The sequence below is a fragment of the Solenopsis invicta genome, chromosome 6, assembly GCF_016802725.1.
Source record: "Solenopsis invicta isolate M01_SB chromosome 6, UNIL_Sinv_3.0, whole genome shotgun sequence".
Lineage (NCBI taxonomy): Eukaryota > Metazoa > Arthropoda > Insecta > Hymenoptera > Formicidae > Solenopsis > Solenopsis invicta.
In genome coordinates, this window is record NC_052669.1 from 17,493,900 (window position 1) to 17,625,973 (window position 132,074).

Sequence of the window (132,074 nt, forward strand, 5' to 3'; positions counted from 1 at the left end):
CGATCGGCTTACACATTCGGATATCGGACGCGAGCGAACTCTCATTGTCGACCCGGGCCTTCATACGGACTTCTCTATTCGATTGACGCTTAACTCTTGTCATTCCGGAATAATAAATATTCTTAACTCCGTTGAACAATCGAGTTATTGACTGTTACTCTACCTCCCGTGTATTTGCCGCGCTCACTCGCGAATGCTCGCTGCTCTCGCGCACAATCGTAAATACCTTTTTTATGAATGACTATCCTGCTGGATTTATTTTTGAGACAATTAATAGCCGCATAAAACATTTAATTAATCAAAGCATACATACAGACACTAACAATGATACCGACACAAAAAATAAAAAATCTCCATAGTTCTTATTGCCATATGTTCCTACAATTTCTGATAAGTTCATATATTTCATGAACAAATTCAACATAAATTTGGCTTTTTTTAGTCTCAATAAATTGAGCAGATTCATTAAGGTTCAAAAAGACGTTCTCCCGAATAATCTAAAGAAAAATGTAGTGTATAAGATCATGTGCAAAGACTGCGATACGTCCTATGTAGGACAAACTAACAGAAGATTAAAAACAAGAGCCATAGAACATTGCAATGATATTAGACGTAATGCGAACAACCATTCGGTCATCACGGAACACAGAATTAATCTTAATCACGACTTTGAGAATATTAAAATCTTGGATAATGAGCGAGTTTTGGACAGACGGTTAACATCGGAAATGCTACACATCCAATTACAAACAAATAGCCTTAATTTACAAAGGGATAGTGAATTTCTACATCACGCATACCTCTCACTATTAAAGAGACTGTAACAGATAAGTTTTATTTACTAGCAACAGTCGTCTCACCGCTAATTCACTACGTTGATTTTAATTATATTAATCTCTTTGCCTCTAATTCACGTTAAGTCTGTAATTTTATTTTTAATTTGATAATTCTGACATTGTTAATTGTTGTCCGCTAATTTATTTTGTTTTGTATCAAATGATTTCTCCGTTCATATTTACGTATCTATGTATCTGTTATTGTTTGCTCTCTCTCGTTTATTTGACTTCCTCGGCGATGGTAGGATGTTCGAACGAAGATTTGGTCAGTATACGTTATTGCGTGAGATAGTAAGCACGCGGCATTACAGAAAACTCAAACGTATACTTTGACAGGCGAATTTCACTTCCTATGGACAAAGTTATCCAACGCTTCACTAGTCGTCATCAGTGCCAATGGGTGAGTCACATATTTTTTTAAAAATTTACAAAAAAAAATAAAAAAACATTAATTATAGTAATGTCAGCTATCTAAGAACACGATGGTTGTTTAGAAAATTGTCAATTTCACTGACACGACAACGGGCAATGCTTCCACGGCGAATTTGGCAAACCGTTGGTGACTCATTTAATTCGGGAAGGTACCGATAGCGCACAGTACTATTGCACACAAGCCACTCACAACCACTCATAGCGCTTGAACAGAAGAATATCACTAGGCACCAGCCGCTGTGATTGACTGTGTGCAATAGTACTGTGCGCTATCGGTACCTTCCCATTTAATTCCCGGTAACGAACTGATGACGATTAGAATAGCTTTCACTTGTAATTGCGTTGAAGATGACGATTAAAATAATTTTTTCTTTTTGTAATTTCGCTGAAGAGGGCTCCAAAGAGAGCCGAAACGTTCATTACTTATAATTCATTATGAATAAATAACTATTTGAACACTGATTGTATTTTGCGCTCCCCTTACGGAAATGGACTATTGTAACTATTAGTAAAGCTATTAATAAAACTATTGGATTATTCGTCATAGTTTTTTCGCGGATTATTGGGACGAACTATTACACAGAACTATTGAAAAATTATTTGAGCCCAATAGTCATTATTTATATAATCATATAAATTCAGATTTATATAATCATATAAAATATGTATTGATAAATCAATTAAACGTAATAAATTATAGTTTCCAAAAAATTATTTCTTTTTTTCGTTCAAAAGAATTAAATAAAGATTAAATCTGAATTAAACATTTATGTATGTACAAGATTTAATAACAATACAAATTGCTATTTTTACATGTAAAAATATAAAATTTTATGTGAAACAGCAAACCACATATATATCACATTTGAAAAAAAACGAAAGCGAAATTCGTCTCGACGTTACAACAATTAGTTCATAAAAGTTTCACTGAAGTGCGATTTAGAAAGACGGTTACGGTGGCGCCTAGATATAATGCTTGTGGCCACACTCGACTCACGAGAAAATCCCCCGCGGCATGGCCACCTAGTGGAAGCCGCGCAAGCCGCGAAGGCGCGAAAACTGGCGTCGCGAAAAAGTTTTGAGACCATAGACATAGTACAAAGTCTATGTTTGAGACTCAAAACCAAAGCAAATCGCTCGATTTTTGAGAGCACTGTAATATGTTTTTACGTGTAAAATAACTATTAATAATTGAATATTTTAGATTTTAACCATATTCGATATTTCTGAAATGATTTATAAATGTTTTTGATTTCATAAATAATATACGTTTTCAATAAACCTTTAATTAGCTATACCAAATGTGTATAAAATACGTTTATTATTCGTTTAAATATTGCTGCAATGAAAACATATAAATATAATTTACGTTTAAACTTTAACATATTTAAAAAGTATATTATACCTGGATATTAAATTCTATTTTTGATAGGTTATTTAAAAGGACAACTTTTACAAATCATAAACGTATTTAAGAAATGTTTATTTAATTAGTATATAATTGTATTTGATAGTATTTTTATACGTGTTATGAACATTTCTGGCATTTTATAAACTATTTGTTAACATGTAAAATACGTTCCGTATTATATATACGTAATAAGAACGATTATTATAAACGTATATTGCACTAACGTATAAAAACCGTTTTACCTATATACATATCTGCCACATACCTATACCTGTTTTATACCATACTTGCGTTTAGTAACGTATAAAACAATCCAGTTCTTATTGGGTTTATTGTGAATAGTCGACTAATAATCATTTATATATTAACTATTAAAAGTAGTGTGCTGGTGATTATTGCAAATAACCTGATTATGAAATCTATAATCATTTCATAAAAAAACTATTGAGGAATGATTATTGCAAATAATCTCATTATCAAATCAATAATCACTCATTCAAAAACAATTAGGAAATGATTATTGCAAATAACCCAATTATTAGATGCTACATAATCACTATTAGAGAATGGATAATCACTATTGTTCGCGTATCGCCCCAGACGAACTCTCTGGACTTAGAGCGCTTAAACGAAAATTACAAGTATCTTAAGAGACACGCACTGGTGGTTTTAATCAAGTTCACTTTATTTCACTTTGGCACAGAACTCAGCGATCTCTGGGCCAACGCAATAGAAACGCTCTGTACGATCTAAGAATCGCCGTTCTCGAAAACGGAGTCACAAGGGATCGCGGTTGCTAGTCGCGTGCTTTTCCTAACACCGTCCTCGAACGAGAAAGCGAGCGCCGGCTGTCGAGAGCGCGAAAAGCCGCGAAGCCCTGCCCCTGCGTCTCCCGGTCGTTCCCAGCTCCTCGATCCACCGGGAACGACGATGAGGCCGGGGAAGCAGACAGAGCCGCACGAATACGGCAGGAATCCTGCGACACATTTAAATTAGTTTCAAATAACGAACATGCCGCCCGCCTCGTCTGGTCGACGAAATACAAGCTGGCTTAATTAAGTATTAATAAAAAAGAGAAAAAAAAGGAAAAAAAATGGACGAATAACTGCTCTAACCTAACGATTAATAAAGAACCTAATACGCTAACCCGATTAAGGCAAATCTAATAAAGGCGAACGTTAAATAACAAAATTGAGATTTATAAAATCTTAGAGGGCTGTCGAGGCGTCCTCGCGATCAACGCGCGTCGATCAGGGCAACACCGCATCAGGCGGCTCGTTCGCTGCTCCGAGAGGACCCAGATCCGTGGCAATTGGGAGAGGACAGAGCTTAGTGACGGGCCTCTTCAGCTCCGCCCATCGTAAGCGCCTCTAGGTCCCCCGGAAACTCCCTTCGTTGCGTCTGTCTCACCATCGCAGACAGGCCAGCCTCCAACTCCGCACCCGTCAAGAATCCACCCTGGTCTCTCCTACCTCGGGCGGCTCGATAAAATCTGAAACAATACGCTACCACGCGTACAAGCCGCGTCAGCGTTAAGAATCTCTCTTCGAGGAGATGCTCTTTATTTTCTGAAGCGGCCAGATGCACCGCCCTTCTTTCCTCCTCTTCGTGTCAAGTGGCAAGGTCACCCACCACAGGCCACGCGGAGGCCGGTCCCCGAAGCCACTCGGGACCTCTCCACCACAGATTCAGTCCAAGAAACTCCGAGACCGGAATTCCCCTGGTTGCCACGTCCGCTGGATTGGAAGCCGCGGGGACATGTCTCCATCGTTCGCCCGGTACTAGACTCTGCACCTCCGCCACTCAGTGCGCTACAAATGGTCGCTAGCGCAAGGCATGGGAGCACAGCCAGCACAGGACGACCCTAGCATCTGTCCAGGCCATGACCGGCGCGTCCTCTATATCCAGCTCGCGTGCCACCCGGTGCAGCAACCGAGCTACCAGGACGGCTCCGCATAGCTCCAAGCGAGGCACACTCTGCCTCTTGACGGGAGCCACCTTGACTCTAGCCGTCAGCAAGGTCACCTCTACCCGGCTGTCTTGCTTGGTGACCCGGGCATAGACTGCCGCCGCGTAGGCTCTCTCCGATGCATCGGAGAAACCGTGGAGCTCTACGTCGTCCTCCAAGTCACGCTGCAGCCAGCGCGGTATTCGTAGAGACGACAGTTCAGGCAGGGACGCAGTCAAGGCGCTCCAAGCCTCTACCAGCTCAGAGGGCAGCGGGTTGTCCCAGCCGTGGCCGGCCAGCCACAAATCCTGCATAAAGATCCTGGCAAATATTAGGACCGGCGCGACCTAATCTAGCGGGTCGAACAACCGAGCCGCGTCGGACAGGACCGTCCGCTTCGTGATGGCTTCGTGTTGCTGGAACACCGCTACTCTGACCGACAGAGCATCCTCGTCAGGGTGCGACACCATCCCGAGGGCGCTTACTGCATCGAAAGTCGGCAGCAACGCTTCCCCCGACGACGCTTGCGGGAGAAGTTTCCGCGCGTTAAAGGCCCACTTGTCGAGCGCAAAACCTCCAGCCTGCAACAGCGCCATCAGCTGGTGCTGTACCGCCTGCGTCTCAGTCAGATTGTTTCCACCTGCCAAGATGTCGTCGACATAGGAATGTCGTAACAGGGCCGCCGCTCCCAGCGGAAAGCGTACAGCCTCGTCCCTGGCCAATTGCTGCAGCGTGCGTATGGCCAGAAAGGGTGCCGAGGTCGTGCCGTCAGTCACCGTCCTGAGCTGGAACTCTCGAGCACTCTCCGTCGAGCTGGCACGCCAGAGTATCCTCTGCAAGTCCATGTCCGCCGGGTTTAGTCGGATCTGCCGGAACATCTTGATGATGGCGGCCATGAATCCGACCTTGAACCCTCTCCATCTAGTCAGGATGACCCACAAGTCGGACTGTAATCGAGGACCTGGTAACAAACAGTCATTCAGCAAATAACCAGATGTCGTTTTAAAAGATGCATTAAAAACCACGCGTATTTTCCCTGTGGGATCTCCAGCCTTGAAGACTGCGTGGTGAGGCAGATAGTAGCACACCGACGGGTCAGGAACATTATCCGGTACCGGACCCATGTGATCCAGCGCGAGATACTCCACCATGAAGTCGGTATATCGCTTCTGCATCTCGGGCTTCTTCGCCAAACGCCGCTCCGAGCCGAGCAACATAGACAGCGCGGCCGAGCGTGACTCGCCCAGCCGAGCCGGTCCGGACGACAGGGCAGCCGCACAACGTATCGGCCCGACGCGTCCCGATAGTGCGTCCGTCGGAAGTGCTCCTCCGCTTGGTCCTCGTCCGGAATCGGAACGCGCCGATCGTCAACCTCCTTGAGCTCTCACAGACGCTTAAGAGCTGTCGTGAGTTCGTCAACGGGCTGTGCCAGCAGCACAGACACAGTGTGCGTAGCGATCGCAGCCTTCTCCCCGGAGTCCACCGCGCCCGTCAGGATCCAACCGAAAACGGAGAGGTGTGCCGAAGGAGACCGTGGTCCACCGTGACGAATGTCAGGTCGCATCACCCGTCTATAGATGTCGGCGCTAAAGACGACGTCTACCGCAGCCGGCGACGCAAAGTCCGGGTCGGCCAACGAAAGGTTCATCAGGTGCGGCCATGCACGCGCCGCAACGCGTTCAGGGAGGAGTAGACTCGTCAGTCGCCGAAGCACGAATGCTTCCGTCTCGAGACGGAACGTTGAATCCGTTCGGGACTTGATACTAAGATTGACCGCGGTAGCGGCTTCTCCAGTTCGCGTGCCCTACAGACCGGACACCGCCACCCGGACTCGGCGACGCGGCGCGCGCAACAGTTGGGCAGCACTCTCTGTTATAAAGGAAGCCTCTGACCCAGTATCAAGCAGGGCTCGCACCGTCAGCTGCCTGCCGGACGGTCCTTCAAGCAGAACCTGAGCCGTGGTCAGCAAGATGGTTCTTCCACTAGTAGCGACCGCCGAGCTCACCCTTGCACTCAAGGAGTTAGTTTCAGCGGCCGTATCTTCCGTTCCTCTCGGCTCGTCCCTGAAGGTGCCTCCGGATTGCCTAAAATTAAGTCCGTGCAAAGTAGTGTGATGGTTTGTGCCACATACCAAGCAACGTCCGCCGGACAAGAGTCCGCCTGATGTCCTGGCTTGACGCAGTTCAAACACGCGCCAAGCCTTTTCACCTGGTCCGCACGTTCAGCGACTGGCAACGCCTTGTATTTTGGACAGAATGTTAAAGCGTGCGCACCCTGGCAAAGAGAGCACGTCTTCGACTTCGTTTTCGGAGTCACGGCCGTGCTGCATGCGACGCGCGTGGCCTTAGGCGTGGGTTTCGCATTCACGCCTGGTCCTCCCCGCGGGAGGGGGGCATCCGCCCTAGCCGCCTCCAAAGCGCGTACTCGGTTTTCTAGGTAGACCTGTAACTGCTGGAACATCGGGAAATCGCGCGAATCCAAGAGCGACGTCTCCCAGTGCATCCGCATCGTGGCGTCCAACTTGCTAACGAGCAGGTGGACGAACCAATCGTCCCACGTCTCCACTGGCCGCCCCAATGAGGCAAACGCGCGCCTCTCCTAGTTGAGCACGCCCAACAGCCGCTTGATCTCACCAGCCAAAGATTTGCCGGCGGCCGGGCAAGAGATCAAATGACGCATGTGGGCGCAGAGTAGGACGCGCGGATTGTCATAGCGGGCCATCAAATCCTGCCACGCCCCATCGTAGGCACCGTCCGTCAATGGAATGCCCGCGACAACCTCCGCTGCTTCACCGGTCAAGCACCCCATCAAATACTGCAGCTTCTGCACCTTAGGAACCCCCGTGACGTCATAGACTAGCGAACGAAATAAGTTTCAAAATCCTCCCACTCGAGTTGATCGCCGGAGAATTTCGGTAATTCCAGCTTCGGAAGTTGCATTTGTCTAAGCACCGGTGCAACGGCCGTGGAGCTCGGCCCCGGGCGCTCCTCCAGCGCAGCTCCCGCTCTACTTAAATGAACGAAAAAATCATTAAGTTTGCTACGCATACCAAAATACTCCTCTTCAGTGGTGGTGAAGTAGTCGTTCTTTATGTAGTCCGTTTTGTCAGCCTCGGGATCGGCCGCGATTTCGAAGTGCATGTCCTGATAACGCCTCCAATAGTCATCGAGGCGCGTCACCCGGCTAGAGACTTCGTACGCCGTAATTTTGGCTTGTCCTAATTTTTGTAGGTTTACCCACATGCGGGAAATGTATCCCGCCAGGACTACTTGTTGTTTGATCGTTCGATCCAACATAGTGATGAGCACGGCGAGCTCAGCTTAAGATCAAACACCGTGCGCGTGTTGCCAGCCAAAGTTACTCGTTGCGCGGCCACACGGTGAGCTTACGCGATCCCAGCGCTCGAGCGAGCGCTCCTCACGACTCGTGTAACACGGGCGCAGGGTGCTGCTGTCGCGCGAATCACGATTCCGGCCCGTGCAACCACGTGTTCTACGCACTGGCACTCCGACGTTTAATGATCGCGGAAAAGAAACGCAGCAGAAAAAATAGGGTCCAATTTGTAAAAAATAAGTTATTTAAAAAAATTATTTTCATGAACCTTATATTTGTTCAAATTGAATGGAACAACTTTAGAACGATATTAACAATGTAATTTTTTAATATAAATTATTAAAATTGCTTACAAAAAGAGAGGGGATAAAACGCGCTGTGATTGGTTGAGACCGCGTGTGACGTCATTATTCAGTAATTTCAAACTTTTGCTGTACGGTATTTTATGTATTTACGTATTTACCGATTGTTTTGTTGCAATGTGGCAAAAAAATAACACTGGATTTGTTAAAGCGCAATCGGATAACTTACCCAAAGTAACAGTATTAATGGTTTCCGATTTTTTTGCTGAAAGTGATGTGTTTAATATCGCAGAAACTCGTGGTGTAAAAGCTAAGAAGTAAGTATATTTTTAAAAACTTGTAATAACAGGAAATAAATAGTAAAATTTATAGACAGATACAAGATACAGTATGAAACGATATATCAAAGTATTATTAACGTATATCAAAGTAATTAAAGTATATCAAAGTAATTTGAGTATTATATATAATATATTCATGACATAACCTTTAATACACTCTTGTCATTTTGTCGATGTACACTTTGGTAGAGCTGAAGGTGAAAACTACGGCGATCCAGCAGTTGGATATGTGGAATTGAGACGGGAAAAAAGCTTATGCCATATCAGAGGAAAGGTTTGTCCTGAGCACAGAGTGAACAATAAGGCGTATACTGTATCGATGCTAGTCAACGAGGAAACTGAGAGAGTCGAATATATTAGGTGCGAAGATTGCGCAGCTTCAGAAGGTAATTATAATTAACGCAGTAAAGAAAACGTTAATTGTGTATATTAACTGTGCAATTCTATGTGATTTAAGGTGGTTGTAAGCATGCCATCGCTTTCCTTATGTGGGTTCACCGTCGAAGCGAAGAGCCTGAACCGACAGCGACGGTCTGCTATTGGAAGAAACCTCGATTGACACAAGTTGGAGCTAATGTAAGAAGCATGAAAGCAAAAGATTTGCTACCATCGAAACAAACTCCAGTTCTTCCAAACAGTACTGGCTTCTTACAGACTGTATTGCAAGAAATGGAAAAAAGAAATTTTGACTGCCAACTGTCAAGGCATTTTGTCCATGTAAAATCTCATACAGATTTATCGATGCACTCATTAATGTTAAAATTTTATAATACTTCTACATGTAAAGATGCCGATAGTTTTTTGAACTTTGCAAGCTCCGAAATAGATATAGAATCATGCAAAAAAGTTGCAAAGGATACCATTCATCAAAGTGAATCCACATTATGGAAGGAATTAAGATACGGAAGAATAACTGCATCTCGGATATACGAAGTATCGCATTGCAAGACACCACAAGGATCATTAGTTGAGCAAATAATTGGTGCATTCAAAATAAGAGATACTGATGCCATGGAACGAGGCAGACGCTTGGAACAGGAAGTAGTGAAGATATTGGAGGAAAATCTTCAAATTACATTACACCGTAGTGGATTACTGTTAAATCCAAATTTTCCTGTCATCGGTGCTTCTCCTGATGCAGTAGCCGAAAATTTTGTTGTTGAAATAAAATGTCCGTTTAGTTTAAAATCTGAGGAGAGGTATATCACGAAAGACAATCGGATAGGCAATAAATATTTTGCTCAAATTCAGTTGCAGATGTTTATGCAAAACGTGAAAATAGGTTATTTTTGTATGACGAAACATGATTTTGAAACTTCACAAAGCATTATAGTAATTTGTGTCAATTATGACGAACAATTCGTAATGAAAATGATAAATAATGCCATGACTTTTTGGAAACAAAATGTTTTTCCGTTGCTTCTCAATGGAGTAGCAAAGTAGAATGTAAGCGAAGGGTTATTATAAAAAATTAATAAACGTGTAAATATTTTCAATATTTATTGTGCTATAAGTGGTAACTGAATATTAATTAAACCTGCAGTCACAATAATCATATCATCTACGGTGTTTATTGTATCATGATGAATGGTAGAATGAGATTTTAAAATGTTAAATTCTCTTATTCTTCTAATAACTCTTTCTACATGAATTCTTAAGCTAGCGATACGCCGAGTCTCTATCACTTCCTCCTTCGTCGGTTTTGAATTACTCGAAACACTAGGCGGTCGAATTAAAATACATCCTTTTTTTTGTAATAGATGTTCAATGTTTTTGAAACCTCGATCAGCCATGACTGCACAGTTTTCTGGTAGCTGATTTAAATACTGGCTGAGTTCTACGATCGCAGCATCGGATGTCCTCCCACAAAAACCTTCTGATATAAAATTAATAGTTCCATCCGGTGACATTGATATTAAGTATTTTATTGTGTTACATTTTTTGTATTCAGACCACGTAACACTTTGATTAATCGCACTGCTAGGCTTCTGAATTTCAATTTCTAAACAATCTATTATAGATTGTACATGACTGTACCGAGCACGAAATGGCAAAGGCAGATTCGATTTGATGGATTGTTCCGAAGGCCAAACAATTAATTGTTTTAAATAATGTGCTACAATAGGGAGAGTTCTTCTAAAAACAGCACTCGCGTTACTAGCACTGATTCCAAAATCATCTCCAATTCTTGCGAATGTATCGTTTAATTTAATTTTAGTGACGGTTAAGCAAATTTCCTCTATACTAATTCCCGTTTCTTTGCTTAAAAGCTGTATAAAAAAGAAGGCATTGTCCGGAATACCCAAGTACATTTTCGGTTTATTTTGAATGGTCGTCATTTTTATATTCCTCGCTAACCTCCTCTGCTCCAATATATTCTGCTTCACTACCTCTTCGCTTGTTTCCTCAGATGGTAGATATTCATCATCGCAATCATCCAGTGTATCATTGAAAGTACTTGTCACATTCGTGTTGGCCGATGTTGACTCAGATGATGTAATTACATTCTCAGTTTTTTGCTGACTTATATTACGAGTTTTTTCGTTCGTCGAACATGAAGCATCTTGCATCACTGGCACGTTTTGTACATACTTGCTACGCATTGTCTTATGGTCACGCATTTTCACTTGAATACCAACATCCTTGCATTTTGGTGTTGCATCATTGCTCCAATCAATTTCAACAGCAGCCACCTGATGTTGAGAAGTTGAAAAATCATCTGCGGATGAATGATTAATATCTTATTTATACATAGTTTAACTCAATGAAAATTATATGCTCAATAATCATTTTAATATTACTTGAATTACCAATGTTGGTGTCAATATGCAATAACTCGGTTGTAATAGGTTCTGTGGATTCACATTCCATGCTACTATCGATTACTGTTTCAGTTTGTAGGATTTCGTTTAAAGTTTCTATTTTCTGGCGCTTCAGAGCTACTGGACGCATCGGTTTCACATGAGCACGTTGTCTATCAGGTTGACAGTGAAATATCCGAGGTAGTGCACCTTTCTTCAGTCGTACAGATGCATTTGGATCGAGTCGTACTCTCGTATAATTTTCTATATCTTCTTGCAACTATAATGGAATGTTACGATTACGTTTTGTTAAATATATCTATTCACAAAGTTTAACTTACATGGAAATGATCTTGACAGCAAAACAAGCTGGTGCTAAGCGATATCGATGAAGCATCATTCCGTCTTGCTATTTCGAACCATTTCTTCCTAATATCTCCTTTTGGCACCGATACAAAAATTTTTAAAGGAGTAGAAATGGTTGTACTCTTACATAAGGGAACAAAGCACCACTTGTAATTGCGTTTTTTTACTGGATCTTGTACGTAACCTGCATTTTCAGTCATTTTTGATGCTTTCAATACAAACTGTCTACTCGATCTAACCTGTTTACTGAATAATGACGTCACATCGACGACGCCATCAAGGCGCGCGAAAAATTGGGCGTTTAAATCAATCGCAATTTTCAAACTTATTAAAAAAATTATTTAACGATTTTTAATTACTTTTGTTATTGTAATAGTTGTTTTTACTATCAAAACTTTAATTTAAAATGAAAAACGAAAAATCGTCGAAGACCCTATTGCCCGCGTCTGCGGAGCGCGAGCAAAGATTGCTAATTAACTCTATTAATGAGCTCCAGATTCAAGCGAATCCGGCTCGAAGGACCAAATGTTCGCGTATCGCCTCGGTCCAGACGAACTTTCTGGACTTAGAGCGCTTAAACGAAAATTACAAATATCTTAAGAGACACGCACTGGTGGTTTTAATCAAGTTCACTTTATTTCACTTTAGCACAGAGCTCAGCGATCTCTGGGCCAACGCAATAGAAACGCTCTGTACGATCTAAGAATCGCCGTTCTCGAAAACGGAGTCACAAGGGATCGCGGTTGCTAGTCGCGTGCTTTTCCTAACACCGTCCTCGAACGAGAGAGCGAGCGCCGGCTGTCGAGAGCGCGAAAAGCCGCGAAGCCCTGCCCCCGCGTCTCCCCGTCGTTCCCCCGTCTTCCCAGCTCCTCGATCCACCGGGAACGACAACGAGGCCGGGGAAGCAGACAGAGCCGCACGAATACGGCAGGAATCCTGCGACACATTTAAATTAGTTTCAAATAACGAACAACTATTGTAAGTCAATAATGATTATTGGCTTTCCAATAGTTCATTTCCGTAAGGGTCTTATACCCGCGCTGACTCTCACTAGCCTGTTTTAGCTGTTTATTTTGTGTTAAATCTTAAGAGTCTTTGAATACTTTGTTTTTTATTATTATTATTTAAAATAAATGCAAGAGGAAGCTATTCTTGTGTTTTTGCTACATGCAAAAATATTTCTGGACGGACAGAAAATAATTTATAATCTTACTACAATTTCTATTGTACTTTACTTCTTATTTTTTCATTTATTCTGTTTTCAAATTTCTATTAATTAATTTATTTAGTTCTGGGTTTTAACTGATATATGTCAACTGCTAACCTCATTTGCAACATCCTACACTTCTGCAATTCCAGCCAGAAATGATTAGTTTAATCGACGTCGATTCGACGTCGATTCGACATCGATGCGTCGATAAATGGTCGAAAACTAGTCGATATTTTTATCATTTTCTACTTTGTCATAAAAATTGTTTATTGAGTAATTGCGAATATTTTTGTAAAATTTCTATTAACTTTTATTCAATTTTACGTAGATCAACATAAATTGGAAGGCGAAGTATATATTTTACTTTTTTATTACATTGTTTTTATGCACTAAAAAGTCGAGATATCGGAATTCGATATGTGTTCTTTGCATACACAATCAACATATAACCTGTATATAATCTTGATCTGCAAATTGTGTAGAGATGCATACATCATTTGTATGATTTAACAACTTTTTAATAGCAATAAATGAATCTTAAAAATTGTTACATTTGTTATAAAAAAATGACACTCGGGAAAAATTTTTTTTATATATTATTATTATATAATTATGTACACTTATATGTAAAATATGTCCGTATATGTAATTATATTATATGTAATTATATACACTTTTATATAATTATATGTATATTTATTTACATATAAAGATACATAACACTAATATAAATTACATGTAAGTATATATCCCACATAGCAAGTAATATTTCTGTGATATCACAGAATCATTGCAATATCACAGAAATATTACATATTACTGTGAAATATCACAGAAATATTACTGTGATATTACACAGTGATAATGACATTGAAATATTCCACTGATATCAGAGAAATATCACAGAAATATTACTGTGATATTACACAGTGATAATAACATTAAAATATTCCAATGATATCATTGCAATATATTGTTGCAATATTTAATTCCAAAGAACAAGGTAATGTCAAATGACGTTTTTATTATGTCTTATTAATGCAACGCCACTATCTCTTTGATTAATTTCGATATTTTTAGTATCCTTAATATTCTTGGTAATTTCGGTATCCTATAGAAGAAATAAACTTACAAATAAAATAATTATGTCTTTGCCCTTTCGTGGAATAAAAGTGAAAGTTAAGAAAAAAAGTTAATTAACTTTATTATTAGTTTAGATATTTACTTAGTTTATCCCTTAAACTGTATATATGTATAAACTATAATGTACGCTCTTCTATGTAATCTATCAATTTAATTATTGCTTTACAACTCGATCAATAATGATTTTATTAAAAAATTACAGAAAAACCTTTGTATTTGTCTTATTACCATTTATAATTTTTACAGGAGCACAAAAATCGATTTTAATTTTTAAAAATTTTTAAAAAATTTTTATCATAAGGTATTTAAAAAAAAAAGTTTACAAAAAGTTTTGTTAATACACATTTAATATTCACTTGGCAATAAATATTTTAAAGTATATTTAGAAGTTTTTGAAAAAAATATACATTTTTACGTCGTTTAATATTTACTGCTCGGTACATTATTTTGTGAAATAGTTTATTCATTAATATTGATTAGACTATTAAACATCACAGTAAAAGGTTTTTCAAGTTTTTAAAATATTAAATTTCCAACAAATTTTTCTTTAAATTTCTTTTTTTTTCAACTCTATTAAAATATGATTATATATATTCTATCATTAATTAGGTATTTTATAATGTTCATTAATTATATGTATGTATATAATGTTGCGGCTCGGTCACCGACCGTCACACATACGACGAAACAAGTGAGCGCGTACACAGCCGCTATGCGGTCCCGCCGTGTGTATAAGACTCCACGCAAACAAGTGAGTGCTGGCACCACCGCTAGGTGGCCGCGCCGCTGGAGACCTTCTCGTGAGTCAAATGCAGCCACAGGTGTTATATCTAGACACCACTGCGGTCGACCGTGCCGACTCACCACGACTCACTAGCTCACACTTCAGTGAGATTTTAAAGAAAATCGTTGCTTGTTGTAATTTGGAAACGAATACTCGTTCTAATTTTTTTCCCAATGTGACGTCCCTTGAAAAAAAAGTTGATAAACTTGTTTTAATGAATTGATTTCTGATCAGTAACGGATTATATTTTGTCAGTTAACTGATAAAACATCATCAGTTACTGATCAGTAATCAGTTTATTGAAACAAGTTTATCAACTTTTTTTTCAAGGGATACGTGTGGAACGCTGTTCCACATAAAATTTTATATTTTTACATGTAAATAATATTTTGTATTGTTATTTAATCTTGAACATAAAATAAAATTATAATTCAAATTGAATCATTTTTTAACAAAAATGAAAAAGGATACAAGAGACTTTTTTTGTAAGTTAAACATTTATTACGTTTACATTATTGTATTGTTTTAATAAATATAATTATTTTTTTCTATGTCTAATATATATTACATATAACAATATGAAAATAATATTAAGAATAACAATAAAAATAAAATAAAGTAAAATAATTTATTTATTTAATTTCTTGCAATATTATTTAAATATAACATAAACATCACAGAAATATTTTGAAATATGACAGTAATATTACTATGAAATATCACAGTAATATTACAGTGATGCGTTTTCGCGGACATTTTGATATTACTGTGATATCACAGTAATATTTCATGATATTTCTGCAATATTTCATTTGTAATATTGCAATGTAAAAGTGATATTGCTGTGATATCACTGCAATATTACGTGCTATGTGGGATATAATCGTATATATTTATGTTTGGACATATTTTATATATAAAATATTTTTCCCCGGGCATTTAAAATGAATATATCACTAAGCTGCACTAACATTTTTCATACACATGTATATTTATAATAATTTTCATATCTTATAACATTTATAATTATTATATTAGGAGTACAAATTGAAAACCGCCGTTTTCCAGTAGATGGCGCCAGCGGTAAATGCTGGCGCCAAATGTTAGATCAAAAATTTTTAATGTAAGGTTGGGCATCTGGCAACAATTCCTTATCATTGCAGTTGTGAATTTTTATCGGCGTTATATATTTTTTTGTGATCGAAAATGTCGAAATTTGTGCCCAATAAGCGTCATTTGCGGGAAGTTTTGCTTTTTGCCTTCAATTTGAAAAAATCTGCGGCTGAGGCGCGTCGAATGATTGTAAAAACTTATGGTGAGGCTTCCATTAATGAAAGAACGTGTCGAGAATGGTTCCAACGCTTCAAAAGTGGTGATTTTGGCGTAGAAGACAAGGAGCGTCCCGGACAGGTGAAAAAGTTTGAAGACGCACAATTGGAAACATTACTGAATGAAGATTCATCTCAAACGCAACAGGAGCTTGCAGATTCATTGGGCGTGACTCAACAAGCTATTTCACATCGTTTGAAAACCATGGGAATGATCCAAAAGCATGGACACTGGGTGCCATACGAATTAAAGCCGAGAGACGTCGAACGGCGTTTTTTCGCGTGCGAACAGCTGCTCCAACGGCAAAAACGGAAGGGTTTTCTGCATCGTATTGTAACCGGCGATGAAAAGTGGATCCATTATGATAATCCAAAGCGAAAAAAATCGTGGAGCTACCGCGGCCATGCATCAACATCGACGGCCAAGCCAAACATCCATGGCTCGAAGCTCATGCTGTGTATTTGGTGGGACTAGCTCGGCGTGATTTATTATGAGCTGTTGCAACCGGGTGAAACCATCACAGGAGCTCGCTACCGAACACAACTAATGCGTTTAAGCCGAGCATTGCAGGAAAAACGGCCACAATACGAGCAAAGACACGAAAAAGTGATGTTGCTGCACGACAACGCTCGGCCACATGTTGCTCAGGTCGTTAAAACCTATCTGGAAACATTGAAATGGGACGTCTTACCTCATCCGCCGTATTCTCCTGACATCGCCCCTTCAGATTACCACTTGTTCCGATCAATGGCGCATGGCCTGGCTGATCAGCACTTCCATTATTACGAAGAGGCCAAAAACTGGGTCGATTCGTGGATCGCCGCAAAAGACGAGCATTTTTTTCGACGCGGGATTCGTATGCTGCCCGAAAGGTGGGAGAAAGTAGTGACCAGCGATGGACAATACTTTCAAGAATAAGTATGTAACCATTTTTCAACAATCAATCCTCAAATTTTAACAAAAAGCGGCGGTTTTCAATTTGTACTCCTAATAAGAATTCATCATATTTTAAATTTTTCTAAAGGAATTTTTAAAAACCTTAAATATTGTCAAATTTTATAAGCTTTCTATGTAAAATGAGAAATGTAGAAAAAAGATTTTTTTATTATTTTTTTTATTATTATATTATTATATTATTATATTATTATTAAATATATTCCCGAAATGCGCCCACATTGATCATTGTCGTGCAAACAAGGTTGATAAATTACAACTATTACTACTATCGAACGGCAGTGTACGGTAATATAAGTATGCATCACTTACGCTACATTTTTAGACTTGGCGCGAATTGCAATTGTGTCTCTTGAATGGTTGCGTCTTTCAGTTGAGTGAGCGCTCACTGTTATTGGTGTATTCTTCAAGAGCTAAAGGTCTGTTTGAATATTTTACTATGTTGATTTGATTTTATGTTTTAATTGTGAAATAGTTTGTTCTAGTTAAATAATGTTTTTTTTATTTACATTATTATATTAGGTATATTATTTTTTACAAATGAAAGTAAAAGCCAAAGAAGAATTTAAAGTGAATGATAGTGAAGTATTGTATTCAGGGAGTTGATCATGAAACTTTTTCCCTAGGGTGGAAACGTGAAAAGTGAAAATTTTTACCATTGAAGTTAATGGAGAAATTTTTCACTTTTCACGTTTCCGCCTTAGGGAAAAAGTTTCATGATCGACCCTCAGTTATGGCTGCAGCTATTAGTAATTCTCTTGCATGTAAATATAATTTTTGAAGCGATGGCAATCAAAAGAGACCTTTTTGCAAATTACTGTTGGGGGAAGTGATTATAGGTGAATACATATTACTTTATAAATTTTATTTGTATTTTTTATAATAGTAGGAAAATACTTTGCCTTCAAATATTTCTTATTTGTGTCTAGTAATTTTACACAAAACTTTTTATTTCTAGACGCAATTCATAACAAGAGACCTAATGTATTTGTTACGGATTTATCATTATACATAGGACAATGGTTAAAAAATGCTCTATATCAAAAACAAGATGATGAAAGTTTTGGAAGACGTGATAAAAAGTTCAAAGAAACAAATAAGCATTTCTAATTATATTTTGTTTGTCAAATACACATATGCATTTATATTTTCACTCAACATTTTATTCACATATTAAAGTAATATATTACAGTAATAAATAGCATTTCGATATTACTCAAGTTAACGTTAATATTACCTGTTATAATCTCATCTCTAGATATTCCCAGTGAGAAATGATGACAAAATCACGTTAATTCGACATCGATTCGACATCAAAATCATCAAAATGATATTATTTCAATGTCGATTTGATAGGTCATTTCTCGCTGGAAATTAGTATTAATTCGACATCAAATCGACATCAAATCGACTTGTCGATGACTGGTCGAAATTTAAGCCCATTTTTAAGTCGAATCGATTACACATTTCGACCGTCGATCGACCAGTGTTATCGACGTCGAATCGACGTCGATTCGACTAATCATTTCTGGCTGGGATGGGAACTAAATGTTTATTATCAACAATTATTAATTATGATTAATTTATTTAATATTTTTTTAGAATAACACCAAATATCTTGGAATCTTTCAAGATACGTATTATCTATTGCGATGAAAATATGCTGCTACATACTACAAGAGTCAATTTGTAAAGAATTTCATACAAAAAAATGTGAAAAATATAATATTGGATTTTTTATTACTTTGTAAGTGGGAATTATTTAGACTTTAGGATATTAATGATAATTAAATAAATTTTTATCGTTATTTTATTATTTTTCCTATTCTTGTTCTAATACCAGATAGCATAAATTTGTATACACATCTAAAATTGGGATATAAAACATCTTACAGACTACTTAAGTTATGATGTTTTAAAGATGCCCTATATTTCGATTTTAAACTTGTATTGCCTGAAATTGCCATTAAATTGTTAACTTACAATTATCACACTTCACATACTGTGTTATAATGTTATTAATTTATTCCAGAAATACATTGACATTAAAAAAATAAATCTATTTTAGTATATATAGTTGTATATTGAAAATCATATACAGGATTTATTTGAATTGTAAAAGTAGTTTGCAAAATATTGTAACGTTTCTTGTTGTCGCTGTTTAAATTCAGCCCTCCTATACAATCCTCAAAATGGCTGACAGTCACGTGATCGAGGACCATTAACATCAAAGAAGCCGACAGCTACTGTCGCTACTGTATATACTGTGGCGTAGTCTGATACGGGCTTTATGCATTTCATGTGCTATATCCTTATGGGTCAATGCACACAGGACGCGTCATTGACGTATGAATATCTGGACGGAGCGTAAGGTCGGATTTCAGGCGAGAGGATCGACATTAGCGGGACGGGGGATCGGCCATATTGTCTGGCGACATTTTGGCGCTCTGTTTGAAATTCAACATGAATTGATTGAAAGAATTGTATTATTGAATTAAAGAAAAGAAAGTGAGACTGGTTTTAATAGTTCAAAATAATATGTTTTTGTAAAATAAAATAATTTTTATTACAATATTTATTGAAATTGATACAATAATTACAGAAAAAATTGATACAATATTTATTTAAATTGATACAATCATTCGAGAATAACATTGATACAATATCATTAAAACACAAGATAATGTAATTTGAAATACTATTGTCCTTGGAACAATGTTAATTTATTGCGAAAGTGTCTTTCACTTTGTTTATTATCTTCCATAGCTTCTTTACAAATATGATATAATCTAACTTTAATATATTTGCCAGCAATTGCTTTTGTTAAATGTATTATATGGTTTTCCAAAGCAGTTTGATCATGTGAATGTTCTTTTAAATTAATAAATAAATTATTGGAGTCAGTAAATTTTCGAAGTACCGAATTTACAAGATAAGTATCTGTAAATTTTTTTTTCATAAATTTTCCTCCACTTTCTGCTAAAGCAAAGCGGATAACTCTTTCTGCTTCGTGACAAATTTTCGTCACACTAGACGATGGGTATTGTAAACGTCCGCGGCTTTTGATTTGTATCAAAATAGAATTTTCATCATTTTTATCATCTGAAGTTAACGCATGAACACAGTCTTCGCAATACAATGACTTTTTAAGATATCTTACGACAAATCCAGCAATATATACAATAATTCTTGAAGAAAATTCGGTGATTCTACGAATGTCTGGAAAGTACCCGTGATCTTCTATAATGTCTGCAGTCACATTACAGTTTAATTGCAGATCATCATTTAATGAATTGAACGGAGTAGAAGCATTGATTATTTGTTCACTATTTTGTGAAGAAGTTACGTGTAAAATTGCTATGTTTTCAAGAGGTATACAATTACCAGAGCCCGAATCTCGAATTTCGGAATGAATTAGCAATTTTTTAATAGCTGCCTTAAACTGGCGACTTGTTGGATTATTATTATAGCCTCCTTTGGATCTAATGCAACCAAAAAATAATTCAATATGATCTGGACTTATTTTGTATGTTGGTATATATTTCAAAAGCTCCTGCTTCTCACAAACTTCATTATATAAGCCTTTTAAACTTTCGATACATATCAAAAATCCAACAAGCCCCGTTTTTCTTACAGAATCAACAATTGGAGTCCCATTTTGCAATTTTAAATTCAAAATATAAGTTTTACATTCGTCTAATTTGTCCATTATTTTTGTATAATTCCAAGAGTTAATAGGTTGTTTATAATTAAACTGATTCATGTTTTTGGAATTAAAAATGTCAAATAAATCATTAAATTTGGATAAAAATTCTATTGTTGCTGAACAATCTTGAAACTGTGGAAGACATAAGTTTTCTTTACAAAGTTGAAGTGCTTGAGCAACAGATTTACTAAATAACTGAGTAGCGAAACGAACTTTCATTTTCTGTTTTTTATATTGAATATGTGCTGACCGTAACTTATTTCCTAAATGTAAGTTTTCTTGTTTTTGTAGATTATGTAAATCTAAAATGTACTGCCATTGGATAAGTTGGTTTAATCCATCAATAATTACTTTCATATCTCCAAACAAGTTGCGAATAAGCTTTATCATATGACATGGATCAGGAAAAATAAATATTTTGTCATTTGTAATTGGATGGGGAAACCAAGTCTGTAAAGCAGTTGACATTAAATTACATTTTAATTTTTTTGCCGTGGATAAATTTGTGGTAGCACCATCAAAAGTTAATCCAACCACTTTCACACCAGTATCATGCAGTAAGCAAATGCATTGATTAATCAAACCACTTTTTTGATCAGCCGTAATTCCATTAATAAAAAAATAGCCCACAGGTACTTTCCATGCAGCATTCATACACACAAAAAGAAAAACCAAGACATCTTTGGCAATGCTAGTATTGTCGTTTATAATTCCATCCCCAAAATCAACGTAACCACTATAATTTTTACCATCGTATTCAATATGTTGTCTAATCGACATTTCATCAAAAATTAAGGTGCCTAAGAGTGGATAATCTGTAGCTTTTACCCGTTCAGAAATACTATTTAATGCTTCTTGCATAAAACCGGGATTTCCATTAATCGATTTGTACCATTTACTTATTGATTTTGGGTGTGGAAGACATGAATTGAAATGTTTGCGTACATAGTTGTATGCTTTAGGTGAGTAATAATGCAAGCTTAAAGCAAATTTTCTAAGCTCAGGAGAATATTCTTTAGAAAGAGATTTTTTTTTGCTACTTGATATTTTACTCTTTGCTGTTAAACGCTTCAACAAGTGTATAATACTCTTACCTATTGTTTTTAATATATCGGCATGTTCGTCTGCCAATAAACTTTTTTGTTTGAGTTCTTTTAGAACTGTATTCAATTGCGCGATCCGTTTCTCATAGCGCTTATTTTTTTGTTTTAATGTTTGCACTTGCCTTTCATAATATTTCTTTTGGTGCATTAAAGTTTTGCGCAATAATTTTTTCCGTGGTGGTCGGTATACACACCAAATGAAGTAGACTCTTCTTCTCTTTTTCTTTTTAATGTAATTCTGCTTATTTCCGGCTCGCACTGTAATTGTACATAACATTTAAAATTTTATTCATTGCACTTAGTTGAATATAATGAATCTTATGCTCGAGAAAAGTACTCACAATCGAATCATCCTCGTGCACCGACTCTGTTGATGTAGCTGACAATGTATTACTTTGCAAAGAGACTTCTTCTGCACCCGCAACTTTTGAAATATTTGACTGTAAATATAAAATTTCTTTTAATATATACATTTATCCATAGATTTTATATTATAAATGCTATATAATAATAATCTAATGATTTTTTGATAATTTGAATATATCAATTACGTGATCTCGAATAAACTTTTCAAACAGAATTATATTCACATAAATAAAATAATATAATTCAAATAAAACGACATTTACAATTGGAATGGCATTTTCTCTCAATCTTATTCGTGTCAGGGAACTGCGATCGAAGTCGTCGTCCGAAAAATGCAACGAGCATAAATGTGAAGACTTGGGTAAACATTCCATCTGAAGGCCCATAACTTTAGCCCAAGTTAATTTTTTTGATTCATCTTGTGGAAATCTAATGAAACACACATATCAACTAAATTGTATATAAAATAAATAGTAGCATGCAAGGTACGTTTCAATCCACCGAAGTCCGTGCGTAAAAACAACGTTCACGCGGTTCACGCGAGGAGCTTCCGTCAATAAGCCTATAACAACTTGAAAGACGGATAATGTATAATGGATACAAAGGATCTACATTATTAATATGAATCAACGAGAATGTTCGACGCTCAGACACAAGCAGCAAAAACATTTTCATTAAATCTTATTTTATTTAAATATATAAAATAGAAGCAAATTTTATTTTGTAGGTTATAAATATACAGTACTTACCGGTGAAATGTAATTGCAATATTTTTTTCAATATTAATTTGCTCTTTGCTTTTTCGGTAGCTTTTATTGCAACAACCGATTGCAATACAAAGCGGCATTTTTTACAAATTATTTTTTAAGGTAACTTTTTTTGTACACAACACACGTCACACGTCACACAGAAACTGGAGCACTGGACGAAAACAGACGAAAACACAGTTGTTTCCTTAGTCTACTCACAGATGGCAGTACTAATGTCGCCAGACAATATGGCGGCCCCCTCCTCCCCTAAAATGTTCACTCCCCGCGCCTTTAGGCTCCGTCCAGATATTCATACGTCAATGGGACGCATCAACGCGTTATGGCTCTGGCAGACCATGATGTAAGAAGAAAGGTGAAACAAGTAACCAGATGCGCAGTAGACCATACTCTAGACCAATCAGAAGTGGGTCCAAATTTTAAGATTCAATATGGCTACGGCTCCGGTACTGAGACGTATTTATACTTGTATTTATACGTGAATTGGAAATAATCGGTGAATCGGAGAAATTCAAAGCTACTAAAAAAGGAAGAACGTGAAGATAAAGTTGAGACTTTGTACATTAATGAAAATTGAGATAATTGTTATTTCAAATTTTTTAAACTTGGATTAGAAGAAATTTGGAAAATTATAAGAATGAGCTTATGCCTATGGCTAAATTGTTGTATTTCATGTTTATAACAACAGTGTTTATTGAAACAGTAATTTGTGTTAAAGATAACAAATTTCAAGTATTTTTACATTTTTATATTTATTTTTTTTAACAACTACAATTATTATTTTTTTTAACAACTAACATCTACAATTTAAGTACGTGTGACTACATATAATTGTTTCGTATTCAAATTGCGCGGATATATTTGGACCCAAATTTCATTGGCTCACCACATCGAGCCACGCCTCTTACCGCGCATCGAGCCGCCGACGATGCGCGTTGTTTCACCTTGTTTCTTACATCATGTGGCAGACCAGGGGCCCTATTCTTGAACATATATCGCATACGAAAATGGCAGTTTCGTATACGACTTTTAACAGTTGGTATTCATGAATGATTACTACGCGGTCGTATTCGAAAAATATTATGCGATTTACATCGTATGGGTCATGGCATTCGAAATAAAGATTCGTATGCGATAAATAACCAAAATTTTATATAATAGTAAAAATTTCATATAACAATGGCGGTTTTAAGAAGGTTAATTAATTTTAATGTAATAAATGTTTTGGAAAATGCAAACATTGTGTTTGAAAATAGAGAAAGATTTCAACGTAATGATCCATTTGAATTAAATAATTTGGAGTTTATGAGATTATTTCGTTTAAGTAAAGATATGGTACAAAGGGTAATTGACATAGTAGAGGAATATAGTGATCCAATTTCAAGAAGATCAGCATTAGATGCGGAACAAAAGGTAAAAGAAAAGCTGTATAACATGTAATAATTAATATGTTATAAATATTATACTTCAGATATTATATTATTTAGGTTTTGTATTTATAACAACTTTTATTTTTATAGGTATTTACTGCTCTTAGATTTTATGCAGTTGGAAGTTATCAGTTAGGTATTGGATTCAATGGATATATTGGAGTTAGTCAATCCTCTGTAAGTCGTTGTATTCGAGATGTAAACATAGTACTCAATCACCCCAATGTGTTTAACGAATGGGTTTATTTTCCGAGGAATTTAGAAGAGCTTACGACCATACGTAATGCGTACGAAAAATTAATTAAATTTAGTTGTTATTTAAAATTATTTGAGTTATTTATTTTAATACGGCATTTATATATTTTATATAGAATATGGATTTAAAATTATTTGAGTTATTTTAATATGGTATTTATAGATTTTACACAGAATATGGATTCCCAGGTGTCGTAGGATGTATAGACTGTACTCACGTGGCTATATTTCCACCCTCAAAGAACAATGAAATGTATCCAGAACATGTATATGTAAATCGAAAAGGATACCATTCCATAAATACACAGTTAGTAAGTAATAAATATATAAAATATAATATTTAAATATATAAAATATAAAATATATAAAATAAAGTATATAAAGTATAAAAATGTAAATTAAAATATATAAAAAAATACATAAAATATATAAAATATATAATATAAAATATGTAAAATATGTAAAATATATATGTTTATGTAAGATTCATATTATATCTATCAGTTGTAATGGAATTACATACAATTTACAATTATTTTATTTGATTATATTATTATTTTATTATAGATTTGTGATTCAAGAATGAAAATTTTAAATGTTAATGCTCGATATCCTGGAAGTTGTCATGATAGTTTTATCTGGAATCATTGCAATGTTTTGCCAGTGATGCAAACTTTACATGCACGAGGGCATGATAATTTTTATTTGATAGGTTTGTATACATTATACGTTTTATTACATTTATTTAAATATTTACATTTATAATAAAAAATTTATTTTATTTGTACGTTAGGTGATTCAGGTTACGCGCTAAGACCATGGCTTCTAACTCCACTGAATGATGTTCAACCGGCTACTCCAGAAGAACGTTATAATCAATGTTTTAAAAGAACACGCTCAATTATTGAAAGATGCAACGGATTATTAAAAATGCGCTTTCGTTGCTTGTTGAAACACCGTGTACTTCATTATACTCCAAACGTGGCTTCTAAAATTATAAATTCATGTGTAGTTCTGCACAATATGTGTGTAGAAAATAATTTACCTCTTCCAGATGATGATTATGATTTACATATGGATTTTGGTATGTTGAATGAGAGACCAATGGAAGTTGAAGCTGCTGTAGGGCGTTTAAATCCTGATCTTACAAAAGCAAGAGTAATGCAACGCCGTATAATTAGAAATTTTTTTCTTAAATTAAATATAAATCTATCAATAATGCAATAATTATATAACATTTTGTTTAATTTTATTTTGCTTATAATAATATTTTGTACACGCATATAATGAACACATAACACATAATACATTTAATATTGCACTATGTATTAACAACTTATGTATTAACAATTATCAGTTATGTGCAGCTTTGGCACAACAATTTTGATCAGTTTAAAATAAAAAATAAACATTAAAAAAAATAAACATTAATAAACATTTTTCTTTTAAACTAATAACCTGTGTCTTCCAAATTTTCTACTTCTTTGTAAGTTATATTTTCTTGATTTATTGCACAAAAAGTTTCAATAGTCGCAGCAATTCGTTCTTTTGCTATAACATCACGTTCCATAAATTTAAGTTTTTTATTATAATATTCTTCACGCATCTTCATATCATTCTCCATATTTGTGCTTAGACATTTTGTATACGAAAGAGTATTTTCAAAATATCCTTTTTTTGTAGTACGTTGCTGACTGTGAGATGTGTTTTGTCTGCATTTCTTAATACCTTCTAAAATATAATTTATTTATTAAGTAATACAATATATTTATTATATAAAAACAATTTACTATACAAAATATTACTATGTGTTACTGCTGTTGTTATAGTTGATTTTATATTTTGATTTTTTAATTTTGTGTTGTTTATATTTGTATCTTCATTGGCTTGTCCATTGACTGATTCATCTGATATGAAAACACAAGGCTCCACTGATTCTGTAAAAGATCAACATTTTTCATTAAAAAGTTATTTTTGAAAAATATTTGACTTTAGAACTAGATATAAATATACTGACGTGATTTAGATATTAATAGCTCTTTGTTGCAATTAATTGATGACTTTACTTGAACACATTTTTTTGTATTTAAGTCAACATTTCCTACAAAATAAATAAAAGTTGATACAAGAAATATCATAAACATCTAAAAATAATACTTGTAAAATAAAAATTTAAATTACAAATAAGTAAATAAAAAAATTTACTTTTATACGTAATATCCTTTAATATATTATTATTTATTGATGCAGTTGATATATCTGAATTGTTCTCTTTAAAACCCAATGTATTTTCAATTTCGGTATTTTCAGTGTTTTCAAAATTCTAGAAAAAGAAATTAATTTTGTAAGGCAAACTATTGTAAGATTTCCATCAAACTACAATTCGTATTTCGCGCCCATGCTTAGACATCGACTATTGAGCCTAATGGTACGGTCCCATATTGGACGGATACTTTTCGCGTATGGCGTAACCATATCCGTCCATGGAACCGCACCACAAGGCCAAAGGCGGTCATTCAAATAACCCGTCAGAGTTTTACACTATCTAAAATCAATTTTTTATAAAGTGTATCCTATACTCAGATATTTACAAATTCAGCAATAGATTCGTCAACTGTAGCATCACCGTATATAGTAGTAGGTCCAATCAAATTAGCTACATCGTTGTCTATCATTGTCATGTTTATTTCTGATGGTGGACCTCCTCCAGTTTTTTTTAAACTTCGATTGATATCTGCTTTCTTTCCTTTTACTTTGTTTTTCATGTCATGCCAAGTCTATAAGATTACAAAAAAAATTAATTGATCAAAAGTAAAGTTTATCATATAAAAACTACACAGATTACGTTTATGTATTATTTTGTGTATAATATGTATTTTATATATATTTTATGTATTATTTTTATTTTATACATATATATATATATATATATATATATATATATATATATATATATATATATATATAATAAAGTTACCGCATATATTTACCTTTCGCCATTGCTCCCAAGTCTTTTTAGCTCCAGGAAGGGCATTTAATATATTAGTAATTTCACACCATAGTTTTTGAGCATCTTTATATGAAAATGTTGATGTAAATTTTGCCGACACTAATTCCGGATGATTATTCAGAAATTCAATAAGAATTTTTCTTTGTCCATTTGATATATTTCCTACTCGTTTTTCAGCCATCTTTTATATATGTGTGTGTGTATATATATATATATATATATATATATATATATATATATAAATTAAAAATACAGATATAAAAAATTATTACTTACCCAGATAGCACAGAGAATTCAAAAAGATTTTAAAAAAAAATTCAGATTTATGTCACCAATACTGAGTTTATTTTGAAATGCAAAAAGAATTCTTTTTCTGAAAAAGAAAAAAAAGTTAGGAAAAGAATTCTTTTTGCATTTCAAAATGAATTCTTTTTGAATGCTGTGTGCTATCTGGGTAATTTGTAAATATCGTAGCAGGAAGTATAAAATTCAATGAAAAGTAAATTTAAATAAATAATTAATGAAATAATGAAATAATTTTTTATAATTACCTTATATTATAACGATTTCAATATTTTGTATGCAATACAAATATTTAATAGGCAATGAAATTTAATTTTCAATTTCTACTTAAACGTAAACGTAAACGATATGTGTAACCTTTTTTTAAGGTTACAATACAATCTAAATAATTTAATCGTGTAGTTTTCTTCTTAAATTTTTATCTCCGAAATAATGACTAATAGGAAATTAATTTACAGGTTATAATGTTTTTTTTTTCAACAGATTTCTTATGTATCAACAAGAATAACTAAAGCTAGTATTTCATTGGTTCATTCATTTCATAAAGATTTGGCAACAACGCTCTAGTATTCGTATGCGATTAGTTTTCCTACGTTAATTCGTATAGTGATCAAGAATTAACTTCACCAATCGCATGCGAAAACTTTCATGCGAAATTATTCGTATACGAAAATAATCGTATGTGCTCAAGAATAGGGTCCCTGGGACCCAGAGCCATAACGCGTTGACGCGTACTGTGTGCATTGAGCATAAGTCCGTGAATAGAACTCACTTCCTTCTACAGTCCATTTAATTTTCTACCTCACCATCAGATGGCAGTGTCTTGCTTTTTGTTTCTCTCATGTTAAGTACAGTACAGAGCTTTCATTTCTCATAGTATATGTTCTGTGACTTTTGACGGGTCAACTCTTGTCAATCCCTATTGGAGACAGTTTGTGCAAATTTTTGTTTACTTTTGTCATGGCTGACGTGTTCGATGCGAGTGTATTTACGGCCAGCTGTAGATGGTGTCAGATCTGAAATTGAAATCCAAAGCTCAAAATAAAAAGAAGAAGATGGTGTCAGGACACGATGGTAGTCGGCGGTAATACGCGGCAGTGCGTTATCATTCTTCATTAAGGGCATTGGCGAAACTAAGCTGCCCTCAGCAGCGCGAAACATGGGTGACGATAATAAAAATAATAATAATGGGCAGACGAACGGGTGTACTCGATGCTACGGAGATAGACGCTACTATTAGCGAGCTCGAGGTGCTCATCGCGTCGTCAGAGGGACGGGAGGTCGAGGAGGAAAAGGAGGAGGCGGAGGCATCGACGTCGGCGTCGGCGTCGACGTCGGTGTCGGAGGACGAGGAGGAAGCAAATATATGCAACGGGTGGTCCGCGACGACGAGAATGGAGTCGCGGCACCCGCGCAGACACCGTCTACGCAGCGTCGTCGGAATATGCTTGTTCCTCGCGCTGACTGGAATCGTCTACCTGGGCTACTTCTGCCCAGATCACGTGTGCGCGTTGACCAGTCGTGAGATCAAAGAGCCCGTTAGGTTGTCCGAGAGCCTGTCCGTCGCCGCTGCTGTGCCGCCCGTCGTCGTCGGTTCCGCCGCATTGTCTTCCGTATCCGTCGAGCTCGACAGGAACGGCCTGCTCTCGGTGCATCCTGCCTTCAAGTTGCAGAGCATCCAAGGTAGCCTAGGCTACGATGATGTCTTTGCCAATGATACTTTTCAGTTTGACATTAACGCTCACGACGTTATGGTCTTCCTTCATATACAAAAAACAGGCAAGTGTTATACGTCGAGTGTTTTTCACTTTACATCTACTGTCTGCTTGCATAAGAAAAAGAAACTTTTTTTTTTAATTGCCACTATTATTAGTTTCTCAGACTTTTAAATAATTTAGTAATATCAAGTGTATAAACTGTCTTATTAAAACATGAGTGTAAAATTTTAATTTTCAACAAAAAGTTTTTCTACAACTTTTTTTTTTCAAAAAAAATGTCTGATGCAATAGAAAATTATAAAGTAATGTCACTTCCTTTTGGCATCTGGCCTTTGTACACTTGAATCGTTACATTATTTATCAGGCATGCTTAAAATCCCAAGCCCTATTTTAGAAAGAAAGAATAATTCAGATATGCGGAGTTATTTGGTATGCTGCATGCTCGTATCCTCTGCGTCTTTGTTCTCTTTGTATTAAAAAAATTTCCTTCATTAAAATGCATTTTATTGCAACGTATATTTGCAATAGTAAAATTTTATTTTTTAAATGATCAAGTATCGCACAATACTGTTATGTATATGTATAATAAAAATTATTTGACACACACACACACACACACACACACACACACACACACACACACACACACACACATATTATATTTGACAGATATATTTTTAAGGAGGTTCTTTAGTTTCTTCATAAAATATACAAACAACTCGATTAAATTTTGATCTAACTTTATAATTAATATATAGACATTCCGGATTTTTTTAATTTGATTATAAAATTTTTTTGAAATAATTTTCTAAAATAACATTGAATTTTATTGAAAGAAAGAAGAGTTTTAAAGAGTTTCAATTGCAAGAAATATAAGAATTTTGGAAAACAAATTTTTTCATATTAGCATTTATTAATATTATAACTAAAATTGTCCTTGCATAACAAATTATTGTTTTTATTGTTTAAATTTTATTTATTATTTATTATTTTAAAGATGGTAATGTTCTAAAAACTCCTATATTAAAAGATATATGAATGAAAACTCTTCAACTTTTCACCACTTTCTTAAGCTGGAAAGCTTCCTCTTTGAAATAAATTCTAATCTAAATTTGCTACTAATGCATGTAAAAATATTTTCTATAATTATAATTTAGAATACACAATTTTTTACTATAAAAAAATATTATTTGTGTCCAAGGCATAACGTTGTCCTTATTTTAACCAAAGGTGGCACATTGTTTGGTAAACATCTGGTGCGAGATCTAGAGCTGCAGAGACCGTGCTCGTGTCAACGACGGCGCAAGCGTTGCTTCTGTTTCCGTCCAAATCGTAACGAAAACTGGTTATTCTCGCGATATTCCACCGGCTGGAAATGTGGATTGCACGCGGATTGGACTGAATTAACGAATTGCGTAGACATGGAGCTCAATAAAATCGAAGGGGAAGGCATTAAACGCCGTTACTTTTACGTAACTATTATAAGGGATCCCGTTGCAAGATATCTCTCCGAATTTAGGCATGTGCAAAGAGGTGCTACGTGGAGAGGTGCTCGCCACTGGTGCGGAGGTACTCAAGCAAATATACCCCAGTGTTACGATGGCCCCAATTGGAAAGGTGTTACCCTGGAAGAGGTAACGATGTCTTTCGCGATTTGCATTTCTTTCGTTTGACATTGATTCTTCTTATTAACGTTAATTATAACGACTTGTTTGTTAGACGTTTTATGTCTTTAAATACATAAGAAACAGAATAGATTGAATTTATTTGCTATAACTTCTTTGTCAAGAAGGGACTTGGTTTATAATACTTTTTAACCACATATATATATGAATCAGTAAACCTTAATTTTAATAACTAATTTAACATTTATCATCCTCTATTTCCATTCATTCACAATCTTTCCTTATTTTATTAGCTCACTTAATCTAAACACATTAAGATAAAAATTTCATCTTATCTTAAAAGTACTCTTTCTTTTTCTGTTAGATAACACTGTTGTGTGCCCTCTTCTATAATAAACGCATTGTACTTGTGGCTTGAATTATCAATATGAGCAAAGAGAACAGATTAAATTTGAAAAGTACTAGATGAAAAATGAAGAATACAACTATTGATACAGTTTAGAAAACTTGGTTAGGAAATTTAATAATAATGATATTATTATATTTGCACAGTTTATGGAATGTCCCTACAATTTGGCGAGAAACCGTCAAACTAGAATGCTCGCAGATCTATCGATGGTCGGCTGTTACAACTCGACTCTCAGCAAAGCCGATAAAGACCGTCTAATGTTGGCCAGTGCTAAGCACAACTTACAATTCATGCCTTTCTTCATGTTGACCGAATATCAGAAGGTATACAACACATTTCTATTTATATACACACACACACACACACACACAATTGATTTTATTGTCATTATCATTATTAGAAATTTATTGTTCCTATTACATTTTTCTACAATACTCACGTAGCGTTTATCGTAAAAAAAATGCGTTGAATTTATTACACGTGCGTGCGCGCGGAATATTATTTAGGAAGCAGCAACAAATTTAGCAGATTATTAAATATTAAGGAGATTCACCAGTTTAAAAAAATGAAAGAGGAATCTTTATTTGTGACTTTTTATTTATATATATCCTTTAACAAAGGAGCTTTTGACATTGGCATGTTCAAAATAATTAACAATAAACAAAATTGAATTTACATTTTATTAATTTAATAAAAATAATAATTTATTATTTAAAAATATTGTTTTGTAAATTTTTAATGTGCATATGGGAAAAATTGAAAAAGAATTGTTTACAATAATAATTTAAATAAAGTAATGAGCAACGTTGCCACATTTTCATCATTATAACATCATATTTGCATAGTTTGTGAATATTTCATATTATTATACGAAAATAATATGATAAAACTTGATTTTTTTAATTCTAATTTTTAAATTCCATTTTTTTATTTAAAAATAGTATTTTAAAATGTACTTTATTTGTAATTAAATTACTTAAATTTCTCCTTTCTATAAGACTCGTTGCTATTTTAGAAAGTTATTGTGTCGTAAAGTCAGAAAAACTATACGGCTATAAAATTTTGAAAAATTCAAAAATGCTTAAATTTATGTTAATCACAATCTTATTTTTAAAATTTATTTAAGCTTTTGTGTGAAAAAACTGGAGGACCTATTTAATTCCTTTACAAGTATTGTAAGGCATATAAAATTGTTATTCTTCGTTAGTCACGTTCGCGGTAGACTTAAGAATAGACGCCTCGACATAAATATTTATGAGAATTCCCCTCCTAATAACATCTGGCGACACGCGCGCGAGAGAGAGAGAAGACCTATTTCATAAACTAACCACTGTTACTCTTAACATCTTGTTTTGTTTACGACTATTCTTTGTTTAAATGCAATCGTTTAAATATTAACAAAAATTTGTCTTTTACATAATTTATATTTTATTTTATCTTATTATCATATTATTTTAAAGTATTCAAATAAAGTAACGCTGCATACTCCCTTTACGAATCTTTTTACTTGAGTAATATTGTAATTAATGGATATTATTTTCTTCACATATTTTTTTATAGCACCACATACATAATTTGCATAGATATTATCTTTTTTTTAGTATTATGACTTATTATCGGTTGTTGAAGTTGCTAGCCTTGATCTCTGTGAACTTAATAAGACATTAACAACTCAATTTCATAATACAGCAATTCATGTTAGATAATTCAAGTTATTATTAATATTATTGTTATAATTTTTTAAAATAATGCTTTAGAAAAATTGATATAGATTGTAATATGAAATACATTTTAAGGTCCTTACATCAGTCAATGAACAAATAAAACAGTATAATTACAGTTCTAACCCTCCATTGTTCTCGTATGAGGCGGACGCTCAGGTCACAATTTTTTTAATTGCATAAACGTGGCATAAAATTCGACTATGAAACTTTTTGAATTTTTACTTACAACTTTCACAATTATATTTGTATGATTGTTTTCTCAATTTTATTTCGTAAATTTTTTATTAAATGCTTTAAACGTGTGATACGTCTGAGCGCCGCGGCCATGGCGAGAACAAATACGTATAGTCAACAGAACTCGCGTTATTGCCAGATCTCATTTACTGTAATAGCTAAATCAATAAGTTGGTCGATATCATCTGCTTTTACAAAACTGTTGGTACTAAGGTAAAGTTAGATATTAATTTGGCTCTCCAAATATGTACAATAATTGTTTATTAATATCTCCAAAACGGGTATAGGTTATGTAATAACCTAAATGGCATTGCTGCACTAAGCAGCGACACACATATAGGCCAACGTGGCGCTTATACGAGAGCCCTAACGTTCGTTTGTCGAACGAGACAATGGAAGGTTAAATAAAAAGTATATTTTAATCAAATATAAAAATTATACTTAAAAAATATTAATTAATTTGCTAATATACTATTATTAGCGAGCGTGCGTGCGTGCGAGCGTGCGTGCGTGCGAGCGTGCGTGCGTGCGAGCGTGCGTGCGTGCGAGCGTGCGTGCGGCGTGCGAGCGTGCGTGCGTGCGAGCGTGCGTGCGTGCGTGCGTGCGTGCGTGCGAGCGTGCGTGCGTGCGTGCGAGCGAGCGTGCGTGCGTGCGAGCGTGCGTGCGTGCGAGCGTGCGTGCGTGCGAGCGTGCGTGCGTGCGAGCGTGCGTGCGTGCGAGCGTGCGTGCGTGCGAGCGTGCGTGCGTGCGAGCGTGCGTGCGTGCGAGCGTGCGTGCGTGCGAGCGTGCGTGCGTGCGAGCGTGCGTGCGTGCGAGCGTGCGTGCGTGCGAGCGTGCGTGCGTGCGTGCGAGCGTGCGTGCGTGCGTGCGAGCGTGCGTGCGTGCGAGCGTGCGTGCGTGCGAGCGTGCGTGCGTGCGAGCGTGCGTGCGTGCGAGCGTGCGTGCGTGCGAGCGTGCGTGCGTGCGAGCGTGCGTGCGTGCGAGCGTGCGTGCGTGCGAGCGTGCGTGCGTGCGAGCGTGCGTGCGTGCGAGCGTGCGTGCGTGCGTGCGTGCGAGCGTGCGTGCGTGCGAGCGTGCGTGCGTGCGAGCGTGCGTGCGTGCGTGCGAGCGTGCGTGCGTGCGAGCGTGCGTGCGTGCGTGCGTGCGAGCGTGCGTGCGTGCGTGCGTGCGTGCGTGCGTGCGAGCGTGCGTGCGTGCGTGCGTGCGAGCGTGCGTGCGTGCGAGCGTGCGTGCGTGCGAGCGTGCGTGCGTGCGAGCGTGCGTGCGTGCGAGCGTGCGTGCGTGCGAGCGTGCGTGCGTGCGAGCGTGCGTGCGTGCGGCGGCGTGCGTGCGTGCGAGCGTGCGTGCGAGCGTGCGTGCGTGCGTGCGTGCGTGCGTGCGTGCGTGCGTGCGTGCGTGCGTGCGTGCGTGCAAATATAAATTCTTACATTATATTTTATATATTAATGATAAAATAAACTTACATATTAGGTGGGGCAGTACACCTTTGAGGAAACGTTCAAAATGCGATTTGCGGTTGCATTCGAGCAGCACAACGCTACCCTTAGCGCGGCCACTATGGCAACACTTAGCGCGGAACAATTGGATGCCGTGCGTAGACTCAACAGTCTGGACTTGGAGCTTTACGAATTCGCGAAGAATCTCGCTTTTCAAAGATTTAAACGGCTTAGAGATCGTGATCCACATTTCGTACAACGATTCCAACACCTCGGTGAATTGCCATCGAGGCAAAGTGCCACAGAATTCAACTGGGATTCTGTCATTGAAGATACCACGGATAACGAATGATGTGTGAGTACATTGTTCAGCAATCTTCAATGTTTTGCGATTCGATACCAAGCATCGTTACTGGATCTGAGCGTCTCAGGGAAGCATCCTTGAAACAGAATATTTTACGTATAAATCATCACACATTTGTTTGCGTAAACTTTACCAAAACACAGAAATGTACTTGGATAAGACCAAAGAAAGGTTTGAAGACCTTAACGTGATGAACCTGACAGTATCTTGACAGCAGCTAAAAACATAAAAATTATTATCTAATACATATGATTTGTTCTATTCTAAGATAATCGGGACCGAGCTTTTTTTTATTCTAATTTGGTCGCTATTTAGTCGCGTAAAAAATGTGAATACTAATAAACAAAAAAATCCCAGTTCGGAGGATAATACAAGTTGAAATAGAAGAGAATCTAGAATGAAGAAAGTCGATTCTAACAATTGCAAAGATTGTTTATCGTAAAATGCTCGCAAATTTTCTATAAAGGTTCTTCCATATAACATATTTTTGCTTACAACTATACAGATAGTCGCTGATTTTTTTACATTTATGACTCATCTGCAAATTATTGCCATATGCGCCAAATAATGTTTTTTCTAACATTAATTTGTACATACCTTTTTACGTTTATTAATTTTTATATTTTTTTTGTATGAACTCTATACAGATATTTGTTTTTATTCTATCTGAGAATTTACATAAACAGTGTTGTAACACGCTGCTATAATATAATGTTGATTATATTCATATATATTGATTACATTCATATATGTAGATATACATATATTATAACTCACTACATTTTATACAGGTGATAATTGTTTACAGTCAAAAGAAAAAGACAAATGTAATCTTTTAGAGAAAAAAATGAAAATTAATTTTTATTTTATATTGTCATTTATAAAATCCTGTTTCTCTGCATTTTCCAAAATATTTTTTCCAAAGTTTGTATTTCATCTCTAACAAAAACTTGTAGTGGGTACATCTTTTGTACGTGAATCAATCTAAATCACAGACGATTTTTTTAGTTTAAAAAATCTTTTTGAAAAATTTCTCATTAGAAAGAATACATGAATCAGAAAGCTCATAGTTTGGAATGTATAAACGTTGAATTATATAATTTTAATAATTATTGTATTGAATTTACAAATATATACGACAAATACTGCTAATTATTGCACAAATATTTTAATCACGTCAGTGAGAGATCACGTTTTGGTTAAAAAATGAAGAGAACCTGTGAGATCTCAAGTTATCATTCACACATTGTCATTTATAGAAAACTAAGAATAATGGGGCAAAGGCAATTTTTCAACGTTTGTACATTTTAGCATATGCATTATACAATTTTTTGTATCATTAAAATATCTTTGTAACTAAAAGGTATATGGATATCGACTTACACTTTTGTAAATATTATCTGAAAGTATATATTTTTTAACCAAATTATTTGTATTGCCATAATTGAAACGAATTCACATTAGCTCTGTATGGAAATGTTTTGTATCATTTAAAATGTTTAAATGATAAAAATGCTAACTATAGTAAATGATATGTTAATTGATGTATACGTATGTTTTTGATAAAAATGTCTAAAAATGGAAAAAAAAGATATCCATTTTCCATCGTTGCTTTATACATTGTCCATAGGGAGAACGATCGATTAACGGCCCTATATTCGGTTAATTTGTACAATATACAATTTGTAGAATGTGCTACACTGTTCATTAATTATAATATTTTCTAAGCAGCGTTCAACATTCAGATGATTACATCGTTATAACGAAAATCCCGCTTATATATATATATATATATATATATATAAAATTTCATAAATTATTTAAATTATTTTATCGCAGGCCTACATAGTTTAATTGAGCGACGATATAATGCGTCGGATGTGATCATTGTTTGTATATTGAAATTAGTCATGCTACTTTAACAAACAATTAATGTTGAGACTTTACATGCAATGAAAGTGCAATAAGGCGACTGCGATCGAAAGAGAGAGAGAGAAAGAGAGAGAATGGGTTACCATTATAAATATCTCATATCATCCAGTCATAAAGTAAATATAATACAACTGTTAGAGTTATGTATCTAATAATTAGTTAATAATAGATTATGAAGGCTCTCTTGAGGGTGTAAGGATGGTCTTTCGAATGAATACAATATAAATATAAATATACACATACGCACACACACACACACGCACACACTCGCGCGCGCGCGCGCGCGCGCACACACACACACACACACGCACGCACGCACACACACAACACACATATAGCAAGTTGTATAAGAAACAGAGTGCCATAAAAATCCTGTATTTAAAAAAAATGAACTGCTAAAGATAAACGGTTACATTACATTTAATACAATAATAGAGATTTCATTATGGCAAATAATATAATAAATTAAAATAACATTGTTTCAATCGAATGACCTATTTATATAGTATAAATGCATAATGTTAAGAGTGTGACATTAATGATATTAATAATGATTTAGAACTAATATTAAGGACCAAAGATTTGATATATGTTTCAGCAAGTATTGAGGAAGCTTGCAGCACAAACAATCGTAAGAAACTTTTTATACGCGTCGTTAGATGAAAAGCTCATTACGTCGATGATAAGCGCCCAGCGATTACTTTAACATTTCTCTTTTTAGCTCATCATTTTCATATCAGAATTAAGGGCGTTTATTTAACTGTGATCGATTCTTATATCGAATAAAGAAAACGATCTATTGGGAATCTGTTTGATTATATTACATGCGGTACTATACGATTTATTTTGAAACAGAATTTTACAAGTCGGATGTATATGCGTGATCTCACTACATGTATGTTTGAAAAACATATTGGTTTGTATAGATAATAATTGAATTATTCAAACATTTGTACGACTAAGAATGACGATGACGATGTAAAAAGAGAAGACGCAAGTTTTCGATATGTTAGAAAAATTGAAACGTTAGCTTTAATGTGTAATACGATATTTATAGCGAGAAAAAAAACTATGAAAGAGATAGCTAACGAGATGCCATGACACTAGCCTAATAAAGCGAACAATAGGCCTAAAGCCGTCGGTACCTTATTTAAGCCAGTGTATATACCATACCATTAGTTTCTTAAGGTTCAATAAATCATTATGTATACAAGGGATACGTAACATATATTTTATATATATATATATATATATATATATATATATATATATATATATATATATTACACAAATTGTACACACATATTTATTATTACATCTATTATACAATTATACAAATAAAGGTATGTATAGTTATTGTAAGATAAACAGATCGGGTCGGAATAGAATTAAATTTAACTCAGTCGAAAGTTTAAACGTTGTAAACTCTTTAATTTTAATAAATCTAAAAAATTCTTTTAGTTATGTAAAATCTGCTTATTATCAATCTCTGCTCTGTAGAGAATAGATCGAAAAATAGATATAAATTCTCACATTGTTAGGCAAATCGTTTATTCCATGCTTCATGATTAAATATATTATCATGCAATTATCATATGACAAATGTTTGTGACATTGTTTCTTAATACTATACTGTTGTAGTTTCCTGTTCACATCACTTTTATCTTAATACGTTTAACTTGAATTTTTAACTTGGCTAATGTTCTAACAAATCTTGAATTGGACGAGGAATGTCAGTTTTGACAATAACAATTTTACTTTTGTTTGTATCGCTCTGCTAAAGCAATGATTGTTCCAGCATTATTTTCTCGAAGCCCATTGGCGGAGTATGGATGAAATTTTCTAGAATTAAGTCCAGAATAGCTCCATCATCCACTAAAAATTGAAATAATACAAATACGTATAAAAATTAATGGTTACAAACTTGACAATTGTTTTTCATTACAACAACGAATACCATATAACACTGGGTAAATTCGTCCTTTTACACCTATAATTGGAGCATTCATGGATTCCCCATTCAAATAAAAATTCAACTCTATGTGATCGTAGGATACTCCCTAAAAAAAAATTTTTGATTATTCAAATGAGATGAATGTAGAATTTTTTTTATTATTAAAAGCATTTGTTTTTTTATTAAATTTTCAATTTTCTATTAACTCTTTCAAAATGTTTAAACTAAATAGCAGTCTGTACATACAATAACATCCCCTTCTTGTACAGGATTTTGAATCTTGTAAAGTTCTTGCTCGTTGTGTCTTATAATACCATCGGAATCAAGTGCCCAGCTTTCAGAGTCTTTCCCACCTACAACGATATTGAGGTCTGCCTCTCTCCTGGCTAATCCGATGCCCCATATACCACCTTGTTGTATCTTCACCTCGAAATAACTTTTATTCTGGACAAGAGGGGCGTTCGTCAAGGCACCACCACTTCCACATATTCTTAGACCATTTTTTACTATCACTACCTCATTTCCTGTATAAAACAGTGGAATATCAAATTAGATCTTCTGTCGAGACATTTTCATACAAACTGAATATACAGGGTGTCAGGTAACGATCGCCCGTGGTTTCGTGGATTGATAGATCAAGTAAAACTGAGCAGAAAAGTCCTTTACCATTTTTTAATATTTGCCATAGTTAACGAAATAAAAATTAATAAAGTCTTCGAATAAGCGCGTATCACCGCGCGCAAGGACCGCCCGCCGGTCGCCGAGACGTAGGCAGCCGCGGCTGTAGGTGCGGCGCTGTGTGGTGAGGAGGGAAAAACAGCTACTGCTTTTCCTTCCTCACCGCACAGCGCCGCGCCTACAGCCGTGGCTGCCTACGTCTCGGCGACCGGCGGTCCTTGCGCGCGGTGATACGCGCTTATTCGCAGACTTTATTAATTTTTATTTCGTTAACTATGGCAAATATTAAAAAATGGTAAAGGACTTTTCTGCTCAGTTTTACTTGATCTATCAATCCACGAAACCACGGGCGATCGTTACCTGACACCCTGTATACACTATTGCTCAAAAGTTTCAGTACGCATGACATTTTCTCGTAATTTATGAAAAGTATAAGAAAGTTCTTAAAAAAATATAAAAAATTATGTCACTGATGTACATTATAACATTTTTTCTCTTTCCTTTCTTAAAGTATCTTTTTAGTTTCAAAGTTAACAAATATTTTATAAGAAATTAGTTTTCACACAAGTTTGAGTATCAAGGAATTATCACATCAATTTTTTTTAAATAAAAATATTTGAAATTTAAAAGACTCACTTTAATATAATTTTTTTTTAGTTTTTATTCAATAATATTTTAATTACAGGGTTTTTTAAATTAAAAAAATATTAAAATAACTATTTTTCAATTTTATTTAACATAAATTATTTAGAAATATCATAGAGACGAAACTAAAAGATAGATTTAATTTTTAACGAGATACTTCACTTTTCGCGAAATGTGAAAAAATCTCAAGCATGCTGAAACTTTTGAGAGAGTTAGCGTGTGCGCGTGTGCGTATATAAATTATGTAAAAAGAACATTTTTTCAGATTCACAAGTGAACTGAACGCACATGTCCAGAAGACATGGCAATTCATTAGATATTTTAAAAATAATTTCTATGACTTGCTATTACAAAATTACTGTAATAATATTATTAATGTTGCTTTTATCTTTAATACAATGTCTGACATGTGCTAAAAACCATTAAACATGAAGACATAATTACATAATTATACTTTTATGATTTTATTAAAAATAGCATCGTACAAACAGTGAAATCTTTAATAGTTATTTAATAATTGTAGAAATTATTTAAGACTTTATCTTGAAAGAGACATTCGTTGTCACAGTTACAACAGTTACCCATATGAGTTGTATCTAAGGCAATGGGATTTTGTTCCCGCTTCGGTGCTTGAGTCGCAGCGAAACCAAGACCATCGAAGCAGTTTCTTAGACAGCAGAACATCGTCCAAGATTGTTGGGATTTCACGTTCACAGCCCAGGTAGCCAAATCTGTCAAAAATAAGTTTTATAAATTTTGTCGTTTAAATGGCAGCAAAAATATAATAGTCTACAAAATACAATAGCAGATTGGTTGCGAAAACTGAGCAGAATCTACAGTTTTGTAATCATTTAAATGATGTATTCTATTAAACGTGTTTCATTAAATGTTTACAAAATGACAGATTTTGTTTGGTTTCTGTGTAATAATTCGCTGTGCACATTTATTAAAGAGAGAGAGAAAGAGAGAATGCAAATTTATTAGAACAAGACAACGATTTAATACGAATGTAAACAAATGTCAGATTTTTCATAACAATCCGGTAGATGTGCACAAATCTATTGCTAATTTGTTGTCATATTGCGGACGATTCGCTTACTGGAAAGATCGTTTAGAGATACGGCGAACGTGACATCGCAATAGATTCGAGAAAAGCCACTTTTCTTCTTTCTCTTCTCCTCTTTTCACCTTTGGGACGATTCGATTTTTTTTACTTGCCGAGATACAGAAATCATCTGTGAACGGCCACGTACCACGACTGGTAAAAACTCCAAGTACTTACTATTCAGATTGATTATTACGGATTAGGAGACCGCATATACAAATAGCTCTTTCTCATTGTGAGACCACAATCAGCGTGAATGATCTCAACGGACAGTCTTTGTCACATGGCGTTTCATTATATACCATTCCTAGCATTCAGCGGTGAAAATAATCTCTCAAAACACTTTGAAAGCTCTTCAGTTTGACATGGAGTTCAAGTCGAGTTTTGAGGTTAGAGGTTTCATGCAAAACGCAAATGGCGGTAAACAAAATAATGAGCACGACGCGCATTTAAGATTCTCCAATCTGTTCGTATAATATAAAAACTTAAAATTTTAATAGAGTTGAGTAATAACAAATAAAAAAATTATTAACTTTTAACTTAGTTAATTTTTTACATTAACTATCAATTTTATTTTATATTTATATGTAAAATGGACTTAAATACTATTTTAATAAGAAAAATATTTAGCATTTTATTGTTGCATATTATCATTTAGGATTTAGGTTAAACTAACTTAATAAGAATATTTAATAGCTTTGTTGTATGAACATTTAAATGCCTCGCAGACCCAGCATTGTCGCTATAGGAATAATTCTTAAAAATATAATAATTTTTTAATTAAAATATTTTATATACATAAAATTACACATCAGATTTTTAATACCAAAATTTATTTATTTGCTTACATTATACAAGAGAATTTATATTCGACTGGGATACAGCATCTGTAACAAAAAATGATCCGAATAAAATATTTTCATGTACGTACATATGTGGAATATCATTACTCATAGTACAAAATATCTTACTTTTAATGATTATTCATGTGAATGAGAATTTATACTTTATTTTTACTCATTTTAACATAAAATATGAAAAATTCTATATTTTATACAGAATTTAAAATTGCAAATAAAAAACATTACAAAGTAGTTACTTGAAATGGGACATCCAATAAATATGACACTAAGTAAATAATGTGTAATTGTAATGTTTGTATCAAATTGTACGAAATAGAATATCCAAAAAAAGTATGTATTTACATTTGCACAGGCAATTTTTAATTCAGTATAAAATTCTATAAATATCTATGTAAAGTTATAATGTAAATTCTTTAACTTACAATCCTGATGCGATGTCCCATTGCTTTCGCTGGCAGATTTCTCTTGAATTTAGCACGCACCGATCCACTCGCACCATGCGGACGAGTGACTTTGCCCCAGATGGCTCTAACCTTTGTCTTCTTTGTAGTCTTTCCAGGCACTGGTGTCTTGTTTTTAGCCTGAAACCATTTTGCACATATTTCATCTATCAATAATAAATTATATTTAAACTGTATATTTTAAAAAATTCTTTAGTATTTTCACATAATATAAATATTATGTGAAAAAATAACATTTTTTTTATTTTTGTACCACTTTTACACAAGAGATGTGACATGTTTGTCAAATAAACTAGATCTATGTCTCTTAATTAACAATCTATGCCAAATTGGCCTTACTTTATATACATAGACGCAACGTTTTCCTACGTAGAAATCTGAGTCTTTTTTTGTGCCAGCTCCTTCAATCTTGAGCAAGGCAGTATGCTCATGCTGATTACGCAATCCACGTTTGTAACCAGTGAAAATCGCCTTTGCATATAAACGTCCGTGTCTCTTAAAGGGTCGTTTTTTTAAAGATGCTTCCTCGGGAGCACCTTCCTTCGTCTTGGGTGCTGGTTTGCTCGTCATTTTCTAATAAAGAGTACAACGGCACAATGAAAGCAACAATATTGTATAAAGTATCTTTTTAATAAAATTAAAAAAGGAAAAAAAAAGAGGAAAAATTGAAAAATTATATTGCATCCTAGTTTAAACATGTATACCAAAACTTTTGTTACTTAAGACGTGTTCCACTTAATACTACAATTTTCGTCAACGTCATTGTATTTATTTAATAAACAGCAAAGATGAAATAAAATGATTACAGTAGCATTGCAAGCATAAGTGGAACACACTCATAAGCCTGTTCTACAATAGCATAAACACAAGACCGTAAGGTTATAAGGCGTGGTTTTAAGAGCTCGTAAGAATGAAAAATTTTCATTTCTTACGTTACAACTTTACATCTTGTGTTTACTGCTATTGTAGAACAAGCTATAGACGAAACATTTTGAGGTTATATTTAAAAAAGTCAGCAAGACAATAAGTTATTAAAACATTGCGAGATAGCTATGTGTATAAAACTCAATATTTTGTTTAATACACCGATTTATAAGCATTTATACCCAGTTTTTACTATGTATATAACTTTATATCACACCACAAACGCTTGATATGACATGAAACGGATCACAGTAATCCGCCGGAATCAATAAAAATTAAGTGAAATCTAATGAAGTAAACAGTTGTAAAGTTGTTTGAAATAACATTGTGCAAAGTGCTTGGATTATTTATGCAAAAAATTAATTAAATATATCGAGTTTTTACTTTTAAATATGTGAACTTGCTACATACCACACGTCCGCCACACAAAACATAAACAAAGAGAAATCAAGAGAAATGTCAATTCCGTGAATTCCGTCTTGAAAGGAAGAGAAAAGGCGACTGCCACGGTCCTGTAGGGTGGCACGCGTACTACATACTGAATTGTTCTCATATGGTAACTTACAAGTAATTTTGTATTTATTAGTTAGGATATTAAGCGAGTTTTATAATTCATCGATTGATCAATCGCATTATGCGCAAATAGGCCGGTATTCATAGTCGATTCTTATATTTAAGATCGTCTTAAGTATCACCTTAAGATGCCATCAACCAATCAGAGAGCCGTATTAGCATCTTAAGATGTTGCTTAAAGCCCAAATCAAACCTAACGATTGACGATTGCGATTGACAATTGGCAATTACTTTTCAACCAATCAGAGCAAAGCAGTCGGCGGCTGCTTTGCTTTGATTGGTTTAAAAAGTAATCGTCAATTGTCAATCTCAATCGTTAATCGCTAGTGTGATTTGGGCTTAAGACAATCTTAAAATAAGACTCGACAGAGCTTTTATAGAAGTTGCATTTGCGCCTAATGCGACTGATCAACCGATGAATTTAAAAACTCGCCCATTATAGCTGTAGTATAAATATTCTTTTGCAAAGCTTTTAAGTCAATAAATCAGTAAATGCAATGAAACAAGAGAAATGAATAATGAAAGGCACTTTTATTTTTGTTTTATATATATAAACATATATACATATATATATATATATATATATATATATATATATATATATATACAGGGTGATTATTAATGACTGTTTTCATGTTTTACCATAGGAGCATGATTTACCGACGGATACGTATTTCTAACATATTATTATATTAGAAATTACAAATGCGTGCTCCTATGGTAAAAAGTGGGAACAGTCATCAGATTAATAATCACCCTGTACATAGGTACACAAAATGACCCAAAAAATCTGCCTATACCCTCATGGGTTGATAGAGCAAATGAAACTGAAGAAAGAAAGTCCTTTACCATTTTTCAAAATTTGTAATAATTTTCGAGTAATAAAATATTAAAGTCAAACGAATAAGAGCGCGCGAAGAGACAAACGGTTGCTTGCTGGGGTGCGTTCCGTTTGGACGCTTACACGCTTTAAGCACTTATAAGCGGCGCTTTCATCGTTCCATTTGGCGTTGTAAACGCTAACAGATTGTTTAATGACATTGACGTCATTATTCCCGCTCAAATACGCTTTTTCCGTCGAGGTAAGGCAGCAAAAGCGCGAGCGCTCACGTTTCAAATGTTTCAAATGAAACGTGAGCCTTTACGCTTATTGCTTCCTTTAACCTTGTTGGAATCAGAAAAGAAGATTTTTCTGATTTGAAATTAGTATTAGTTCACCGCTATTTGTGGCTTATATATTTACTTGTGAGTTTGTTTGAGGCCAGATACATGTTTGTCCATTACAAAATTTTTGCAAGATTGCTGATGCAATCACTTATAAATTTGTGTTATTCCACTTTTGTTAAGATTCCTCTTTTATATTTCAATTTCATTTTTAGTCTTTAAACTATCGAACTTGAGGAAACTTTTGTGGGACAATTTTGTGAAAATATGGCTTCTGATAAAGTAAAAATTTTTTTACAAGATGCAGAGAACAATGAAGTTTTCTCTATTTTAGTGACTCCAGAGGAAGCAAAACGTTTGGAAACAGGTAAATTTCAATTGTTATGAAATTAATATCGCAAAATATTTAAAGTTAAACAATTGGCTAACTCTATCGCGCTCCGACTGCGCGATCCGTGTCGGCTGATACAGAGCTGAAATATTGATTTTATACTCTTTATCACGCATTTACAGCTTTTGCACACTTAATATTTAATAATGTTCTTAATATTTAAAAATGTAGAAGATATTTGTAAATCATGAAAGATGAAATTAATATCGCAACATATTTAAAGTTAAACGATTGGCTAACTCTACTCGACTCCCGAAGGTTCATTTGCACACCGTTCATTTACCCACCACCACTCACAGCGGCCGATGTATAGAGATTTTCCATTGGCCAAGCGTGTGAGTGATCTGTGGGCAAGTGAAATAAAATTTCAAAACATGGGCATGATGTAACTGAACCGCAATGTTTGTCGAAGTTTTCCAGACTCAAACGCACATACAAAAGTATAAAAGATAATAATAAAAAATCAGGATCAGGAGCAAGAATGTGGCCATATTTTTCTGTAAGTTACTATTAAATTAATTAATATGCAATATAATCAAATAACTGTTTAAAGCCTTGTATACAATTGGTCCGAGATCTCGGATAGAAACTGAATTAACCAATCGTATTAATCAGTAATAATAATAGAAAACTATGAATAAGAATATTAATTAATCATTTAATTATATTGAATATTAAGAGGCAGTTCATGATTAATATAACGACTAGAACTTATTGGTTGTTACGTTAATCATAAACTATAAGTATGTAGAAAGGACTTCTCAGTTTGGAAAATTTTCCGAGGAAAATATTTAGAATATTTTAATTTAATTTTAGAACATGGATGAATTATTACATTCCAAACCATATATGTCACCGTTAACGACTTTGTCTTCAACGGGAAAAAGGACTGAAAAATCTTCAGAATTTAATAGCATAGGTGATACATGTAACGATGTAGCTGGTCCAAGTAGTAGTAGAGTTAACTTGGACGATGAAAAGCCAGTGCATAGTAAGTTTATACCTATTGTCTTTTATGTTTCACTTTGTAATTTTTTTTATAGAATGCTATGTACACCCATGGAATTTGATTCTGTCCATGGGGAAATTTTCTAAATTGAGAAGTCACCACTTTCTACATACTCGCAGTTTATGATTAATGTAACGACTAGATTTTATTGGTTGTTACGTTAATCAGAAACTGTAAGTATGTAGAAAGATAGCGACTTCTTAGTTTGGAAAATTTTCCCATGGACAGAATCAAATTCCATGGGTGTACAACGGGTAGGAGTTTTTTGACTACTTTGCAATTAATCACCAGCCACACTCATAGTGCTTAAACAGTGGAAAAACTCTAGGCACCAGTTGCTGTGAATGGCTGTGGTCAATTGCAACGTGGTCAAACGGGACGTTCTGATATACAACATAAGGACAAGGCAAAGCAATAGGTGTGAATCCTGATTCATATAAAAAAAATATGTATTCTGAATCACACTGTTCTTTAGTAATGTTATGTGGAAATATTTTTATTTTATGCAGAAAAATCTTAGCAAATGTCAACTGTCAAAAAATATATAGAAGATCTTCGACAAGAAAAAAAAGTTTTAGAAGACGCTATCGAGAGACGTCACAGAGAAGTGATGCAGTCACGCGAACAATTTCTCCTTTCTATGGAAAAAATGCTCGAAATTATGAGCAAGAAGTAATTAAAAAATTCTAAAATTTAAAAAGAGTGATGTTTAAAATAATTAATAATTATGAAAAAAAGTTTAAAATAAAATAGGGGTAATAATTATATAAGTAATAGCGATAAAAATTAGAATAAGTTTTTTATTGTGTTCTATTTGTGTGAATTTATTGAATAAATCAATGTAACTAATTTTGTTGCACCTCTTTTGTTGTTCATTTCATGCAATGTATATATTTTATTTTAATTGCAAGTAAACCGAATTCCTTTAACCGAGAATCTACGAGATATACATCAAAGCCCAATCTGTTCAATCTGACCTTTTACTTTTTAATTTTTTATTGAATACAAGAAACACCAAGACAATTTTACAAGATGTTATTTATAAGTTTATTTGTAGTTAAAAATAAATATAAACAAAAACATAAACATAAACATTTTGATTAAGATCATATATCTTATGCATTTCGAATAATTAAGTTATTGCAAATTTCATCTCTCTTTGTTTGAGCTCTATTATTATTTCTTAAGTCTCTTAATGGATTATTGTGTGGATTATCACATTGATTATCTTTGTATATATCAATTAAAAGATCATGGTTTAGCAAACATATCCCACATAGCACGTAATATTGCAGTGATATCATAGCAATATCACTTTTACATTGCAATATTACAAATGAAATATTGCAGAAATATCACGAAATATTACTGTGATATCACAGTAATATCAAAATGTCCGCGAAAACGCATCACAGTAATATTACTGTGATATTTCATAGTAATATTACTGTGATATTTCACAATATTTCTGTGATGTTTATGTGATATTTAAATAATTTTGCAAGAAATTAAATAAATAAATTATTTCAATTTATTTTATTTTTATTCTTAATATTATTTTCATATTGTTACATGTAATATATATTAAACATAAAAAAAATAATTATATTTATTAAAACAGAATACAATAATGTAAACGTAATAAATGTTTAATTTACAAAAAAGAATCTCTTGTATCCTTTTTCATTTTTGTTAAAAAAGATTCAATTTGAATTATAATTTTAGTTTATGTTCAAGATTAAATAACAATAAAAAATATTATTTACATGTAAAAATATAAAATTTTATATGGAACAGCGTTCCACACGTACCCCTTAAAAAAAATTGATAAACTTGGTTCATTAAACTGATTACTGATCAGTAACTGACAAAATATAATCAGTTACTAATCAGTAATCAGTTTATTGAAACAAGTTTATCAACTTTTTTTTCAGGGGACGTTACATTGGGAAAAAAATTAGAACAAGTATTCGTTTCCAAATTACAACAAGCAACAATTTTCTTTAAAATCTCACTGAAGTCTGAGCTAGTGAGTCGTGGTGAGCCGGCCCGGTCGGCCGCAGTGGCGTCTAGATATAACACCTGTGGCTGCACTTGACTCACGAGAAGGTCTCCAGCGGCGCGGCCACCTAGCGGTGGTGCCAGCACTCACTTGTTTGCGTGGAGTCTTATACACACGGCGGGACCGCATAACGGCTGTGCACGCGCTCGCTTTCGTCGTATGTTGTGACGGTCGGTGACCGAGCCGCAACATTATATACATACATATAATTAATGAACATTGTAAAATACCTAATTAATGATAGAATATATATAATCATATTTTTTAATAAAGTTGAAAAAAAAGTAAAATCTAAAGAAAAATTTGTTGGAAATTTAATATTTTAATTAACTTGGAAAACCTTTTACTGTGGTGTATAATAGTCTAATCAATATTAATGAATAAACTATTTCACAAAATAATGTACCGATCAGTAAATATTAAATGACGTAAAAATGTATATTTTTTTAAAAACTTCTAAATATACTTTGAAATATTTATTGCCAAGTGAATAATAAATGTGTATTAACAAAACTTTTTGTAAACATTTTTTTTTAAATTCCTCATGATAAAAATTTTTAAAAATTAAAATCAATTTTGTGCTCCTGTAAAAATTATAAATGGCAATAAGACAAATACAAAGGTTTTTTTGTAATTTTTTAATAAAATCAGTATTGATCGAGTTGTAAAGCAATAATTAAATTGATAGATTACATAGAAGAGCGTACATTATAGTTTATACATATATACAGTTTAAGGAATAAACTAAGTAAATATCTAAACTAATAATAAAGTTAATTAATTTTTTTTCTTAACATTTACTTTTATTCCACGAATGGGTAAAGACATAATTATTTTATTTGTAAGTTGATTTCTTCTATAGAATACCGAAATTACCAAGAATATTAAGAATACTAAAAATATCGAAATTAATCAAAGAGATACTGACGTTGCATTAATAAGACATAATAAAAACGTCATTTGACATTACCTTGTTCTTTGAAATTAAATATTGCAACAATATATTGCAATAATATCATTGGAATATTTTAATGTTATTATCACTGTGTAATATCACAATAATATTTCTGTGATATTTCTGTGATATCAGTGGAATATTTTAATGTCATTATCACTGTGTAATATCACAGTAATATTTCTGTGATATTTCACAGTAATATATAATATTTCTGTGATATTGCAATGATTCTGTGATATCACAGAAATATTACGTGCTATGTGGGATGTTATGTAAAACGCAACAGGCAATAATAAATTCAGGAATTAAATCAATTTGTTCCATATCTAGAATTGATAACAAGCTTCTAAATCTTCCTTTTAATAAGCCAAATGTCCGTTCAATAACCATTCGAGCAGATGGCAAGAATTATAATTTTTTTGTCTATTTGTGAGATGTCCATTATCGCGATATGGTGTTAATAAGCATTCATGAAGAGTATATGCTGCATCACCTACTAAGTGATTATTATTAGGAAACTTTTCAGGATCTTCCAAATAATTATAGACTTCAGACAAACGAAATACTCGTTGATCATGGACAGAACCAACATTTCCGGCATAACAATAAATAAATCGTCGCTCATGATCACAAATAGCCTGTCAGTAACAAAAACTTAATTATAATTAATTATATAACTGTATAACTATTATTTCATAAAAAGTATTAAATTAACGTAAATTACTTGTAATTGTATACTATGATGCCCTTTTCTATTGATATACGTTTCGGGACTGATATGTGGAGCAGTTATATTTATATGTGTGCCATCTATGGCACCTAACACTTTAGGAAAAGCACTTGTTGTAAAAAATCCCTTCATAACATCTTCTACTCTGTTACCTTCTGGCCATGTAATAAAAAGAGGAGATAATTTGGCAATTGCTTTAGATACTCTTCTTACAGCGCGTAACGCTGTAGCTTTACCCACATTGAATTTTTCACAAATTGATCTATAAATTATTAAAGGACATTACCCAAATAGCACAAAATATTTATAAAACATTTACTAAATATTTATAATATTTATTTTAATATTTTATAAAAATTTATCATAAACATTTAATAAATGTTTTTACGTAGATTGGACTGATCATAAATATTTATCATAAACGTTTCAAAAATATTTATGATAAATATTATGGTAAATGTTTTGAACACGTTTATTACTTATTATGATAAATATTATGATAAATATTTTAAAAATGTTTATTAATTATTATGATAAATATTATGGTAAATATTTTGAAAATGTTTATTAATTATTATGATAAAGATTTGTAAAATTTTACTTTTTTTATTAAATTTATATAAAATTTTTTAGTATTAAAAATCGCATCAGCAAACAATATTTTTTAAATATTTATTGTTGTGTATTTTAAATATTTAAAAAAACATTGTCTGCTGATTGGGAATAGTAGAATCCAATTAAAAATTATGAATTAATTTTAATTTTATTTATTATTTAATAATTACAATATTAATAGACATAGACAATTTTTATCATTCTCAGTTAGACGTTAGCGAGAAAAGGTATTCAAAGGTTCCTTCCACATGTTCTGGGACTTAATTCGTGCGTAGATATCAATAAAAACCGCCGGCAGACAAAGTTCAGGCGCCACAACTCTCTTAAATTTATTTTTTTGAAGAATATATATACCCGGTATACACCGCCTATTTAATGTACTAAACCTCCTCAAGGATTACTAATGGATTATACTCAATTTACTTAAGGGTCTCAAGGGCTTTCAGATCTATTCTATAGATATAGACACACCTCAGCATGGCTCGCTCAACGTGGCTCAACACAGCTCAACAGAAACAGGAAGTAGCTGCTCAGTCGCCGGTCGCCGGTCGGCCACAAATGGGCGTTCACGTGACGCTGTTGGTATGTTCTTTTCTGTTTCACTTCAAATGCAGTTGAAAAGAACAGACCAGGAACTTACGATAGTGGCCTAGCTTACACCGAGCACTTGATACGTACTATAACTCGTAACTTTCTATTAAATTCTTTCTATTAAATCTTACTTTCGACGATGCGTGTATACATGATACATATATTTAATAATCTCGATTCATATTGTACCAGTTTAGTATACTATTTTTTTAATTTATTGCCGAAATTAAGATAATTTAATAGAAAATTACTATAATAGTATCAAGTGCTTGGTGTAAACTAAGACAGTAAAAAAGAACCAATAGTACATCAAAATAGTATAAAAAAGAATAAGAAACTCAACGATACCACTAATTATTTTATTTGTATTTATTATAAATATTTACATAAATATTTTTGTAAATATTTATTCTTTATTTATCATAAATATTTTGGAAAATATTTAATAAATATTTTAACAATATTTTAGATAAAGATTTTTATAATCTTTTCTGTCATATATATAAAATATTTATAAAATATTTTTATAATATTTATAAAAAATATTTATGATAAACGTTTATTAATATTTATCATATATATTGTGTGCTATCTGGGTATGTTTACAATTAAATTGTATTTACAAATTAACAGACAAGTATAAATATTTTAATGACGTACCGATACGAATCTGGTGTAGCCATTTTCCAAATTGCAATAAAAAATTGTTTTTCTGCAGATATACTTTTACGTCCACTCTTTGTTCTTAATAATGAAGGTTTTATTAAATTTAATATCAAGTTAAATGTACTTCGTTTCATTCTGATGATAAACAAAAAGAAATTAATTTGAAAAATAAATGTATGTGATGCTTATCGGAAAATGGTGGAACTGGTAAAGTTTATTAATAAGATTTTAATGTTTTTATTTATACAGACAGAAGCATTAAAATCCTATTATTTTACGGGTTGAAATGCTAAACAAATTTACGATTGGTTTTTGTAATTTACGCGTCTCGGAAAGTACGCTTCATGTGGAACTGATACTCTGCACACTAGTATGTGTGAATCATCTATGTGCGAATCTAACCTGTGCGGGCATACATTCCTGTTACTTGTAATTTTCAAAAATTTATGTATTTAAAACAAAATAAATATATGTTAGGCATTTAAGAAAAAGAAAACATTTTACATGCAAAAAATTCAAGCAACACGGACATATCTATTAATGTACACCGAAGGACTTTGATTCTGTCCATGGAGAAATTTTTCAAACTAAAAAGTCGCTATCTTTCTACATACTTACAGTTCATGATTAACGTAACAACCAATAAGCTTTAGTCGTTTCATTAATCATGAACTGCGAGTATGGCTATGTTCCGATATTAACTGCCAGTACTGAAAATGTATAGTATATGTGACGTGAACTATAAATTTTCAGTACTGCCAGTAAAAACGGAACACAGCCTATGTAGAAAGTGGTGACTTCTCAGTTTGGAAAATTTCCCCATAGACAGAATCAAAGTCCTTAGGTGTACACCCACGGAATTTGATTCTGTCCATGGGGAAATTTTCCAAACTGAGAAGTCACCACTTTCTACATACTCGCAGTTTATGATTAATGTAACGTCTAGAGCTTATTGGTCATTACGTTAATCATAAACTGTAAGTATGTAGAAAGATAGCGACTTTTTAGTTTGAAAAATTTCCCCATGGACAGAATCAAATTCCATGGGTGTACAACTATAACCTTAAAATTTTGTATCAATATATCGCAAGAAGGTTGGATATGACAGAATGTTATTACAGAATAGCTATTATAAATAATAAATTTGATATAAAACTGTTTCTTAATTTACCCTAATTTCATTATTCATCTTTCAATTTTGTCCTGCTTATTTAAGTAATACATGTGTTACCAATACATATATTACTACATGTAGAATCGTGTTCATTATAGTTGCGACACTTTTTCTTCGATGGTTTTTGGAATGTAGCCCTGCTCATCGAGCGGCGAACGTAATTGGTTGGATCCACAAGTAAGAACCAATCATGTTCTCAGCTCTTGTTATAGTTGCGTGTTCAGAGACGCATCTAAGAAAAAGTGTCGCAACTATAATGAACACGACTGTACACAGCGTTTCTTACGCAGGAAATTGGATTCGACGTAACGATAATAACGTAAAAAACGTAAAATAACTAGGCGAAACTGGAACTGATGTTCCAGTAAAACGATATCATTGGTCGGCGCAAGTTACGCTTACGCAAGTTACGCCCCATGTGACGGCACCCTTACAGAATCCCACTACTGGGCACGTATTATGCATTTGTTTGGAATCAATTCCGATTGGAATTATTCCGTTTTCCCTAGAAAACACAATAGAAATTTAGTGAGAAACGGAATAATTCCGATCGGAATCAATTCTGAACAAATGCGTAATACGTGCCCTGAAGACCCCCTTCTACTGTCTATTTTCTCACTTCACTACTAGATGGCAGTGTCTTGCTTTTTGTTTTCTATGTTAAGTACAGAGCTTTTATTTCTCATGGCATATGTACTGTGGATTATTCACCGCGCATTTTATTAGCGTTTTATGAGAAACGTCAGGAGAATACTTTATCTCATTGTATTTTTCACCTAAAGAGCTAGATTAGTGAATGTAATTCTGGTAGTTAAGTAGACATTGTGAAATTTGTGAGATGAATGCCGTGGAAGACGAGGATGATTTTTGGAATAGCACCGAGAAACGATCATTCTGTTTCGAGAGCGAGGTTATGATTGTTACGAACCGTGCTGTAAAATATTCCCAGTGAAAAACATTCTTATAATATCTCAATTTTTAAAAAATTTTTTATTTTATGTTTAAATTTATGAAAATTTCTGAAAAAAAAGCTGAACTTGTTCAGATTTTATACAATAAAACTTGTAGAACGAAAAATCTTAGAATATCCCAAAAGGTAAATGTTAAGAAGAACCAACTTTAACGCTTGATATCTCGGTTCGCGGAGCAGAGCGACACTTTTCTGCCAGATTCGTTCATTTTGAGTGAAAACGCGTCAAATGAGCCTAATTTCGTCAAAATCGGAGGTGGTGGGGATATTCTTAACATTTACCAAAAAATTAATGATTTGACACATTTTAAGTGAAAACTCACTTGGAAATAACAAATTCTATTACAATAGATGGCAAATTTTTAAGATTGAAATTACAGGCGGATCAGTTGAAGAATGACACTGAGAAATTGTGGACTGGAATTTTCAATACATCGAGTTTTGAAAGTAGTTTTCAATTTACCGATGATCTTCAAACCACAAAGCCTTTGCTATCGATTATATCTGAAAAGACGTATAAACGCAGTATGTCAAGAATATAGATATAAATCTTGTAATTTTGGATTAATGACAAAATTTCTAATGTAAAATTTTGTCAAACATCTTGCAGTTTTAGATGCGGATAATAACTTTGAAAAAAGTCGTTCAAAAATAGAGACTAAACATTCCGAAATAGCAGTTACTCAGCCAGATATTACCTTGCGACAAATATTACTTAGCCAGCCATATTCATTAGAACAATACAAATCTCTCGCTAGCAAAACTACTTTGTTAGATACTGCTATCTCAAATGGAGATGGAAATGCTATTTTGATAGTATGAACTTTAAGTATTTATATAGCTAATATAACAATTTCGCTATGTTGTCCATCTACTAAAAATTATGGACATTGCTAATGTTAGATTAATGTTGTAGATAATTTTATTCCTTGTGAAAACTTTAAAACGATCCTTGGTACAAAGGCTATTAATAGAGAGGCCAGATGCGGTAAACGTGTATATACATTATCTGTTTATAAGACTGCAGACAAGTGAAATAACTGATATTTTGACGTACGTAATTTTATAATATACAATTAATCATTTTTAGCATTTCTCTTATACTTGATATCTTGCAGTATGCTGGGCCACTCCTCGACCGCTGCTGTAAGTGTTATTGCTGGTGTTACGTGAGTTAAGTTGCAAATTTCTTTTGCTATAACTGATTACAGATGAAGAATCTGCATATTATTGTAAAAAACACAAAAGATCCAAATAGGCTACTGCAAAAACTTGAAAACTGTCGTAAGGCACATTTCGCTATGCTGCCTGATTGCAAAGAAAATACATTTTTGGAATCTTATATTAAATTGTTGGGTATGGTCATAATCTCTCTTTTACTGTTATTAGTGTGTTCCTAGTTGGAAACAATTTTTGGATATTTTGGGAAAAAAATTATTTATTCCAGGTTTTTCTTTATCACATCTTTTCATTTGCTGGTTTTTTCTTTAAGATACTGTTACTTTTATTGTATCAATGATTTAAAAAATTTCTCTATTGTATTTAAAAATTGAAGTAAATAATTTATCAATAAGTCTATTGTTATTGTCGCAATTGTATTTTTTAGTAAAAATTTTTTGGAAAAACCGAGTACTTTTACTTTCAATTTTATTTTTCTGGATAATTGACGACGTTAGTTTGCACAAAAATTATTTATTTAAACTAAACCATTCAAGTATGATCACATAGTAATAAATAAAGAAGCGCCAACTATGGTCGACTGGATCTGGGTGCCTGATATTATTATATTCTGTAATATTTACAATAAATTTTTTATTTCATAGTTTTAAGATGCTTGTAGCATCATTATTGACGATCGATTTAATTTGTGGTATTATTTCTAGCTTTAATTTATAATTGTTAATCGTTTCAAAACCAATTGTGCCCAGATTATGAAAACTAAAACTGTATTTAAGATTTACATCTTAAAACGTGTAAAATAATATTAGGCATCAAGCTTTAGCTTCAGCTGTAATTAATGTTTATTTACTCATTTGTATATTAATATTGTAAATTGTTAGAATGGCAAATGGCAATCAAGCAGAAAAAGAATGATGAGGAGCTTCCATTGAATTCTTCCATTTTGGAATCTCTGCGTTATGCATACAAACACCATTGCAATACACCGAACGATTTTGTCACGATATCACCCATGACGTTTTCTCAAGACCATGATATCTCTCATGGGTTACATCAGAAGGTTGCTCTACAAATTAAAGCCTCCTGTGGTGGATGGGACGACATTGATCGTTTACTCTTAACAAAGGTAATGTGTATTATCTTGCGAGTTTTGATGAAAAAATTTTCATACTATCTTATATTTTTAAGAACTTTTACATCTACAAAGATTTTTAAAAATTTCTACTCTAACTTGTTCAGATGAGTTTTTCTCGGAAATTGTAAACTGAGAGAAGAATCTTAGAATATATATCATAGAAATCAGATACAAGGAATTTTAAAAGTCTTTATGTTCGTATTTATAGTCCTTCCTTGAGAAACGAGGATTCCTTTATTTCTGTCTGTCTTTATCTCACGTAACACGTTTCACCGTAAAACAAAGACAGACAAGAACAAAAAAAATCCTCATTTTTTAAGGAAAGATTATGAATATGGGATTTAGCCCTTCTGAAAAGTATTCCAATTTATATTTAAAAAATTGAATTATTTAAAAAGTTATAAAATATAGAAATTGAGAAAAATTCTAAAATTTACATGGAAATTTTGAGAAATTACGTGAAAAATTTTAAGAAAAATTCTGAAAGATGTTTACCAGATGATCTATTTTGGTCCATTTTCCATCAAATTTTATGTTTTAGGGAATACTTGGTAATACGAAATTACAAACGCATTTGTACACAGAAGACATTTTGAAAGTATTGTATAAATACAACGCGCCACATGCCGTTCTCGAGAAGTATCTGAAATTTATCGATAATCTGGAGAAGCGCTTAGAATTGGCAAAAAAACTATCTTGCCATACAATAGTAATCGACGTACGTAACAGACATTTTTATAACAATGAGATTATATGGTTAATAAATAATGATAATAATGTAGAGTTATACATATATATTTATATATTTCTAGATATTTGTACAACAAGGGGATCGTGCAGTGTTGCTGGATTACAAAGCGAAATTGCAGCCTCAATCCGAAGAATATTTTTATGCTGAGAGCGCTTTGCGTTTACCACATATAAAATGGAAGAGTTAAGTTAATTGTGTTCGCAAATGTAAAAAAATGATATATATTTAAATATAAAGAAGAATTTAATCATAATGCTTAAAATCACATACCTTATAAAATGTTTTTTTAAAAATGGAGAAAAATTTGGTAAATGCTTTTATCGCTATGTTTGATTGATATAACAGATTTCTTAAACATCGTCAACTTTAACAATTAATATCTAGCACCGATATAAGTATGAGATACTATTAAAGACTGATATGATCTCATGGAAGTTTAATTGTGACATAATTAACAATTTAAGGCGATGCTGGACTGACGGTGAAACTCACTCGACGTCGGTACTTCAGATTTTTCTTCTACGAACTGTGGGTCGCGCGTGAGGCAAAGAGTAAGGGGAATAGGCTAGCGCTCTTTGTCAAACGCACTCATCTTTCCTTGTTCTTTTGATTTTAGCGCCTCTAATGCAACATCGAGGAACTAAACTAGTGCTCTGTCTCACTCAGTCTCACTCTTCACCAATTCTCACACTGATTCTGCACGCACACATAAACACGACATTTTTAATTGAAAGTATGTTTTATTCTAAAGCTTTTAGGATTGTTTTGAAAGCACACTAACAATCTTACGTGTAATTCACAATACGCTGGATGGTTATTATGTACATACAACGTCTAAAACTTTTATACGCAGCACATATTGTCACGAGACTACTACAGAAACACATAGTTTAGTAACTTTTTTCTGTTTTTCGTGTCAAATTGGTGCCAGCGTATTGTATTTTTGTCAATACTTTAATCCTGGAAAAGGATTTATAATTCTATGAATTCCATAAAAAGTTTAGTGAAATTAAATATAATCGTGTTCAGTCGGTATCTCCAGCATCGCCTTAAGGCTCCTGACTCCTCAGCCGAGAACTCCGCGTTGACGGTAGCGACATTTCGTCGCGGACAAAATTAGAACTAATACACGTGAAACGTGACAGATTGACGAAATGTTATCGTGCATCGTGCATGTCATTTTGTTATTATGTGTTTCATTGTAAAAACATGACTTGTCTCGTATTTACCAAATTCGTAAAAATGGACCGCGAGTAAAGTTTCTTTGAATTTTATACATAAAAGTACATTTTTCACTCCTTTTAATAGCTATCCATGTGTTTTCCTGTCTGAGGCTGCGTTCCGAAATTCACTGCTACTACTGAAAATCTATAGTATACGTAACGTGAACTATAGATTTTCAGTACTTGCAGTGTATATCGGAACGCAGCCTGAATAGACGTCACTTTACGTGCTTTTTACGACTATTTACTGACTGCTAGGCGAAAAAAGGATAGTCGTGACCGATATTTAGAAGTGTTTTAAAGCCATCTGATTAGTCTGTTTTATCCAAATTGGCATTATTTAGAAATGACACGTCGGACAAAATTATGTGCCCATGTGTTTTCCTGTTTCAATTGCTTCACTTTACATGCTTTTTACAAGTATTTACTGATTGTTAGGCGGAAAAAGGATAGTCGTGACCGATATTTAGAAGTGTTTTAAAGTCATCTGCTTAGTTTGTTTTATCCAAATTGGCTTTATTTACAAATGGCATGTCGGACAAAAACACGTTGACGCGTCCTGTGTGCATTGAGCCTAAGGCTTGTTTTCTATTCCTGCACTAGACTGCACTGGAACGTTCCTTCTTGCTTTCACTAACTTTCAAATATATATCTATTTCATTTTAAGGCTCCTGAGTACTTGCCGCGGCCATATTGAAGTCGTGACGTCAGAAGCGAGAAATTGCGTGAAATGACACGTAATTTTGTCCGACATGCCATTTGTAAATAAAGCCAATTTGGATAAAACAAACTAAGCAGATGACTTTAAAACACTTCTAAATATCGGTCACGACTATCCTTTTTCCGCCTAACAATCAGTAAATAGTTGTAAAAAGCATGTAAAGTGAAGCAATTGAAACAGGAAAACACATGGGCACATAATTTTGTCCGACGTGCCATTTCTAAATAATGCCAATTTGGATAAAACAGACTAATCAGATGGCTTTAAAACACTTCTAAATATCGGTCACGACTATCCTTTTTTCGCCTAGCAGTCTGTAAATAGTCGTAAAAAGCACGTAAAGTGACGTCTATCAGACAGGAAAACACATGGATAGCTATTAAAAGGAGTGAAAAATGTACTTTTATGTATAAAATTCAAAGAAACTTTACTCGCGGTCCATTTTTACGAATTTGGTAAATACGAGACAAGTCATGTTTTTACAAGGAAACACATAATAACAAAATGACATGCACGATAACATTTCATCGTCAATCTGTCACGTTTCACGTGTATTAGTTCTAATTTTGTCCGCGACGAAATGTCGCTACCGTCAACGCGGAGTTCTCGGCTGAAGAGTCAGGAGCCTTAAGTGCACACTAATTCAGAGAGTTCAGGAACAGAAAACAAACGGAATATCTCGTGCCACTTAAGGGCCTCGCACATGAAATGCATAACAGAGCATAAGCGTAGCACAAAGCCTCTGGACCAATGGGAATCTTATGTAAATCAATATGGCGACTTTATGCTGGATGCTCATTGGTCCATCGGTCTTATGCTCTGCTTATGTTACGTTATGCATTCCATGTGCAAGGCCCTTTAGGGTGCCGTCACATGGGGTGCAACTTGCGTAGCGTAATTTACGTATTCTAGTAACTTATAGCGTTTTTCATTAAGAAAACTAGTGCGCACTGAATGTGCACTTGCTGCAGGTAATTGGGCGTTTCCGTTGGCACCGTCATCGCGCGAACCGAAACGTCCAATTGCAAGCGGCGAGTGCACACTCAGTGCGCACTAGTTTTCCCAATGAAAAACGCTATTACTAAAATATGTAACGTCATTTAAAAGCCTTCTTTCACATAAAGCGTATTTTGGGGATTTTCCAGAAATGCGTATCTAATGCAACCAATTGCTGATTAGGGTTTCTCTTGTACTCTCTAACAGAAATGCTAAACAAATTTACGATTGGTTTTTGTAATTTACGCGTCTCGGAAAATACGCCTCATGTGGAACTGATACTCTGCACACTAGTATGTGTGAATCATCTATGAGCGAATCTAACCTGTTCGGGCATATATTCCTGTTCCTTGTAATTTTCAAAAATTTATATATTTTAAACAAAATGAATATATGTTAGGCATTTAAGAAAAAAAGCATTACACATGCAAGAAATTCAAGCAATACGGACATATCTATTAATGTACAACTATAACCTTAAAATTTTGTATCAATATATCGCAAGAAGTTTGGATATGACAGAATGTTATTACAGAATAGTTATTATAAATAATAAATTTAATATAAAACTGTTTCTTAATTTACCCTAATTTCATTATCCATCTTTCAATTTTGTTCTGCTTATTTAAGTAATACATGTGTTACCAATACATGTATTACTACATGTACACAGCGTTTCTTACGCAGGAAATTGGATTTGACATAACGATAATAACGTAAAAAGCGTAAAGTAACTAAGCGGAAGCTAATGTTCCAGTAAAACGATATCATTGGTCGGCGCAAGTTACGCTTACGCAAGTTACGCCCCATGTGACGACACCCTTAATGCGCACTGAGTGCTGTAACCGGATAAAAGTCTGGTTAACAATAAAATGGGGTGCGCACGATTGGACACCGCACGATTGGACACCACCACTCACAGCGGCCGATGCCTAGAGTTTTTCCGTTGGTTTGGTTAGATAAGTCAAGATGATTGGTTGGTGTCCAATCGTGCTGTGTCCAAAAGAGTGTCACCCCAATAAAATTTATATTTACTCGTTCTTTCACGGTCGCCATGTAATTTTACCTGCTAATTACCAAGGATGATTCTCGATTTTCTCCATCTGTCTTTCTTCTTCCGTCTCCTGGAAGCTGATTGGCCAGCTTTTGCCTATCGTCAATCGTCGTCGTAACTGCGTCTCGCGGCAGTTGTAATTTCGTTAATTGACCGTTAATTGTTAATTCTGTTTTATGCACGTTAATAATGTTCACTTCGCGCAATTGCAAATTTTACAGTCTGTTCCGCGTATAAGAGACGTGTTAGGGTTGGTGCGCAAGTCACTTTTACACAATTGACTTACAAAAACCTTATTTATTTGAAAATCACATAAATCACAAATAAAAAAAAAAATTAAAATTAACATAACTTTTCTTCTGATCGTGAAAATTACAAACGCTCTCCTTAAATCTATAACAATGGCCTAGTTTACATCGTGCACTTGATACGCGTATTAAGCATTATATTCGTATCAAATTTTCGTATTAAATTTTTAGTACTCACGATGTAAACGATGCCGGATCAAATTGGTACGAACGTATCAAGCAGGAGTATCGTACCAAACTAATACGCGTACCAAATGATACAAATGACGATGTAAACACTGAAACGTACTTTGTAGCGGATTAGGCCTATTAAATATAACCTTAATTGACCGGTCTTATGATAAATAATCTTATTTGGTCTCTCTGAAACGATAACATATTAAAAAATGTCGTGTAAGAAACGTTAGTACGTTCAATGTAAACGAGCCTGTATTAAAGCATTAGTGCGCACCAAACTTAATACGAGTACCAAAGTTTTAACGATGTAAACTAAGTCAATATGATCTTATGCTACTCCTTTCAACGCGATTGTCTCCGAATGATGCAACATTGCATCATACCTCTTGATGTCCGGTGACATCAATCCTCTCTTTTCCGCGGTACTTTACCGACTAAAGCCTGCCGCAGACGATACGTTTTTTCTTACGGGATTGCTTACGTGCTCCTATATTGGCAGTCTTACGTGTTCCCGTACTGGAAATGGGTAGCTTACAGGCTACGCTACTGGCTCGCGTACTGGATTTTCGTAATAGATCATGTCCTATTTTTCTTACGTGATTCTGTACTGGTTTATTGTGAAAGCCAATCAGGACGCAGTCTTATAGGTTATACTGGGTTATACCAGGTTATACTGTCGAAGTGTTGTCAAAGTTCAAACGTGAATTCACTTCGCAAACATAACATCGTGCAGAAATGAAAAGATTTCAAAATAGTCCAAAGAAAGTATTTTATGTTTAATAGAGGCCTACTAATAAGAACCATGTTTATATGCGATAAACACACCAAATTACCATAATAAACACAGTAAAAGTGAGGCATTAAAGAATGTATTGACTGTCGACTCCATAAACGTCGGCGATATTTATTTCATTGTCGCAATTTTTCAATAATTAAAAATAATGCAATTTTACGACAATGTACAACTGTTGCAATAATTTCATCCATCTCATCTATCTCATCCATATTTAAGCGTGCCGCTTCTATGAAACAAATTTCAGTTGCTTAGCCCGTACGAAAACTCGCACCGTGTGAAGCCACGGCCAGTAGCACTGCCAGTACCATTGCCCGTACGATAGCAAATAAGAAAATCCAATTAGAAATCCAGTAAGAAAAAACGTATCGTCTGCGGCAGGCTTAACTCTACTTTTGTTCCTTCTTTCTCCTTTCCCTTTTTGCGCATGCGCCCTTTTCCTTTTATGACGCCATTTTGTTTTGCGCGGGAATGGTTAGTTTGTATTACTAAAACGCGCGAACATTGCATCGCTGGTTTTGTTGTCTTATGCGGCTTATTTTAATTATAGTTGACACATAATGAAATCAGATCAAATATATCTTTATAAAAAAAAAATTTAATAATATAAAATGATAATACTGACAAAATTTTTAAAAGAATAAATATAAAAGAAAAACGTTAAATTAAATTAAAGCTACGACTGACATGAGTAAAAATGAAACTAAAATTGACAATAAAGATAAGATTATTAATATCCGTCTTACGGTTAAGATTACAGTTCAGTTTTTTGCTTTGTGGCTCACAATTAACGACTTTGGTCTACCTCACTCAATCTTCATTGCTGCTGGTGTTTGCTGGCGCCTTCGGTGGTTCCGGGAGATTGTTGCTGCTCCCCGGGATGTCCCTTTGATTGGAGACCACCTCCATTGGTTGTCCGCTCGGCAGCTCGTTTGCCTTGTCCGAATTGATTTTTTCCAGCCTTTGTCGCTCAACCAGAAGTTGTTCTGGTATTTCGGCATGGCCAAGCCTCTCCAGCGCCACTGTGACCCTTGGTTGCATTTTTCCCGTCAAATTACTCTGAAAATATTTTTTCTAAGTAATGTTTTGAGAAGTGGATGGTGGTGTGATGGTGTTTGGGTTGTTGACGACGAATTTTCCTTCGGCGTCTCTCTTTTTTGTTAATGCAACTTCTGATTTTGTCTTGGGTTTAATTATTGATTTTGTTTTGAGTTTAAACCCTTGTTTTGATGGAGAATTGTTGTTTATGATATTCTGCTTTGACGCTAATTTTTACCTCGGAGGAGAATCATTATCATCCTCATCTAGTAATGATATGATCTCTGTTTCCTCATGTAGCTTTGGTTTTCTTGGTGTAAGTAGTTCAGATTTTACTTCCACTGGTGTTGTTTTTGCAATTTTAATATTTGTTATATATGCAGTATTAGTTGTACCTTGTTGCTTTTTTGTGATCTCCAAACTTGTATGCTGAATATCTTGATCATCATGCAGCACTTTACCCAAGCTATATGTCCTGGTGGCTGTTTGACGTCTAATCTTGTAATTTATATTGCATTCCCTTAGTGGATTACTTGTGTCTTGCCGTATGTCCGTTATATTAATTGTTACACTTACTTTGTGTGTTGGTTGTTGATCTTTATCGTGGATTACGAATTTGTCAATTAACCTATATATTTGTCGTCGTCATCATTGTCTTCAACAGCTTGCTGGAATTTGTTCTCCCATCTGTTTTCTTCTTCTAATATTTTGTCGTCGACCTGATCTTCATCTTTAATCGATGACGTGTTATTGATGAATGTTTCGAAAGCTTTTATTCTTTTTTGCTTTGCTACGATGACAGATTTCCATTTCTTTCTTTGTTTTAATTCTTCATGAATCTCTTTTTCACGCTCACACAATTGTTGGTACCAATCGTAACCGTACGGTGGTTCTGGGGGTCTATCATGTAACATTTCCCCTAGGGCGGAAACATGAAAAGTGAAAAGTTTCACGTGAAATGCACGATCATGTCACTCAAGGACTTTGATTCTGTTCATGGGGAAATTTTCCAAACTAAGAAGTTGCTATCTTTCTACATACTTACAGTTTATGATTAATATAACGACCAATAAAATCTAGTCGTTACATTAATCATAAACTGCGAGTATGTAGAAAGTGGTGACTTCTTAATTTAGAAAATTTCCCCATGGACAGAATCAAAGTCCTTGGGTGTACACCCAAGGACTTTGATTCTGTCCATAGGGAAATTTTCCAAACTGAAAAGTCGCAATTTTTCTACATACTTGCAGTTCATGATTAATGAAACAACTACAGCTTATTGGTCGTTATGTTAATCATGAATTATAAGTATGTAGAAAAATAGCGACTTCTCAGTTTGAAAAATTTCCCCATGGACAAAATCAAAGTCCTTGGGTGTACGATTCCACGGAACTTTGATTCTGTCCATGGGGAAATTTTCCAAACTGAGAAGTCACCACTTTCTACATTCTTGCAGTTCATGATTAATGAAACGACTAGAGCTTATTGGTCGTTACGTTGATCATGAACTGTAAGCATGTATAAAGATAGCGACTTCTCAGTTTGGAAAATTTCCCCATGGACAGAATCAAAGTCCTTGGGTGTACGATTCCACGGAATCATGTAACTCACTCATGAGCGGAAATATGAACTTTTTCACGTGAACTTTTTCGCCATCAGCCGTCATGGCGAAAAGGTGAAAATTTAGGGAATTAATAAATTGTATGTATTTTGAAATAAGAATGAAAGTGTGGTAACAGTGTAGTAACAGTTTGAAGAGGTATTATTGAAGAGGTTAACCTTTTTGGTATTGCATTGCGTTGACAGGATAAAGTAATACATACATAAATAAAAATAATGCTTTTGTGATGTAATTAGGTTTGATATTTATATTTGACAAATTGATGTTTTGATAATTATATAGAATGAGGTTTCATCAAATGCAAATTTAGATAAAAATATACTTTAAACGCGTTTTGATACACAATGATATAAGAAAGGTGAGTCTTGTGAAATAGAATATTAATCAATCATGTAAGTGTTTATAACTTATAAATTTGGAAAATACATGTGTGAGCGGAGAATTCAGTTTTGATCAAGGTCCGTATTCTAAATTATTCAATATTTTTTAATTAAACAAAGTTAAATTTAATGACTCGGGCGAGGCGCGGAATCGTCGCCGTCGCTCCGATCCCGCGTTCCGCGGCTCCCCGACCACCCCGGACACCGTGTCCGTTTCAAACCAAGCGATTAGGTTAAGTTGGATTATTTGTATTCTTACGATCCCGTTAGTATTCCCGTAGTTCTAGTAAGTCAGTTCTTATTATGTCTCCCTTTTAAGTTAGAATTATCATTTGTCACTTTATCGTTTCATCCGTACTCTCGCGGTTATTAAAATTCTTGTCTTGTAATTCAATCCTGGCGCTCGCCTAGCGCTTACCGAACGCTCGCAATTCCGACCGTTCAGGGGCGATTGGTCGTCGCGACCGCCGCGAGCCAATCGCGTCCCCGCTTAGGCTGGGTCCACTTGTCACGAGGCGTTAAACGCAATAAGCTATGAGGCTACTTGTAAATATCACATCCAAATAAAGATCTAGTATGTTTATCAGCTAAATACCGAGTGCGATTATTATACCGAACCCGACCAATCCGGCGAGTTTATCCGCAACCGTATCCTGACACCTCCCGCAACCGCTCGAAAACCACCAGCGTTACATATAAGGCTTGTTTTCTGTTCCTGCACTAGACTGCACTAGAACGTTCCTTCTTGCTTTCGCTAACTTTGAAACATCTATCTATTTCATTTTAAGTGTACACTTATTTAGAGAGTTCAGGAACAGAAAACAAACGGATATATATATACACAGGGTGTCCGGGAACTAGGGAATTTACTGCTTTGACAACTTAAAGAAAATAAAAAGGGACAAAAAAGTCTTATACCATTTTGCGATATTTGCTATAATTATCGAATTATAAAATAAAACGTATGAGCCAATGTGCGATGATGCCGCGCTATCGCGCCTAGCTCGTAGGCAAAAGCTCGCGGCGGGACAGATGACATGTCTTTGTTTGAATTTGCACGGCACGACAATCTGAATTCACCGCAGCGCGTGTACATACGTTGCAAAAATCAAATGTGTTATTTATCAAATGTGTAAGAAGACGTTTTAGTTAAAATAACACATTTGTTTTTTGCAGTGTATGTACAGTCGTAAGCTAAAAGGTTGCAACACATTTTCTTTGATGGTTTTTGGAATATAAACTTGCTCATCGATCGGCGAACGTAATTGGTTGGATCCACAGGTAAGAACCAATTATGTTCGCCGTTTGATGAGCAAGTCTACATTCCAAAAACAATTGAAGAAAATATGTTGCAATCTTTTAGCTCACAACTGTACACGCAATGCGGCAAATTCAGACCGTCGTGCCGTGCAAATTCAAACAACAACGAGTCATCTGTCTCGCCGCGCACTTTTGCCTATGAGCTAGGCGCGATAGCGCGGCGTTACCGCATATTAGCTCATACGTTTTATTTTATAATTCGATAATTATAGCAAATATCGCAAAATGGTATAAGACTTTTTTGTCCCTTTTTATCTCCTTTAAGTTGTCAAAGCAGTAAGTTCCCTGGTTTCCGGACGCCCTGTGTATATATACAGGGTGTAACAAAACAAAGGAACCTGGAGTATACCATGAGTTAGAGGACACAAATCCAAGTCGAAAAGTCCTAAGTCATTTTTTGATCTGAGCTTTCTGTTCCATACTATATGATGTTAAAGTTAGCGAATGAGCGCCCGTCTATAGAAAGGAAGCAGTGACGGATAATAGACGGGCGGAGCGGAGCTGACAAACTAAGCGGCGGGAGAACAACGATGAGCAGCAAAACGGCTGTAATCAAAAACACACACACACACACACACTCTCTCTCTCTGTCTCTCTCTCTCTCTTTCTCTCTCTCTCTCTCTCCCCCTCTCTCCGCCTTGTTTAAAAAAAACCTTAAAGATTCTAAGGTGCATAACTAAAATAAACGTTTCGGTGTTATTGTAATTTATCAATTCAACGTAAATTAATTATTTATTTCCTTATAATTATAATAAATGTTTGAAGTGTGCTCCTCCTTCGATACACGTTCTTGCTTTTTTCTGTACATTTTGCGTAGCTCTCCGAACTTGAACATTACTAATTCCCTCAATAGTGCGGAATACTAATTCTGTCATCTCGTCAGCTGTCTCGATCCCACGCAACACAAGGACGTCCTTTGGATGTCCTATGGACGTCACGGTCGGACATGTCTTGACGTCCAGATGACATAGTAATTGTGTCTTGTAGACGTCTAGGAAACGTCCTTTGGACGTACAATGTACCGCCTTCTGACGTCAAATGGACGTCATTAAGACGTCTCAGCAAGACAAAAAGGACTTTTATGGACGTTGTTTGGACATTATTTTATATTGCGCGATTAGGACTTTATTTAATAAAAAATGATATTTATTAGTAAAGTAGTATTAACCCTGCCAAAAATGTGCGATTAAAACCGATTAAAAAAAAAAGTAGTCCAAATTGATCGAGATTTCTGCACCGAAAATATGGTGTTAAGACAGATTGAAAATATAAAATCGGAACCCAGATAGATTTATTAAAACAGAATACATTAATATAAAACGTTATAAATGTTTAATTTACAAAAAAATATTTCTTGTATCCTTTTCGTTAAAAAGGACTAAAAAAAGATTAAATTTGAATTAAATATTTAATTTTTGTACAAGATTAAATAACAATACATTTTTAGTCCTTTTCGTTAAAAAGGACTAAAAAAAGATTAAATTTGAATTAAATATTTAATTTTTGTACAAGATTAAATAACAATACAAATTGTTATTTACATGTAAAAATTATAAAAATTTATGTGGAACAGCGTTCCACACGTCACATTTGAAAAGACTGAGAGTGAGTATTTGTCTCAAGGTTACAACAAGCAACTCTTAAAAGTCTTACTGAAGTTATGAGCTGGGGAGTCAGCCGCGGTGGCGCCTAGATATAACACCCGTGGCCGCATTCGACTCACGAGAAGATCTCTCGCAGCGTGGCCGCCTAGCGGTGGTGCCAGCACTCACTTGTTAAATTCATTTCAATCCGAAATTACAGGATTTCATAAATTATAATTAAATCAAATTTTAATGTATACATGTATTTAATTCACAGAATCATGTAAACAAATATGATTCTGTAAATCAAATATATATACCTTGCTGGTAGATGTATAATTACTTTCTTTATATTTTTAGAATTGTGTCGCGTTCATATTTATAGAATTAAAAGAACAAAATGGTATTCCACCATCCCCTTTCTTTTTCTATTTGAATTTATTTTATATTTAGTTAATGCAATACGCTAATTTCATTCTTTATAGATGGACATTGAAAATTCGTGGACAGAGATGGAAAGAAATCTGGATACTGCCAGAGTAATCGAAGATCTTGAGCAGGGTGTGTCGAGTGTTACTAACTGGATCTTGGGTCCAGCAAACACAATGCTGAACTCTTGTTGTCAAGTTGGCTTTGATGTTTCTTCATCCGAGGAACTTCGAAGGCAACATGAAAAAATTGAGCTACAATGTCGGGTAAACGATGAGTAAAATTTTATATTCCAACTTGCATTAGTAATTTAAGGAGGAAAGGTCACGTGAAAATCAATTTTTTTTTATTGCGTATATATATATATATATATATATATATATATATATATATATATATATATAGAGGAGAAGAGGGTATTATGGCTACTGTCGACAATATGGTTACCCCTATTATCTCCGTTATTAGATGACGTATTCTAACAATTGCTTATGGAGTTATTCATTTAGTAGCCCGCCGTTTTTTAGTGATATTAATATGACAATACATAATAAGTGACAATTGTTATAAGGCATTTTTACTTTTGAGCACTTCTAACTTTTTCAAGGTTCACCTTTAACCTTTAATTACCTTTTTATTCAGCTATACACATTTTGAGTTATACAAAGTTAAAACAATAACATGGAATTTTATTAATATGGTCTTTTAAGCAAAATTTTTATATTGAAATATTTCTTCAATAAATCGATCGTCATTCTAGAGAGCGGTGTTTAGAAACATTAAAAACATTATTTTATGCTTGTTGTTTAATGTTAAACAGGGATAAAATGACATTTCTAACTAAATTTCTAATGGTATTTTTAAAGTTACTGAACGCAAGAAAATTCTATATTAGAAAAATTCTAAACAATGGAAAATTAAAAATATATAATTTTGTAACAAGATACTGTGTTTCTCCTAAACTAAATTAACTTTTTTAAATTATTCTTATAGATAGCCATATTACAACCACTTTTTTTCTGCTACCGATTATGCAGAGCATTAGATTTTTATAAATCACGTCCTAAATAATAAATATCTCATTATTTTGAGCCTAGAATCTGTCAAACAACATTTTGACGAATGTAATCGTTCAAGTTTCAATAGAAAATATTAATTATTAACAAAATGATTCAATAAAATGAAAATGGGTGCCATATTACCCTCTTCTCCTCTAATGTGCTTATTTTTATTCCGGCTTTTCTCTTAATTGGCTTTATTAATCTCAAAATCCTTTTACATGATTAAAGTAGTGACAAAAATATTTGCCAGAAACTATAATTCAATACGAAAAACGAAAGTTGATTAAAAAATTATAGTTTAATTATCGGCATCTGCAGCCGACTTGTGACACCGACGAGAGACTGTTAAAGACCGCTAACCTTACGGGAGTTTGTGTGACTGTTAAATTTTTAATGATAAACTGACAATACAGTACTAATTTTATAATTTATTGTTATCTTGAAGTTTCATAGATATGCTTATGTATTTGTAACCCAAAAATTCTCAATTTTTATTAAAAATTGCAGTTTTGATGTTAACATCCAAGTTTGATTATCGACAGAGATAATAACTGATCAAAAAGAATTACAATTTTAAAGCAATATACAATGATATTATTAAATATAAGTATGCATATTTGCTTATGAAGTATTTGTATAATAAAAAAAATCAAGATTTTAATAACGTATTACTCAAATATTTGTATTAACAATTATATAATCGATAACGTCATTGCTCTTCAATTAACGCCGAGCCCCTGGGGCCCTAGTAACGGCCTCGAAAATTTACCCAGGGTTGACGGTCTTTAATAGTCTCTCGTCGGTGGTAGCTGTGAAAAACTTGAACAGTAAAGATCAACAGTAGATTTGCTATTTTGTGTTACAAAACATAAAGTCTCATTCTGCTCCGGGTCTTGACCAATTTTCATACAACATGATCAAAGCTCTTCCGGACTCCTTCCTTTCCACTCTGGCGGATCTCTACAACGCTATTGTATTGGAGGGTTCCTTCCCAGAAAGTTGGTCTCATTCATTGATAGTTTTAATCCCTAAGCCTCAAGGAGGCGTAAGACCTATTTCACTCTTGTCAGGCTTCCTCAAAATTCTGGAAAAGATATTTTACTACCGACTCAGATGGATTGTGGAGGGTGACTGTTTCGTTCCTGATTTTCAGACTGGCTTCAGATCAAACAGATCCTGTGTTGACAATCTCGTCTCTCTCTCTAGTTTCGTACATTCTGCCTTCATTAGGGGGGAAATTGCTTGCGTGTTTCTAGACATTGAGGGTGCATTTGATAACGTTGTTCCTTATATATTAATTCAAGATCTAGTGGACATGGGACTGCCCCCTAATTTTTGTAAATTTATTGCCAACCTTATTATGGAAAGAAAACTCTTCTTTATTACAGACGGGGAACTCAAAGGCCCATTTCTTACACGCAAAGGTACCCCCCAGGGATCCACATTAAGTCCTACCCTTTTCAACATATACCTCAGGCACATCGGCAAACACTTAACCAAAGAAGGCCAGATTTTGCAGTACGCAGATGATATCGCACTGTTTGTATCCGCTGAAAACATCAGCAGCGCGCTTGGCTCCCTTCAGCACAACTTGGATCGAGTTTCCAATTTTCTTAAAAATAGAGGCTTGACCTTGTCTCCCGCCAAATCTCAACTTCTGATTTTCTCCCGGAAGCGCTCCTCTTCACAAAATATGCAAGGTCCTTCGGATATCTTCATAAATGGCACCCTAGTTCCCAGAGTTACTAGTGCCCGTTTCTTGGGCATCTGGTTTGACGATAAACTCAAAGGAGACACACACTTGAAATATCTAATTCATAAGGGCAGGAAACTAGCGGACATTATCTCATCTCTCTCCGGCGTTTGGTGGGGGGCTCATCCCCGTCTACTCCTGCAAATCTTTCGAGCCATCTTCAGAAGCTCTATTGAATATGGAGGTCAGATCTTTCAATTTCGCAACAACTCATCAAATTTTTTGAAACTTAAAAGACTTATTTATAGATGCATCAGAATTGCCCTCGGCTATAGAATTTCCACTCCTATCAACATAATGCTATACGAATCCAAAGAACCCCCATTAGAAGTCAGAATCTCTCATATTTCCTCTAAATACATTTACAAAGCCCTTGCCAATAAAAGTAATCCTGCCACTTCTTACCTTAAATCTCTCAGGGATCTGGTGGTGTCACCACAGGATAAAATCAATCTCATTAAAAAATTCCCAATTTTTGGAATTTACATCCAAGCTTCAGGAGACTTAATAAAAATATTTCGTAGCACTATTCCTCCGAAATTCCAATACCCTTATTCTGCCTACTCATTCACAAATCAACCCACAATGCCCACAAATCAACATTTCTCTCACGAAGTTGGATAAAGATGCCTCTCAGGACCTTGTCAACCAATGTTTCCGGCACTTAGCTGATAAACTCTTCAAAGAACACACTCACCTTTACACGGATGGCTCAAAATCTGAACTCTCTCTGGCCGTCGGAGCCAGCGTATACATCCCTAGTCTAAATAAAGCCATAATGCATAAACTTCCTGCAGAAACATCCATCTTCTCTGCCGAAGCTTGGGCGCTGCTTGAAGCCATAGGAATTATCGAAGAACTTCACTGGATCAATTCCGTCATTTTCACCGACTCACTAAGCGTGCTTCAAGCTATCTCGCAATACAATCACAAGGCCGACAACCACATTATATACAAACTTAAACATAAGCTCTTTCTTCTAGATAAATTAAACTTCAACCTGACACTATGCTGGGTCCCGGCACATAAAGGAATTCCAGGAAACGAAAACGCAGATCAAGCTGCCAAAATTGCGTCCCGTCAAGGATTCATTCCCCCGTTCCGCATTCCATACGCGGACTATTTTGCCGAGATCAACTGTAATACTACCAACAAATTCAGAGCTTATCTGGAAGAAGCGGCACAAGTTAACGGCACCCAACATGCTTCTTTATACCAACATACTCTTTATAAGCGCCCTTGGTTTCATCGCAAACCTCTTGACAGAGAAGAAATAGTAATAATCAACCGACTCAGAAGCAACCACTACAACTTAAAATACAGCTTATTCAGAAAAAACATGTCAGACTCACCGAATTGCCCCTGTGGGGAAGGTCGGCAGGACGCCAATCATATCATTTTTTATTGTCCTATTACCATTCCGAAATCATCTAATCTCAGACAATACCTTAAAGATAAATATCCTTCATTCCAAATCAACATCTTTTCTATCCTTGGCTACCCTACTACTAAACTATGTCGCCTCATATTTCATCACTTTCATATTTCAAGTCGTGTGAACTCAACATTTGAACCCTCCCGCCTCGTGCACAAGCACGAGTTCACGTCTCCGACGCGATTCAAGGGGAGGGCGCTCAATGCTCACTTTAAGTAGAGTCCCTAGAAGTAGAGAGTCTGGACATTTGCCCCTAAAATGTCGGTGATGAATATGTTAGTGTATGTATGTGAGCTTTATATGTGTGTATGTTTATCATTGTGTGCACTTGAACGTATTGTATACTGTTATCGCATTGGCTAAAGAGGATTAAACAGGGATCCGTATTGGTGCTGCCATTTTAGGTGCACAGTCACGTGCATCCAATCACGTGGAATCCACAAATGTCCAGACTCTCTACTTCTAGGGACTCTAACTTTAAGTGGCTCCGCAGCTGTTTGGAGCGCGCGCCCGTGCTCCCAGAGCTGCCCAGAGCTCCGGTTCCTCCGCCATCACCAACTCTTTTCTATCATCATAATTACCGTCTACTCGTTGCATCTCTCATCCCATCATTTATACCTTTCTGCTACCCGAAAAATTACTCTGGTTAATGGCCAAATCGTCCCTGCCCTACTAGTTACTGGGGACGGGTGCCAATTCAATAAAAGAAGAAGTAGATTTGCTATTGCTTTGCAACGTCTATAAACGTCATGTACATACGCTGAAATAATCAATGCAGGAAAATGCAATACTTTATTACATCATGGTCATGCATGATAAACAGTGTTTAATATTATTTAATTACTGTAGGAAAGAAGTAACATAGACTATCGTTATTTTAAATAAATTATATAATTTATACAAGCAGAAAATATACGTTTACAAATAAATTAGGAAATATAGTGATGAAACACCAGGTTATACAAGAGAATTCTTAGATTACTGATGTTTACAAGAGCAGACTAATTTTTTAAAATGATGTAAAATTATAACGTATAATATATAAATATTATCACTGATTGTTTCACTAAAGAAACAGAATAATTAAAGATGTAGCTGTACAAAATTTTGGCACCAGATGAAAAAATACTTGTATATTTAGTATAAAAAGATATTATACATATATGTAGAAGATTGTATAAAAGTGGAATTATTTTCAAATCTGTTTAATCTCGCCACTGCAGTGTGGGCAACATGTCATATTATTCACGTCGCATTGGGGAAGAAACATTTGTCCGCCGACCGCGACCGCCGCTCCCATCACTGCGGTACAGGCAACATCTTCTCTCCCAGTCATAGGTAATTTTTGATTCATCAACAACTAAAATTTAGACATTGACTTGTCATATCAAAACATTTATGTCTCATGTAAGAAATTTAAAAATTAAACAGCTCAACCTTCTCCGCGTTGTTCTCAGCGAGTGTTTTCATATCTAAACCAGTTATATTCAGTTCTTTCTGTAATTCTGACTCCGGGATACCGCTCAGAAGACTCACTTTCAAAATTTTCGCGAGTTGCCAACATCCCTGTGTAAGATCGACAATATTGGTACTAGCTAATTCATGTTTCTTGCCGGACGTTGTTCCTATGGAATCAAATTTCTCTCGTAGGATCGTAAGTATTCTGAACAAATAAAGATTACTCATCAGATTAAATTACACAAGTTATATAATAATACCAGAAAACCATATACCTGTATGTTTTAAGCGATGTATCCCGAATAACGTTATGTTCTTCTAAGAGTCGTTTCATAATTTCCTGCAGTTCTGTCGTTCTCTGGCAGAGCGCAGCTTTCCATCTTGCCAAATCTTCCACCATTAAGCTGTAATAAGTTTTCGATAAATGAATGATATTTTTACACTGCTTGGCATTTCTTAGTTTAATAAAAAGATAAAATATAATTAATCTGTGTGTGCGCGCGCGGACGGGATCCGATAACGCATGATGCGATAGCCCACCAACCAATCATCTTGACTTATTTAACCCAATCAACGGAAAAACTCTAGGCATCGGCCGCTGTGAGTGATGGTGTGCTATCGGGATTCGCCTTACGCGCGCACGCACGCATATAATACAAACAATAAGAAAAAATTACAAAAATTCCGAGCATCTCGGAAATAATTGTCAATTACCTACTAGCTAGAAATTTACTTCTCCAAACTTCACACTGGCCTGCTAGCCATTCCGTTTGTTCCTGATGCGTTGACAAATTTTGGGCCGAATTTAGGAGAGCTCTCGCAAGTTGCAATTTATCTTCGGTTAACAAATGAACTCTTGTTTCTAAATCCTCTCCCACTGCAGCAACCAACAAATTTTTTAATTCTCCATTGACCTGTGTGCACATATATATATATATATATATATATGTATATATCGTAGCGTAAATTAAACATTGCAATAACTTTTGTAATTGTATGCAATCCTTTGTTGCATAATGTCTCATACAGGGATCTATAGCCTTTTTGCACTACTTCCGCATCTTTACGCATTTCGTAATTAGTTTGTGTAACATATTACATACCTTTATGTTCTTGAGATATATACATACATATATATCGTATCCCTACAAAAAATTGACACAAGTCGAAATTTTTGTAATGTTTGTATCATGTGCAAATAGTGTTTTTTAAAAGTGTTATTTATACATTAGTTTTCAATTAGAAAAAAAGAATACAAGTTGAATTTAAAAAAAAAAGAAAAAATGACAAAAGGCAGTTTTCAGGTTTAACATAACAAAATTAATATTTACGTTATTTCTAAAAAACTTAAAATAAACAATTTGTGATTAGCTTCAAGTTAACTTATGTTTGATACAGCCATAATTAGTTAATTAATTTTAAAATATACACTTTTTTTCTCCTAAACAATTTTATATTTTTGACTTGTACCACTTTTCTTGTGGAGGCACGATATGTGTACATGGATAGCATAAATATATATGTAATTCTTTTAACAATAAATTATAAATTAAATTAAAACATCGATCAAATCATTTAAAAAAATTGATGCTGGAAAGAAAAAACTAAAAAGTAACAAATGTGTTTTTAAAAATTTACAATGTTTTTCAAGTCACTGATTTTTTTGTATTTAAAATGTAAATTGTATTTAAAATTGTGGATTCAAATGATTGATATAGGTCCAAAGTAATTAAGAAATTTTATAAATTTACATTTAGCTAAAACCGAGGGGGTAACCACTCTTGAATTCTGGTGTACAACCCGCTAGAAGTCCTTTGAATTCCTCGAAGTCCAACCTAATCTAATGAAGTTCAACGTAATTCGATGAAGTCCGGCAAAGTCCGGTGTAATCCGATGAAGTCCGAAGTTCGCGAAATCCGGTAAAGTCCGTGAAGTCCGATGAAGTCTGAAGTTCGATAAAGTTCGATGAAGTTTGACGTAGTCCAATGAAGTCCGGCGAAGTCCGGTAAAGTTTTGAAGTCCGAAATCCAATGTACACTTATTTTTCGAGTGGTTATCCCCTCGGTAAAACCTTGTATTAACATTCGTAAGATATATTTACTTTCAAGATGTCTCACCACACATACTCGTTGTTAGTTCCCGATTATGTTAAAAAACGACTTTTTCATTAAAAAGCATACGTTTTTCAATAGTGAATCCACCATTTGGAATTTTTTAATTTTGATTACAGATTTGTCATCAGAAATCTGAAAAACTTTTATGTATAAAATTTTTATTGTGTACAAGCCATAGTTAATTTTTTTTTTTTTTTCAATTTAGCTACTATACTTAAATGTGTCAAATATAATTTTTTTATATTTTTACTTAAAATTTGCAATCAGCGACCCTAAAAACCTTGATATACCAACATTCAACAAAAAATATTAAAAAAGTCACAATCAAGGATTAATATACAATTGCTTTACCTGTGCTTGAAATTTTAATTGAGTTTCAAGCTGACTGTTTTCCTCTTTCAGCTTACGAATTTCAACCTCATATATTCTTTTCTCATTGTTCCATTCATCTTCAGATGTTTTTTCTTTACTTTCTTTCATACTATCCTTCATCCTCGCGTCATCTTGAATCTTCATCGTAGCAATTTGCGTAACTGTGGTGTTCAAGCTAGACTTATTCTTGGGTAATTTTTTGTTTCTTTTTTCAAACGGCACTATTGGATTTACAGCAGCTTTGTAAGGTTCGTATGGTACAAATTTTGGTTCTTTTGATTTCAAGGAGTGCAAGATGTGCTTCTCCTGTTTTGCATTACGAATATTTTTTGGCACCAAGTTTACTATTGTACCAATGGGAGTGACCGGAGCTGTTGACCCTAATTGCTTCAAGTTTGTGGGATGGTAAATAAGAGTGTCTCCTAGACGACTTCGACTCTGTTTAATCTCGATCTTGTCTATTGTTGCATTTTCCATACCATCTCCTTGAGTTCGCTCAATGCAACCCATTATATGAACATCTTGAAAAATAAATGCTCAATAATAAATACAAATTATTTCAATAAGTTGAAATAAGACCGAAAAAGAAGAGAAATACAGATTTTAAATGCAATTGTAAACTAAAACTGAAATAATATTAGAAATTAAATTAATCGTCAATATTGATAATGATGCTATAAACACTAAAAAACTTAAAACACTGTAAAAAAACTTATTGTGAAAGCATTATCCCTGACTAAAGTTATAATTACAGAGGAACAAAAAAAAATAAAAATATGTCCGAGAAACTACACTTATGTATCCCTATGTATTTTGACACCATGAAACTGAATATGACTTCAGAATTGCTCCATCAGGTCAGGATTTTTTTTGACCGAGTTAAATAGTGTGTAATTTTAATGAACGTTCAGTAATTTTTTGAGTATAAAAAAAATCTTAATCTGATGGAGCAATTCTGAAATCATATTCGGTTTCAGAGCCTCAAAATACATAGGAATACATAGGTTTAATCTCTCGCGTATGACACTTTTTTTATGTGGCTGTGTTATTAATCAAGATATGAAAGATGCGTCTACATGTTGCTTGATTTATTTACTTCTCATCATGAAATGATATATAATGATATTATTTACAAGATGGATTGGACTAACCTGGCTGACAGTGAACGCTGTGCTTTTTATTTGTCCAAGTATTCATGTTTGGCAGCAAACAAATATTGCAGATAATTCTATAATACGTCGTAATAAATATTTACATCTTACGCAATACGCGATATAATATAAATTAGTTTTTCATATCAACAGTTATGGCATATGTTAAAAAAAGAGAAACAGGTTAGCAATGTTAGTATAGAACTGTTATTCAGTGTTTTCAGATGGGACCAGTGATGCCAGAGATGCCCCACACTCGCGCATGTGCAGAGTTAGTAGCGCCAGTAAAGTATCTAAACCGTTCGTGAAACTGGCGTTTTTAGTCACCCCAAAGAAAAATAGAATTATGGACATAATGTATAAAGACATAACTCTTAGGCCCAGTTTCACAACTTTGGGTTTAACCCGAGCTTAGTTGAACTACCGTCAAGTTTAACGCCACGGTTAAACTTCTATCGCGTTTCACAACCAGATTTTAACTCTAGGTTACGTAAACCTATAATCTATGCGAAGAAACTTCAACAGACTTATCTTTCTTCTAGAACAAGTAGTGTGATTGGTTGTTACCGAAGAGTAGGGAATGAGATATTACAGGTTCTATACACCAAGGCAAAAAATAATGAACAAATTTAAAAGTTTTAAAGTTTTCTTCTTACATGTTTCCAAATCAGTTTGAACTAAACAATTAAATTCAATTGTTACTGTAAAAATTTACACTTTATTAAGTACATTAAACATTGGAACACTAATTAGAAAAAAATTTCTCATAAAATAAAGAACAACAGATTAGAATGAAAGACAAAATTGAGTTTTGAAAAAAATAAATAAATCTAAAAGACAGCCACTCGAAATAAAAAAAAACTGTTCTTTGGAAAAACACATATATGGTCATCGTAATTATAGTATGTAATCTATAAGTACTAATTTAATAATATTACAAAACTATTTTTACTGTTCTGTTTTATGAGAAATTTCTTCTTTGATTTCTCTTAAGACTGCAGTAACAGATTCCTTGGTTAAGCGAAATCGAGCATAAAAATCAATGTCATCAAATTCTTCAAAATATGACGGTCGTCTTCTAATTATTCTCGGGCGTCGATTTATTATTTGCACAAAATCTTCATCGTCAGATGACAATAACATATATTCCAGAGCCATATCTTGCAACATAACCTTTTTACAATTCCGTGGAGATATCAGCCATGAAGTACAATACTCGAAAGATTACTGAAAGCAGTGGCGCTGCAGTATTAAACCTCGGTTATCTACCTTAAACGCCCGAATTTCGCCGTTCAACTTTAACCGCAGTTTAACAACGTTAACCGAGGTTTAAGACAGTTGTGGGACACAATATTTACCGTAAACCAAGTTTAAAGGTTTAAACTCCGGTTAAACTAAGTTGTGAAACTGGCCCTTAGTAATATAATCTAATTAAATTAAAATAATTAATTGTGTGGCTAAATTATAACAAAAAGATATTCTAACTAATGACTCAAGCGCGCAAACCTCATATCCCCCACAGCGTTATCTAGTACAGCTACAATACTGCTATCTCAGTTGTAAACCAACGCGCATGCGCAAGTGCGGGGCATCTCTGGCACCACTCTGCGTTCAGATTCCCCACCCGAATGCACCCAGGCCATAGACATAGGATCTATAGACCGAGCATTCGAGGAGTGGGGGTAAAGTTCTCGCGTGAAAAACTAGAAAGAGATAGCCTGTTTTGGACCACTATTTTGTCTTTGTCAAATGACGCGCGTGGGGGTACAGTAAAGGTAATGCAATGAAACTCTCGATAAGGTTAGGGAAAAAGAAAAGGGAAATGTAAGTGAATGTGAAAAAAGAATGAAGGGGAATTGAAAAGCATTGGAAAAAGTACCAAAATATAGAATTATATATAATGTAAAATTGTGTATTAAAATTTAAACAATAAAGTATTGAATAAACATTTAAAGCACCTGGCATAACAGTAATAAAAAAATTAACTCTGCTGATCTTTATATATATCTATATATATAATATATGTTATTGATTTTTAAATAAAATGAGTTTTGTGAATTTAGATCTTATTTGTCTAATTTTGTTATTCTTAGAAGGAGCATAATGATGTATACAAAGAGTGAAAAACTTTTCTAAGAGAATACAAATCAATTGATTTCTATGATCCATCAATGGAGCTTGATTAAAAGCATGTTTCTTTTCAGTAAATAAATCATTTATTCTTAGTTTTATTAATGTTAAATTTATCAGTTTCTTTATTACGTTTGTAGACGTCAAAATATAAAAAAAAAAAACAAGTGAAGATTCCCCACGCGCGTCATTAGACAAAGACAGAATAGTGGTCCAAAGCTTGCTATCTCTTTCTAGTTTTTCACGTCCCCACTCCTCGAATGCTCGGTCTATAGATCCTATGTCTATGACCCAGGCACCTAAAGAGCGTTCAGATTCCTTTAGAGTGCCCCTATCGGACATTAGGTGGGTCGTTCACTTTATCACTCTGTCTATCCCGAGAGAGTGGAAAAACCACATGGGTCCTTGAGCCGGGTGAAACGGGTGGGTGACGTAAAGGTGCGTTCCAAAATGTATCGCTATAAAAATTTCTATATATTTGTGATAAAGCTCGTATATTTAAAATAAATTTAAAATAAAAAAATAAATTTAATTTAAAATATTATAGTAAATAAAAATTAAAATGTACCAATATAATAAAGAAAAACGTTAATAACCAAGAAAAGTTTAAACGTTTTGTTTATTATTCTGTTTATGTAATTACAGATTAATAAATATTAATCTTTTATTCTATTAATGTAAGGTTTCTTGATCTACAGTCTCACAAAACCGTTATATAAATATTTATATTTGAGATTAGTATGTTAAAGATTTTTAGTATTATTAAATATTTTCTGATACTAATAAAATATACTGTTTGTTTTCTGTTCCTGAACTCCCTGAATTAGTGTGCACTTAAAGTGAAATAGATATATATTTGAAAGTTAGTAAAAACAAGAAGGAACGTTCCAGTGCAGTCTAGTGCAGGAATAGAAAACAAGCCTATACATATAATAGATGATATGCGCAATATATATCTTCATCTAATTTGTTAAAATAAAAATTTATTTTTATTGTTCAAATTGATTCGTCCTATTTTACTAACATTTAATTTTCATCTACTTTAGTTATATTGATAAAAATATTCATAGTAAAATATTTATGTATTATCTTTATCGTTTATCTTAATTTATTATGTAATTTATTCTGAATCTGAGATATTTATGTTACTATTTCTCAGTGTTATTTGCTAAACACACCCAATGTTTGAGAGTGCGTTCAGATTCCATAAACCACTAGGGAGCTTTTCATTAGCTCCGCCCATTTACCCAATCACCCAGAGATCACTCACCGGGTGGAGAATCTGAACGCAGCTCTGGATGGGACGGGATTTTCGCGCATGCGCAAGAATGTTTAAGCGAAAACATCACTTAAGCCCGTATCATGACTCTGGCAGACCAGCGCGATTTGCGACACGCGACGCGCGATTATGCAATAGGCGTTTACAATTTTTTGAAAAGACGTACGCCTGGACGGTCTACCAGAGCCATCAGACTACGCATTAAAAATTGAAAATTAAAGATTGAGCTTTGACCAATCAAAATAAAAGGAGTTAAAATTTCTTTGTTTTAATTGGACAAATTTCAATCTTTAATCTTCAATCTCACTCTTCAATGCTACGGGCTTTAGGGCCACTTGCACCAACGCCCAACACCGATTAACTTATAGCGTTTTCGATTGGGAAAACTAGTGCGCACTGAGTGTGCACTCGCCGCTGGCAATTGGACGTTTTGGTTTGCGCGATGACGGTCCAACGGAAACGCCCAATTACCTGTAGCAAGTGCACATTCAGTGCGCACTAGTTTTCCCAATGAAAAACGCTATTATAGCGTTTTCGATTGGGAAAAAGTTAGTGCGCACCAGTGCGCACTCAGTTCACGCCAACACTGGATAAGTTCCATGAGTTGCACTGAATAGTGCAAATGCAAAAAAACACGCCCAAATTTTCAGTGCAAGTGTCACTTGAGTTAATTATAATAGATCACGCGAAAAAAAAAGTAACCTCGAAAAAGTAATCTCGTGCTCAGTAAGTAATGATTTTTACTATATGTAATTAAATAGTATATAATCATTAAAAAAATGCTATTATATTACATCAAGTAATTAATTATATTTTAAAAAATTATATTTTAAAATAAAATTGATGTATAAAGATATAACACTTGTATAAAAGATATAACACTTACGGTGTCATTACCCATTTTTTTCACACATGCTACATAATTTTCAATACATAATTTTGGAATCATTCTTCTAGTTTGGAAGATTGCAATTATTTCTTCTTTCTCGCTTGAACTAGAAGATTCCAAAAATGTCTTCAAAATATTAAAAAGATCCAAATCCGAATTGCTCATTTTTCAAATTTGAAACTTTGTTCGTTATTTCTTACAATAATGCACTGATGCTTGCATGCATCCAGTGCACTGAACTGGCACGGTCAAAATCCGTTTGTTTTCTGTTCCTGAACTCTCTAAATAAGTGTACACTTAAAATGAAATAGGTAGATGTTTCAAAAGGCTTGTTTTCTGTTCCTGCACTAGACTGCACTGGAACGTTCCTTCTTGTTTTTGCTAACTTTGAAACATCTATCTATTTCATTTTAAGTGTACACTTATTTAGAGAGTTCAAGAACAGAAAACAAACGGAAAGTGAGCGAAAGCAAGAAGGAACGTTCCAGTGCAGTCTAGTGCAGGAATAGAAAACAAGCCTAATATCTCGTGCCACTCAGGGTGCCGTCACATGGAGCGTAACTTGCGTAGCGTAATTTGCGTATTCTAGTAACTTACTAAAATATGTTACGCCATTTAAAAGTCTTCTTTCACATGAAGCGTATTTCGCGGATTTTTAAGAAATGCGTATCTAATGCAACCAATTGCTGATTAGGGTTTCTCTTGTACTCTCTAACAGAAATGCTAAACAAATTTACAATTGGTTTTTGTAATTTACGCGTCTCGGAAAATACGTCTCGTGTGGAACTGATACTCTGCACATTAGTATGTGTGAATCATCTATGTGCAAATCTAACCTGTGCGGGCATGTATTCCTGTTCCTTGTAATTTTCAAAAATTTATATATTTAAAACAAAATAAATATATGTTAGGCATTTAAGAAAATGAAAGCATTTTACATGCAAGAAATTCAAGCAACACGGAAGTATCTATTAATGTACAACTATAACCTTAAAATTTTGTATCAACATATTGCAAGAAAATTGGATATGACAGAATGTTATTACAGAATAGCTATTATAAATAATAAATTTGACATAAAACTATTTCTTAATTTACCCTGATATCATTATCTATCTTTCAATTTTGTTCTGCTTATTTAAGTAATACATGTGTTACCTATACATGTATACACAGCATTTCTTACGCAAGAAATTGGATTCGACGTAACGATAACAACGTAAAAAGCGTAAAGTAACTAGGCGGAAGCTAATGTTCCAGTAAAACGATATCATTGGTCGGCGCAAGTTACGCTTACGCAAGTTACGCCCCATGTGACGGCACCCTTAGGGTGCAGTCCCATGGAGCGTATCAGGCGTATCGCGGATTGCGCGTATCGAAAATCTGACCAATCGCGAACGTTCCGCTGCTTCCGCTGTTCTTGGTTCGCTGCCGTTCCGCCGAAGTTATTCTTTAGCGTATTCAATCGAGCGGATCAGAGCGGATTGAGGTTAACATAAAGAAAAATAGCAGTTTCTTGTAATTGATACAATTAAAACAATTATGAACAAAGGAAATATAAGTCCTGTGAGTAGCATATAGCATTTTAAAATATTATTTTTGTAATACTTATTAATTATAATATTTTAAGGTTAGTTTAGAATTTGACGAAGCATATTTTTGATTAGTCTACACTGATTATTTCAGTTTAATATAAATACGGATATAAATATTGTATTATGAATTGCAAATTACAAATTGCAAATTACAAATATTGGTCTGACCCAATATTTCCGTTTTCCTTTATTCGCAATTTTTCTCTCGTTTTTTAATGCTTAATAATAAAGCGCATAAAGATTAATAATTTTACGATGTATTTCATGCCTGGTAAAAACATCGTAATTTATTCGTTTTAAACGTTTTATTAATAAAGCAATTGAAAGCAATATTGTTTTCGATTTCATTCTGCACCTGTTAAAAGTCAAATGTTTTATTTACTTATACTAAATAAATTAATAAATTAAATAAAATTCACTTTATATATACTGTGAATATTCGACTATTCTTCCGTCTGCTTTTGTTCCTACGGTCCCATGAAGCGGAATTCGCGTAAGCGGATCAGCGGTTCACCAATCACAAGACTGTTTGGATGAGAGAAATAACAAAATTCGTTTCGTGATTGAGCATCCGCTTAATACGCTTACGCAAATTCCGCTTCATGGGACCGTAGGAACAAAACGTTCACGTACCGAAAGCAGCGGAACGTTCGCGATTGGTCAGATTTTCGATACGCGCAATCCGCGATACGCCTGATACGCTCCATGGGACTGCACCCTTATAGCGTTTTTCATTGGGAAAACTAGTGCGCACTGACAATGAGTGTGCACTCGCCGCTGGCAATTGGACGTTTCGGTTCGCGCGATGACGGTGCCAACGGAAACACCCAATTACCTGCAGTAAGTGCACATTCAGTGCGCACTAGTTTTCCCAATGAAAAACGCTATTAGTGCGCACTGAGTACGCAGTATGCGAGTGTCGTGCGTTCAAACGACACGTGACACTAGCCAAGTGCGTATTGGCACTGCCAATCGAACACGCGCCTGACACTGAGTGCAGCCAGTGCATCCCAATCGAAAACGCTATTAATCGACGATTACAGGATTGCCAACTTGAGATATAATTCAGTTTATAGTTCTGGGGGTTAATCATGAAACTTTTTTCCTAGGGCGGAAACGTGAAAAGTGAAAATTTTTATCATTGAAGTTAATGGAGAAATTTTTCACTTTTCACGTTTCCGCCTTAGAGAAAAAGTTTCATGATCGACCCCCTGGCGTACCTAACCCTAATTTTTCGTTACGTACTAAAGAAGTAATTACTAACCATTGAACTATACTCTAACTGGAATGGGCACTGCCATATAACGTCCGTAAGCGGAAAACGTGATAGAAATAGCATGATACGAGGGGCCATCTCTCTTTTTCTAAGCGTTCTTTGCGCATGCGTCAGCATTCACCTTACATTCCTACTCAAAAGTTAAATTTCTTCTTTGTTTTTATGTTGATACAGCATGTAACGGAATTCGTGGTAACAAGGAAGAAATTAACTTTTACTTAAAAAGTTATTTAAATACTTAAAAATATATAATACAATTTTGCTTTTGTTTTATTTATGTATGTCACTCAAGTCGCTCGTTTATCTATTCTCATGTGCCGGTACTGCAAAACTTTCTAACGTGACTATACTGACAAAGAGAGGTGGCCCTTCGAAATGGCTCTCTCTCGTCACGTTTTCTGGCGGCTAGTACCCATTCCAGTTAGAGTATAGTTCAATGTTACTAACGCAATATTGGATATAATTGATAGCAGCTCGCTGGTCAGAATTTACATCAAGTGTAAGCATATTTTACTCAAAAATGAAGAATTTATTTCAGTAAATAAATTGAAAAATTAATTAAATTGAAATTATTTAATAAACAAATAATAAACCATTTGCAGAATATCGATAAAATGCAACGAACACCAAATTTTACGATTTCTGAGAAGAATGATTTATTAAATATAATTTCTTTATATCGTCACATTATTGAAAATAAAATAACTGATAATATAAGTACTGTACAAAAAGAAGAAGCATGGACAAGTATAACAATAGAGTACAATAAGAATAGAACTATTATCAAATCTGAAAAAAGTTTACGTGTTTGTTGGGAAAATATAAAAAGAGATACAAGAAAATACTGCGCAACAGAGAGACGTGAAAGTTATAGAACAGGTAAATTTATTTATTAAAACTGCACCGTTAAAATTTTAATTTGATAAATTTTTATTGCATTTGTAGTGGATTTTTAAAAAAATGACTTGTTTGAAAGAGCCCGAGAAATTATGGGTGAAACTACAGTAAATGGATTATCTAATCCATTTGATTCCGATTATATTGAAAATGTCAGTACTGTTGGTAATATATTACAAGATAAAATTGATATGTCACAAAAAGAAGAAAATAATTCAGCGGAAATATTTTCAGTAAGTTATGAACAAATAACATTATTTATTACATTTGTGAAATTATAATATATACTAAATTTTATATTTTTAATTTTTAGTACTTAAAAATAAAGAAATTAATAATTGGAAGTTTTGGGAGCCAAGAAAATTAAAATCGGAAAAATGTCCTCTGCTTCAAATTAAAAATTCACCTACACTATCAAAAAATGAAAAATCAAAGAAACAACTTGACGAAAATAGTGACACAATAAATAAAGCTAAGACTGAATTATTACATATATTGCAAACAAATGAAAAAGAAAAAAACAATCATGAAATTGACTTATTAAAAGTTAAACTTGAAAAAGAAAAATTACAAATAGAATTATTAAAGGTGTCTGTAGAAAAAGAAAAAGCAATGAAAAAATTGATTGAAGAGAACAGAGCTAACATAACTCTTTTAAGATAATTTAAAAAAGTTCCAAAAAATGTTTAATATATTTTAATATATTTATATATTAATAGTATCTAATAATTATTCAAATTTAAATTTTTGCAATATAAGTGTTAATATTTTGTTGAATTTAGTAATTCTATTTGATTTGATTTAATTACAGTAAATCTAATTATAGTAAAATCAGTATTTTAGTTTATAAAGAAATGTGATAATTTTCGGATAATAGACATTTAGTTATGTTTACTTCTTTTATTTTGGAAAAAGATAATTGTTACTAAAACTAATTTTACTGTAATTAGATTTACTGTAATTAAATCAAAACAAATAAAATTACTAAATTCAACAAATATTAACACTTCCCAACCAGAATGATTAGTCGAATCGACGTCGATTCAACGTCGATAACACTGGTCGATCGACGGTCGAAATGTGTAGTCGATTCGACTTAAAAATGGGCTTAAATTTCGACCAGTCATCGACAAGTCGATTTGATGTCGAATTAATACTAATTTCCAGCGAGAAATGACCTATCAAATCGACGTCGAAATAATATCATTTTGATGATTTTGATGTCGAATCGATGTCGAATTGACGTCGATTTTGTCATCATTTCTCACTGGGAATATCTAGAGATGAGATTATAACAGGTAATATTAACGTGAACTTGAGTAATATCGAAATGCTATTTATTACTGTAATATATTACTTTAATATGTGAATAAAATGTTGAGTGAAAATATAAATGCATATGTGTATTTGCCAAACAAAATATAATTAGAAATGCTTATCTGTTTCTTTGAACTTTTTATCATGTCTTCCAAAACTTTCATCATCTTGTTTTTGATATAGAGCATTCTTTAACCATTGTCCTATGTATAATGATAAATCCGTAACAAATACATTAGGTCTCTTGTTATGAATTGCGCCTAGAAATAAAATGTTTTGTGTAAAATTACTAGACACAAATAAGAAATATTTGAAGGCAAAGTATTTTCCTACTATTATAAAAAATACAAATAAAATTTATAAAGTAATATGTATTCACCTATAATCACTTCCCACAACAGTAATTTGCATAAAGGTCTCTTTTGATTGCCATCGCAAATTGTATTTACTACAAAAGAATTACTAATAGCTGCAGCCATAACTGAATACAATACTTCACTATCATTCACTTTAAATTCTTCTTTGGCTTTTACTTTCATTTGTGAAAAATAATATACCTAATATAATAATGTAAAAAAAAAACATTATTTAACTAGAACGAACTATTTTACAATTAAAACATAAAATCAAATCAACATAGTAAAATATTCAAACAGACCTTTAGCTCTTGAAGAATACACCAATAACAGTGAGCGCTCACTCAACTGTAAGACGCAACCATTCAAGGGACACAATTGCAATTCGCGCCAAGTCTAAAAATGTAGCGTAATTGATGCATATTTATATTACCGTACACTGCCGTTCGATAATAGTAATAGTCGTAACTTATCAATCTTGTTTGCACGATAATGATCAATGTGGGCGCATTTCGGGAATATATTTAATAATAATATAATAATATAATAATAAAAAAAATAATAAAAAAATCTTTTTTCTACATTTCTCATTTTACATAGAAAGTTTAAAATTTGACAATTTTTAAGGTTTTTAAAAATACCTTTAAAAAAATTTCAAATATGATGAATTCTTTTAATAATTATAAATGTTATAAGATATGAAAATTATTATAAATATACATGTGTATGAAAAATGTTAGTGCAGCTTAGTGATATATTCATTTTAAATGCCTGGGGAAAAATATTTTATATATAAAATATGTCCAAACATAAATATATACGATTATATATACTTACATGTAATTTATATTAGTGTTATGTATCTTTATATGTAAATAAATATACATATAATTATATAAAATTGTATATAATTACATATAATATAATTATATATACGGACATATTTTACATATAAGTGTACATAATTATATAATAATAATATATAAAAAAATTTTTCCCGCGTGTCATTCTTTTATAACAAATATAACAATTTTTAAGATCCATTTATTGCTATTAAAAAGTTGTTAAATCATGCAAATGATGTATGCATCTCTACACAATTTGCAGATCAAGATTATATACAGGTTATCTATTGATTTAATTGTGTATGCAAAAGAACACATATCGCATTCCGATATGTCGACTTTTTAGTGCATAAAAACAATGTAATAAAAAAGTATAATATATACTTCGCCTTCCAATTTATGTTGACCTACGTAAAATTGAATAAAAGTTAATAGAAATTTTACAAAAATATTTGCAATTACTCAAAAAATAATTTTTATGACAAAGTAGAAAATGATAAAAATATCGACTAGTTTTCGACCATCGACCATTTATCGACGCATCGACGTCGAATCGACGTCGATTCGACTAATCATTTCTGGCTGGGTTATATTGCAAAAATTTAAATTGAATAATTATTAGACACTATTAATATATAAATATATTAAAATATATTAAACATTTTTTAGAACTTTTTTAAATTATCTTAAAAGAGTTATGTTAGCTCTGTTCTCTTCAATCAATTTTTTCATTGCTTTTTCTTTTTCTACAAACACCTTTAATAATTCTATTTGTAATTTTTCTTTTTCAAGTTTAACTTTTAATAAGTCAATTTCATGATTGTTTTTTTTCTTTTTCATTTGTTTGCAATATATGTAATAATTCAGACTTAGCTTTATTTATTGTGTCACTATTTTCGTCAAGTTGTTTCTTTGATTTCTCATTTTTTGACAGTGTAGGTGAATTTTTAATTTGAAGCAGAAGACATTTTTCCGATTTTAATTTTTTTGGCTCCCAAAACTTTCAATTATTAATTTCTTTATTTTTAAGTAAGTACTAAAAATTTAAAATATAAAATTTAGTATATATTATAATTTCACAAATGTAATAAATAATGTTATTTGTTCATAACTTACTGAAAATATTTCCGCTGAATTATTTTCAGTAAGTTATGAATTTCTTCTTTTTGTGACATATCATTTTTATCTTGTAATACGAGTATACGAGGTGTGTTCAAAAAGTATCGCGAATTTTGAATTTTCGCGGGTTACGTATATTCGAATTTCGATCTTTTTGTGGCGTTATGTTGGTACTCATGTCTCTCACTTATGCCGACAAGCTCGGCCATTTTGAATGTTCACTTAATTGTTGACAGCTGCTTTGCTTGCACGTGTTTTGGATCGTCTTCGATTTTTACCTATTCAAAACATGGATCAAAGAACCTGTATCAAATTTTGTGTGAAAAACGAAATTAAGTGCGCGGATGCATTCCGAATGTTGACTGTGGCATACGGAGAAGCTACCTTGGACCGAAGCAACGTTTATCGGTGGTACAAAATGTTCTCAGAAGGCCGAGAAGATGTGAACGACGAAGAGCGTGCCGGACGCCCGAGCACTTCAACAACAGACGAAAAAATTAATGAAGTGGAGAAAATGGTATTGGCCAATCGTCGAATCACCGTTAGAGAAGTTGCTGAGGACCTAAACATATCGATTGGCTCGTGCCATGCGATTTTTATCAATGATTTGGGCATGAGACGGGTCGCCGCGAAATTCGTACCAAAATTGCTCAATTGCGACCAAAAACAGCATCGCATGAACATTGCTAATGAGATGTTGGACTCTGTCCGCGACGACCCAAATTTGCTCCAGAGGGGGGTGACACTCTTTTGGACACAGCACAATTGGACACCAACCAATCATTTTGACTTATCTAACCAAACCAACGGAAAAACTCTAGGCATTGGCCGCTGTGAGTGGTGGTGTCCAATCATGCGGTGTCCAATCGTGCGCACCCCCTCCAGAGGGTCATAACTGGTGACGAATCGTGGGTTTATGGTTATGACGTGGAAACCAAAGCTCAATCATCTCAATGGAAGCTGCCGCACGAACCAAGATCGAAAAAAGCGCGCCAAGTTCGGTCGAATGTGAAAGTTTTGCTGACAGTTTTCTTCGATTGCAGGGGCGTGGTGCATCATGAGTTCTTGCCACAGGGTAGAACGGTCAATAAGGAATATTACCTGCAAGTTATGCGCAATTTGCGCGAAGCAATCCGCCAGAAACGCCCGGATTTGTGGAAGAACAAAAATTGGCTTTTGCACCACGATAACGCCCCTGCTCACACATCGTTGCTTGTGCGCGACTTTTTGGCCAAAAACAACACACTAATGATGCCGCAGCCACCGTATTCCCCAGATCTGGCCCCCTGTGACTTTTTCTTGTTCCCTAAACTGAAGAGGCCCATGAAAGGACGACGTTACGCTACGCTTGACGAGATAAAGACGGCATCGAAGGAGGAGCTGAACAAGATAAAAAAAAATGATTTTTTGAAGTGCTTCGAAGATTGGAAAAACCGTTGGCACAAGTGTATAATATCTCATGGGGATTACTTTGAAGGGGACAAAATAGATATTCATGAATAAATAAATAATTTTTGAAAAAACACAAAATTCGCGATACTTTTTGAACACACCTCGTATTACTAACAGTACTGACATTTTCAATACAATCGGAATCAAATGGATTAGATAATCCATTTACTGTAGTTTCAACCATAATTTCTCGGGCTCTTTCAAACAAGTCATTTTTTTAAAAATCCACTACAAATGCAATAAAAATTTATCAAATTAAAATTTTAACGGCAGTTTTAATAAATATATTTACCTGTTTTATAACTTTCACGTCTTTCTGTTGCGCAGTATTTTCTTGTATCTCTTTTTATATTTTCCCAACAAACATGTAAACTTTTTTCAGATCTGATAATAGTTCTATTCTTATTGTACTCTATTGTTATACTTGTCCATGTTTCTTCTTTTTGTACAGTACTTATATTATCAGTTATTTTGTTTTCAATAATGTGACAATGTAAAAAAATTATACTTAATAAATCATTCTTCTCAGAAATCGTAAAATTTGGTGTTTGTTGTATTTTATCGATATTCTGCAAATGATTTATTATTTGTTTATTAAATAATTTCAATTTAATTATGTATATACAGGGTGAGTCATTTTAATCTATGGACCCGAATATCTTCCAAATAACGGTATCTACAAAAAAAGTTTAGATAAAAGTTGACCAGGACAGAGGGGGTCATTCAATTGTATCATTGGTTTTGACCTTGAGGTCAATTTTGAAGGTTTTTTCAAGGTCACGATGGTTTTTTTAAATGGGACACCCTATTTTTGACTGCGGATTTCGCAAGAGCGGAAAATTTTACATCAAACTTGTTTTATGAAAAAATTGTTTTTACGACCTTGGAAAGGTCAAAAATAAAGGTGAAATGCCTGAAAAACGATTTGGTGTACTTTTTCTGAAATGACGTGGTTTTCTGGGTAACACAAATGTGCATAATGCTTAAACATTACTACTTGCAACTTTCGGCCGGATTCTTCGACGCACGCCTATTGCTCCCTCCCACCGCTCGCGCCTTAGCAACGGCGCCGCCGGACAGCGTAACTAAGGAACGCGATACATCATCTCAGGACCGTGCGTTACGCCGTCCGGCGGCGCCGTTGCTAAGGCGCGAGCGGTGGGAGGGGTGCAATAGGCGTGCGTCGAAGAATCCGGCAAGTAGCTGACAGCACTGCGATACCTAATGCTAATAATCAACGATTGAAAAAAACTAAACAATTACGTTTGATTTAAGATTTATAATTATTGTTATAATAGAGTTTTAGTCCAAAGAGCTCGCAATGGACATCTTGTTCGTCAACGTCAACATCATGAATATGAGGAAAATGATGCGCGAGCTGTAACTATTTTAGCAATACTTTATCTTAATCCTCATGTTAGTACTTGCCAGATTGAAAGAGAAATAGGTATACCACAAAGAACTGTTGTTAGAATTTTAAGAGCTCTAAATTATCACCCTTTCCACATCACTCTTACGCAGGCTTTACAGCCTAATCATTATCTGATGCGTATTGCTTTTTGCCAGTGGGCTTTACAAATGTTACACGATGATCCTAATTTTTTTAGGTATGTGCTTTTCTCAGATAAGGCTAAATTTTATAGTGACGGACAACTTAATAGACACAACTGCCATTATTGATCAGATGTTAATCCCCACTGGTATAGGCCAATAGATCATCAAAATCGATGGAGTATTATCAATGGTGTGGTGCGGCATTGTAAATGGTTATTTGATTGGACCTTATTTTTTTGAAGAGAACATTGATAGACACAGTTACTTATCGTTGCTAAGAGATCACTTACCAGGCTTATTAGAAGATGTTGACTTAGCAACAAGAGTAAGAATGTGGCTTCAACAAAATGGTGCTGCACCGCATTATGCATTCATTGTATGTGCCTTTTTAAATGCCAGTTACAATGACAGATGGATTGGACGAAGGGGTCCAGTTGAATGGCCTCCTTGCTCACCAGATTTGACGTCGCCTGATTTCTTTTTATGGGGATACTTGAAAAATGTTGTTTTTGCTGAACGACCAACCACAAGAGATGATTTTATGAACCGCATTCGTAGAGCTTGTGCAGCCATTCTTAGAGCTACCCTGCTTAGAACTGTGGATAGTTTTCAAAACAGATTGCAGTTATGCCTCGAAGCCAACGGAGGTAATTTTGAACAATTACTCCGTGGGTAATTCATTTAAATTACAGTGTCAGTGAGAGGCGAGGGGACTCACGATAATGAAGCACCCCGACGTGAGAGGCAAGGGGACTCACGATAATCAAGCACCCTAAAGGAAACAGAACTTACTACGTCCACGTTGTTGTTTCCGAGTAACGCTAAAAGTAAGATAAAAGTGCTTTTGACCTTGATATCACCTTCTAAAGGTCAAGTCGAAAAACTAAAAAATTCCTATGCTCATGTAAAAAGTGCCATTGTTTAAGAGCCCATTGTCAAGAAACAGGTTCTGCGGTCAAAAATAGGGTTTACTAATCAAAAAATGCGTTATGAGCCTCAAACAACCTTGAAAATTGACCTCAAGGTCAAGCTAGTCAAAGTGATTAACACTTTTACAATTCATTTGTTTAAGCATTATGCACATTTGTGTTATCCAGAAAACCACGTCATTTCAGAAAAAGTACACCAGATCGTTTTTCAGGCATTTCACCTTCATTTTTGACCTTTCCAAGGTCGCAAAAACAATTTTTTCATAAGACAAGTTTGATGTAAAATTTTTTGCTCTTTCGAAATCCGCAGTCAAAAATAGTCCCATTTAAAAAAACCATCGTGACCTTGAAATAATCTTCAAAATTGACCTCAAGGTCAAAACCAATGGTACAATTGAATGACCCCCTCTGTTCTGGTCAACTTTTATCTAAACCATTTTTTTGTAGATACCGTTATTTGGAAGATATTCGGGTCCATAGATTAAAATGACTCACCCTGTATATAAATGCTACTTTATTCCTTGTAGAATACCGACGAGTCCTGATAGCGCACATCCCGATAGCACACAAACCACTCACAATGGCAGATGCCTAGAGATTTTCCGTAGGTTGGGTTAGATAAGTCAAGATGATTGGTTGGTGGGCTATCGGGATGTGCGCTATCAAAACCCTCCCGCGGAGTACACTGAGGACCTCCGCTCCGCTTACATAGTTTCGACATTTCATTTCTCGTATCCTTTACAACGCACGAGAGAGAAAGATCACTCATCCATTCATACCTCGACACTCATTCTCTGGACCTCCGTTTCCGCCGCATTTTCCTCTCTTCCTTCCACACTCTCATTCATACTCAGCCACCCTCCTCCCTCCCTCATCTCCTCCAGTTTTTTCATCCAAACCTCTCCCTTCCCCCTCTCACCTAAAACCTTTTCCACCATCTCTTGCCATCCCTTTTCCGTCCCCCAATCCGTGCATTCCATATATGTTCCTTCCATATATGTTCCCATGTTTCCTCTTCCTATCCACATATCCTACACTTTCTTTTATCTTTCTCTTCCCAATATTTACCTCCTCTCATACCGTCTCCTAAACTAAACCTTGCAATCCTTTTCCATCTTTCCTCCTTTCAATCTCTCTTCAAGTACTCCGGCACTCCCTTCCTCTTCACTCTGTTATACCATCTGTTGAACTTCGAGCTCTTAATTCTCTCCCACCTTTCCTCTTCCTGCCGCCTCCTCTCTCTTGCTACCAACTCTTCCCCCCTTAACCCTCCCTCTTCTCTCAACTTTTCTATCTCTTTGATATTCTAACTTTTTTCTTCATAGAAACCTTTTCTTTCTTCCTCTCATTTTTCCATCACCTTTCCCTCCTTCGCTCTACCTCTTATTTCCTCCCAACACAACCTTGCTAACTCTCCCCCTCCTCCTTCTCCCAGTTTCTTTTTATAGCTCCATGCCCTCATTCCTGCCCTTCCCCTTAATTTTCCCTCTGCACCTCCTCCCTTAGCATGTACCCCGGTGTGTACCTTCCCACCCCTATTACCCATTTTACATACCTGTCCTGTATCCTCTCTACCCCTTCCCTTTCTTTCCACTTTCAAATTTCTGCATCATAGCTAACCACCGTCCACACCAACCTATCAAATAACCACAGTCTTCTAGCCCAGCCCTTTCCGAATTTCCTCTTTTCTATTCCCCATACCTCTCTCTCATCACCACCGCTCCTTTTTTGACTCTCTCCTCTATATGCTCTTTCTGTCCCTTATTTGGGATTATTATCATCATGTACCCCAGATATTTATACCTTTTCACTTCCCCTATTTCATTTCCTTTCCATTTCCATATTATCTTTTTCTGTCTCCCACCCCCTCTTCTACACCTCATCACTTTTGTTTTCTCCACATTTACTTCTAATCTTTTCTGTTCTACATATCCATCTAATGTTTTTATTAACCCTTTCATCCCTGCTTTATCCTCTGCCACCACCGCCACATCATCCGCATACGCCAGGGAATAGATTTTTCTTTCCTTCACCTTTACTCCCCCTCATTCCCCCTTTTCCAACTCCTCATCCAAATCCGCTAGCAATAGTGTGAACATGCATGGGCTCAACGGACATCCCTGTCTCACTCTTCTACCTGTCCCTGTCCAAAAGTTGTCCCCCTCCCTTTCCCTCACCCTTACTCTACTTATTGTCTCCTCCAAAACTTCCTCACACCTCACCACCAAACTCTGTCTCACTCCCTTCCTCCTCATTGTCTGTACCAGTAATCTCCCTATCCACCGAGTCAAACGCTGCTTTCATATCCACAAACATAACTACTATTTTGCCTTTTGTTTCCGCTATTTTCTTATTTATAGATAATTTAATACGTATACCATATGTGATCTATCGTTCCTACTCCTCTCCTAAACCCCGTTTGACTCGATGGTAATATCCCTTTATTTTCCACTTCTTCCTTCAATCTCTCCGCCAAAACCGCCGCGTACACTTTATACGCTTCCAGTAAACACAATTATAAAACAGTTATATGTTTAAGAAACTTAAAATTATTTGGAAAAATGATTGAACTTTTACTACATATACTTTTTAGTAATCGAACACTGCAATTGTTCTAATGAATAGTCTTAATATACATGTTTTAAAAAAATTTAGAGTTTATGTGGGTTTAGAGGAAAATACTGTTGTGTTTCTTTATGTCTAATGAAATACCTGGCTAATTATATGATCTAATCAATTTTTGGAATAGTTTAATTTAAAAACATGTTTTTAATATAAGATAGACTAATATACGATACTTTTTTAAAAAAGGATTTTTGTTAAGAATTTTAGAAGACTATACGACATTTTTTATACCTGGCGTACATTTTTTCTTTTTTTTTAAAAAAAAAAGGTTTTTGTTAGGATCTCACTATTTTTTGGTACTCTTTTAATTAAAAAATGTTTTTACTTTTAAGAAGATTTTAACCCTGCTGGTCTGTTCGGGTCTATTTGACCCGAAATGATTTTTGTTTCTCTGTAACATTTTTATGTGACAAGTGAGCGTTTTGGCCTTTCATGACTTTGTTTTATATCTTAAAAACTTTACTGTGATTAAGAAAGTTTAAGAAAATTTTTAATTCTTTTTCTAAATTTTTTAATTGTTACGTAAGTTACGTTCGGGTCAATATGACCCGAAAAAGAAAAATTAGTATTTTAATAGGGCTAATTAAAATTTAACAGTGTTTTATGACAAAAAGGAACATAATTAGATTGAGTGATTATTATTGTGTTATAAACCAATGTTTGGCAACAACATTGTCTTCAGGAATATTATCAAATATTATGAGAAAAGGAAACAAATTTCATTGCTTTATTATTTATTTACATAGTATTATTATCCCAAATAGCACAAAATACTTATAAAACATTTACTAAATATTTATAATATTTATTTTAATATTTCATAAACATTTAATAAATGTTTTTATGATTTTAAATTTGATAGTTCATAAATATTTATCATAAACGTTTCAAAAATATTTATGATAAATATTATGATAATTATTTGTATTCTCATGATAACATTTTTCAAAAATTTAATTTAATATTTTAAAATGTACTACCAAATTTGTATTCTCATGATAACATTTTTCAAAAATGTAATTTAATATTTTAAAATATAATATACATTATATACATTGAAAGTAGTAAAATTAAATTTTTGACAAATATCATTATGAAAATAAAAATTTGGTAATAAATGTACAAATGTAAGTGGATATAATAAAATAGTGAAAGAAAGAACAAAAGTTATTTGTTTATAGTTAATGTTATTCAGAAAAAATATAAAATGTTTTATATTACACACATAATCAATTATATTTACAACATTAGAAAAGTTTGATTTATTAAAAAAAAAACAAAGTAATTTTTCATAAAACAATAGTTACAATCTTAATTATTTTTCAATATGCGATATATAAAATAAGAGAAACTTTTATTTATATAGAATGTATCGAGACAATAATTTTTTGCCAAAATTTGGTTTTATGTGAGTGCAAATTTAAAGAATTGAATTTATTGACAACAAAATAACATTATAATAACATCTCATGATTTGAATGTGGAAAAAAGAAGGTATATCTATATGCAGAGAATGTTTAAGTCAAAATGACATTGATTGTTCTCATTTCTACATGATTACAATGTCATTTGAAAACAATTTGTCAAAATTTTACCATATACAGCCATATACATAAATTGCATTTCATAACAACACTATAATCTTATTAACCAAGAAAAGACTCAATTAATAAATTAATATCGTAATATCACATTGTTATAGCAGCCAAATAACTAAACTTATATACTCGTCCTTATTTTCATCGGTCAAAGGAATATTAGCACTATTCGGCTTTAAGTCTCTTTGGGAAGTATGACCAAAGCTTTCTTCGTCAAGGCTTAAAGTGAGTTCTAATTCACTGGAATCGTTTTCATTAATTCATAGAAGAGAGTTGTAATATTCAGAATCAACACTCTCCATATCTTTCAGATCAATTGGTTTAGCCAACATTATTTTATAAAATGGTCGAATAAGGAAAGCTAAAAAATAAATTCAAAAAATATAGTTATTTTATACATTACTATTATAATTACTATACATTTTACTACATGTTAAGACCTACCATCGCAGAAGTTTACCATGATAAACAGCCGGGTGACACTCTTTTGGACACAGCACGATTGGACACCAACCAATCATCTTGACTTATCTAACCAAACCAACGGAAAAACTCTAGGCATCGGCCGCTGTGAGTGGTGGTGTCCAATCGTGCGGTGTCCAATCGTGCGCACCCCTAAACAGCCATTCCTGCTATACGTCCAATAAATTTAAAATAATTTAAATGCTCCTCATTACATACACCAGAACAAGGATTAATTTGCAGTGTATAATTATGGCTAAAAATAAAAAAATCGTGCCATTTTTTTTTCTATAAATTATATATTGTAAGTATAATAAAGTTTCCATTGTAGAATACTCACGTTGCAGAATACTCAAAAAGTCCATAGTATGGATTAAACATTTCTTTAGACAATAAAAAGAACCATTCTCTTGCAAGGCCACCGTAATCTAAGCCTATCTCTCCTTTAAATTCTACCCATAATTTCGTTTTTAGAATATCAACTCTTAACGGATTCGAGCTTATAATATGTGGTACGAATCTTCCAAAATATTGTTTCGGCCAACTTTTATTTCAAACTTATTAGGAATATTATTCTGTAATAAGATATATAATTATAATAATCTCATATCTATGTCAAAAATGATATAATGAACAACGAACATTTGTACATACAGGCTCCTTCTCAATAGAGAAGAAAGAGGACGATTCTAACCTCACTTAATTGTATATACATATCACGTTTTATTACATATAAAATTTATATATGTATATACATATAGATATCTCCGATATTCGTTAATATTTTATGTCATATTAATTATTATGTCATATTAATTATGAAAAGACATTACCTTGATAAACATTGCATAGTTGGAACAAAAAAGCCGGCACACGGGAGGCACATGGTGACAGTGGGCGCGCACACACACACATACACACACACACACAACACACACATACACACACACAGACGATCGAAAAGATGAGATCGCGGCGATCGCATGTCGCGCGCACACTACATAACTTGTAAAAATATACTTTTATTTCTAATAATGTTTATGAAATATATATCAACATTTTATAAATATTTTTAGAAACATAAAGCGGCGTCTATAATGGAGTCGCAGTAAAAGAGTCGTATCGCAATCGTTTAATGAGACGGACTAATCAAGGAAGAAAATACAAAAGCATTATACTTTCTCTCTCTCTCTCTCTCTCTCTCTCTCTCTCCTCTCTCTCTCGAGCGCTCTCTCAATTAGGTAGCTACATAATGCATATCTCTCTCTCCTCTCTCTCTCGAGCGCTCTCTCAATTAGGTAGCTACATAATGCATAACCTCACATAAGAACCCATCTTGACGGACAGTCGCCCGTCTTGAGCGTTGTAAATGCGCTTTGGCGGACACTCGCGAGACTGAACGACAAGAAGACGAACACTGAAAACTGAATCGTCGAAGTGACACTTTTCATAGACTCGCTGTCGAAATCTCGGGATTGACTGAACCGATTTCATTCAGACCGGTCGCAATCGAAAGCTAAAAAAAAATCATTATAAAAGTATCATTAGAATTTTTTTCATTATAACCTTTGTTTCCGAGTAAATCCGAGTTAATTGAACGGAAAAAATGGGCAAGGCGAAAACTCGAGATAAAGCTAACGGTAGCGCTTCGATGCGGTCGATACTGCGGTAGCGCTTCGAAATGCCAGTGCCGTAGTCACAAATTTTGACAAACTTTTTTTTTATACCTGGCGTCGCGACGCTACCGCATCGCTTGATTAGATTAATGAAACAGAAAGTAACGGCAACATAACATGTGCGTTACATGTAACTTGCATGTTAGTTTTAATTTCCCACTCATACAAAATTGCAGTTATATAACATCCATATAACGTGTTGGGGGGGCTCCGATAGCGCACATCCCGATAGCCCACCAACCAATCATCTTGACTTATCTAACCCAACCTACGGAAAATCTCTAGGCATCTGCCATTGTGAGTGGTTTGTGTGCTATCGGGATGTGCGCTATCGGGACCCGCTAGAACGTGTTACTAAAACGTTATATTAATTGAACCAAACATTTATATAACAATTTTATAAATTTATTTTAATGTAATATAAATGTAGTATAAGTTGTTACTTTGTTATATAATTATTATATGATAATAAGGTAACTGTTGTATTTGAATTTACTAATGCCTTATTTCAGCTTATAACACATTGTTAAAAATATACACAACAATACAAAATAGCTTATAACACATTGTTAAAAATACACACAAAAATACAAAACATTGTTACATGTAATATACAGGGTGCGAGAAAAGTTCCGGGACGGCGAAATATCTCGAAAACTAAGCATTTTAGGAAAAAGTGTTTCAGACAAAAGTTGTGGGGTTTAAAAAGATCTATTTACTGATCTTATCAGTTTGACCTTGGATGGCGTCGCCAAGGTCAGATCGAAATTACATTAACTTTTTTAAATGGAACACCTAACTTTTTATTGCATATTCTTATAGCTTATCTCGAGACCTTTCCAAAACATTACAAGAAAGTTTATTTTCGTTGAGTACTTTCCGAGTTGTGAGGCTTGAAAGCTACAGTGTACTGTAGTGTGGGTCCAGCCAGTTAAGGCAAGAGTGGCGTGTGGGTCCGGCCAGTTAAGGCAAGTGTGGCGTGCGTCCGGCCAGTTAAGGCAAGTGTGGCGTGTGTCCGGCCAGTTAAGGCAAGAGTGGCTGGACCCACACTACAGTACACTGTAGCTTTCAAGCCTCACAACTCGGAAAGTACTCAACGAAAATAAACTTTCTTGTAATGTTTTGGAAAGATCTCGAGATAAGCTACAAGATTATGCAATAAAAAGTTAGGTGTTCCATTTAAAAAAGTTAATGTAATTTCGATCTGACCTTGGCGACGCCATCCAAGGTCAAACTGATAAGATCAGTAAATAGATCTTTTTAAACCCTACAACTTTTGTCTGAAACACTTTTTCCTAAAATGCTTAGTTTTCGAGATATTTCGCCGTCCCGGAACTTTTCTCGCACCCTGTATATTAGACATAAGAAAAAAATAATTATATTTATTAAAACAGAATACAATAATGTAAACGTAATAAATGTTTAATTTACAAAAAAATATCTCTTGTGTCCTTTTTCTTTTTTGTTAAAAAAGATTTAATTTGAATTATAATTTTAATTTATGTTCAAGATTAAATAATAATACAAAATATTATTTACATGTAAAAATATAAAATTTTATGTGGAACAGCGTTCCACACCACGTCACATTAGAAAAAGAATCAGAACGAGTATTCGTCTCTAAATTACAAGCAACGATTTTCCTTAAAATCTCACTGAAGTGTGAACTAGTGAGTCGGCCGCGGTGGCGTCTAGATATAACACCTGTGGCTGCATTCGACTCACGAGAAGGTCTCCAGCGGCGCAGCCACCTAGCGGTGGTGCCAACATTCACTTGTTTGCGTGGAGTCTTAGGCCGGTATTCATAGTCGATTCTTATTTCAAGATCGTCTTAAGTAACGTCTTAAGATGCTAATACGGCTCTCTGATTGGTTGATGACATCTTAAGATGATGCTTAAGATGATCTTAAATATAAGAATCGACTATGAATACCGGCCTTATACACACGGCGGGACAGCATAGCGGCTATGCACGCGCTCGCTTGTTTCGTCGTATGTTGTGACGATTGGTGACCGAGCCGCAACATTATATACATACATATAATTAATGAATTTTGTAAAATACCTAATTAATGATGGAATATATATAATCATATTTTTTAATAGAATTAAAAAAAAAGTAAAGTCTAAAAAAAATTTGTTGGAAATTTAATATTTTAATTAACTTGAAAAACTTTTTACTGTGGTGTATAATAATCTAATCAATATTAATAAATAAATTATTTTACAAAATAATGTACCGAGCAGTAAATATTAAACGACGTAAAAATGTATATTTTTTTCAAAAACTTCTAAATATACCTTAAAATATTTATTGCCCAGTGAATAATAAATGTGTATTGACAAAACTTTTTGTAAACATTTTCTTTAAAAAATTTTTTATGATAAAAATTTTTAAAAATTGAAATCAATTTTTGTAATCCTGTAAAAATTATAAATGGCAATAAGACAAATACAAAGGTTTTTCTGTAATTTTTTAATAAAATCATTATTGATCGAGTTGTAAAACGATAATTAAATTGATAGATTACATAGAAGAGCGTATATTAGTTTATATATATATATATATATATATATATATATATATGTATAAAGTAATTAGGGATAAACTAGTAAAAGTTTAGGGATAAACTAGTAAAAGTAAATACCTAAACTAATAATAAAATTAATATTTTGTCTTAACTTTTACTTTCATTCCATGAAAGGGCAAAGACATTATTATTTTATTTGTAAGTTGATTTCTTCTATAGGATATCGAAATTACCAAGAATATTATAGATACTGAAAATATCGAATTAATCAAAGAGATAGTGACGTTGCATTAATAAGACATAATAGAAACGTCATTTGACATTACTTTGTTCTTTGGGATTAAATATTGCAACAATATATTGCAATGATATCATTGGAATATTTTAATGTTATTATCACTGTGTAATATCACAGTAATATTTCTGTGATATTCCTGTGATATCATTAGAATACTTCAATGTCATTATTACTGTATAATATCACAGTAATATTTCTGTGATATTCCTGTGATCATTAGAATACTTCAATGTCATTATCATTGTGTAATATCACAGTAATATTTCTGTGATATTTTACAGTAATATGTAATATTTCTGTGATATTGCAATATTTCTGTGATATCACAGAAATATTACGTGCTATGTAAAAAATAATGAATATAGCTATTTTACTAACATTTGTTTACTATTTACGCAGTAATAATATCAGGTACAAACTGCATATCAAAACAATTATAAATTATAATTAATACTAAAACTAATTGTTATGAACCAATTGAAATAAATTATAGTTAAATTATTGTAATTTTAAAGCATTTTTTTCTTTCATGAATAAAAACGACACTATATTAACACTATAATAACAGTATACAATTCAGTGTTTTCCAACTTTTATGTCATTTTACAGATAAAAGATTTTTACATTTATATCACTGGAACGGATGCCGTTTCTCTAGCAAACATTTTTAACCTCATTTTTTACGCGATGTTGAAAATGATGTCAAATATGATCTAAATGTATAATCCATGGGTAAATGATATCAAATAATCGATATTTATCCGTAGTAACATTATATCACACAGTGTTTATGATTATAATATTTCATTACATACTTGTTTTCTCTTATCAATGAACAAAATAGGTATCCAGAGAGGTATGCTGGGTTCGGAAATCCACTGCACTGATACACACTGAAGCCTGCCGCAGACGATACGTTTTTTCTTACTGGATTTCTAATTGTATTTTCTTACTTGCTACCGTACGGGCAATGGTACCGGCAGTGCTACTGGCCGTGGCTTCACACGGTGCGAGTTTTCGTACGGGCTAAGCAACTGAAATTTGTTTCATAGAAGCGGCACGCTTAAATATGGATGAGATAGATGAGATGGTTGAAATTATTGCAACAGTTGTACATTGTTGTAAAATTGCATTATTTTTAATTATTGAAAAATTGCGACAACGAAATAAATATCGCCGACGTTTATGGAGTCGACAGTCAATACATTCTTTAATGCCTCACTTTTACTGTGTTTATTATGGTAATTTGGTGTGTTTATCACATATAAACATGGTTCTTATTAGTAGGCCTCTATTAAACATAAAATACTTTCTTTGGACTATTTTGAAGTCTTTTCATTTCTGCACGATGTTATGTTTGCGAAGTGAATTCACGTTTGAACTTTGACAACACTTCGACAGTATAACCTGGTATAACCCAGTATAACCTATAAGACTGCGTCCTGATTGGCTTTCACAATAAACCAGTACAGAATCACGTAAGAAAAATAGGACATGATCTATTACGAAAATTCAGTACGCGAGCCAGTAGCGTAGCCCGTAAGCTACCCATTTCCAGTACGGGAGCACGTAAGACTGCCAGTATAGGAGCACGTAAGCAATCTCGTAAGAAAAAACGTATCGTCTGCGGCAGGCTTAACCTAACCTAAGACCGCGTCCTGATTGGCTTTCACAATAAACCAGTACAGAATCACATAAGATAAATAGGACATGATCTATTACGAAAATCCAGTACGCGAGCCAGTAGCGTAGCCCGTAAGCTACCCATTTCCAGTAGAGTCCTATATAAAGAGAGAAGCGACATTGATGTCCGAAGCTCTGATTGGTAATCTGATTGATACTTGATTGGCTAAGCGAGCAGCCATATTGTGACCACAGCTGTTTGTAGAATGATACGAATGGTGTTTGATGACATTAGAGCGGTCCCAAAATGGTGGTGGAGGACTCAATTGGATACTGAAGGTTGTGGTGGGGGTTTGATGTCGCTTCTTTCTTTATATAGGACTCTAATTTCCAGTACGGGAGCACGTAAGACTGCCAGTATAGGAGCACGTAAGCAATCTCGTAAGAAAAAACGTATCATCTGCGGCAGGCTTAAGGCTGCGATCAACTGGACACTACAAATGCTTCAAAGCATTTGATTAACCAATCAGAACAAAGAATTTTACAAATTGACTAATTAAATAATGTTAACTTGACCGCACTCTGATACACACCGACTACCGAGTACCTTAATTAATTAATTAATTATAATTACCTTAATTAATGGCGGGAAGTATTGGCAGAGAGGAACCTTTCTGGTATCGGAACCGACTGAAAATGGCATTGCTATTAGGTTAGGTTAGGTTAGGTTAATAAAATTTTGCGTATTTCAAATTATATAATATCAAAATGTATGTAATATAACCGTTATTATATAACATGCAATATTGTAATTATATTGCTGTTTGTTTATTATAACACAATAATAACAAGTATCATAATAGTTTCATAATTTAGTTATATTGCATGTATAAAGTAATATTATATAATTATAATATAAATAAAATGTAACATCTATTATATTACATGTTACTCCTAGAGTCCCTAGAAGTAGAGAGTCTGGACATCTCCCCTTAAAATTTCGGTGATGAATATGCCAGTGTTTACTTAAGCCGGTATTCATAGTCGATTCTTATTTCAAGATCGTCTTAAGTAACGTTTTAAGATGCTAATACGGCTCTCTGATTGGTTGATGGCATCTTAAGATGATACTTAAGATGATTTTAAATATAAGAATCGACTATGAATACCGACCTTAAACGTGTCGTATGCTGTTATCGCATTGGCTAAAGAGGATTAAAGAGGGATCCATATTTGTGCTGCCATTTTAGGTGCAGTCCAATCACGTAGAATCCCGAGATATCCAGACTCTCTACTTCTAAGGACTCTAGTTACTTTTATATTATATAACATACATATTCTGTGTTTACTGAGCCGTTTGTGTAAGCGTAACCCCCCTATAGTCTTCTACCTTTTCCCCCTCTCCTTTTTTACTATCAGTACCACTATCCCTCCTCTCCATTCTTCCGGCCATCCCTCTCCCTTCCACACTCTATTGCATATTTCCCAAAGCCATTCTCTTATTTCTTTTCCCCCATATTTCCATACTTCATTCATAATCCCATCCCCTCCTGCCGCTTTTCTGTCCTTTAATTTCATTATCGCCCTACCAATTTCCTCTCTAGTAATCTCTTTTTCCTCCTCTACCTCTCTTCCCATCCTCCACTCTACTTCTCCCAGTACCTCTCTAAAGTGTTTATCCCACTCCCTATTTCAATTCCTTCCTTGACTCTCTTTCTCTTCCTCCTTCCTTTATTCACTACCTTCCATACCATTCACATCCTTTTCGGATCTTATTACTTCTATTTCCCTCTCCCATCTTTTCCTCTCCCTTTTCTTCTTTTCTTCACAATGTTCCCTGTACTTCCTCTTCATTTCTTTATATTTTTTTTCTTTTCCCCCTCTGCTCCTCCACCTTTTTAATTCCTCCATAACCTCTCTTTTCTTATCCTTACATTCTTCATTTCACCATCCTCTCCGTTCCTTCTTCTCTTCCTTCTCTGCTCTCTCTAATGCTACTTTTACTTTTCTCTTCATTTTCCTCCAAACCTCCCCTACTCTCTCACCGTCCCTATCCCTCTTCGGGTTATCGGCTGATGATCGAAGTCCACTCAGTCCTCCACCTTTATCTTTTCCACCTTCCTTCTTATCTCCTCATTCCCGATCATGTAATCTATTACAGTCCCTCCTTTCCCTCCTGTATACGTCCCTTTCCTCATCCCCCTTTAGTCTTCCATTCAATATTGACCATCCCAATTCTCCTATACAACCACATAGCTTCTTTCCCTCTCTATTCACCTTTTCAGCCTTCGAGCTCCTCTTTCCCTGTTCTATCCCTCATTCTTCATCCTCACCTATTCTTTCCCCTTCTCTCCCCGTCCTAACATTGAAATCCCCCCCTATTAACACTGTCACCCCTTCCTCTCTATTCTCCATCCACTCTCTCAGCTTCCCCATTTTTTCCTCCAAATCTCTATTCACATATACTTCTATTAGCCTCCACCACTCTCCCCCTAAATTTATTTTTACTGCTTGTAATCCCTCCTCTTTTCTTTCCTTATCCTCTTTTTCTCTCCCTATCCCTTCCCTTATCCCCACAATCATTTCTCCCATTGCTCTCCCTTTCTTACTTTTCCTTGCCGCCTCTTGCACTTTCCACACGTATCCTTTTGACAGCTATTTTCGAACTCTTTCCCATCCCTTCTTCTGTAACCAAGTCTCACTCAGGAACATCACATCCCATTCTTTTAGTCTCTTCCTGAAATCCTTTTCTTTGTTTTCCATGCCTGCCACATTCCAAAAGCCTATCTTATACTTTTTGCCATCTTTTTTTTTATTTCTCCTCTTTTTCCTATGCTTCTGCTTTTCTATATTTCCTTCTTTTTCCCTCTCTCCCTCTCCCTCCGTCCACCACCCTACTAAAAATCCTTTTTCTCTTTTTCCACCCCTCTTCTTTTCTCTATCCCACCTTTCCATTCTCTTACTTCTTTTTCGTGCCATTCTCTCAACTCATTCTTAATCTTATCCCATACCCATAATTTCTCCTCAATCCATATTTTCATATATTCTACTCTTACTTTCCTACCTTTCCTCCTTATTCTTTCCGCTTTCTTCCTTATCCACCACTCTATCCTTCTCTCCTTTTCTGTCAGATCATCCACTATCCACTCCCTTCTTTCCCTCAGCTTCGCTTTTCCTTTCATCACTTCAATTTTCTCTTCTATACTCGCCAATCTTACCCATACCATTTCTCTTCCCTCCTTATCTTTCTTACCTATACTCCTTATCCTTCCCACTCTCGCTGTCGCCCCCGTCGTTCCCACTATCTCTCCTATCTCTTTTCTTAACCCCTCTATCCTTTTCTCCTTTGTTTTCACTCCTTTTATAATTATATTTCTCTTCCTTTCTTCCCTTTTCTGCTTCCTCTCTACTCTCTATACTTGCTCTCCCGTCCAAGGTCCGTGGATTGGCGTTGGAGGGAAAGGAAAGTCGTTGCTATTGAACTATACTCTAACTGGAATGGGCACTGCCATATAACGTCCGTAAGCGAAAAACGTGATAGAAATAGCATGATGCGAGGGGCCACCTCTCTTTTTCTAAACGTTCTTTGCGCATGCGTTAGCATTTACCTTACATTCCTACTCAAAAGTTAAATTTCTTCTTTGTTTTCATGTTGATACAGCATGTAACGAAATTCGTGGAAACGAGGAAGAAATTAACTTTTACTTAAAAAGTTACTTAAATACTTAAAAAAATATAATACAATTTTGCTTTTGTTTTATTTATGTATGTCATTCAAGTCGCTCGTTTATCTATTCTCATGTGCCGGTACTGCAAAACTTTCTAACGTGACTGAACTGACAAAGAGAGGTGGCCCTTCGAAATGGCTTTCTCTTGTCACGTTTTCTCATGGTGGAAGGATAACATGGTGTGTGTAGTTCGCGAGTGTCTCTCTCTAAAAATTTGCCCTCTTCGTCTATCGGTGGGTTATAGTTAATAAGACAGCCAACTGTGAAAAGCAAAATTATTTAGCGTCAGCCTGTTGGTATGCTGAGTCATCTATCCTTGTTTCATGCACTTATTCAAGTATCTGCTTCTCTTTCTATCGGGAACAGGGAACACATTCTATCGGGTTATGCACGTGAAGTGTTACACTAATTTTTGACCGAAGATTCGGTTCATTCGGTTAGTTTCCTCCATTTCCTTTTTATCGTAAGAACACGTGTGAAAGAAATAGGAAACAGCGTAAGAGTGTGCAAGAAATTGACAAGCCTTTAATATGTTGTAATACAGATAAAAATGTGGGACACGTATTTTTATATGTATAACAACGGGCCCATATGATTGTTAAGAAGATAAAACACACTCTTGAAATAAATTGATATTTTAATTTCTGAAGTAATACCGTCGAAATGGTAAAAAATATAAAAAAAAGTTTTAAATAAAAGCTTTATATATTTCTATGTATTTTATAACACTTTGTTTAGATTTTTTTTAATGTTATTTTTCTCGAAATTCTCCTTCTCTTCTAAATTTCTGAAAAATTTAAAATTTACTTTATATCAAAACTTATAGCATATTTAACAACAAATTCAAACATGTATGGTGAAGTTATAGTTCGAAGACACATTTTTCAGAAATAAACTAAAAATATCTATATTGCTATACACGCGCCCCATCCATATCTGCTTTATGGCGTCTATTGTTAATATATATATATTTTTTTAATAACTACAAGACTTTTCGTATTATTATATTTTTATATGTTTTTTAGGTTTAATTTTATTGTTTTTTATTTTTTATTTATTTATTTATTTACTTATTTAATTTTTACCTATTTACTTTTTATTGCTAAAAATCTATACAATAATGAGGACGCTCAGAATTTAACTGAACAAAAATAACTGTATTTGCTTGTCTTATTATTAAGTCTTTCCAATTTAATATTTAATTTTGATATAACAACAAACTTGTTCAATTGTAAAATATTAAAAAATATCACTTACATGCAAATCACACCTTCCTTCTGACGTATGTAAATCGAGCCATGGAAATATACATACAAGGATAGAAAGAGAAACTAACATGTGTGAAACAAAGAAGGTAGATCCAGCATACCAACAGGCTGACACTAAATAATTTTACTTTTCACAGTTGGCTGTCTTATCAACTGTAACCCTTGCAGAGCAAAAGTGGGAGTGGTTTAGCCGAACTGCACACACCATGCTATCCCTTCCACCATGCGTTTTCTGGCGGCTAGTGCTCATTCCAGTTAAAGTATAGTTCAATGGTCGTTGCACAGCCGCCATTTTCGAGACAGCGAGTCAGTGTTAGCGTACGTAGGTACATACTACCAAAGTCCGTGGATTGGCGTTGGAGGGGAAGGAAGATCGTTGCATCTACTTCAACGATGTGGAACGAAAATGGCGACGGCCATAGAACAGCAACCTGGCATTGTACAGTGCGTTGCATTGATGCCTGGGGTACCGATTTTAAGGACCACGTTTCTTTCTTAGTTATTTTTACGTTCATGACCAAATGCTGCTGTCAACGATCACTACAGCATTCAGTCATGAACATAAAAATAATCAAGAAAAAAACGTGGTCCTTAAAATCAGTACCCCAGGCATTAATGCAACGCACTGTACATACTTTTACTGCACACTCGCTCACTCACACCACTAATAGCTGTAGTACCTACTTACACTAACACTGACTTGCTGTCTCGAAAATGCGGCTATGAAACGACCTTCCTTCCCCTCCAACGCCAATCCACAGACCTTGCTCCCGTCTAACCTCCAAATCCCATCCCACCCTACTATCACTCCTGTCGGGTGACACTCTTTTGGACACAGCACGATTGGACACCAACCAATCATCTTGACTTATCTAACCAAACCAACGGAAAAACTCTAGGTATCGGCCGCTGTGAGTGGTGGTGTCCAATCGTGCGGTGTCCAATCGTGCGCACCCCCTCCTGTCTCACTATTCCCTTAAGGCGCAAGTTCACGCAGCGAATAAAAGCTGGCGTTTTACCCTCTCTCCATCAATTTGGCGAATCCAGCGAATAAACGCTCAAAGTTTGACACAGTCCAATTTTTAGCGACTAAACGCTGGCGTTTACTCCTTCTCCATCAATTTTCATCAATGTGGCAAATTCAGAGAATAAACGCTCAAAGTTCGACACAGTTCAACTTTTAGCAAAACGACGTTGAAATTTAAATATTACATTCCAAATTACCTTCCAAAAGTGAATATATAAGAAAAAAATTATGACTAAAAAGTTAAATCAATCGACATCACCTGAAAATACAAAGTTAATATACCGGGTGTCCCAGACCACCCGTCCCACCCGATTTTTTCGTAAACGCGACATTTTAAAGAAAAATGTTTCAGACAAAAGTTGTAGGGTTTTAAAAGATCTATTTACTGATTTTATCAGTTTGACCTTGGATGGCGTCGCCAAGGTCAGATCAAAATAACATTAACTTTTTTAAATAGGACACCTCATTTTTGGTTCCAGAATCTAATAGCTGGTGTCAAGACCTTTCCAAAACACTATAAGAAAGTTTATTTTTGTTGAGTACTTTCCGAGTTGTGAGGCTTGAAAGTTACGGTGTACTGTTACCTTCAAGCGTCATAACTCGGAAAGTCCTTAACCAAAATAAACTTATTTATAGTGTTTTGGAAAGCTCTCGAAATCGACTACAAGAAAATGCAATGAAAAATATACCTGTTTCAGACCACCCGTCCCACCCTTTTAAAACGTAGGGATGTGCTTGTACAAAAAAATGGCTCAGACAAAATTTGCATGATTTCGAGGGATCAACCTGATGATGATCTTGAATTCGACCTTGAGATCGATCTTGGGCATAAAGGTATAAGTCAAAGTAACATTTTTAAAATGTAAAAACGAAATAATCGGTGCCGCCTGTAGGTATTAGCGTTACCAAAGGTGTACCACGTGTAGGTAACAAGATCGTACTTACACCTTATCGGGGTGCTTTTTTAAGGTGGTTCCCCTCGCCGTCACCTTTGTCGGGGTGCTTTCATAAGGTGGTTCCCCTTGCCGTCACCTTTGTCGGGGTGCTTTCATAAGGTGGTTCCCCTTGCCGTCACCTTTGTCGGGGTGCTTTTTTAAGGTGGTTCCCCTCGCCGTCACCTTTGTCGGGGTGCTTTCATAAGGTGGTTCCCCTTGCCGTCACCTTTGTCGGGGTGCTTTCATAAGGTGGTTCCCCTTGCCGTCACCTTTGTCGGGATGCTTTTTTAAGGTGGTTCCCCTCGCCGTCACCTTTGTCGGGGTGCTTTCATAAGGTGGTTCCCCTTGCCGTCACCTTTGTGCATACGCATGTTGTTCAGTCTCGATATTCAAAATGTCCACCACGTGCATTTATACAGGCTGTTACCCTACTTTGGAAATCATCCGTCGCCCGACGAATTTCGTCAGTATCTAGAGACTGAATGACTTGTCGAATTCTGTTTTTCATATCTTCTGCAGTCGTAGGTCGTTCGCGGTATACAAGGTCTTTTATTCGTCCCCACAAATAATAATCTAAAATTGTAAGGTCCGGTGATCGTGGTGGCCAATTATGTGGACCATGTTTACCTATCCATCGGCCGCGAAATATGCGGTTCAGTTGATGACGAGCAATGACAGACGTGTGGGCGGGACATCCATCCTGTTGAAACCACATATTTAGACGTAATTGGAGTGAAATATCTTCAAGTAAACGTGGAAGTTCGTTTTCGAGTAAATCGGCGTATAAAAAACGGTTTAAATTCTCTTGAAAGAAAAATGGTCCCACGATATGCGTATCAACAATTCCGCACCAAACATTGACTTTCCAGATACGTTGATGATCCATTTCTCGATACCAATGTGGATTCTCTTGTGCCCAATAACGAAAATTATGTGTGTTTATTTCGCCGTCACTTTTAAAGGTGCACTCATCAGAAAATAAAATACTTCTATGGAAATTAGGTAATTGTTGAGTAATCCAATTACAGAATATCAGTCTTTGTCTATGATCGTTCAATGTCATGGCCTGGTGAAGTGACATTCGATATGGATGGAATGAATTTTCACGAAAAATTCGACTGATCGTGCTTCGACTTATTCCACTATCTCTTGCTCGTCGCTTTAAAGAATCATTCGGGGTTACAAAGGCAGATGCAATTACATCAGGTGCTCTTACTGAACGAACTGATCGATGAATTTGCCTTCCCTTATTATGATCCGGCTGAACAATACCTTTTACAATTATTCGACGTTGTAAGCGACTGAAAACTTTGCGCGAATGTGGTGTATGATCGGGATAATCATTTCGCCACATTATTTCAGCTGCTCGAAAACTTCCAGCTCTACCCAAAACTGACATCATTAACGCAGCTTCTTCGTTCGGGTAAGGCATAACTACAAATTACGCTTACGACCGGGTTGCTTATTAGAAAACGTGAATTGGTGACGAGTTGCGTAATATTATGAATTCTAAGCAATGACTTTTAGGAGTGGTATGTAAGGGTGCTTTTTCGAGAAAATTACTTTATTGCTACAATAATCAACATTAAATGAAGATTAATATTAATAAATCAAGAATAAACGGCATCATAGAGCTGTACCGAATGTTAGAGATCTCGATAATTAGGTATCTTCAAAACTCTACGCGTAGGACTATAGGTACACGCACCGGCAGAAATGGTGTCTCTCGACGCTAGCGCTCGGCTGCCGCACACACGCGGAGCCGCGCTCGTACGTGTGTCTAGGCTGCGCGGCGACGATCGGGGTGCGGGCGGAAAGTGGTGGGGGGCTTTACGATAGTGCATCCTCCTCGCTCGACGCTGGGTCGAGAGAGAAAGCATTATTCGACGTGATACCATGGGCGAAGTCGGTGTCCTCTGCTTATATTTTTCATTGCATTTTCTTGTAGTCGATTTCGAGAGCTTTCCAAAACACTATAAATAAGTTTATTTTGGTTAAGGACTTTCCGAGTTATGACGCTTGAAGGTAACAGTACACCGTAACTTTCAAGCCTCACAACTCGGAAAGTACTCAACATAAATAAACTTTCTTATAGTGTTTTGGAAAGGTCTTGACACCAGCTATTAGATTCTGGAACCAAAAATGAGGTGTCCTATTTAAAAAAGTTAATGTTATTTTGATCTGACCTTGGCGACGCCATCCAAGGTCAAACTGATAAAATCAGTAAATAGATCTTTTAAAACCCTACAACTTTAGTCTGAAACATTTTTCTTTAAAATGTCGCGTTTACGAAAAAATCGGGTGGGACGGGTGGTCTGGGACACCCGGTATATTATATACATATAGTAAGCATACTTTTAGGCTAGGTTGCTTTTTGTTTTTTATTTATTTATGTTAGATAGCTTTATTTGTTATATTTTGTTAATAACTGTGTTTTTTATATTGTAGGAAATTTTGTTATACCCTCATATACTTGTGGTGTGTGCAAAACAATTGTTTGTACCATACAAGAAAGTGAAGAAATATATCGGCACTCTTGTATGGAGGGATATAATGAATGTTACATAGATAAAAATTCATATTATTTTTATCCTAAAAGCAGTAAATACATTAGTAACAATTTCGGTAAGATGCAAAGAAGAAACTGTGCTCATTACGATTTACAAAAATCGGAGCTACCCAAAACTTTTTTTTTTATATTTATTTCTTTTTCTTTTTTTAACAAATACATTGTAGCAATTGCAGCAGCTATACGTCGTCTTCTAATTTCAGCTATAATCGCCACTGTGTGTTTATAATATTTTACATACTTGATATATTGATTATAATATTCCAACTCCATTTTTGTCAGATTATGTACTTAGCAATTGCCGCTTTTAACGTTGCTTTGCGTTGCGGTGGAGTTGGGTAGAGTAAGGGTAAAACGCCAGCTTTTATTCGCTACATGAAAAGGATAGAGGCGATAGCGTTTAGCTTTTTAACGCTGTTTTGCGTTGCGATTGAAGGTGCAATTTCACGCAGCGAGTAAAAGCTGGCGTTTTACCCCTACTCAATCGCAACGCAAAGCAGCGTTAAAAAGCTAAACGCTATCGCCTCTATCCTTTTCATGTAGCGAATAAAAGCTGGCGTTTTACTCTTACTCCACCTAACTCCATTGCATCGCAAAGCAGCGTTAAAAGCGGCAATTGCTAAGTACATAATCTGACATAACCGCAAAAATAGAGTTGGAATATTATAATCAATATATCGAGTTTGTAAAATATTATAAACACACAGTAGCGGTTATAGCTGAAATTAGAAGACGACGTATAGCTGCTGCAATTGCTGCAATGTATTTGTTAAAAAAAGAAAAAGAAATAGATAAAAAAAAAAGTTTTTGGTAGCTCCGATTTTTGTAAATCGTAATGAGCACAGTTTCTTTTTTGCATCGGGACAAAATTGTTACTAATGTATTTACCGCTTTTAGGATAAAAATAATATGAATTTTTATCTATGTAACATTCATTATATCCCTCCATACAAGAGTGCCGATATATTTCTTCACTTTCTTGTATAGTACAAACAATTGTTTTGCACACACCACAAGTATATGAGGGTATAACAGAATTTCCTACAATATAAAAAAACAGTTATTAGCACAATATAACAAATAAAGCTATCTAACATAAATAAATAAAAAACAAAAAGCAACCTTGCCTGAAAGTATGCTTACTATATGTATATAATATATATTAAATTTGTTTGTATTTTCAGATGATGTCGATTGATTTAATCTTTCAGTCATAATTTTTTTCTTATATATTTACTTTTGGAAGGTAATTAATTTGGAATGTAATATTTAAATTTCAGCGTCGTTTTGCTAAAAGTTGGACTGTGTCGAACTTTGAGCGTTTATCCTCTGAATTTGCCAAATTGATGAAAATTGATGAAGAAGGGGTAAACGCCAGCGTTTAGTCGCTAAAAGTTGAACTGTGTCGAACTTTGAGCGTTTTGCTGGATTTGCCAAATTGATGGAGAGGGGGTAAAACGCCAGCTTTTATTCGCTGCGTGAACTTGCGCCTTGAGTGAGGGTAAAACGCCAGCTTTTACTCGCTGCGTGAAATTGCATCTTTAACCTGGCCCTTGGGTGACACTCTTTTGGACACAGCACGATTTGACACCAACCAATCACCTTGACTTATCTAACCAAACCAACGGAAAAACTCTAGGCATCAGCCGCTGTGAGTGGTGGCCCCTGGCCCTTTACCCTCCCATCGCCCTCCTCCACCAGCCTCTTCTTTTCCCCTTCACCTCCTCGCGCTCCACCACGTCTCACCATATCCCCTTACTCCTGCTTATCAATCGCACTCTCCCAGGATTCCAATAGCGCACATCCCGATAGCCCATCAACCAATCATCTTGACTTATTTAACCCAACCTACGGAAAATCTCTAGGCATCTGCCATTGTGAGTGGTTTGTGTGCTATTGGAATGTGCGCTATCGGGACCCGCCGCTCCACATACACACACGTCAATCACTCTCGCTACCGGAAACGGAAGTCTCAATTTCAATTTAATTAATTTTTCAAATTATTTACTGAAAAAAATTCTTTATTTTTGAGTAAAATATGCTTACATTTGATGTAAATTCTGACCAGCGAACTGCTATCAATTATATCCAATATTGCGTTAGTAATTACTCCTTTAGAACGTAACGAAAAATTAGGGTTAGGTACGCCAGAACTATAACTGAATTATATTCTCAAGTTGGCAATCCTGTAATCGTCGATTAATAGCGTTTTTGATTGGGATGCACTGGCTGCACTCAGTGTCAGGCGAGTGTTCGATTGGCAGTGCCAATGCGCAATTGGGTGTCACGTGTTCGTTTGAACGCACGACACTCGCACAGTGCGCACTCAGTGCGCACTAAGTGGCACGAGATATTTTGCCCGTGCCAGTTCAGTGCACTGAATGCATGCAAGCATCAGTGCATTATTGTAAGCAATAACGAACCAAGTTTCAAATTTGAAAAAGTGAGCAATCCAGATTTGGATCTTTTTTAATATTTTAGAGAGACATTTTTGGAATCTTCTTCTAGTTCAAGTGAGGAAGAAGAAATAATTGCAATCTTCCAAACTAGAAGAATGATTCCAAAAACTGTAAATTATGTAGCATGTGTGAAAAAAATGGATAATGACACCGTAAGTGTTATATCTTTTATACAAGTACATTGATTTTATACCTTTTTTAAAATACAATTAATTACTTGATGTATTATAATAGCATTTTTTTAATGATTATATACTATTTAATTACATATAGTAAAAATCATTACTATATGTAATTACTGAGCACGAGATTACTTTTTCGAGGTTACTTTTTTCTTTTTTGCGTGATCTATTATAATTAACTCAAGTGACACTTGCACTGAAAATTTGGGCGTGTTCTTTTGCATTTGTACTATTCAGTGCAACTCTTGGAACTTGTCCAGTGTTGGCGTGAACTGAGTGCGCACTGATGCGCACTAACTTGTTCCCAATCGAAAACGCTATACGAGGTGTGTTCAAAAAGTATCGCGAATTTTGTGTTTTTTCAAAAATTATTTATTTATTCATGAATATCTATTTTGTCCCCTTCAAAGTAATCCCCATGAGATATTATACACTTGTGCCAACGGTTTTTCCAATCTTCGAAGCACTTCAAAAAATCATTTTTTTTTTATCTTGTTCAGCTCCTCCTTCGATGCCGTCTTTATCTCGTCAAGCGTAGCGTAACGTCGTCCTTTCATGGGCCTCTTCAGTTTAGGGAACAAGAAAAAGTCACAGGGGGCCAGATCTGGGGAATACGGTGGCTGCGGCATCATTAGTGTGTTATTTTTGGCCAAAAAGTCGCGCACAAGCAACGATGTGTGAGCAGGGGCGTTATCGTGGTGCAAAAGCCAATTTTTGTTCTTCCACAAATCCGGGCGTTTCTGGCGGATTGCTTCGCGCAAATTGCGCATAACTTGCAGGTAATATTCCTTATTGACCGTTCTACCCTGTGGCAAGAACTCATGATGCACCACGCCCCTGCAATCGAAGAAAACTGTCAGCAAAACTTTCACATTCGACCGAACTTGGCGCGCTTTTTTCGGTCTTGGTTCGTGCGGCAGCTTCCATTGAGATGATTGAGCTTTGGTTTCCACGTCATAACCATAAACCCACGATTCGTCACCAGTTATGACCCTCTGGAGCAAATTTGGGTCGTCGCGGACAGAGTCCAACATCTCATTAACAATGTTCATGCGATGCTGTTTTTGGTCGCAATTGAGCAATTTTGGTACGAATTTCGCGGCGACCCGTCTCATGCCCAAATCATTGATAAAAATCGAATGGCACGAGCCAATCGATATGTTTAGGTCCTCAGCAACTTCTCTAACGGTGATTCGACGATTGGCCAATACCATTTTCTCCACTTCATTAATTTTTTCGTCTGTTGTTGAAGTGCTCGGGCGTCCGGCACGCTCTTCGTCGTTCACATCTTCTCGGCCTTCTGAGAACATTTTGTACCACCGATAAACGTTGCTTCGGTCCAAGGTAGCTTCTCCGTATGACACAGTCAACATTCGGAATGCATCCGCGCACTTAATTTCGTTTTTCACACAAAATTTGATACAGGTTCTTTGATCCATTTTTTTGAATAGGTAAAAATCGAAGACGATCCAAAACACGTGCAAGCAAAGCAGCTGTCAACAATTAAGTGAACATTCAAAATGGCCGAGCTTGTCGACATAAGTGAGAGACATGAGTACCAACATAACGCCACAAAAAGATCGAAATTCGAATATACGTAACCCGCGAAAATTCAAAATTCGCGATACTTTTTGAACACACCTCGTAAGTTAATCGGCGTTGGTGCAAGTGGCCCTTAGGCACAGTATAAGAAAGAACAGTAGTCATAAAGCACGGCGAAAGTTGTTTTTTGCGCATAACCGAATCGCACAACCAGCAATATGGCGGTTAAGTTCTAATTGGACGATTCTAGCATATAGCGTTATTAACCCTACTCAGGTTAAGTTAAACCACTGCGCTCGCAAACGCTATTGGATCTACGCACAACCAGCAACATGGCGATTTTGTAGTCATCATATCAAAGGTGGCGACACCGAGTCGAACTATTGTTCTTTCTTATACTGTGTCTTAGGTCTACTTTTACCAACGCCGATTAACTAAAGCCTGCCGCAGACGATACGTTTTTTCTTACTGGATTTCTAACTGGATTTTCTTACTTGCTACCGTACGGGCAATGGTACTGGCAGTGCTACTGGCTGTGGCTTCACACGGTGCGAGTTTTCGTACGGGCTGAGCAACTGAAATTTGTTTCATAGAAGCGGCACGCTTAAATATGGATGAGATAGATGAGATGGATGAAATTATTGCAACAGTTGTACATTGTCGTAAAATTGCTATTGCATTATTTTTAATTATTGAAAAATTGCGACAACAAAACAAATATCGCCGACGTTTATGGAGTCGACAGTCAATACATTCTTTAATGCCTCACTTTTACTATGCTTATTATGGTAATTTGGTGTGTTTATCGCATATAAACATGGTTCCTATTAGTAGGCCTCTATTAAACATAAAATACTTTTTTTGGACTATTTTGAAGTCTTTTCATTTTTGCACGACGTCATGTTTACGAAGTGAATTCACGTTTGAACTTTGACAACACTTTGACAGTATAACCTGGTATAACCCAGTATAACCTATGCAGACTGCGTCCTGATTGGCTTTCACAATAAACCAGTACAGAAACACGTAAGAAAAATAGGACATGATCTATTACGAAAATCCAGTACGCGAGCCAGTAGCGCAGCCCGTAAGCTACCCATTTCCAGTACGGGAGCACGTAAGACTGCCAGTATAGGAGCACGTAAGCAATCCCGTAAGAAAAAACGTATCGTCTGCGGCAGGCTTTAATCATTGATTAGTCTATCGGAATTGACCAATCGTATTTGTCGTTAAGTAAAAACGACAAATGCGATTGGTCAATTCCGATAGTCTAATCAGCGATTAAGTTAATCGGCGTTGGTGAAAGTGGCCCTTATAGCGTTTTTCATTGTTAAAACTAGTGTGCACTGAGTGTGCACTTGTCGCTGGCAATTGGACGTTTCGGTTTGAACAATGATGATACCAACGGAAACGCCCAATTACCTGCAGCAAGTGCACACTCAGTGCACACTAGTTCTCCTATAGAAAAACGCTAATAAAGGTGCGAATTCACGTAGATATAATATCCAAATATTTACCCCCACTCTACTGAAATTATGGAGATTTATGGGGAATTATGAGAAATTATGGTAGAGTAGGGGTAAATATCTGGATATTATAGCTACGTGAAATCGCACCTTAAGCCTGCCGCAGACAATACGTGTTTTCTTAAGAAGATGCTAAAGTAACAGAAGAACTTCCTCGACATCGGTCCTACAGATCACTGCAGATTATTTTTCGAGCAAGACCAGGCTATTGCTTTTCGTCCATCGCATAGATCTGTCTTTGTTTTTTGATTATTTCGCCATCTGCGAAAAGTCCTATCAACTACTGTTGAGGATCATATTGCTCTGTTTATGGCAGTTTAGCTTCGCTGAACATAATACGCATGTGGTAAAAGCATATTAGGATATCTTTTTTGTTAGGTGTTTAATCGTAATTTCACGCGGTCAGTATTATTTGTGCATGTTTTCTGGGGGTCGATTATGAAACTTTTTCCCTAAGGCGAAAACGTGAAAAGTGAACAATTTCTTCATTAACTTCAATGGTAAAGATTTTCACTTTTCACGTTTCCGCCCTAGGGAAAAAGTTTCATGATCGACCCCCTGAAGTGCGCTCTACTATCATTTTGTACACCCACGGAATTTGATTCTGTCCATGAGGAAATTTTTTAAACTAAGAAGTCGCTATCTTTCTACATACTTATAGTTTATGATTAACGTAACGACCAATAAAATTTAGTTGTTACATTAATCATAAACTGCGAGTATATAGAAAGTGGTGACTTCTCAATTTAGAAAATTTTCCCATGGACAGAATCAAATTCTATGGGTGTACACCCAAGGACTTTGATTCGGGTGACACTCTTTTGGACACAGCACGATTGGACACCAACCAATCATCTTGACTTATCTAACCAAACCAACGGAAAAACTCTAGGCATCGGCCGCTGTGAGTGGTGGTGTCCAATCGTGCGCACCCCCTTTGATTCTGTCCATGGGGAAATTTTCCAAACTGAGAAGTCACCACTTTCTACATACTTGCAGTTCATGATTAATGAAACTACTAGAGGTTATTGGTCGTTACGTTAATCATGAACTGTAAGTATATAGAAAGATAGCGACTTCTCAGTTTAGAAAATTTCCCCATGGACAGATTCAAAGTCGCTGGGTGTACAAGCTACACAACTTCTCTATTAAAGTAAAGTTAACATCAGGTGATGGCTGTACGAGTGAATTTTTAATAATTTATAAACTTTTGTTCGATTTTCTTGTAAAATTAACGCACTTTCTTTTTACGCGTATTTTAATTCTAAAAAAATTTTTGTAATTCTGTAACGTCAATTCAAAGATATTTAGTGCACTGTAAATGTCGATAATTCAGTACTTTAGCATCTTCTTAAAGATGCCGTCACATAGGGCGTAACTTGCATAGCCTAATTTGCTATTCTAGTAACTTACGAAAATACGTTACGCCATTTTAAAAGCCTACTTTCACATGAAGCGTATTTCGCGGATTTTCAAGAAATACCTAATGCAACCAATTGCTGATTAGGGTTTCTCTTGTATTCTCTAACAAAATGCTAAACAAATTTACGATTGGTTTTTGTAATTTACGCTTCTCGGAAAGTACACCTCATGTGGAACTGATACTCTGCACACTAGTATGTGTGAATCAAGGAGAGTTCCAATAGCGCATATCCCGATAACCTACCAACCAATCATCTTGACTTATCTAACCCAACCTACGGAAAATCTCTAGGCATCTGTCATTGTGAGTGGTTTGTGTGCTATCGGGATGTGCGCTATCGGGATCCGCCGTGTGAATCATCTACGTGCGAATTTAACCTATGCGGACATACATTACACCTAGGTTAAAACTTAAACTCTTGTTTAGAAATTGGAAATTTTGTCTATTAAAAAAATTCCTGTTAACAAATAGTTTTTACATTTGTTAAAAAAATATATATTGCTTCTAGGTTACCATATAACCTAAATCTGAAAAAGTAGGTTTACTTTTTTTTAAATATTGCACTCAAAATATATTTTTTGAAAACTGCTAATTCAATTAATCATAATGCTTTGTGTGTTAGAAGATTGTTGAAGACATCGTTCGTACAGTGAGGTGCAACGATTCACAGGGTCATAGTAGGTAGCTTGAGTTACCGACGCTGAGTCGGTAACGATAACGCACGCGCGCGCTCGGAACATGAATAATTTTATAGATCAAATGTTTTTATTATTTATGTTTATTACTTTATTAGTCTACATATTTGTGTATAACTATATATAATTATGTATGAAATATTTTTACTGGAAGTGAGAAAGATAAAGAAATAAATTAATATGTCTCAGATACTTTGTTTTCAATTTTAAATATAAATTTATTTAGTTTAATCTAATTATGTTTTTGTTTCTATTGCGTATAAACAATAATATATTCATATAATTACATACGCAAAATTATTAACGCCAAAATGCAGAATAATCTCCGTTACGTTATGTTTATACCATTTGTAGATCTATCCGTATAAATTTGATTCAGTATTATGTTATTATTTTTGCACAGACAGAGATATACATAACAACAAAGATAAACGTGTATGAGAAGGTAGGAAAGGTAAGGGAATAAATCATTTTTTAAAATTAAAAATATATTGGTTCTTTAATATTTTCTTTTTTTTTATTAAATATTGCATTCTTAACAAATGTTCCACCGTTAAATAATTTGGTGGTTCTGAAAAGAACCGTTTGAAATAATACTGCCACCAACTAATAGTCGGTCCAGTAGCCTTCCCGTGCAACCACTTGCTGCAATCGCCTTTCTACCGAATCATTTAAATGCGCAAAATATTGAGGCTTACATCTCAAATTTTTCCATGAGTTCCTCCTGAGCAACCAGATGTTCTTTAGTTCTCTCATGTCCAGTATCCCACGAATTTGCAATTATTCCCCAAACATTTTCTATTAAATTGAGATCCGGGGATTTGGCTGGCCAATCGAGAACTTCAATCTCTGGATGTTGAGCGAACCATTCTTTTACTATGTGGGCGGTATGAACAGCACTATTGTCTTGAACTAACCGAAATGTCGGCATATCTTCTTCAGTGTATATTCTGCGAACGCTGGGGAGCAACACGTTCTCCAGAATATACACGTATTCTAAAGCATCCATATGCGTCGACACTTCGATTAATTCTCCCGGACAATGAGCACTTATCCACCCCCACATAGCACAAGTGATACGCCCACTTCTCCCGTAAGGAACTACATATTTGGGATCATGGCGACAATTTTCCGGTCTCCACACCCGTAAACGACGATCATCCGTCGAACAAAATACTTTCTCGTCAGTCCAGATAGTTCTGTTCCAATCTTCAGGTGAAGCTGTATTTAATTGATGCAGCGCAAAAGCGACACGATCATCGCAATGTTTCCTCGTTAGAGGAATTTTACGTGCGGCATAATGACAATGCACGTTTGCTTCGTGTAAACGCCTTCGCGCTGTCCAATTAGATATCTGTAAATCAAGTTGATTTACAGAATGCGACACCGGAAGAAAAGGTTCAGCATCTACCTGATTGATTAAAACTGCATTTTCTTCGGCAGTCGTTGATCGCTGTCCACGGTTGTGTTTCCGCTTGTCGTCCATCCCTTCTCTTCCTTCTTCCCGCCACCGTTTAATCCATTTTTGCACACTTGATTCACTACATGGAATTCGACGCGCGATTTCTCGCGTGCGTATTCCAGCTTCCCACAATCCGATAATGCGACCACGTTCAAATAGATCGCCATGGTTGCACGAGAATGAATGAATATTAGACAAGAAGTTAACACAAATGAATAGACGCTCAGCGATTGTATTTTGTTTATATTTCTTTTCCATGCTAGTAAGAGATGCAACAATCGCCGCGCGATTCTGCGCAGGCTTTCTTGCATATCTTACTAGCATGGAAAAGGAATATAAACAAAATACAATCGCTAAATGTCTATTCACCTAAAAATTCTTTTCAGAACCACCAAATTATTTAACGGTGGAACATTTGCCAAGAATGCAATATTTAATAAAAAAAAAAAAGAAAATATTAAAGAACCAATATATTTTTAATTTTAAAAAATGATTTATTCCCTTACCTTTCCTATCTTCTCATACACGTTTATCTTTGTTGTTATGTATATCTCTGTCTGTGCAAAAATAATAACATAATACTGAATCAAATTTATACGGATAGATCTACAAATGGTATAAACATAACGTAACGGAGATTATTCTGCATTTTGGCGTTAATAATTTTGCGTATGTAATTATATAAATATATTATTGTTTATACGCAATAGAAACAAAAACATAATTAGATTAAACTAAATAAATTTATATTTAAAATTGAAAACAAAGTATCTGAGACATATTAATTTATTTCTTTATCTTTCTCACTTCCAGTAAAAATATTTCATACATAATTATATATAGTTATACACAAATATGTAGACTAATAAAGTAATAAACATAAATAATAAAAACATTTGATCTATAAAATTATTCATGTTCCGAGCGCGCGCGTGCGTTATCGTTACCGACTCAGCGTCGGTAACTCAAGCTACCTACTATGACCCTGCGAATCGTTGCACCTCACTGTACAATAAGTTCTCCAAGACTTGAGTCATTATCCATCTTTCAATTTTGTTCTGCTTATTTAAGTTAAGAATACATGTGTTACCAATACATGTATTACTACATGTACATAGCGTTTCTTACGCAGGAAATTGGATTCGACGTAACGATAAAGGTGCATCCCGACGGAGGAAGAAATAGCGGAACGGAATAGTTACGGAAAGGAGATATGGTGGGAGGTCAGTCAATCAGAGCAATTCCGTTTTAGTTCCGTTCCGATTTTTAACGACTAGGCTCCCCACATATGAATGTTTCACGTAACGGAATTAAAACGGAAAAATTAACCTTACTTTCGTGAAATGTTTTCGTAGACAACATGTGTCCCAAGTGAGAAACAAATTTAAAAAAAAGTTTTCTGTCAATTGTATCAGTTCCCATACAGCACAGAAAATTCCAGCAACATTGCAGCAATGTTGCAGATTGCAATGCAATATTACGGAGACATTGCAGAAACATAAATTAACAATATGCCTGCAACATCGCATTGCATATGCCAGTAATATTCCGGAACATTGCAATATCATAATTTTTTAATAAAGTAGTGGCAATAAAGAGCCAAAACAAAATATTTGCGTATAATAATATATTAATTTAATTTATCCATAATTATTCATTCGCATTTAGCAAACTGAGATCGGGCGACATTACTAAATTTTCCGCTGAATCTCTACGGGTGTTTACGATAACTAATCGGATCTCGGATTGGATTGAACATTGAATGGTACTCAACGTAGGTATAGAAAATTTCCCTAGGCTAATCGGATTGACGATTGCTGTCTCAAATGTAATCCGATTGATGACGAAAGCGTGAAGACCGAGAAGCATGCTTGAAAAGTCTCTTTATTTTTTTAAATAATAACACAAAAAATCAAAGATAAAGTTAAAAAGAATTATTTGAATTTAGATTTATTGTAATTTTTTTGTCTAAACACTGGATTTCGTTTAAATTTCTGTTTGTAAAAATTAATTAATCTATTCTAAAGTTTGTGGTTATATCGGAAACAAATCAAAATTAATAAAACAATTATTAATTATTAGTACATATTAAAGCATATAATATTTCAAGCATATCATATAGAATTCCTGTTTATTATAAACTCAGTAAAAATAACTTTGAAATTATTCAACTACATTATACATTAATCAATATTAATTTATACTATGTTAAAAATCAATAATGTATCTGAAAATGTTTTTTTTATTCTTTTCCAGATCGTAAATAAACTTCAACTCCAAGAATAAATAAAAATGACTGGAAAATGGATTGAAAGGGCATTATTGAACATTATCAATTTGTGCTAACTTAAAATTTGTAAAATCTGCTATTCTTTGTTAGTTGTTCATTAGTGAGTAATAATATAAGAACGGAATATACATAAATAAAATTAAAATAATTGTATGCATATATGATGCGTATATTACATTTTTATATTATTACTCTCTAATAAACAACTAATAAAGAAAAGTAAATTTTACAAATTTTAAGTTAGCACAAATTGATATTGTTCAATAATGCCCTCTTCATATAAATCCATTTTCCAGTAATTTTTATTTATTCATGGAATTGAAGTTTATTTACGATCTGGAAAAGAATAAAAAGAACATTTTTAGAAACATTATTGATTTTTAAAATATAAATTAATATTGATTAATATATAATGTAGTTGAATAATTTCAAAGTTATGTTTACTAAGTTTATAATAAACAGGAATTCTATATGATATGCTTGAAATATTATATGCTTTAATATGTACTTAATAATTAATAATTGTTTTATTAATTTTGATTTGTTTCCGATATAACCACAAACTTTAGAATAGATTAATTAATTTTTACAAACAGAAATATAAACGAAATCCAGTGTTTAGACAAAAAAAATGACAATAAATCTAAATTCAAATCATTCTTTTTAACTTAATCTTTGATTTTTTGTGTTATTATTTAAAAAAATAAAGAGACTTACTTTTCAATCATGCTTCTCGGTCTTCACGCTTTCGTCATCAATCGGATTACATTTGAGACAGCAATCGTCAATCCGATTAGCCTAGGGAAATTTTCTATACCTACGTTGAGTACCATTGTTCAATCCAATCCGAGATCCGATTAGTTATCGTAAACACCCTATTCCCTAACAGTACAACCGTCCATCGACTGTATATCGACAACTGTATATCGACTGTAAGTCGATTCATCTGAGTCAAGCTTTCAAAGTTGACTGTAAATCGACTTTGCATAGACGTTTACAGACATCCTTCAATCGTTGACTCTAACATGTCTAGAAAAAAGCATGCGGTCCCGTGGTGCTGTGTGCATCATAGTATTGTTAAGAAACATAAATATTTATATCAATAGACGAAATAGGTCCATATATGAAGAAACCTCGATCTACAGCCCAATAAACAAACAATATTTTTTAATTGTTTTTTTAATAAAAATTTTTTTATATTTAATTTAATTATTGTATTATATTGATATATATTTTCTAATTGCATCTCATTTAAACAAATAACAGAAAAGTTATTCCAGATGCTATTCTGCATTTGCAAAATTAGTAAAAAAACTATAATTTTATATTTATTTATATAAATATTGTGCTTTAATTATATATATTTCATTTTTTTGATAACGTATATTGACCTGATCTACAAGTTATATACACATACCAGCATAAAGTTTTCACAGGTCATTACGAGGGATCAGTTTGCAGCAATCACAAAGGTCGAGCAACATTCAGCGAAGTCGCGACTTGGATGGGTAACCGCTTGGGAATTTCCGAAAAAAATTCCTAAGAATGGAATTTTTTTGCGAAAATTGTTTGTTAAAATATAAAAATATTGTTTTGCTCATTGGGATTACGAGGTGTAATATAATATAATAACTTAAGTTATTATAAAAATAGAATAATTATAAAACAGAAGAGGGAAATTGTTTCTCTCCGATTGCGCACAGTTGTTTTTGGCATACATTGCCGGCAAAATCATAAGCAAAAGCGGAAGCCGCTTTCCTCAATAAAGATGGAAACTTAGGCAATGTAATTTTTATCAAATTGATCGCAACATGAAGGAAACTTGCTATCTGGGATATTAAATTAATCAATTTAATATAAATAGTGATATTACTAATTCTTATTTGACATGCTGTGTTACGACCAAAAATTAATTTGGCTCACATTCTGGTTGAATTTGGAAAAGTATATAAAATCACACAAATAAATGTAAGCACTCCCATGTAGAAAAATACTACTGAGCACTACTAGTGCGCAGTAGTATTTTGAAGCACTACTGCACCACTACACTACTGCACTACAACACTACTACACTATTGCTACTGTAGTGCAGAGGAGTACAGTAGTTTTCAATAGTGCTAACAATAAATAGTGTTAAGATTTTCTGTAGCTCTTATTATTTTGTTTTGTTATAAGTTGTTTTTAATACATATTCGAAAAGTTATGTATAGGGGAGACCGGGGCTATTCGTTAGACCATTTTTCTTTTCTGTCTCCTGAGCCCTATATTCATTAAAAAAAAAACATGGAACGGTTTGAAAAGTTAAATCTTCCCCTTCACAATGCCGGTATAGATAGAACATGGAAGTGTGCTTGCTTTGAAGTACATATAAAAACGACCAATGCCAAAAATTATGAATAGCTCCAAGCCCTGGGTAATTCGTAACTAGTCCGGGAATATCCCGAAATTTATGTTTCAAATGAAAGACTGTAAAAAAGCTGTTGTTAAGACTTTCTTTATTTAAAAACAGATATAGGTATACTATAAAAAATAAATGCAAACATACACGTTTGCATGCCTTATTATGCCATTGGTGTGACAGATTTCCTAATCTCACAAATGTCAATCTTTGACGTTTTATAACTTTTTACCTGCTTAAGAGCGTCGATTTTATATTCACGTTCATATTCTATGTACTGAAATACACAATATTATCAAGTTTGAACTAAATCAATGAAGAACTTTACCTCAATGCTTAACTCTGCGTAGCGCAGACATTCGTAACACAGCCAAAAGGTTAGGGTTACCCAACTTAGGTTAGACGCTGTAATCAGTATTAACGAATCGCCCCGGAGCTCAGTATTACGAATAGCCCCAACATCAACTGTGCGCATTATTGCAAATGATCAACAAAAATAAACATCACACAGCAAAAAGTAAACACAAAATGTTTCAAATACATTCAACTGGACACAATACATTCAAAGTTTTTAAAAAAAACCTTATTATCTTATTTAAATTTCGAAGAAATGCTGCCTATCAGAAATTACTTCAACTTCGCAAAACACATTTTTCACTACTACGACATTAATATGACGCCGTTACCAACAAAACTTTGTTAGCAACATCGTTACATTAGGACGTGTTTACAGTGTTTAAAGTAAATTTTTAATATGTACCCATAAAAAAATATTTCCAATTATCGAATTACCTCGTCTAACGATTTGCCCGGCCTCCTCTATATAATTGCGATTCTTATCACTCGAACACATTTTATTCCACAATACATTCACATGTGAAATAATAAGATTTTATATGAATACATTTTAATATAATCCTAGCAAATATCTTATTATTCATCATGCAAGTTTACATAATCCACATAGCAATGAATCTTCTCAGAATATCCTATTTTGATCGGATTGATCCTATTCTAATCCAAAATGTAAAATCATCCATAGGATGTCCTTAGGACATTTGTAATTGCCATTAAAGTCCTTAGTATCTTATTCTGATCTGAGAAAAAAATTTTTTTATTACTATATACTAATAATATATTAATAATATGCAAATCCTAACAGCACAAAACGTTCTCAGGATGATCCTCAATCCGTTCTGAATGTCCAGGGACGTGAATAGGATAGGTTTAGTTACAACATCTCATGGACGTCCTTAAGACATCCCTACGAGATTTGCCATCTGGATTATAAACACGTCAAACGCGTATGATTTTGATAACTCCTATGATTTTTTCATCTGCGGGACTATTTCATTGAGCTATATGTAAATACTTAAGTTTTTGAATAGCATATATTAACTATTTAAAACTTTTGCTTTTTTGATTTGAAAGTTCAAAATTTCTATCTTAAACACAGTACTATTGAGAAACATAAATATTATCGATAGACAAAATAAGTCCATGGATGAAAAAACCTCGATTTACATCCCAATGAGCAAACAATATTTCTAAATGTTTTTTAAATGTTTTTTTAATAATTTTTTCATATTTAATTTAATTATTGTATTACATTGGCATATATTTTCAGTTGCATTCTTATTTAAACAAATAACAGAAGTTATTTCAGATGCTATTTTGCATTTGTAAAAATCACATAAAAACTATAATTTTATATATTTATATAAATATGCTTTAATTATACAGTTCATCTTTTTAATAATATATATTCACCTAATCAGTCAGTTATATAAATGTATTAGCATAAAGTGTTCACAGATCATCACGAAGGATCCAGTTCGCAGCAGTCGTGGAAGTCAAGCATCGTTCACCGCGGTCACAACTTGGATGGGGACCGCTTGGGAATTTCCGAAAGAAAATTCCCAACATTTTTTTTTGCGAAAAATGTTTTTTAAAATGTTACAAAAATATTGTTTTGTTCATTGGAATTATGTGGTGCAATAATATTTAGGTAAATATTTTGGAAAAATTCATAGAATTAGAAAGACCTAAAAGTTATTTTAAGACATCCATTGGACATCCTCAGGATCAAATTTGATTATCCAAAGACATCCTGAGGATATCTAAATTACGACATCCTAGGGCTCTACATAGCGGACATTCAGACATCCTCAGGATATCCTTAAGACCTCTTAAGTTTATCTAACAAGGAAACACAGGGAAGTGTCCACCTCAGATTAAAACGAGTTTTTAATATGTTGTGGTACAGATAAAAATAAGGGACACGTATTTTTTTATACGTTCCCATACGCACTTTAAGGGGGTGAAATACCCCTTTGAAGAAAATCGGTTTTTTTCTTTCGAAGCGTATGCCATCAAAACTATAAGAGATAGAAAAAAATGTTTTAAATGAAATTTGAATGGCTCGAAGAGTAATTTATAACAGCAAAAAAAAATTTTTTTTTTTAATTTTTTTTAATACTTTCCCCCAAGACTTACCTTTTTTTCAAAATTTTTATTTTTTTTATAAGCAAAATAAAGCTTATTTTATTACGAATTCAACGGTATATGATAAAGTTACGATACAACATTCCCATTTTCCAAAAATAATTAAAAACCTCTCTATACGCACAGTACGCGCACCCGTCCACGCGTTTGTGCGCTACGGAAGTGACTCCCTCCGATTTCAACGTGCCTTTAATATGTTGTACAGATTAAAATAAGGGACACGTATTTTTTACACGTGTCCTAATACACTTTTAAGGGTGAAACACCCCTTTGAAGAAAATCGGGTTTTTTCTTTCGAAGCGTGTATCGTTGAAACTATAAGAGATAAAGAAAAATGTTCTCAATGAAAGTTGAATGCATGTTTTTCTCGCATAAGATGACAAAAACATTTCGAGGACAGTCTGTGTTTAACATGAAAACGCAGACATTGAGAAAAACATTTACTACAAAATAAAAC

General features: G+C 34.5%; 12 protein-coding genes and 1 long non-coding RNA gene across 16 annotated transcripts; 5 read left to right on the forward strand and 8 right to left on the reverse strand.

Moving 5' to 3' along the window:
* Positions 1-4,687: 4,687 nt before the first annotated feature.
* LOC120358082 lies at positions 4,688-10,053 on the forward strand. Its single transcript, XM_039450799.1, has 2 exons — positions 4,688-8,989; positions 9,061-10,053. Exons 1-2 carry the CDS (start codon positions 8,923-8,925, stop codon positions 10,044-10,046), a joined length of 1,053 nt encoding a protein of 350 aa, XP_039306733.1. The 5' UTR covers positions 4,688-8,922; the 3' UTR covers positions 10,047-10,053.
* Positions 10,054-22,012: 11,959 nt separating this feature from the next.
* Positions 22,013-23,368, reverse strand: LOC105205378. Its single transcript, XM_011174731.3, has 4 exons — positions 23,115-23,368; positions 22,629-22,794; positions 22,341-22,439; positions 22,013-22,257 (listed from the first exon to the last, which is right to left on the reverse strand). The coding sequence occupies exons 1-4, from the start codon at positions 23,210-23,212 to the stop codon at positions 22,147-22,149; spliced, it is 474 nt and encodes a 157-aa protein (XP_011173033.3). The 5' UTR covers positions 23,213-23,368; the 3' UTR covers positions 22,013-22,146.
* Positions 23,369-23,998: 630 nt separating this feature from the next.
* LOC120358008 (putative nuclease HARBI1) lies at positions 23,999-26,059 on the forward strand. Its single transcript, XM_039450361.1, has 5 exons — positions 23,999-24,545; positions 24,653-24,849; positions 24,981-25,128; positions 25,385-25,529; positions 25,611-26,059. Exons 1-5 carry the CDS (start codon positions 24,312-24,314, stop codon positions 26,042-26,044), a joined length of 1,158 nt encoding a protein of 385 aa, XP_039306295.1. The 5' UTR covers positions 23,999-24,311; the 3' UTR covers positions 26,045-26,059.
* Positions 26,060-26,124: 65 nt separating this feature from the next.
* Positions 26,125-28,922, reverse strand: LOC120358009. The gene is made up of 7 exons (XM_039450362.1): positions 28,379-28,922; positions 27,808-28,008; positions 27,409-27,594; positions 27,023-27,140; positions 26,835-26,918; positions 26,623-26,754; positions 26,125-26,548 (listed from the first exon to the last, which is right to left on the reverse strand). The coding sequence occupies exons 2-7, from the start codon at positions 28,006-28,008 to the stop codon at positions 26,268-26,270; spliced, it is 1,002 nt and encodes a 333-aa protein (XP_039306296.1). The 5' UTR covers positions 28,379-28,922; the 3' UTR covers positions 26,125-26,267.
* Positions 28,923-29,033: 111 nt separating this feature from the next.
* LOC105197133 (heparan-sulfate 6-O-sulfotransferase 2) lies at positions 29,034-38,789 on the forward strand. Its single transcript, XM_026141717.2, has 4 exons — positions 29,034-29,909; positions 31,079-31,482; positions 32,026-32,205; positions 35,311-38,789. Exons 1-4 carry the CDS (start codon positions 29,318-29,320, stop codon positions 35,626-35,628), a joined length of 1,494 nt encoding a protein of 497 aa, XP_025997502.1. The 5' UTR covers positions 29,034-29,317; the 3' UTR covers positions 35,629-38,789.
* A 316-nt stretch (positions 38,790-39,105) lies between these two features.
* Positions 39,106-42,376, reverse strand: LOC105206432 (SPRY domain-containing protein 7). Of its 2 annotated transcripts, none has more exons than XM_039450363.1 (5): positions 42,132-42,376; positions 41,431-41,580; positions 39,773-40,050; positions 39,530-39,632; positions 39,106-39,447 (listed from the first exon to the last, which is right to left on the reverse strand). In XM_039450363.1, exons 2-5 carry the CDS (start codon positions 41,531-41,533, stop codon positions 39,350-39,352), a joined length of 582 nt encoding a protein of 193 aa, XP_039306297.1. In that variant the 5' UTR covers positions 41,534-41,580; positions 42,132-42,376; the 3' UTR covers positions 39,106-39,349. The 2 variants fall into 2 exon arrangements, with proteins under 2 accessions (XP_039306297.1, XP_039306298.1); XM_039450364.1 differs by lacking the exon at positions 42,132-42,376 and adding an exon at positions 41,949-42,113.
* A 394-nt stretch (positions 42,377-42,770) lies between these two features.
* LOC105197132 (60S ribosomal protein L35a) lies at positions 42,771-44,738 on the reverse strand. Its single transcript, XM_011163365.3, has 4 exons — positions 44,614-44,738; positions 43,618-43,851; positions 43,240-43,398; positions 42,771-42,841 (listed from the first exon to the last, which is right to left on the reverse strand). Exons 2-4 carry the CDS (start codon positions 43,846-43,848, stop codon positions 42,818-42,820), a joined length of 414 nt encoding a protein of 137 aa, XP_011161667.1. The 5' UTR covers positions 43,849-43,851; positions 44,614-44,738; the 3' UTR covers positions 42,771-42,817.
* A 5,870-nt stretch (positions 44,739-50,608) lies between these two features.
* Positions 50,609-53,170, reverse strand: LOC120358111 (protein ANTAGONIST OF LIKE HETEROCHROMATIN PROTEIN 1-like). Its single transcript, XM_039450833.1, is given in 4 exon segments — positions 50,609-50,757; positions 50,760-50,997; positions 51,084-51,351; positions 52,956-53,170. Coding segments are annotated over 4 exon segments (795 nt in total). The 5' UTR covers positions 53,096-53,170.
* A 1,620-nt stretch (positions 53,171-54,790) lies between these two features.
* LOC105200452 (spermatogenesis-defective protein 39 homolog) lies at positions 54,791-58,423 on the forward strand. Its single transcript, XM_011168012.3, has 9 exons — positions 54,791-55,045; positions 55,486-55,630; positions 55,716-55,921; positions 56,022-56,158; positions 56,224-56,251; positions 56,317-56,461; positions 57,166-57,410; positions 57,961-58,137; positions 58,232-58,423. The coding sequence occupies exons 1-9, from the start codon at positions 54,974-54,976 to the stop codon at positions 58,355-58,357; spliced, it is 1,281 nt and encodes a 426-aa protein (XP_011166314.1). The 5' UTR covers positions 54,791-54,973; the 3' UTR covers positions 58,358-58,423.
* A 5,601-nt stretch (positions 58,424-64,024) lies between these two features.
* LOC105200453 lies at positions 64,025-65,370 on the reverse strand. Of its 2 annotated transcripts, none has more exons than XM_011168015.2 (3): positions 65,057-65,370; positions 64,876-64,978; positions 64,025-64,501 (listed from the first exon to the last, which is right to left on the reverse strand). In XM_011168015.2, the coding sequence occupies exons 2-3, from the start codon at positions 64,927-64,929 to the stop codon at positions 64,253-64,255; spliced, it is 303 nt and encodes a 100-aa protein (XP_011166317.1). In that variant the 5' UTR covers positions 64,930-64,978; positions 65,057-65,370; the 3' UTR covers positions 64,025-64,252. The 2 variants fall into 2 exon arrangements, with proteins under 2 accessions (XP_011166317.1, XP_039306788.1); XM_039450854.1 differs by having other exon boundaries at positions 64,876-64,973; positions 65,057-65,366.
* An 8,035-nt stretch (positions 65,371-73,405) lies between these two features.
* Positions 73,406-74,281, forward strand: LOC113003667. Its single transcript, XM_026134113.1, has one exon. The coding sequence runs from the start codon at positions 73,406-73,408 to the stop codon at positions 74,279-74,281; it is 876 nt and encodes a 291-aa protein (XP_025989898.1).
* A 653-nt stretch (positions 74,282-74,934) lies between these two features.
* On the reverse strand, positions 74,935-79,417 carry LOC105201560 (golgin-45). The gene is made up of 6 exons (XM_026134156.2): positions 79,158-79,417; positions 77,986-78,527; positions 76,235-76,434; positions 75,796-75,924; positions 75,500-75,725; positions 74,935-75,422 (listed from the first exon to the last, which is right to left on the reverse strand). Exons 1-6 carry the CDS (start codon positions 79,201-79,203, stop codon positions 75,258-75,260), a joined length of 1,308 nt encoding a protein of 435 aa, XP_025989941.1. The 5' UTR covers positions 79,204-79,417; the 3' UTR covers positions 74,935-75,257.
* A 19,355-nt stretch (positions 79,418-98,772) lies between these two features.
* On the reverse strand, positions 98,773-101,376 carry LOC113002705. 2 transcript variants are annotated; one of them, XR_005575085.1, is made up of 4 exons: positions 100,314-101,373; positions 99,821-100,055; positions 99,463-99,736; positions 98,775-99,379 (listed from the first exon to the last, which is right to left on the reverse strand). It is a non-coding gene; the product is annotated as an uncharacterized LOC113002705 (long non-coding RNA). The 2 variants fall into 2 exon arrangements; XR_005575084.1 differs by having other exon boundaries at positions 98,773-99,379; positions 99,821-101,376.
* Positions 101,377-132,074: the final 30,698 nt, after the last annotated feature.

Coding starts and splice junctions, on each gene's coding strand:
- LOC105205378 (XM_011174731.3), bottom strand. CDS start 23,212: ATGCCGCTTTGTATTGCAATCGGTTGTTGCAATAAAAGCTACCGAAAA. Junction 22,795..23,114: donor ATTGCAATTACATTTCACCG/GTAAGTACTGTA, acceptor GTGTTTCATTAG/ATTTCCACAAGATGAATCAA. Junction 22,440..22,628: donor GAGAAAATGCCATTCCAATT/GTAAATGTCGTT, acceptor TTATATTTACAG/TCAAATATTTCAAAAGTTGC.
- LOC105197132 (XM_011163365.3), bottom strand. CDS start 43,848: ATGACGAGCAAACCAGCACCCAAGACGAAGGAAGGTGCTCCCGAGGAA. Junction 43,399..43,617: donor GTTGCGTCTATGTATATAAA/GTAAGGCCAATT, acceptor AAATGGTTTCAG/GCTAAAAACAAGACACCAGT. Junction 42,842..43,239: donor TGGGACATCGCATCAGGATT/GTAAGTTAAAGA, acceptor TTTTTGTTACAG/ATGCTGTATCCCAGTCGAAT.
- LOC120358009 (XM_039450362.1), bottom strand. CDS start 28,008: ATGGCTGAAAAACGAGTAGGAAATATATCAAATGGACAAAGAAAAATT. Junction 27,595..27,807: donor CTTGGGAGCAATGGCGAAAG/GTAAATATATGC, acceptor GTAATCTTATAG/ACTTGGCATGACATGAAAAA. Junction 27,141..27,408: donor ACGAATCTATTGCTGAATTT/GTAAATATCTGA, acceptor TTCTTTTTCTAG/AATTTTGAAAACACTGAAAA.
- LOC105197133 (XM_026141717.2), top strand. CDS start 29,318: ATGGGCAGACGAACGGGTGTACTCGATGCTACGGAGATAGACGCTACT. Junction 31,483..32,025: donor AAGGTGTTACCCTGGAAGAG/GTAACGATGTCT, acceptor ATATTTGCACAG/TTTATGGAATGTCCCTACAA. Junction 32,206..35,310: donor TGTTGACCGAATATCAGAAG/GTATACAACACA, acceptor CTTACATATTAG/GTGGGGCAGTACACCTTTGA.
- LOC105206432 (XM_039450363.1), bottom strand. CDS start 41,533: ATGTTCTGCTGTCTAAGAAACTGCTTCGATGGTCTTGGTTTCGCTGCG. Junction 40,051..41,430: donor CTTAGATACAACTCATATGG/GTAACTGTTGTA, acceptor TGTTTTATACAG/GAAATGAGGTAGTGATAGTA. Junction 39,633..39,772: donor TACAAGAAGGGGATGTTATT/GTATGTACAGAC, acceptor ATTTTTTTTTAG/GGAGTATCCTACGATCACAT.
- LOC120358082 (XM_039450799.1), top strand. CDS start 8,923: ATGCTAGTCAACGAGGAAACTGAGAGAGTCGAATATATTAGGTGCGAA. Junction 8,990..9,060: donor AGATTGCGCAGCTTCAGAAG/GTAATTATAATT, acceptor ATGTGATTTAAG/GTGGTTGTAAGCATGCCATC.
- LOC120358008 (XM_039450361.1), top strand. CDS start 24,312: ATGGCGGTTTTAAGAAGGTTAATTAATTTTAATGTAATAAATGTTTTG. Junction 24,546..24,652: donor CATTAGATGCGGAACAAAAG/GTAAAAGAAAAG, acceptor TTATTTTTATAG/GTATTTACTGCTCTTAGATT. Junction 25,129..25,384: donor ATTCCATAAATACACAGTTA/GTAAGTAATAAA, acceptor ATTTTATTATAG/ATTTGTGATTCAAGAATGAA.
- LOC105200452 (XM_011168012.3), top strand. CDS start 54,974: ATGAATGCCGTGGAAGACGAGGATGATTTTTGGAATAGCACCGAGAAA. Junction 55,046..55,485: donor CATTCTGTTTCGAGAGCGAG/GTTATGATTGTT, acceptor TTGAAATTACAG/GCGGATCAGTTGAAGAATGA. Junction 56,462..57,165: donor ATCTTATATTAAATTGTTGG/GTATGGTCATAA, acceptor GTAAATTGTTAG/AATGGCAAATGGCAATCAAG.
- LOC105201560 (XM_026134156.2), bottom strand. CDS start 79,203: ATGAATACTTGGACAAATAAAAAGCACAGCGTTCACTGTCAGCCAG. Junction 75,726..75,795: donor ACATCGCTTAAAACATACAG/GTATATGGTTTT, acceptor TTATTTGTTCAG/AATACTTACGATCCTACGAG. Junction 75,423..75,499: donor CTGAGAACAACGCGGAGAAG/GTTGAGCTGTTT, acceptor TCTAAATTTTAG/TTGTTGATGAATCAAAAATT.
- LOC105200453 (XM_011168015.2), bottom strand. CDS start 64,929: ATGATGATCAAGATATTCAGCATACAAGTTTGGAGATCACAAAAAAGC. Junction 64,502..64,875: donor GATCACAAAAAAGCAACAAG/GTACAACTAATA, acceptor AAATATTTTCAG/AGTAATTTGACGGGAAAAAT.
- LOC113003667 (XM_026134113.1), top strand. CDS start 73,406: ATGCATAAACTTCCTGCAGAAACATCCATCTTCTCTGCCGAAGCTTGG.